Here is a 144179-nt window from a genome sequence, read left to right on the forward strand (position 1 = left end):
CCCAAGCGCAGGAAACGAGTACCTGAATAAATGAATGTATGAATTTTTTATTTCTACTTGTATACATCTATATATACAGATATTTGCGTATAAAGTGGCGGGGTCAAGGAAAAAGGCTGCACTAGACAGCTTGACTAGCCCTTGGCCCCGTCAGGTACAAAGCAAAGACAGGGTGGTCAGCACTTCAGACAACAAGCAAACGACAAAAAAATCAACAAATGATAAAAAGGGGCCGTATTACTGTATAACCAAAAAGATATTAATGAGACTGTAGTCAACTTTTCAGCAAACTAATAATATCTTTTAGATTGGATTACATGGTATCCACGTTAGATTTACACAACCGGTTTAGCAACATAAATACCCGAAAAAGTGGAAGGGAGTACAGCCCCGCCGGTAGCGTAGTGGTGGTGATGATGATGAGAGACTAAGCCACATCGACAAATAAATCGCATCAAACTCAAGTCAAATACCAATTACCTAACACATTTGAAACATGGTAGAAAATATATGCGGCAACCATCCACTCGGTGGCCCAGTGGGGTTGTGCTCTGAGCCCAAGGACGCTGGTTCATCCCGGCCACGGCAGGCGTTGTTGTGATGACCGCGAAAAACAAACATACTCGTGCGTCGATATTTTCGCCTCGTAAAAGATCCCAGCCGGTCAAAATTTCTCCATCACGGCGCGCCTCATAGTCATATAGTAGCTTGGGCTCGTTGAAACCCCCGAGATATATGTAGCTCCAAAAGAATTCCATCGCATCTGCAGCTATTCTACTCACTCGTTAGCGCGAGTTCCAAAAAAAGTGAGTAGGCGTTGTAAAGCGGAAGCTATGGTCTATTTAAAACAGAAAGCGAATGCGATATCAGCACATTTGGCGAGTATCATAATTACCAAGTTTGCAACACAGTTTATAAAAACGCTATGACTAGCCACCTCAGGAAAAAAACCCACGACCTCCAGAATACCGGTCTGGTGCGATAACCACTACGCTACCAGATCCCACCCGGCGGGCATTTTTTCACCACTTTCTTTCTGACTCAAAAAATTCTTCACCTATTTCTATGACCCACCATAACCACCCCTTTGCTTTCAGAGGTTTTCTTGACTACCAACCATTATTTTCTGTCTTATTTCACCGAGCCCCTAATTTCCCATTTTCTGATTTTCTGATTCGCTATATATATATATATATATATATATATATATATATATATATATATATATATATATATATATATATATATATATATATATATATATATAGGGTTTGGAAATGAGGGGCTCGTTAGGAAATACAGAAAGAAATGCCGGCAGTCTACAACGCCAAAGAAGGCATAGGGGAAGGTTAGACTTTTTTTTTACCGTTAGTGACGTTGCATTATTATCAATTTTTATTAATTACGTGAGAAAGAAAGAAAGAAAAACACGCACCCAGAGTGGGGACCGAACCCACGCCTTTCGATTAGATCTGAGTGGCGCTGGCTACCACCCTCAAGCGTCAGATACAGTTGTAGTAAATGTAAATACCCCAGAAAGTGAAGCAGAACACAGTCGCCCAGATAGCCGAATTGGTAAGGCATTCGAGATCTAATCGAAAGGCGTGGGTTCGGTCCCCACTCTGGGTGCGTGTTTTTCTTTCTTTCTTTCTCACGTAATTAATAAAAATTGATAATAATGCAACGTCACTAACGGTAAAAAAAAAGTCTAACCTTCCCCTATGCCTTCTTTGGCGTTGTAGACTGCCGGCATTTCTTTCTGTATATATATGTATATATATATATATATATATATATATATATATATAGTAAGGAAATGAGGGGCTCGTTGAGGAAATACAGAAAGATAGGTCAGCAGTCTACAACGCCAAAGGAAGCATAGGGGTGTGGTTGGGCTCTTTTCTTTTTCACTACGGTTAATGAAGTAAACATTTTTTTTAATATACAGAAGAAAGAAAGAAAAACACGCGCCCAGAGTGGGGACCGAACCCACGCCTTTCGATTACATGTCGAATGCCTTACCAATTCGGCTATCTGGGCGACTGTGTTCTCCTTCACTTTCTGGGCTATTTATATTTACTAGAATTGTATCTGACGCTTGAGGGTGGTAGCCAGCGCCACTCTGACTACACGGGGAGAAGGGGACCTTCTTTTTAACCCCCGGGGCGTGACTCGAACGTCTACAGCCTGTCATGAGCGGGTAACTGGCGGGAAGCCCTCTTATGCTACCTAGGCATCAAGGCTGCCAGAACCGAGACCCTCGCTAGGCTTTCGCAGAATAATATAGTAAGGAAATGAGGGGCTCGTTGAGGAAATACAGAAAGATAGGTCAGCAGTCTACAACGCCAAAGGAAGCATAGGGGTGTGGTTGGGCTCTTTTCTTATTCACTACGGTTAATGAAGTAAACATTTTTTTTTAATATACAGAAGAAAGAAAGAAAAACACGCGCCCAGAGTGGGGACCGAACCCACGCCTTTCGATTACATGTCGAATGCCTTACCAATTCGGCTATCTGGGCGACTGTGTTCTCCTTCACTTTCTGGGCTATTTATATTTACTAGAATTGTATCTGACGCTTGAGGATGGTAGCCAGCGCCACTCTGACTACACGGGGAGAAGGGGACCTTCTTTTTAACCCCCGGGGCGTGACTCGAACGTCTACAGCCTGTCATGAGCGGGTAACTGGCGGGAAGCCCTCTTATGCTACCTAGGCATCAAGGCTGCCAGAACCGAGACCCTCGCTAGGCTTTCGCAGAATAATATAGTAAGGAAATGAGGGGCTCGTTGAGGAAATACAGAAAGATAGGTCAGCAGTCTACAACGCCAAAGGAAGCATAGGGGTGTGGTTGGGCTCTTTTCTTTTTCACTACGGTTAATGAAGTAAACATTTTTTTTAATATACAGAAGAAAGAAAGAAAAACACGCGCCCAGAGTGGGGACCGAACCCACGCCTTTCGATTACATGTCGAATGCCTTACCAATTCGGCTATCTGGGCGACTGTGTTCTCCTTCACTTTCTGGGCTATTTATATTTACTAGAATTGTATCTGACGCTTGAGGGTGGTAGCCAGCGCCACTCTGACTACACGGGGAGAAGGGGACCTTCTTTTTAGTGAAAAAGAAGTGAAAAAGTGAAAAAGAAAAGAGCCCAACCACACCCCTATGCTTCCTTTGGCGTTGTAGACTGCTGACCTATCTTTCTGTATTTCCTCAACGATCCCCTCATTTCCTTACTATATTATTCTGCGAAAGCCTAGCGAGGGTCTCGGTTCTGGCAGCCTTGATGCCTAGGTAGCATAAGAGGGCTTCCCGCCAGTTACCCGCTCATGACAGGCTGTAGACGTTCGAGTCACGCCCCGGGGGTTAAAAAGAAGGTCCCCTTCTCCCCGTGTAGTCAGAGTGGCGCTGGCTACCACCCTCAAGCGTCAGATACAATTCTAGTAAATATAAATAGCCCAGAAAGTGAAGGAGAACACAGTCGCCCAGATAGCCGAATTGGTAAGGCATTCGACATGTAATCGAAAGGCGTGGATTCGGTCCCCACTCTGGGCGCGTGTTTTTCTTTCTTTCTTCTGTATATTAAAAAAAATGTTTACTTCATTAACCGTAGTGAAAAAGAAAAGAGCCCAACCACACCCCTATGCTTCCTTTGGCGTTGTAGACTGCTGACCTATCTTTCTGTATTTCCTCAACGAGCCCCTCATTTCCTTACTATATTATTCTGCGAAAGCCTAGCGAGGGTCTCGGTTCTGGCAGCCTTGATGCCTAGGTAGCATAAGAGGGCTTCCCGCCAGTTACCCGCTCATGACAGGCTGTAGACGTTCGAGTCACGCCCCGGGGGTTAAAAAGAAGGTCCCCTTCTCCCCGTGTAGTCAGAGTGGCGCTGGCTACCACCCTCAAGCGTCAGATACAATTCTAGTAAATATAAATAGCCCAGAAAGTGAAGGAGAACACAGTCGCCCAGATAGCCGAATTGGTAAGGCATTCGACATGTAATCGAAAGGCGTGGGTTCGGTCCCCACTCTGGGCGCGTGTTTTTCTTTCTTTCTTCTGTATATTAAAAAAAATGTTTACTTCATTAACCGTAGTGAAAAAGAAAAGAGCCCAACCACACCCCTATGCTTCCTTTGGCGTTGTAGACTGCTGACCTATCTTTCTGTATTTCCTCAACGAGCCCCTCATTTCCTTACTATATTATTCTGCGAAAGCCTAGCGAGGGTCTCGGTTCTGGCAGCCTTGATGCCTAGGTAGCATAAGAGGGCTTCCCGCCAGTTACCCGCTCATGACAGGTTGTAGACGTTCGAGTCACGCCCCGGGGGTTAAAAAGAAGGTCCCCTTCTCCCCGTGTAGTCAGAGTGGCTCTGGCTACCACCCTCAAGCGTCAGATACAATTCTAGTAAATATAAATAGCCCAGAAAGTGAAGGAGAACACAGTCGCCCAGATAGCCGAATTGGTAAGGCATTCGACATGTAATCGAAAGGCGTGGGTTCGGTCCCCACTCTGGGCGCGTGTTTTTCTTTCTTTCTTCTGTATATTAAAAAAAATGTTTACTTCATTAACCGTAGTGAAAAAGAAAAGAGCCCAACCACACCCCTATGCTTCCTTTGGCGTTGTAGACTGCTGACCTATCTTTCTGTATTTCCTCAACGAGCCCCTCATTTCCTTACTATATTATTCTGCGAAAGCCTAGCGAGGGTCTCGGTTCTGGCAGCCTTGATGCCTAGGTAGCATAAGAGGGCTTCCCGCCAGTTACCCGCTCATGACAGGCTGTAGACGTTCGAGTCACGCCCCGGGGGTTAAAAAGAAGGTCCCCTTCTCCCCGTGTAGTCAGAGTGGCGCTGGCTGCCACCCTCAAGCGTCAGATACAATTCTAGTAAATATAAATAGCCCAGAAAGTGAAGGAGAACACAGTCGCCCAGATAGCCGAATTGGTAAGGCATTCGACATGTAATCGAAAGGCGTGGGTTCGGTCCCCACTCTGGGCGCGTGTTTTTCTTTCTTTCTTCTGTATATTAAAAAAAATGTTTACTTCATTAACCGTAGTGAAAAAGAAAAGAGCCCAACCACACCCCTATGCTTCCTTTGGCGTTGTAGACTGCTGACCTATCTTTCTGTATATATATATATATATATATATATATATATATATATATATATATAGTAGTGAAGAAGACGATTGGCAACGTCTATCAGGAACAGCAGCATAGTTGCAAACCCCCTACGGTGCATGTTCACCAGTGGCTGCAGAATCATCATCACCACTCTGATTATTCTGATCATCGGATTCTGCTTGCTTGTCCTGGAGAACTTCTGGAGCTACGGGTTTTTCTCGGACTGATCGGTTTCAGATCCGGCTAGACTCGGAACCTCTCGCCCTAACCTTTCTCCTGCAGGGCAAGCTTCGCCAATAAACCCCATTTCAGTTTATTGTATTGTCAAGAACAAGCGGACGTTCTACTTGTGCACAGGGTAACAAAGCCGCCCGCGGTATAGGCTCTAGCTGGAACTAAGACATAAACCAACCATCAACAGAAATGCTTTGCGGAGATATATTATTGCTTTTGCATGGCAGATCACTCACTGACTCACTCTCTCACTCACCCCCTCACTCACTCACCCATTGATTCACCCACCCACTTATTCCCTCACTGACTCCCTCACCGATTCACTCACTCACCTACCCAGCCACCCCCCCACCCACCCACATCCTCCCTCCCTCCCTCCCTCCCTCCCTCCCTCCCTCCCTCCCTCCCTCCCTCCCTCAAAGTACCCAACCCGCCATCGAAAGCGCGCATTTCTTGCCCACACGAGCCCACGCCCTTGCCGGCCCCTCTTTCTCCTTTACTCCTGCGCCTCGGCTACATAATCCTTGCTCGACGGCTGGGTGCACTCTCGCAAATTAAACGGCGCGCTCTTCTAATTGTCGATCCTGGAAAAGAAATTTTAATTCCAGCCACGAGTCCACCGCCACGCTCCCAAGAGGCGTTTGAGTGAGCTGCCAAAAAGGGTTTTTGCCCGTCTTCGTCAACACGCATGCCGAGTGGATGAAAAGGGAAAACGCGAGCGCCCGCAGCACCAGGCAGCCGGGATACAAGGGGGGAGGAACCAGCGGCAGCAAGGCGCTTTCGCGAACACGTCGTCAAACTCCGTCCCAAGCACCGCGCTCACTTCAGCTCAGAGGGGCCCACGTTTACGCAGGACTGTATATACAGCCAGCCAACACTCGCGGCTCACAAAACGCTTGCCATCCATGCGTGAAAAAGAAAGGTGGAAGCCTGCGCTTCTCGCAACTGCTGAAACGCGGCTAGGGCAGGAAGGCAAACGCGGAGAGGGAAACGCATATTTTCGACATCTATGCGCGCCCAATCGATTCTTCGGGCGAGAAAATTCCCTTCGCGAAATCTCCCACTGCCGCAAGCGAAGGGCGAGTGAGACGCAAGGCGAATCTTCATTTCCGATTCCTATTAGAGAGCCGGGCTTCACGCTGGGCCACATAAGAGCGCGGTCGGCGCTCCTGCTCCTCCATTCGCAAGAGGGAAAAGGAGGGGCGAGTGCGTGAAAACCAGAGAGCAGCACGCGGCATTTCACGCGGATAGGAGCAAACGGGGAAAAGTTAGGAAGCACTTGAGAGACCAACATTTTCAGACATTTAGAACGGAGAATTATTACGTACTCCAGGCGCCTGGAAGCTCGCGTGTGTTATTTACTCCTTGAATACCTAGGCACACTCGGGTGTGCATCACACACCACAGCGGAAAGAGCGGCCTCATCGCAGGCAGCAGCTAACGATGACGTACCTGCACGACACATACAGTGACCGAACCATTATATGCACCGATGGCTCGGTAACATCGTCGAGTTCTGCCGGCGCTGTTATTATCCCACGAATGTCACTGTCCAGCAAATTCAAGATCGCCAATACCACCACCAACACGGCTACAGACCTTACGGCCATTCGTAGCGCTCTTCACACCATGGAGCAAAGTTCATGCCGGAGATGGGCGATCTTCTGTGATTCGAAGCCTGCACGTCAGTCACTCCAGTCAGCCCTGTGCCGGGGACCTCACGAACAGCTACTGACAGAAATAAGAATGGTGTACAATCGTGCTGCCCAGGAGGGTCATGATGTCACCCTGCAGTGGTTTCCCAGTCACAGCGGCATTGTCGGCAACGAAAGTGCGGGCGCTGCAGCCCGTTTGGCGCATCAAACAGCCACGGCTGTACACAGTCTATTGTCTGGGACGGACGCAGCTAGAGCCCTTCCCATACTTGCCCGGGGAACAACACTCCCTCAATGGTCTACAGAAGAATTCACCTGCGCAGGGATTGGTGCCCTCGACCCGCACCTGCAACGTCCCCTTCCATTAAGCCTCCCACAGTGTGACGCAACTCTTTTTTGCCGTCTCTGGCTCGGGGTAGCATTCACAAATGCTTACTCGTACTTAATAGGAATGGCAGCAAGGGTGGAGTGCGAAACGTGCGGCACATCGGAGACGATACGCCACGTTTTATGCGAGTGCCCACGCTACTCGGCTGAAAGAAAGAAGCTGTCGTCAGCACTGAGGAACCTGGACTCTCGGCGGACACCTTTGGAGGAGAAGATTCTGTATCACTGGCCTTCTCTGTCATCCGATAAGAAGACGACTAAGGAACTCTTACGCTTCCTACGGGCGACGAACCTAAACACCAGACTATTGACAGAAAGACTGCAGGGACAATCACTGAACCTAAACGCTTAGTGCTTCATCGCTGGGCATACCTGTCTGATCAAACTTTTAAATGCAGAGCATTTCAGTAACTCACGATGTCAGCCGCGTTGGCGTCCGTAGTCCGCGTCCGCATCGCTCCCCCTACACTATATAAAAAATTAATACTTGCCGGCGCCAGGTTTCGATCCTACGACTCTGCGGGCGGAACGCAAGGTGCACGGTACTCTACCAACTGAGTCACAAAGCCGACACAGAACGGAAGGTTACGAACGTGCCTTATATCCTTGACTCATTCAACCGTCGGCCAGAGGTGCGCCCTCTCCCCCGCGTCCTCCTCGCCTTCTCTCCACTCGCCACGCCCTCTCTCGCCGCGTTCGGTTCGGGCGCACAACAGGTGGGGACGTGCGCAACACCCTCTCTCGCCGCGTTAGGTTCGCGCGCAAGAACAGGTGGGGCGCTCGCATCGCGCTCTCTCGCCGCGGTCGGTTCGCGCTTAAACCACATATGTCGTTCGCGCGCGCTGCGTTCGCTAACATCTGTGGCGTGATCGTGACGTCAGCATCACGCGTTCGCGTGGTGGCGATTTCGGCGCTATAACACTCTCTCGCGAGGGGCACTGGATTGGATTCGATTGGATTGGCTTGGATTGGCTTGGATTGGCTTGGGTTTGGATTGGATTGGATTAAAGTGGATTGTGTTGGATTGTGTTGCGTCATAGCCGCACCACGTTGCGTCATAGCCGCTCCACGTTACGTCATAGCCGCGGCAGGGGGTTCACGGCACGTTTCACCATCGACTTCATCGACAATGTCTACGCTGGAAGACAACAATTACAACAACAACAACCAATACGTAATCCATACGACTTGCAGGCGCGCCCCCCCGCAGAAATGCTCTGCATTTGATCGTGCCCCTCGCGAGGGGGATGTTTTTTCTTCATTCCTTGCTTTCTCTTATACGGGCGAAGCCCCTGAGGGTCTCGCGGGCTGTCGGCGTCTTATGTCGTCGTCTGATGTCATCGTTGATGTAATCACGGCACCAAAGCACCGGGGCACTCGTTTACGCCTCGCGCTGGAACGTCGCCGTCGCCTCATGTCATCGTCGATGTAGTGACCGTACTAAAACACCGGGACAATCGATTACGTCTCGCGCTAGAACGCAACGCTTGCTAAAAGAACAGACCGGGACACTCCTTTTCCAACGCCTGGCGCTAGAACGCTTCGTCCTTCAAAGACACGAGATTTTATAGAAAAGCTGTGTACCTCAACACCCCCCCCCCCCCCCCGCCAAACGGTTTCATCTCCGTTGGCAGATACGCCAAGGCTACAAGAATACATTTATACACTGCATGCTTCACCCCTCCCCAGGTTTCGCGTTAGTGGAGATGGCCCTGTATTTTTTTTTCACCTTTTTTCCTTTTCCCATGTGCATGGTGGAAAAATAGGCTTTATCCAGGTCAACTTTCCTGCCTTTGTTCTATATCCTTCCTTCCTTCGGGCGCCTGTTCGGACTTTGCTTCTCCAACGTGTAGCGCCGAAGAGGTCAGGCGCCTTCAAGTCAAAATTATCGCTCAAAATCCTCCAACTTCCCCGGTAGAACTGCTATGGATCTCGGCGCATTTGGGCCTCGGGGGAACGAGGCGGCCCATGACGCTGCTCGAGGATTCACAATCCGAGCGGGAGTCAGCCTCGTTCCTTACCACGGGGCCCGATCAGCCAGAGACCACCTAATTACGTATCATGAAATACTCACGCCTTACCGCCTCGATCGCCGAAAATACCTTCCGGCGCATCCCCAGCTCAGCCATGAGCAAGCGCGTACCTGGCACTTTCTGCAGGTTCCTTCCTTTCCCTGCAGGGCGGTGCTCCATCACATCCACCCTTCTCTCTACCCCTAACCTCATTGCCCCGAATGTGGCGAGCGCGCCACACTTCGCCACTCTATGTGGGCCTGTCCATCCCATCCCTTCCCTTTAATCACCCGTGGCGAGCAATGGGAGGGTGCGCGGGGTAGCTCCGACCCGGTGTTCAGATCGCCTTGGTAGAAAGAGCTGCCATTGTCGCCGCCGACCTCCAACCGGCGGCCACCACGCTTCCCTGAACCCAGTGGCCCAATAAAATTTTTTCTCTCTCTCTCTCTCTCTCTCTAGTACCACCGCATACCCAAAGGGCGTCCGGTGTTAGTCCGCGTAATGCTCAATAGAGCACGTGAATTATACCCAAGATGAGGTGTCTGAAACGTTGCAGCGATAACCCAATCAGTTATATACTACACTACTTATGCATGCTTTTAGCACGCAGCTGTACAACTCAGAGGATCTTCAATCAGGAAATCAATTCTCTAGAACGAGAGGCCGTCGTTTTGAAATGACGCGGTAGAGCAATGCAAATGCATGTGTTCTCGGGTTGGGGCGCCGCCTTGAGGGGTGGGAAAAGGTTAGAAGTCCGGGAGGGAGCTATCCCACAAAGGCGCAAAGCGACACGTACTTCTCCCCGTCGTTTTGCGTGTGACAAAGGACACCTTGGCAAAGGACACCTTGTCGTAGTGCGCAGGGTGCATTTGCACTCGACTTCGATTACCCACTTGGTTTTAGAGAAAGCTGTCCGCTGTGAAAGTTACATTTTCCAAACAAAAATAATCCGACCTTGTGTGAACGGGAGGGCGGCAAAGGAACAATTGGTAGGTATAGGGCAAGCAGAAGAACAGATAAATGTACATTGCAGATGAAGGCCACCCACCCTCCCTCGGTGTGGAGGGGTCAGGAGAGTCCATGCCGCAGCGATGTGCCCTGTCGATAAGATCCACAGAGAGGGGGAGATAGAATAAACTTTGCTTTCCCCCATTCGTTGTGATTGCGGTGACCAGTGGAGAGGTGGGGAGGGCTCAGTCTGGGACTGACTGGTTGTAGACAGCCGTCCGCGCCCTTTTCACAAGCCAAGGCTGGAAGCAGGGGTCTGAGCTGGTCAGCGTTGCCTCCCACTCTGAAGGAGTACGGTTAGGTTCGGGCGGGGGGGCTGGCGTATTGAGGCACGCCCACACTACGCTGTATGGCGCTCCCCAAGTGGAGCAAAAGACACGTTTTGTTTTGTGCCAGAGTGTGTTGCGGTGGAGGGGGCTCCTTCGGAGCTGACGAAGTGTGATTCGCTCCTCTTCGACGAGTTCCTTATGTTGGGAGGCATCCAAAATTTACGTGCTATTTGTCTGTGACAATCAAGGATTGTGCCGTGCGAGAGGAGTACACATTTACGCTTGAATACTCTGCACTTGGCGCTTTACTGTTGGGTAGGCTTCAGAGTGCGCACGCAGGATCCAAGGTACGGGCACAGACTCATTATGGTCGACCCTCCTAGTCCCTGCGCTCGAAGTGATTGCTTAATTGATTAATTGCATGTCCAGCATGCCCCAAGCTTATAAATCGTTGGCCAATACACCAATACACGTATGTTTTACTGTGTGGGTATACAGTTAAACCTGGATGTAGCGGACCCCTACGTAATGAATTCCTGGATTTAGCGAAGTTGAAAATTTCAATTCCCCGTTGCCCGTACCATTGAAACTCATGTGTTAGTGACCTCTATGTTACGAAGGCGCTGCGACGGTTAACCTTGATGTAACGAATTCGCTACGCTGATGAGTCATTGTTTTTTGCACTGTTTCTAAAAAATCGTGTTGAGAAATGCACTATTTTAGCAAATTTCGTCTGCCCCGCAAACTACCGTGCGTTTCCACGTGTGAATGCGAGGTCGGTTAGGCCTGCCTATCGGCGTGCAGTCACGCGTCTCCGCTGCTATCTGCGGTGTCGGTTCGTCGGTGATAATTTGTGTTGCTAGAGAACGAAAAGTTTTCTTTGCAAGACAAGCTTCCAATTTTAAATGCCGTCTGTGCCGGCGCGAAATATGAAAGTCCCTGCCCGGTACAGTGTCCGAGCTAGCACCCTCTCACTGATTTTGAGTGCATCAAGTTCGCACCAAGACTATCAAGTTCGCAAAACAGCATCAAGTTCGCGGAAAGGCGTTTTTTCACCATACCTTTGGTCCTTGAAACGCTTAAGCACCGTAAAGTGTCAAAAGCAAAAGTGATACTTAAGTTACGTTTGTGAATACGGGGGAAGGTGACCTTGGTTTATTGGAGTGCCGTGTAGTGATTAAACTCTCGGGAAAGCAGCAGGCGGAAATAATGCAGGTGCCCTACCAGCAGCCCCTGTTGTTGAATAAAGATTTTATTCATTCATTTATTCATTCGATGTAAAATAAATCCCGAAAGGGTGAGTTTTTGTCACTCTTGTCTAGCATTTTGGTTTCGTATCTGCTTCATTCATGCACGCGAACCTTAATTCAAAACCTGCTTGTAACGAAAACCTGCATGTAACGAAAAATTGCGACTTTTTTCAACTTCGTTATATCCACGTTTAACTGTACATCTCTTGGCTATATAGCAGCAGCAACTGTTGGGTATGTGCCACCTTAGGCTTAACGGTTTGTTTTTAAGTCTTGCAACGTCAACTGGAACCCACAGCTTCCCGTAGAGTCAATACAGTGAACACTTTTTGTATGTGTACCCGTATATGCCGTCCAACATCGAAACATGATGCTATAGGCCTAACGTACGATGCTTAAACTTAGCATCAGGTAACTTTAAAAAGAACCTTACGACGTTCCAAGCAACGTCACAGTCATTTTACATCGAGGTGCGGGTATATTTTGACAATGTCACGCATCAAAGGGTGGCGTTAGGCCTAACTCGGGGCCATCACACGCCCGTCTCCCATCCCTCATTTGGACATGAGCCTTTGCGCAAGCAGGCTATAAACGGGAAACTACCCGAGGTTTCACGGGGGATCGAGTTTTCAAAACATAATTTCTTGAGTAAAACCGAGAAACAGGCTTCACGAGTTTCTTACGCACACAAATGCCCACACACACTTTAATACTGTTGAAGCGTACAGGGGAGAGGGCCTGCCCAAGTATAACGAGTATCTGCCGCCCACGCTCGACAGGGATACAAGTTCAGAAACTTGTTCAGCTGCCCCCGGAGCGTCGGAAGGCCCAGGTGGGTGTTCGGGCTGGAATTGGCCCCGACTATCCCCATAGGGTAGCATGGGGTCGGCAATACTAGGAGTGTCCTCTAAAAGCAGGCCCCCACCTAACTGCAGCAAGTGCGCTGACTTGGGCAGCGCAAAGTACGGATGGTACTGGGCAGACTCGCAACGTTGGTTGCGTGCAGCGTCCATTTTGTCTGGCTGGGACAGAGAGGGTAAAAAGAGCTGCCTTCGAGAGTGGAGGAGGCGATGACGCCAAGGAGACGTAAAACGAAATTATTTACTGACCTGCCCGACTCCCTAGCCCTCCTGCATGCTCCTGGCTTGGACAGTACCCACCGGCGCACTCCACAGCGCCAGCAAATCTAGGTGCCCATACTCACCGTTTTTCGCCGTTGATGCATACCCTGGAATGGAGTGTGCGGCTACTGCAGGGCCCAGTAGACGTCAAAAGAGTAAGCACCGTTTTCTACGGTGACATTATGCCCAAACTGCTGAACAACGGAGGAAGCGAGATGTTGACGCATTCCTAACGATTCCCCAACAGATCTACTTACTTTAAATTTATTCTTTGTGACCATCAGGAGCCCTACGATTGGCAGAGGCTCCTGCGCAGGGGTGCCCCAGGGTGCAGGGTGCAGGGGTGCCCCAGGGGTGCAGAGTGCCCCAGAGGCGACCCTGGGTGCCCCAGGGTCGCCTCTGAGGAGGAGCGCCAGCTTCCTTCCAGGTGGGCTCCCGTTGGGCCGCGTTCTGAGAGCCAACTGTGGACGCGCAAGCTTGGCATTCTGGCATGTGGCGGGACGGAAGGTCCGATTGCAGAGGCAGAGCTGGTGGCCGGCGGCAAAACGGGTGTACCTCGATTCAGCATGCTGGCCAAGCTGACACTTCGGCGCTGCAAGAACTGTGCCTGCTGCAGGCGCTGCTGCAGCTGCAGCTCCTGCAACTTGTGCTTGATGTCGGGGCACAACGCACAGGGCACTTCGCTCCTGGTAGGGCTTAGCGTGGTAACAGCATAGGGCAATGAGCTGCCTGCAGATGGGACAGCCTCCATTGGTTTTGCATTTGCAGCTCTTGGAGGGCTGCATGAGCAGCTTCACGCGCTGGCAGCTGGAAAGCCAGCAGTTGACGTCCTGGCACTTGCCGGCGTGCGCCACCCGGCGGATGCCGCGCTGAATGTACAGCCGCTTTAAATGCTGCGCCTTGCTTTGCCTGTGATCGAACACCGAGGGGCCGTCGTCCATTTTGAATCCTTGCTTCTCCATTTTGTGCGGGTAGTCCTTACGGTCGTAGTACGCCGCGCACACATCAAAGTCCTCGCACACCGTGCTGTGGTAGCAAGTACCCACGTGGCTCTTGCAGCTCTTGCACGCGTGCACGAAGCGGTCCAGTGGCTTCGGTCATGCAGCTCACATCTGCCCAACGCTATACAACACCGACCGTTGCATCATCTGCAAGACTGCCCCCGCTACGACAGTGCACATCCTCAACGATTGCACTCACCTACAAACACACTCTGAAGCACAAGAATTGCCACCAAAAGTGCGTGAAGCCATCACCTCCTCAGACTACAACACACAACTCCAGGCCGTCCGGCAGGTGGAGGAAGCCCTTACCCGACAGCGGGAAGGACCTGCTGTGGCGCAAACCATTACGGGCTCGACCCGCCCGGGATCGGGGCCGACCCCCACGGCCTAATTCACTCTGCCGGACACGCAATAAAGTTTCTCTCTCTCTCTCTCATATCGTATGGCTGTTGTGCAGACTTTGGTGCGCCGAAGTGAGAACTCGTAGCTCTTTTCTCGCGAGAAAGTGAGGAACATACATCGGCAGAACTGGACGCCACTCACTCGCACTCAGTAAAAATATATATTTTTCCTCAAGAACTCACTCGTGATCACGCTCACCCCTCGTCCCCACCACTCGCACTCATTTACGCTCACGCTCACCACACGCACTCAACTCGCGCTGACGCTCACCACTTGTCCTCATCACTCGCACTGACTCGCGCTTACGCAGACCACTAGCCCCACTCCCCTCCTCGCACTCGTTCGCACTCACCACTTGCCCCCACCACTCGCAATCACGCTCACCCCTCGCCATCACCACTCATCCTCACCACTCGCGCTAACTCGCGCTCACGCTCACCCCTCACCATCACCACTCGCCCTCACCACTCGCACTCACCTGCGCTCATGCTCACCACGCTCTCACCACTCGCACTCATTCGCACTCACGCTCACCACTCGCACTCACTCGCACCCATGCTCACCACTCACCCTCACCACTCGCACTCACTCGCGCTCACGCCCACCACTGGCCGGACAGAGGACGATGGAGAGACAGCAAAATTTTCGTGTTTAAGTAGAACAAGAAAGACTGTCTTAAAATCCCTCGTGCAGGAGCGCTCCCGTTCGTGAAGCGGTCCTGCTAGGAACGGAGAAGCCTCCAAACGAAGGCACGCAAAGCGACCGGTTGTCTGGACATCAATGAGGAAGCGTCTGTGCGCCGCTCACGAAGCACTTTAACTGGCTTAATGACGTCGCATTCAAAGTCCACCTTCACCATGTCCTGGCGTAACCGCGTAACCGGCTAGCAGTTCACCAGGTATGTATGTTCATACATCTATCTGTAAATGTAGAACTTTCGGTAAGAGTTCGTGAGGACCATTTTCCAGCGTAGGAACTGGTTTTGGAATCGCAAAAAATGCAGAGGTCTCTGCTGCCGTTACAAAAACTTACGAACGGGTGGCACAACTATTTTCTAATATATATTTGCCAAATGAACAAACGCAGTCACGGAACACAAATCGCAACAAGGTGTACAAGGTGCATCCAGAAAAACCTGGCTATTTCCCTCACACATTTGCCGCAGCTATTGTGCTATTATTAATTTCTCATGATCGGATATTGCAGTGTTTCCATTCAGCGGGACCCGACAGTTTAAATTGTAAGCTGACCAGCAATCTTGGCTCCATGCTGATAGATCCTTCGAGCCAGCCGTAGGCACACAACTTCCGCAGAGACCTTTTTATATCATCATCGTCATCATTAGTCAACGCACAAGTCTCAGAACATGTCCTTTGACTTGCTCCTCACCTGCAATCTTCTCCATCACCACTGGGACTGACACAAATCTGACCTTACGCCCACTGCAGCGCCCGACGCGGAAAATTTCTGTCGCGGCCAACTTTCCCACCAACACCTGGCTTGGAAATAGTAAACTCAACCATTTGTAACATTTTCAATACTACGTACAGCAGGAAAGTTCTTTTCACCGCAGTTCAAACGGCAGCGAATACCAACGGCAACTGCGCAGCACCACTGACGGATAACAGTCATTGTTTAGTTCACAGGGAACAGCTTGAACCACGTCCCTGTTACTGCTACATATACCTGCACAACTTTCTCAACCATCGAAGAAGGTATGTCCAACAATTTACACGTTTCCACGCAAGTAACAACGTAAAACGGCCCTAAATACAAGCACAGGAACGAGGGTACTCCGAGTGCCCCAGCTTTTATTGCATCAGAAGCTCCGTCCGCGAACGAAGGCGCGCAGGCAATATGTCTAGACAGACAGACAAAATAAAGGGCTATAAAGTAAAATAAAAGCCCAACCCGTGCCACATACGTATCACAGGTGACGCCAATTAAAAATAAACAAACTGGACCGAAATCAAAAAGGGTTTTTAAGAGACAGGAAAAGAAGAAAGAAAGAAGAAAGAAGAGAGATCTATCACGCGAAACCAAACCAAGGGATGGGAGGCAATCAGGGGTATTTTTTTTAATTAAACGAATATGTGAAAGCTCAGTTATGAGATGAAGTACGAAAACAAAACCGTGACGAGGCGTTTTTGCGTGGCGGGCGGTGCACTCGCACCGCCGTCGGGCGACGTAAACGCGTCGGGGGGAGGGAGCGGCTCTGCGTAGCCCGGACCTCCCCTCTGCTGGCATTGAATAAAGTCTTTCTCTCTCTCTCTCTCTCTCTCTCTCTCTCTCTCTCTCTCTCTCTCTCTCTCTCTCTCTCTCTCTCTCTCTCTCTCTCTCTCTCTCTCTCGGGCAGAAAACGCAAGTTCACCACGGCATGGTGTCGCCGGATTTGTTGCATGGAGATCGCGAGCGTTTGCATCTTAAAAGCATTGCAAGCATTCCAAGTCATTATAATTGCCGACCACGGCAACCACCTTCTTGTCGGACGAAGAAAAAATGGACGACCCTTGGCCCGCGTTAGGGGAAAACCCCTAATGCAGTGATGGAGGGTGAGCGGAAAAAACGGCATCGCTGCATGCCGATGAAAGCTGTCGTGCACGATGGTTACACATAAAGACGCAGCGCTAAACAGCTTCTGTGGGTGACGAATAATTGTAATTGAACAGTGTAAATTAGGTTTAGTGGTTAACCCACAGCAGTAGCTCAATGTATAAGGCGTTGTGCTACTGACATCTGATCCCGGCTGCTGCGACCGATTTCTGATGGCGGCAAAAAAGGAGAACGTCCATTTGTCCAGATTCCACGAAATGTCGCTTTGCCGCAAAGCGTATTCTGCTGAACAATCCTGCGGACGGACCCCGACAAGAAGAAATGCATACGAACGAGCGACAAGCAGCTTCCCTGTAAAAAAAAAATGACTTCACTGCCACCGATTTCTCAAATAAAAATGGTAATGCCAAATCATAAATACAGTAATACGATAAAACAACGCAAATCAAAACCAAAGGAACGCACGGAATAATATACGGTTTTAATGGGAGTATTTTTACCCGGACTTTCAATGGGCGGACATATCAGCAACCGGACAGTTAGGCACCCGGACGTTTCACTGCAGTGCGATTTCGGTACAAAGAGATTCTGACGTGTCAATGATTGACTGAAAAAGAAGCAACAACAAAGTGAACAGCTAAAATCAAATACAACTTAGGTTTTTCGAATCTCTCCTCACTTTGGGCAACACGATCGCGGAAAAAAGGGGGGTGCTTAGATCGAGTAATTACGGTAAATGTCAGCCGGTACCACTCACGAGCGCCACTCACCACTCATGAGTGGTAAGTAGCGCTGACAATGGTGAGTGGTGGACCAGGCTCACCGCGAGTGGCGCCCACACTCGCAAGTAGTGGGTGGGGCTTCCCCCAAGTGTCACTCACACTCACTCGCACTAGCAAGCACAAAACGATGGTGAGGCTCGCTCCCCACTCACTCGTGAGCGGTGAGTGGATGGTGCGTGAGTGCACTCGTTCGTGAGCCTGCCGACCTATTGTAAGGAAGGCGCACCAACCATCCATCAGGTCACGGGGGCATCAGCAGTCGGGGTCGCGGATCTGAGGTATACGCTGACCACAGTTTCGGCCAAGTGCAATCGAATGACGTAGAAGGCGTCCCCGGTATTTCTTCGTGATCTTGTATATCTTGGTATAGAGGACGTCCCATGAGTTGCGCATGGTAGACTTCCTTTTGTTCTTGCTCCGGTTTCTCTTGCTGAGCTTTTTGTAGCGGCACCTCGTCTTGCCCTTCTTCGCACCGTGAACCGGGTTCTCTTGCTCCTCCTTCTAGCAGCCCCCCGAGGAGATCATTGAAACAGCCTTCAGCTTTGCTTCCACCTGGTCCTGCTCTTTGATACACTCCTCAAAGAAGTTAGGTAGCTCACAGGCGCTCTTCAAGTTGTCTTCTGTGGCCTGCGTCCAGGTGTCTGTGTATTCCAGCACTACATTATCTCGAATGCCTTCGCCGACATCACCTTATACCATCCCTGTAGTTGTTTGGGCTTCAGCATTTTCTGGTCAGGCGGGTGGCAGTGGAAAATGTAGTCGTCCCCATTACTCGGTGGGCACGCCCAGATGTTTGCCACGGCAAACCCCGAAAGTTAGACGTAGTAAAGCTGGACCAAAATGATCTAGTGGAAACAACCGTCTGAAAGCTGGAAGAAATGCACGCTGTTCAGGTAGCCGATGTACACGAGGCGGGTGTTGGGCGGGTGGCACTCCGGCCGTACTCCTGCACGAGCATCCCGAAAAAGCAAGTTTCGGCACCATCAAACTTCTCAAACGCAAAAACAGCGCCTTGGCCCTGTAGGGGAACTGGGTGAGTCCATCAGCATAGCTGTTCTTCATGCCTGGCTTTACCTCCATCACCGTTTCCGTAGGTGCGACGACCCTGATTGCGACTTCACCTATCGCCGACTCTTTCTTTAAGAAATAATTCACCCTGTTCTTGATGGAGATTCCAAACTTGCAGGTGGGCAACCGTTTTGACGTACATTCGTTTCTCTTCCTCTTCTTCCCTTCGTGCTGCAACCAGTTATTACAGGTAAACCCTTCCCGCCAGATGGAGTTGAAATGCAGAACGCACAGTTGGTCCAGCTTGCGACCACCGTCAAGTAATTCAACAAATTGCTCATGCTCCAAGGGATAATTCTTCATTTCGACGAACTGGTTCTTGAAAATGGTCATATAAAATTACTTGAGATTGTCTCCAAGTGTAACGACGTCATCGACTATTTTTGCAAAGCACTTTAGGCAGTAGGCGTACCAGTCTTGGTAGCTCAAGTACTTCGCTTCTCGGGGGATTGTCCACAGCTCTTTGCCGAAGCAACAAAACATTCGAGACCGACTTGCGGCCGCAGTAGTAACCTAACGACTGATTCACAACTTCTCAAATTCTTCTGAGGGCTTTGTGCAAGAAGGTGCACCTCGTCACAGGCGGCAGCTTCGAGTAATCAAGTAGCCGTATTCAGCGGCGAGACAGTATGTCATCGACGGCTTGACACAACACCCCCCATCTGTCACACTCTTACACTCTCTCTCTCTCTCTCTCTCTCTCTCTCTCTCTCTCTCTCTCTCTCTCTCTCTCTCTCTCTCTCTCTCTCTCTCTCTCTCTCACACACACACACACACTCGCACGCACGCACGAACGCGCACGCGCGCACACACACACACGCACGCACGCACGCGCACGCACACACACACGCACGCATGCACGCGCACGCACTCGCACGCACGCGCACACACACACGCACGCGCACGCGCACACACGCGCACGCACACGCACACAGAGAAGACAACGCACACGCACGCACGCACGCACGCACGAACGCACGAAGACGCAAGCACGCACACACACGCACACACACGCGCACACACACACACACGCACATGCACACGCACACGCACGCACACACACACACACACACACACACACACGCACGCACGCACGCACGCGCGCCGGTAAACATAGCTTCGCCTCATTTACCAACTTCGGCAAAACCAGCATCGAGTCCTCCGCGCAGTCACGGTGTCGTATTGGGTACGGCTGTTCGCTTAAAGGAGCCATGAAGAGAAAACACAAGTTTGGTTCATTCAAAAGATTGTCTCGTTAGAATCATACTGACACCACTTTTAACGTAAACTTCGCTCAAATAAGCTACATAATTAGGAAAAACGGGAATGGTCATGCGACCCACCAGCTCATTTCCCGCAACAGAACCTATGTCGTCACATGGGCTAAGCTCTGCGATTGGCGGAGGCTGGCAGAAGCAGACGCAAATTAGGTAGAACTTACAAACTAGACGAACGAGCGATTTGCGCTTAAATTTAGGGCACATTCTTTACAAAGCAATAAGAATGGTGGGAATGGGACAAACCGTGGAAGTTACGAAAGCACATGTAAACATAGAAGTACTGATGCGTTCTGCTGCTCGTACTGCGCACAGCATGCCTGGTTTCGCTGCACAGCACTACGGGGCTTGGGGTTGTCTCAGACGACACTGGCCGATTGACGCAAGCAACGGTGTCTTACGTGACCCCATTTGTCGAGCGAGCACTGTTTCAGGGAACAAATATTTTCTCCCAGAACAAAAACAAGCCAGGTTTAAATGCGGGCAAAAACAAACCAAACGCTTGCCATGGTATGGTGGCGCCATCTAGGCTACGGAACGTAAAAAAACGCGGGAACAAACCAACACCGCTGTTCAGGGTGGAGACAACCTTCGAACGGTCCCGTGCCGCCGAAATTGGGCCAACGGGCTCAGCGCGTTATTCTTTTCGTTTCCCACGAGACCTAGCAACGCGAAACAGACAATATGATTCAAACTTCTTCAGTAAACCGCGTTGCGGCGATAATTTTAGCGCGGTTTTGACACAATGACTTGCTTCGGCGGCGAGCGAGCAACCAAAAATGGCGGCGCCAGCGTATACGTGTCTCTACCCTGTACGGCGGATGCGTGAATGAAGGTACTCTAGGCTGCAGAGCGGTCGGTTTCAGTGATGTCACTTGGGACCACGAAAACGCACGATTGAGCGGGAAAATGAAAATTTTAACCTAAATTGTTTAATTTCTCAGTGAATAAAGCACCGTTTGTATCCGGACAAGCGCTGGGGGCACTATAAAACACGAAATCTTTCGAATAAAACCAACTTGCATTTTCTTTTCATGGCTCCTTTAAAGGGGTCGTGAAGAGATTTTCAAAAAAACTGTGCTGTTTGTGCGCTTATAACCGTGGAACCTTGATAAACAAACAAAGCATACCCGTTTCGTCGCCCGATATCGGCAAATAGGTAAACAAATGCAGTTACGGTTTCACCGAGGCTTTCCTCCTCAACTCGTGAAGTGACGTTTCAGTAAGTCAGTAAGAAGCCAATCACAGTTCTCCCTCGTCTGCACAATATGTCGGCGTAGAGCGGGCTTGCAAAGGGTCAGATAAAGCTACAACATCGGCGCCATGATGAAACTCGCCCTGCAACTGAACGGGAGACGTCTGATCCCTGATGCGCCTGATCAAGATGGTCGAACAGTCAACAACACCGGCGAGATGCGCAGGCAGAGGTAACCACGTTTAATCTATGCTGGGCATTCGTAAACAGTTTACGCTGTTTCCACGAGTCTAAACTGTAGTTTTGCTAGCCGATATTCTTGCACAAGATTGCCGACGTCTGTCTCACGTAGCCTGTAATGTCGGTTGCGCGAACGTGAAACTTCTGACCTGACGAGATACATGACCGAACGCTTACATGACCAAACGCTTAAAAAGAGAGTTTATTACATAAACACGTTTATCGAAGGAACTTCGAGTATTCGGAACTTAAAACCCATCCATTATTCACTCATCAAGCGCAAAAATAACTAGCGAGAAGCAGCGATACAGCGCCGAGTCGCCGAGTCCCAACATCACGCAGTTCGACTATTGCTTTCCTGTTTCCTGCAATAAACAATGCTGTTAACGCTGTTTTGTTGATTGTATACGCTCCGCTTTGGCTTACTGCAGAAGCGCTCAACAGTAAGTTGGTGGTTAAAGCTCTGGGTAGATTAGAATTTATGAAAACACGACATGACTTCTGGGTTATAAATGGGGGGAGGCTTTTATACAGCAGTTTTTGGACGCGCGGGCTTCCCACGTCGACAGTGTAGTGGATAAAGTGTTAGACTAGGCTGGCCGTAACGTTGGGCTGGCCCGGAGGCCGCAAGTTCGAATCGCACACGGGGCACTTTCTTTTTTTTGCTTGAGCGATCTTGGGCCATTTCATACAAAAAAGATAAGATTCCGAAGAGGATTCGGGAAAAGAACGTGAAATTCAGCAGGGAAACTGGCTACAAACTGTACAAACACCCAGTAGGTCTGAGTTCTGCTGCAATGGTTGCCAGACAACTGAAGCGGTCACGACACCGCTCACGTGGATAGAAAACTGTTTTTTGGCAACGAATAAAGGACGCATTATTTTTAAAATATTGGGCTTGCAGCTTTGCAGAACATTATACACAAAGAACATTGAACCGCGTTGAACTCTCGAATGTACTTGCCGTGACGTCATTCTAGTTGCGCTGCCGACCGCCGCTGCGCGCATGGTCGCTTGCGATGCGCCTCAAAACGTGAATTTCAACGGCGCCTCCTAAATTCCAGAAGCAATGAATTGTGAAAATATTTGGGATTTATGTTCTTAAAAGGTTGTTCAAGCAGAGAAAATTAAGCAAAGACAACTTCCTTTTCTCTTCACGACCCCTTTAACGAGTACAAAAAAAAAATTACTCGGGGCACTTAAGTCTGCTTACGTGGCTTGAATGCCAAAGCATCGTCTATCGCTGGATTATTGGTTTGCTTGCCGAAGATTGTCTTTTGAGCATAGTTGTTGAATAAACTGATGACTTAATTGCCCTTAGTAACCGTCTAACCGCCCTATCTGACTTGTTCAGAAGTTGGGAATGAAGCTTAACCAAACCAAAGCCATGTTTATATGCAGACCTGAAAAAAAAAACATCTTTTTTTACACAATTACCCTACCAGTGAGGTTGAAATCTCGCACACTAACAAATTCAAACACCTCAGTGTTATTTTCAGTTTTCAGTTTCATGAGTAACTTGAACCGGTTAACAAGTTGACAGAATTTGTGCGTCAGTAACACGAAACCGGGGCCTACCCAAACACAAACTTCGCCAGCAACGCACTAATCAGACCTCGTGTAGAACACGAGTGTATCGTTTGGGATCTGCATACCAAAAACGAAGTTAACAAACTTGAACATATTCAGCGACTATCTGTTCAGTTTATATATAAATGTTATCGCCGCATTGATTCAACAACCTGCCTAACGAAACAAACAATATTATGGCATCGCATAGCCACATAAAAACAACAAAACTAAAATTTCTTTATCAACTTTGACTTTTGTTCGCCCGTTACATTATCTGCAGCCTTTGCCCTACAGACCGACACAAGGAATTTTCACCCCCTTAAATTTCCTCTGATTTTTGGCGCGCGAAAGCAACTTCAATCTTTCTTCCCTAGTACTATAAAGGACTGCAGGAATGCCTTGCCGGCAAGAACTTTTTTATCAATCTTCCCAAGTTCAACGGCCAGCTCACCGACTGGAATGTAATGCTGCTAACATGTTCAGGGCCTCGGTAGGGCGAGCTTCTATGTTCTTGTGTATATTTGTGTTTATATATCCGAGACTCGTGCATAACTGCCTGGTTTTTTTATCATTTCTTTCGAGTTTTTTTTATTTGAAGTATCTACCAATACGCATGTTCTCTTTTCTTTCCTCCGCTTGTTAGTTGCTATTAGTATTGTTACTTGTTCTCCCTTCTTAGCGAGTTCAGCACAGCGTGTGAACCTACACCACTCCTTCTTTGGGTGCCCAAGGCCTGAGGTATTGTAAAAAGAAATAGTTATAAATTGCACGTCTCCATCGCTTCGGCCTTGTTGGCGCATTTCCTGGCGGTCCGCGCTTAGACGACGCACAAACTAGCCGTACGTGCACCCTACGTCGAAGCCCTGACCCTGCCGAAACACAGTGCGATTCAATCCCGCACCTCTGGCGAACACCAGGTAGACTGACAAATTGCCCTGGCGCGTTCGTCAATCCGCGAGTGGCTCACGCTCGTTGCGTATTTTTGTGTGTTTTATTTAAGACGATCGTTTTTCTTGAGCTACTCGAACGCGAAAAGTTTGGTATTTATATCTGTCGGTCCCTCGATTCAGCTGCCCGGCCAAAAGTATTGTCTGACAAGGCGTCTATACAGGCAGGAAATTTCCAAACTACTAAATCTGCTAGCACACTTCATATGTGTCAACACTGTTTCGCAAAAGGAAGAAAGACACATTCGAACCAAAGAATAAGTACATTCAGGGGATAACATCAATAAATGACCGCCTTTAAAAACATATACTGAGCGAGCCGCTACTCTGTTCGAAGCCCTAGCTTTACACCAAGGTAACATTTTGGGGTTTATTTTGTTTAATATCAAGAAGAAGGACGGCACTTACATGCTTATTTAGAAAATATTTAAAATCGATTTTCCTCTATGGGAAAATGGCGGCCATCTTAGCCATTTTGGATCAACCTGGAACGGCGGCGCCACCTGGGGAATAGAAAATGAAACGCGCGATGCCGGATTCAAATGCTGTGACAGCTGGAAACCCGTCGCTAGCTTAGGATGACCACAAATAATGACACAAGTGTAGACAATATCGTAGCATTTTATTCTCGCGGGTCATTGTTACCCAACTATATATGCTGCTTTGCGCCGTCATGACCAGGTTTCCTTGTGTTAAGAATACGCCGCGTACCCGCCGTAAGTCCCAGCAAAAAACCTGTTAGCCTTCTATACAGCTTAAAGAGCAGGCAAACAGCCACCCTCCACACTCCCCGTCTCCACATCACTATACCTCCGGCGGACAACCCATCCGAATAGATGACTGCACCAAAATTATAGGTCTTCGCATACAATCAAACCTATACAATGTAGATACTTTCCATGACCTAGAAAAAGGGGTTTACCACACTACATGACTCATCTCTCCCATAGTTATCAAACACCGAGGAATTAAAAAAATACCCTAATACGTCTCGTGCAAGCTTTCGTTCTCGGCCGCATAGCATATGCCACCCCCTTCCTGAACCTAGCGAAACACTTACAATTGAAGCCATGGTACGAAAATCATACAAAAAAGGCCCCAGGTCACCCCTTTACCCTCTCGGTAAACAAACTATTTTCTCTCAGTCTTAACAATACACTAGACGAAATAATTATCGAAGCCCTACTGGTCTCGCAACTAGAGCGACTCACTAGGAGCGACACTGGACGCCACATTCCTCAGAGCCTTGGCCTCGGTCACCTCACCACCTCTGACACCTACGTCGACATTCCCCAAGACATCCGAGATGAACTGGTAATCCACCCACTCCCTAAACACATGAACGCAATTCATAACGGCGCCGAGCGAGAGCACAGGCTTCGCGCAAACAACGCTCCTCCTACCCATAAGCTGCCTAAGTGGACGCTGTAGAAAACCCAGGACGCGAAGCCGCGGCGGCGGTCGTAGTTGATTCATCCCACTGAACACTATCCAATCGTGGGCAAAGAAGTGGCTATCGCTCTTGCCATTATTTCCTTCTCTAAGATCCCTACGGTAATAAGCGACTTCAAATTGGCCATGCCAATCACTCCAATGGCACGTTGCCCCACGAGCATTACGGCGACTCCTGCAGGCTTGCCAATTCCAGAAATAAAAAAAATACATCATTTGGGCACCCGTACGCTCCGATTTCTCAGGGAATGAGTCGGCCCACGAGGCTGGTCGTGAACTAGTCATCAGAGAGCCCAGTGACGCTGCTGCAGAACCTCTCCAGCGGTCCTCCCATAGGAGCCGCCTCTCGACCTAGCGATCAGTACTCGATCACTATTGAGTATGCAGAGCTCGCTTCCCACCGCTCGACTCCTCCCTCTCCCGCCGACACGATGTAGTACGGCGCCAACTTCAAACATCCACCGTTTCCACCCCTGCTTTCTCCGATTATTCTACTACCCCGAGTTGTCCTCTACCCAGTGTCTCTACGTTATCAATACACAGATCTGTCACATGTGGATTGGTCCTGCGAAGAAAGGCCCTAAAAACTCCTAAAAATCACCCCATTTTATTCCAAATTAAGAACGAGGACCCGTGGGAGGCCGCGCTGCACAGGTGGCCGAAGAGGCAGCGCAGAACTATATGAATTCTGCCGTCGCCGAAGGACACTAAATTCGACCTGTAAAGGGTCCCACCAGTGGCAAGACAAAACCTTTTTTTTCCTGGTCGGATCTGATCTTGGTATTGTTCGGTTAATGTGCTTTGCTGAGCTGGTGCTGCTACCATTGTGCTACATCAGGAACGGGGCCTCGCCAGGCGGCTCGAATCTTCCCTCAGTGACTGAGTGACTCAGCAACTCAGTGACCTTGCTGCTAGAAAGAAAATTGCGAGCTTGTGCCTCTTTCCTAAGATTTACTTTACTAACCCCATTCTAAAACAGGCCCTCATTTCTGCTCCATCCTACAACTCGGCCCGAAAGGATCACAGGTTCAAGGTAGGGGTTCCTAAGTGTCACGCAAACCCCTACTTTCACTCGTTCATTCCCAAGACCTGCGACGACTGGAACCACCTCCCCGCCTCCATCGCCAGCATTCCGGATCCTACATCATTCAAAACGGCTGTAACTAATATTGTATGAAATGCTAACCACTCCTCTCTGTAACGCCTTCGGGCTTTGAGAGTATTTTAATAAATATTAAATAAACGCCTTTTGCCCCATTTACTTCGGCAGAGGATACAAAATTGAAATGTTTTGTGTGAAGCACTTACACCCCGCCTAAATAAAGCAAGCAAACAAAAATATACACTGCCGATAAACATTGGATTTTTTTTTTTCATCTGCGATCGGATCGATGTCCTGTGTCGGATTACCCAGCGTTCGAAAATTAAACTCGCCATTGTTCGTTAAACTTGCTGTTTTTTTTTTTTTTTTTCATGGTACGTTCGAGAAGCTTCCATTCATGGCGGAAGCGTTTGGACGGAGGTGCGCTAATTTTCACATTTTCGTCAGGAAATCTGCCACGTAAGTTCTAATCCTTACGCACTCCTCTTTCATAGAGTTCTAGAGCACCTTTGTACCAAATTTGAATTTCCTAGCGCCAATAGTTTTGCAATTATAAACGTTCTTATTTTTTCAGCTTGGGCGTGGCCGCGCGCTGAGTCATACGCAAGCAAGACAAACCTAGCTCACTTCCGGGACAAGCTGACCTTTTAAAGGCCGTGCTCGGGTTATCGCGTTGCTGTTCTGATAGTTTCACAAGTTAAATCAGCTCGCCAGGTGCATTTTTGGTAAAGTTACAGCCAAAAGCTGAAATGTAAACAGACACCCTACGTTCGAGAAGCTTCCATTCATGGCGTACACGCTTACACGGAGCTACGCGAGCTGAGCTTCAAACTAGCCACCTGAGCGTCAGCCGAGAAGCTCAGCGTCTCTTGGCCAGCTTCTCTTTGGCCAGTTGAGCTTAAAACTAGCCATTCCTTCGTAGCTATACACTTGAGCGTGGCAGTGGTTTACCTTTCCAACGGCCAGACGTCAGTGAATCTCATCAGTAAGCCAGTGTGTCAGCTTGCTCCTTCAGAACCCCGCGTATAAAAAGCAAAACCGACAAACGCAGGCTCAGCATCCCTACAGGCGTGCGCGACAACGTCGGAAACTTCTCTCGCACTCTCGCTATTTTCCATCTGGCTCTCTATGCCCAATCCATGCAGGTATGGATTTCTGCCTGCTGTGGAAGTAACCAGCATCCCGGATACCTAAGGAGATACACTAGAAAGGTTCAACCATGAAGGCTCTTCGGGACATAAACAGCACTCCCTCAACAAAGAAGGATCTGGCCACCCTGGTGTAGTAGATGGCCGCCACCTCCCATGACTAACCAACTAAACTGTCGGCCCTCAGTCCCCAGCAGCTGTAGAGCACCCGTACACGGCGGCGGTCAGAACAGCGATACAGGAGAGGGTGCTATGAATCGCTGGGTTCGGACAGACCCCATTGGAACTCTGTCCATTCCCCATTACAACGTTCAACGCACGCACTCTGTCTAGCGAGGGAAGCTTAGCTGTACTACTATCTATGACATTAACTGGGATATTATAGGGTTAAACGAAGTTAGAAGGACAGGAGAAGGGTTCATGGGACTCACAAGCAGGCATATTCTATGCTACAGTGGACCCCAAGAAAAGAAAGAACACGGGGTGGGATTTTTAGCCCACAGAGAAATAGCAGGACGCCGGGAGGGGTGCTCAGCATAAGCGAGAGAGTCGCGACTGTTGTGGTCAAGCTTAACAAGCGATACAGATTAAAGATAGTACAGGCGTATACGCCAACAACCAGGTATGATGATGAAGCCTTAGATAGCTTCTACGAGGACGTCGAATCAGCAATAAAGAAGGCAACAACGCACTTCACGATTGTGATGGGACACTTTAACGTAAAGGTCGGTAAGAAGATGATGAGATAAAGGTCAGTAGGAAACATCGGAATAGACAATCGCAACAGTCGAGGAGATACACTGGTGGGATTTGCCGGGAGAAACAACCTGAGGTTAATGAACATATTCTTCTACAAACGAAATAATAGGAAATGAGGGACGGAAAAGTCCCAATGGCACAAACAAAAACGAAATTGACTTCATTCTAAGCGACAACCCGGGTATCGTGCAAGACTTAGAGGTGCTAAGTAAGATTCGGAGCAGCGATCACAAGATGGTTAGGTGCAGGGTATGGCTGAATGTCAGAAAAGAAAGAACAAAACTCGTGAAAACTAAAACTCCGCGTGGAATCAGTCAAAGCCAGATCGCAGGAGTTCAAAGTAACTCTTCAAAATACATCTTCACTTTAGAACGAGCAGAACGAAATCAGTGTCGACAGGCTAAATAACAATCGGAATAACATCGGAACTCAGTGAATCAGCAGCAGCTGTGGGCGAAGCAACATGTAGGGAACAAACGGGAAACTAACTAAGAAAACGAAGGAACGAATTGCCAAGCGTAAGAACATGAAAGTGTCACCTACGGTAATTTGGAAGGAATTAGCGGAGCTGTCAAAATTGATTAACAGAAATAAAGCAAACGACATTCGTGTATATAAAATGGTTGTGATTGAACGAACGCTGCAAATAGGGGGAAACTTGAAGGCAATGAAAAGAAACCTAGCCATCCGCTCCATTCAGAGGAGATAGACATCCCACCAGTAACGACCGAAGAAGTAAGGAAGGCCTTGAAAGAAATGAAAAGGGGCAAAGCACCTGGTGAGGATCAGATAACAGCAGACCTCTTGAAGGATGGCGGAGAAATTGTACTTGAAAAACTGGCAAACCTGTATACGCAATGCCTAATGACCGCAATGGTACCGGAATCTTGGAAGAACGCGAACATCATCCTAATCCATAAGAAAGGCGACATGAAGGACTTGAAAAATTACACGCCGATCAGCTTACTGTCAGTCGTCTACAAGGTATTTACCAAGGTAATCGCTAACCGAATCTCTGCAACCTTAGATTTCAGTCAACCTAAAGAACAAGCAGGGTTCCGTAAAGGTTATTCAACAATGGACGATATTCACACGATCAATCAGGTGATAGAGAAGTGCGCTGAGTATACTGAACCCCTATATATAGCCTTCATAGATTATGAGAAAGCATTTGACTCGGTCGAAACCCTAGCAGTCATTCAGGCATTACGGAACCAGGGGGCAGAGGAGCATTATGTAAGAATACTAGAGGATATCTACAATGGGTCTACAGCTACCATCATCCTCCATAGGGAGAGCAGTAAAATAACTATAAGGAAGGGTGTCAGACAAGGAGACACAATCTCTCCAATGTTATTCACAGCATGCTTACAAGAAGTATTCAGAACATTGGATTGGGAACAGGTGGGAGTAAGGGTTAATGGAGAATACCTCAGTAACCTCAGATTTGCTGATGACGTTGCCTTGCTAAGTAACTCGGGGGACGAATTGCAAAGCATGCTTTCCGCACTGGGCGAACAGAGTAGAACCGTGGGCCTGAAAATCAATATGCAGAAAACTAAAGTAATGATCAATAACCTCGGGACAGCACAGCAGTTTGAAATAGGTGGCGAGGCAGTGGAAGTGGTAAGCGAATATATCTACTTAGGCAAAGTTGTGACCCCAGATCCCAACCATGAGGCAGAGATAATTAGAAGGATCAGAATGGGGTGGGGTGCATATGGCAGACATTCTCAGAAAATGAATAGCAGCCTACCATTGTCGCTGATGAAGAAAGTGTATGACAGCTGCATCCTACCGGTACTCACCTACGGGGCAGAAACTTGGAGGCTCACTAAGAGGGTTCAACTTAAATTGAGAACGACTCAGCGGGCAATGGAGCGGAAAATGATAGCTGTAACATTAAGGGACAAGAAGAGAGCGGAGTGGGTCAGGGAGCAAACTGGTGTTAAAGACATATTAGTAGAAATTAAGAAGAAGAAATGGACGTGGGCAGGGCATGTAATGCGAAGGCAAGATAGCCGCTGGTCATTAAGGGTAACAGAGTGGATCCCTAGAGAAGGCAAGCGTTGTAGGAGGCGGCAGAAAGTTAGATGGGCAGATGAGATCAAGAAGTTTGCGGGGATAAATTGGTCACAGTTGGCACAGGACCGAGGTAATTGGAGAATAATGGGAGAGGCCTTTGCCCTGCAGTGGGCGTAGATAGGCTGGTGATGATGATGATGATGATGATGAGCCATCCGCAAAGCTCGGAGGTACGCACTCAGAGACGAGTGGGGTAACCTTACGCACAACTTGGATGGTATAATAAAGGTAGCAGAACGATTCTAAATCAGGCTGTATGCCAGCGACGTTAGAGCAGGGGAAGCTACAGAGATTACAAGCTCAACTTGCGATGTCCCACTAGTAACTAAAGAGGAAGGTGGAAAGGCTCTCAAAGGCATGACAATAAGAAAAGCTGCAGGTAACGACGGCATAACCGCAGATGTTTTGAAAAAGGGAGAAGATATTCTACTAGAAAAGCTTGTTGTACTATTTTAGGAATGCTTGAAACTCAAAAAGTGCCCATAGCCTGGAAAAACGCCAACATTCTTCTGATTCATAAGAAGGGAGATCCCAAGGACCTCCATAGGTACAGACCCATCATTCACTCTGAGTTTTTTACAAGCTGTTTACCAAAGTTATAGTTAATCGCATAGGTGACAGCCTGGATTCACATCAACCTAGAGAGCAGGCTGTGTTTAGAAAAGGGTACTCAACCATGGATCACATCCATGTCGTAAACCAAGTGATAGAAAAATCCGCAGAGTACACTAAACACCTTTACATGACATTTATAGATTACGAGAAAGCGTCTGACTCCGTACTCACAGCAGCCGTTTTAGAAGCACTAAGAGACCAGGGAATAGAGGAAACCAACATAAGATTTCTAGCACATATGCAAGGGACATACGGGCAGAATAATCCTACACAAGCAAAGCGATAAATTTCCGATCCGAAAGGGAGTAAGACAGGGAGATACCATCTCTCCAAAATTATTCACAGCATGTCTAAAGGGGGTATTTAGCAAGCTTGACTGGGAAAACATAAGATTAAGGATAAACGGGTAATACTTGAGCCATTTGAAGTTTGTGGACGACATAATCTTGATGAGTGAAACTGCAGAACACATGCAAACATTGCTTGAGGAACTACATTCAGAAAGCATGGCAGTGGGGCTAAAAAATAAATATGAATAAATCTAAAGTAAAAAGGAATAAGCATGTCCAGAACGTCTTCTTCAGCTTAGTAAACGTAACACTAGAAGAAGTAACAGAATACAACTATACCTCGGACGGATGGTTAGTGCTGACTCCAACCACGAGAGAGAAATCCGGCGCAGAATAGGTATGGGCTCGGGAGCACTCGGCAAGCAGTCCCAAGTAATGAAAAGTAAGCTGCCTCTGTCACTCAAAAGAAAATTGGCCGCGTATCTGCTCCTTTCGTTGCAAATGTCGTCAAAAGACGATAGTCTTTATTGACTTTTGCCAAGTAAATGCCCCCCTTCGCTTTCCCGCTCACCTCTAATGTTGTTCCTCTTGCGTCGTGCTAGTCCGAAGGTAAAGACGCCAAAGGTTCGCTTAAATCGTTTTAAACTTCCCGCGTTCCTCTGCTCCAAACCGGGTGTCTCGATGCGAACGCTGCCGTACGGCGAAGACGCGCGTTAATCGAGGCGCCCTACTTCAACGTTTATAGAACCGCGTTTCCCTACTCCACGTGCGTTTCAAGCAGAACGTAGAACCTATCTAGTGGAACCTTTCGTAACTGTTGCCGGTTGATTCCTTCAAATGCCGCAAGAAGCTATAGTGGCGCGGGCGACAGCAGGCGACGGCAAAGTGAATTTTTTTTCTAGAGTTGATGAAGTATTTAATTTCGCCAAAGTCAAGCATGTATGATTTTTTACAAAGGAACACTGCAAACATCACTTCTGTATTAATTTGTTCTCTTATATTTGCGTAATGTCTTGTTCTTTTTCAACAGCGTTGACAGGTATGAACATTACACCGGACTTAGACGGGTAGATTTAGCTGTGACTATATAAGACTATTGCGCCGGCATTGTTTAAGTTTGGCCGGGTGGCTGAATCGAGTCACAGACAGACAGACAGATAGACGGACAGACAGACATACAGACAGACCAAAATTTCTGGGTTTAAGTAGCCCAAGAAAGACTATCGTCTTTGAAAATCTACAACCAGTGCATACTGCCGGTGATGACATACGGAGTTCGGAGAGGCACAGCGCATAGCACAGCTCGTCCGCCTAAACGCCACGAAGGCGGGCAGAATAATACTCCAGAAAGCAGGGATGACCGCACCAAACGAGTTTCCCACTGAAGAAGATCAACCGAACGTGGAGAAAAGGCACATTGGCCGCTTGACCCGGCACTTGACCATACCGCCGCTACCTCGCAGCATGCACCCGGAGCATGACAGGGGGCGACGGGAAGCAAGGGCCAAAGCACTGGCCCGAACGTATGAGGATGACGCCCAGGCATACTACGTTGACGAGGCCATGTACAAGAACAAGCCCCACATCTTCGCACTCTCTGTCATACGGGCCTGCGATGGCAAATGCGTCACAGCCGGTAGCGTATCCGCTCATACGGCAACGCAGGCAGAAGAGGCGGCTATCGCGCTGGCGCTAACTTGTGAGTTGGACAAGGCCATCACAGTATTGAGTGACTCACGCTCCGCCATTGTCGGCTACAGCAGAGGGATCATTGGGCGACCCGCCCATGGACTACTGCCCACAAATAGAATGGCGCGGGCCCACATTAGATGGTTCCCGGCGCACATGGAAACCACTCTGGGAAGGACGCCAAACCGCAACGAGGAAGCGGACAGAACTGCGCGCGAGCTCGCACACCGCGCAGTCACCTCGCCCCCTCTCTTGCGATCGGAAGGCAACGACGAGGAAAACGAACCGCACCCGGCATTCAGCTTCGGTGAAGTCCTTGCCTGGTATCGCGAACAGCGCCGACAAGCACCGAAGCCTCATTCGCTTCTGAGTAGAAGTGAGGGAGTGTTTCTTCGGCAGCTGCAGACTGGTACAGCGCTCACGCCAGCTCTGGCGCGACACATCTGTCCGGACCTCTACCAGAGTGACGTGTGCTGTGTTTGTAGTGTGGTGCGCGCGGACCTGCCTCACATAATGTGGGGGTGTGACGAACACAGAGTGAGGGGTTACCCACCGGAACTACCACAACATGTTGTGCAAAATATGAACTCCCCGACTAGGGAGCTCCAACTCATGGTGATCCAGCAGCTGGAGACAGCTCTGGCCAGGCAGAAGCGCGGGCGGCTTCCCGATCACGTCAATGGTCGGACCCCCCAGCGCCGACGCCTCCGGCCGGACGCGGCCCCGTCTCCGGATCGGCTTTAACACCAACAGCCGACGGTGAGGGCGGAACCCTGTGTGGTGATCCCCCTCACCGATAGTGCAGGATAACAAATAAAAGTCCTTTCTCTCTCTCTCATACGGAGTTGAAACTTGGCGCCTTACTGAACACCTAGAAAGCAAACTCGGGTCGGCTCAAAGAGCCATGGAACAAATAATGTTAGGAATAACAGTCAGGGACAAGAAACAAGCTACCGGTATCTGGGAACAAACTATAGTTGACGATATCATAGTTCCAATAAAGAAAAGTAACTGTACTTGGGTTGGTCATGTAGTGAGACGAACCGACAACCGCTGGACAATTAGGGTAACAGAATGGATACCAAGAGATGGGTCTAGAAGAACTTCGGATGAAAACTGTGGACTCGAGTAGCGCAGGACAGGAGTGGTTGGAGGTGAATGGGAGAGGCCTTCGTCCTGCAGTGGAGCTGAGCAGGGTGATGATGATGATGATGATGATGACTTGTTGGTTGGTTTTCGTTTTGCGTTTATTATTGCATGCGTGCGTGTCTGTGCTTGTGACGTGCCGTTATGAGACCATTCTCTGCAGATGGAAAGGCAGCCTGTTCGTGTTTTTTAAACCTGTGGCCACAGTTACATCGTTGTAGTTCCGGAAAGCGTGTGTTGTTTTTCATATTGACCTAAATTAATCCACACACGCATACAAATTTCAAGATAGTTAGCTTTCCACTGGTTAAGACATTTAATGCGCAAAATGTGTCTATGGTGAGACATTTAATGCTCAAAAATCCTCCATTATTATACATTTAGCGAAGACGTGGGTTCGCCTTGACGAAACTACAAGTCCCAAGGTAGAGCAATCTGGTGTACGTTTCCATGTCGGGTACTAGTTTTATTCGTCACTGGCTCTACGTACGCATCCAGTGCGTTTAATGTCCAAAAGCGAACATGTTTAAATGTTTGAAGTTTTTGCACCTTTCTATATAATAAGAGACACAATGACACGCTCCTGACCTAGTTATGTGCCCGGCTTTTAAATAAAAAAGAAATTTGAGCCCTGATAACCTCCGCACTTCAAAAATGTTCCACTGGAAGGTTTCACTGTCAGCCACATTTTCTTTCAGTCCCCTGAACAGCGGGTCAACAGTTTAAGGTCTCTGCCGTATGGGCTGCTCTACTGAATATGCGTTTACAGATGATCATGTTCTTGAATGCATCAGCATTTTATTATAGACGCCATGTATGCTTTTCTGTCTATTCCGTTTGTGTAAATCCGCGTTGTCTCAACTGCCCAAGCTTACTAGCGTAACTCGTAAACATATATTCAGCATGACATGTCCAGTTTATGCCCGATTTTTGTATCGCATTATAGTAACTGTAACTCAAGTCTACCTGTTCCACTTGCAGTAATGAAAGCTGGCGCATAAGCTACTTTAGATGCAGCGCCGTCACCGTTTAGGGGCAGGGTTCTGGTACTGCGTGTGAAGTTTGATGCATAACGATACCACAAGAATTGTCACGATTCCTTGCACTTCGTGAGAGAAGGTTGGGGAAGGATTCGCAACGGTGATGCTGGAAGCCTGCAATGGCTGACGCTCGGTGGTTCCTGTCTTATAGCACTTTTGCGACTTCCCGTTGTCCCTTGTTACCGCCCGGCTCTACCTCTGCCGGCGAGCATGCCAGGGCCGCACGCCATTGGAATTCAATAGCGATCGGCTCGGGAAAAAAACGTGACACGAGCACGTTCCCCGCACCCCTTCTCTCTTCTGGCACCTCTCTCGATTCTGCGGCGCTGTTTTCCGCCTTTGATCCACTCCTTCCGAAGAGTGCACGGTACACGCTGCTTTCGTTAGCTTCCATCTCTCGTCGACGCCTGTGGCGGCAGGGGGCGTGATGCACAGGCTCAACCGCGGTATATTCGCCATGCATAGAGCTTTGCTGGCTTAAAGAGGGTTTCGTCACGCATACCCGAGCCCGAAATGCAGTATAGGATCCTTTGCCCTTACACGGCATACTTTATGCAGCGTGACGTGAACAGCCGCTTCCTCCAGCTAGCGACTCACATGGTGAACAAGACACGCTCGACAGGAACGCCATCTACACGAACGACAGAATGAGTCAAGGATAGGGCGGCACATCGCGCGGATATATAATAGGGTACCTCTGGAAGCTGCAATTATTGCAGTCAATGTCTTCAAAAACGTGTCGTCCGTATACGTTGAGGTAGACACACGTACAACGTAGTCGCAGAAGATTAAGGAGTTTGTTCGGCCTATCTGCGTATGTAGGCTTGTTGCTGCATAACTTTTAGAGTAGGGGGCAGCGCAATGAACGGGACGAAGCGAAGACGAGACAAACACAAGCACTTCGCTTCGTCCCGTTCATTGCGCTGCCGGCTCCATACTCTCAAAGTTATGTACCAACCGGCTCAAGCTTCAACTCTTTTGTTGTTACTCCAGTTGTAGACGTGACGACTTCTAGTCAAAATACCTTCATGAACGTGTCCGAAAGTTAAAGCCATCCTCATTGAAATCCCGTCACTGGTTGCTACAAGAAAAAAAAAAAAAACATCATTTCGTCTTTCAGTACATTTCCCGTGCAGCCAGCGGAACAGAAGACGAGCTACACCTGCACCACCAACCACTGCCTTCTTTGACAACAGAGCGCCACTCCGCTGTGTAATTTGTTATAGATAAGTGACTTGCGCAGCAAGCTCTTGCGCGAATTCGGTGCATCATATTAGTCAGCAAATTCAATGGGATGATTTCCTATAATCCACATAACACAATTTTTGTCTAAGCGTAGTGTTCCGGCAGCCCTCTTGTTTCCCAAACGCTGCGCAGATCAAACCATGCTCCACATGCTACCCACCAAAAATATAAAGTATTACGTTATGCCCACAAGTCTTCTCCCTACCACTGCTTTACTTCACGGCCCAACTGTTCGATTGGAATGCAGGTAGAACAATGAAAACAAAATTACGCAGGATATAGTCAGTAGTCACAAGATATAGTCATGTAGGATCGGCTGGACTAGATCTACACTCGGGGAATAACAGCGCGCTACATCTATTAAAACAAGCTCCCCTCTCTCTCTCTCTCTCTCTCTCTCTCTCTCTCTCTCTCTCTCTCTCTCTCTCTCTCTCTCTCTCTCTCTCTCTCTCTCTCTCTCTCTCTCTCTGCACGATACAGCTGTGAAAGCCGGAACCGCAGACAATGTCCCAAGCGAGCAGGGGAAAGGGTACACGCCAAGTTTAAAGGGACCCAGAAAAGCCTTTTGTAAAAGTTACAAAAGGCCTTTATTGTCGCGTAGCACCAATATAGCGATGCAATGCCGTTGGAATTATTGGTCTACATTCAGTATTAGCTGCGCCAGAAGCAATTAAGTGCACCTCTCCCGCCTTGCCGATCGATTCCTCCTCTCTCTCCGCTTCTTTCAAAGCAGCTGGAAACACTGGGAATAGCCATGTGACATCGCGACGCTCGACTTCCGTTCTCCGCTAGCTACATTCCTGCGCCTAGGCACGCGTCAATCGCTGCAGACCCGCCTTTGCCTCGGGATCGCGCAGGAAGGAGGAAGAGCAGCCGGAAGCCAATGGCAGTGACGTTGCCGGCGACCGAAGATCGGCCGAATCAGGGGGGCGCCTCGCCGTTGCGTCAGCCGCGATCGCCGTTGCGTCAGCCGCGGTCGGCGTTGCGTCAGCCGCGGTCGGCTCGCTGCGGCGGCACGCTCATCGGCTGAGAAAGGCGATCTTCAAAAATTGTTTACAAATTATCCGTGCAACGTATGGGGCTAACACTTGGCTCAAAAATCCCCCGTTATATGTTCTACCACCTGAATGCATTTGATTGCCACCTTCACAAAGCTTTTCTCGGTCCCTTTAAAAGTCGCCTTCACTTTCACGCTATGCAGGCGGCGTGCCGAGAGTGTTGCTTGCCTAAGCCTCTAAACGACGCGCTTAAAGGTATTTAGGTGTGGCTTACCACAAGCTTTTATCATATCAAATGTTGTACACCTGGTACAAGCAAAGATATCACCACGATACATTCTCATTTTTTGCAATGTAATAGTGAATTGGGTTCGGGCACATCATGGTTTCAGGACATAGTTTGCGGTGCTTTTCTTAGCCAGCAGCTGCACGACACTGATAAACCTGTCGGGACTATAACGGGGAGTCATGGGTGATGACTCGAATTTCGAAAAGGCTTCCGGTACAGATACACACTGTATCTCTCGACTCGACCGACCTTCAGCTCAGGTACGCTCCTGTTCACGCAGCTGCACGCTGAATGCACCGGAATTCACTGAGTTTCAAAAATCCCTTTGTGGGCGCATCTTTTTTTTAACGTTGCCTGTAATTGACTGTTCTTTACTATCCACATGGTACTCGGTTCAAGACAGGTTGGTATAGATTGGACACGTTTTTGTACCACTGCCTCAAAATTCGAGTGATCGGGATTGCAGCTAGGTTTCCGGGAAAGGTCTTTGCGTGGGCATCTCTTTGGCTCTAACGGTGCTTTTGTAGTGCACCCGAAGGTATCGCGTCTAATAACCACATTGCGAACTATTTCTACGTGCGTGGGCGTTTGCGCGCTCGCCTCTCTGTGAGCGTGGGAGCGATTCTCTTTGTTCGGCGACAGTAACAGCATTGCTTCTTTGGTGCAGCAAAATGAAGTTCCTGACAAATGCGATGTTTTAATAAAGCCGCCTTCACTGCAGACTGTAACGCATGTTTGGGCGAGAAGTTTTCGTTCTAACCCTATACAAACGTCCCTTACCAAACCCGAGCACTCCACCTGCTTCACAGAACGCCAAGACTGTTTAATGTCCTCGCTCTATAACTTCCCCAGTCAATGGCAGCGGTCTTTTTATTCTTCCTCCCGCTGATCGAGCCCTCAAGCCAAAAACGGCCGGGCCATCTCACTCCGCCATAGCGGCAACGCTGCTCCGCTCAAACGGTCCCACCTTCCGTCAGACAATTGAAGCTACGCACTCCATCTGGATCGAACAGTCTGACACAACGAAATGGCTATAACTTCCAAGCAAACTTCCTCAACTTAGCCAGAGGGGAGGAGGAATTTTTCTCATCTCTCCAATCTTTCTCTACAGTCCGAACGAACGAGCCGTGCAATGAGCGGAGATGGTTCCCTCTCATTTAGGTCTCCCTTCTTCTTGCAACCGCACAAAATTTCCCCTTTTTTTATGATTTCCATATTTTCTCCCGAAAGGCAACATTCTTGCTCGGCAGAAGATCTCATCCTTTGCTCCGCTTAACCAGGCTCGAGGCAGTCGCTTTACTGCGTTCACTTAGTACCGATGAGCGGGCTGTAAGTACTCTCTGATCTCTAAGAAATCAGTTCGCATGCTCCGACAATACAGCGCTCGGCTTGCTTTAGGCGCGGGCGCGCACCGCTTTCCGCGTAATCTATTAAGGTTTTCATCAATCCGGAGCACCTGGGGCGAAGGAAGGGGTAAAGGAGGAGGTAAAAGAGAGGCAGTAATGTTAATCAGGCTGTAGCCTAGTCTGCTATCCTGCACGTCGAGAGAAAGAAAATGGACAAAAAAATAAATAAAACGCAGAAAAATGGAGAAGAAAGGTATGCAGAACAATTTCTGGATATGCCCAACGAGTCTTATTTCCTCTGCTTGCTTACTAATGGCGCTTTTAGAGGTATCTATATGGCGATTTACAAGCGAAGCTCTTAATGTTATAAAGTCTATCTGAAGCTGCGTTTACGATCCTGCTCTGCTGGTTGCAGCCTTTCTTCGGTGACAGATCTTCTAATTCTGCACCCACTTAACTGTACCGAGCTGACCAACGGCACGAGCGATGATGTCACTGGAAGTAAATTTACACCATAGCTTGAAGCGGTACCAATTTTTTTGTCACTACGACACTATTCCCGCCACTTGTGATTGCGACGCCACGTCGTTCGCTACACGTTTGCTTCAGGTATTCCGCCATAATGAACACTGTTCGTACCAGTAACCTGAAAGCGTCCTCGCAGTGGCTTTGCAGTGGCATTGAGGTGGCTTTGAGCTGACGATTTTATTTGGGTATGTTCTGACTTAAGCACATGGTGAGACTACATAAGGGTCACCTGATGAACGGGGCCGTGTAGGTCCCGGATGGTGGTGGTGGTGGTGGTGGTGATGTTTATTGACGGGTGGACCTAGCCTTGCGTGATATGCCGGCAATTGCTCACCCGATCAGCACCTTTTTACCGCTATGCGCGGGAATTCGCCATGACTCGCTGAGGCTTGTGACATGTAAAAATTGCAGGATCAAACGAAAGATGTCCCTCCTTGTGATCCAATGGCCTTCCGGGAAAATTAAATCGTTCAAAGAGGCATGCGGTGGAAGTCCGGCTTCGGTGAATTCCTCATCTCTTACGCAAGCTGTACCCTTACCAAACCTGACTCAAATACTCCCACAATGAGAAGGAGTGCTTGGCCAATATTTTGGGCGCTAGACAAATTTCTACCTTAATTGCAACGCTACAAATTCGACATCGCCATTTACCGCACCGCACTTGGTGGTTGTCCACATTGAAAGACCCGTCCGAGCGGTTAGCCCGGTGGGATCTCCGGCTCCAGGAGTATGATATGCGCGGCGTATGTTAAACTGGCCGCAAACATTCCGAAGACGACGCCCTATATATCGTACTCTCCGGCGCTGTTATGCCATCCCTCTCCTTCGCCGACATGCAACCTGCACAACGCAAGCCCCCATGGATTGCGTCTCTCGTCTCATTGCCTCCTGACGAGGGATTTCCCTAAAACACCCCTAAAGGGGGTGTACCCCCCCCCCCCCCTCATTTTTCTGAAGGCACCCTCTGAATTCATAACGAGTTTCCTTTTTTTTTCAAATGCGACGCGGAGTTTTGTTCAATAGCGCCGGAAGAAGGACATGTACGCGAAGCGACACAAGTCAAGTAAAGTTTATTTACCATGCACACACTAGTGCAACCCTGGATGGCCTCCTGGGCTAAAAGCTGCCCCTGACGCTTCACCTCCGGGAGGAGCTCGGGCTCTGCGCAAGCAATTTCGCGCGTCACGCTTCGTGTTGAAATACTTTACTAGCGCAACTACTTCAACGAAGTACGAAAATGGTTTCTCGTAGTTCCTCGTCATCTCCGCAGCGACGTTTGTTCGTTGGGATCCAATCCGACATGTGCTCACTCGAGCGTTAGAAACGTACCAACGTGCCAGTCTCCGGAACCACTGGCGCGGCGCGTACAATTTAATGTGCAAGTATAAGTATTCGTTCGTGGACCATCTGCCAGTGCCGTAAGTATTCGCCTTCCCGTTAGTGTGGCCGCTGTAGTCGCTTCCGTGCCCAGAAAAACCTTTCGACCAGACTGGCATTGACTTTTATATATATTTTCCCAGAAAAGCCGCCGGCAACCGGTGGGTTACCGTTGCCGTCGATCGTCTGACGCACATGCCCAAAGCTGCGTGCCGGCACGGCACGATACATCGCCTCCGCGCTTTCGCGTCACTTCATTCTACGCCATGAGGCGCCTCGAGTCCATGGGGATGGTGCCATCTTTTTCAGCACGGACAAACCCAGCATTGCAGTCATCATGCGCTTAAATAAAAAACGTCCCGAATTTCGACAACACCCAGTCAGCTCTGTGGAAATAAATGGAACTCGGGAGAATAAGAAATACCTCGGTGCCAGAAATCAGGATGGGAAAGCCCCATTGGAGGAACTCAACAGTCGCGTCCCTCCTCCTCACGACTTCCACATGGCATGGCTTGTAACAGGAAGAGGAAGAGGTCGACGAGGAGCCGGGCAGCAGCCAGAAGAGGAGGAAGAAGAGGAGGTGAAAGGACAGGGACCGGACTGTTGTTTGACTACTCAGTGAACTCGACCCAATAAAGGGAAACGTTACATTTGGCGCAGCCGACTATTCCGGACAATGTGGGTGTTGTTCAATCTGACCCAGCGTGAAGATGGTCGTCTGGTGGTCAACGGTTACCAAGAGGACGGGGATGATTCGACCGTGATCCTCCCAGAAAAGGTCAGCACACCTGACTTCATATCTTTCCTTGCCACGAAAGCTAAACTGACGCTAGACGAGTTAGCGTTGAAGAGTAACATCAAGGTGAACATGCGCGCCGCTGATTTTCAAGCTTGGGTGATTAAGCCAAGTGAATCAGTGAACGCAAGGTCAGACCAACCAGAGGGACTCACGCGTATCATGGAACACATTGTGCGTTTGCAAGAACAACAACTTCAGCAGCAACAGCAATTTATGTCTTTCATGGAATTGAGTCATGATCCGTCCCGGTACAGACAGGAAGTTAAGCCTGATTGTTTTGATGGTACCACCTCAAGTCCAGCGGCATGGATTCAGTTCTACGAATACGCGTGCTCCAACAATCACTGGATAACAGACTCTGATCGGATAAATAACCTACGAGTATACCTTTCGGGGTCGACCTCTTCCTCTTCCTGTTACATGGCTTAACCATTTTTGTCAAGGAAATATTTGCTATGCATTTTAAATTGTCAATTGCTCCCCATTCTTCAAGATTTGCTCGGTTGCCGAGTTAACATTCAAGCAATGGTTAAGGTGTCTACGTGCCTCACATGGCGATCTTCTTGCGAAGCTATGCAAAAGAATAACTTTTCTCAGTAGGAGAGGGCTGGCTTCGTGCACACGTTTGTTATACGATTTGAGTCACATTTTTTCTTCTCAGGGGATGTTCTCCAGCCATGTTTCCTCCCGCTGTTTCAACGAGGCCAAGCGTTTGCCCTCTCTCCATGTAACGGGGATAAGAGGGTGGAATTTCTTTAAAGAGAATGCCAGTGCTATAAATTTCTTAGGGGCCATTTGTCTCTTGAATATCTATTTACCGCTCGCCAAACAGTGCTTAACTCAGACTTTATTGATTTATGCTTTTCTCTGCAACTTTAAAGGCAGCCATATTTCAATTTTCCAGTCCAGGGCATTCTTCAGCGCGTTCGCAGCAAGTGTGTGGCCTCACATAGCAAAGCATTCTTGTTCAAACCAGATACTTCAACATCAGCGGTAAAAAACTGGTTTCAGGGAAAACGTTTTTATGTACCCTGGTATATGAACTGTACGTTGTTTAATCAGCGAGAAACAACTCAAGGTTGTGTCATCTTTTGCCGCTATGTTGTCTATTTCTGGAACTTGATGCAGGGGGCCATCAAAAAAGCTCTCCCAATCGAGGAAATTCGCTTCCTTCCTCTTTATAAGCATACGCAAGTTCCCCATGATTTATTCATGCTGGTGGAACTGCGTTCCCCCTGGAAATGGTGCATGGTCGACCGCCACGCAGAAACGCCGCGTCACACGAACTCGTTCTTCGGGGAGCAGGCTGCGAAAATTTGCTGTGTCGTGGGGCGGCATCTCCTCGCTGCATTTGTTCCCTAGGTCGGCGCATTACCATGCAGGAGTTTTAGTTCCAGGTTTATTAGTTTTCTGCTAATATGTTTTGTAATCTCTATTGAAATGTTTCCTTTTTATATGTGAGTGTAGTTGCTTGTCACAACTGAAATATTGCTCGGGACATTCAAGACGGCTCACGAGCTTTAAACGCGAAAGCCTGGCGTACTATTGTGACGGGTGCCTTTTGCATGCACGCCTACCCGTCGACACAGCATCCACGCTTTTTGCGATCCTTTATGCATCCAGAATTTTTCACTGTGACGCACCTTAATTTCATCCGAATTCACCTTACCCATCTTTGTCCATTTTATTAAAGCGAAGCTCTCTATGCCTCACTTGTGCCGTCGTATCGCCGAAATGCACTTCAGAAAAGCCAAATTTGCACAATGGTTTTCACAAAATGATGATGATTAGCGAAGGTAAATCAAGCGCATCGAGAAAAAGACGCATCCCGTGGTCGGAGTCATGCCTTGGTCCTTTTACGAAGCCGATGTCTATCGGATTACGCCATTCCGACCCGGTTGAAGCAATTTGGAGTTTGGACTTTGACTTTGATTCAAGTTGCATGAGAGAAAGCTTCGTGTTTTAACCACCCTTCTCTTAAGAAAGGCGGCTTCGATTTTATTCCACCTCATCCAGCTTCATCCACCTTAATCTACTTAAATACACATCAATTCAACCTAATTAATCCTCATTAATGTGAATTTACTGTTATTCTACGTTACTGATCGTTACTATCAATCACGGATCAATCATCAATCCATCTTAATTCAACTCAGTCCACCTTAATCTGCCTTAGTTCAACCTAATACACCTTAAACCATCATAGTCCACCCTCTTCCCAAGTTACTATTCATTACTACCAATCACTAATCAATCATTAATTAACTTGTCATTTCCTGTAACGCCATGTCATTAGTAACACGTAAGTTACTTGCACGAGGCTAACTCGTGTTCCCCCTCGGGCCGGGTGGCGAGCTACCGCAGTGGTAATTCATTCGGCCCCTGCTTAGAAACCCGCGTTCAAATCCCACACGAGCCCAAATGTGTTCTCTTTTAGCGTGGAAATTTTTCTACAATTCATCTTGGCGACAACGACGGTGGCTATTCGCACTTGAGGAGACATATAAGACTTCCGCCTATAAAAAGGGTGAAATAATCCGCGTCCGTCCCCTGCATGAAGAAGGATGACCAGCGAAGCTAGCCGTAGTACAAGCAGTGCCAGAAACAAAACACGTTTGTTAGTAATTTGCGATTGAGCGCGCTTCCTATTTAATTAGCTGAACGAAACTAGGAACTTCTATAAAACCTGTCGTTGGGCGAGTTGGATTATGATTATGAAAACAACGTTTAGCGTAGTTACAAGAACGGCAAACAGACTGGACGGGCGCTTGGAAGGACTAGAGTTTTATCCTGGCGGACAAACATCGGGTTGTGCCTTTCTCTTCTGGGTCGTAGCACCTTACCGTTTATGTAGCACACAAATCCAAACCCCTCGACCACGGACGACAGCAGACAGGTTGCATCGGGCCATGAGACGTCCACGTTGGAATCTCCCACCGGCACAACGGGCCTGTCATCGGTGAGTGCGCGAAGCCTGGCTGCGCGTGCACGCCCACTCCCCCCCTGTTCCTTTACCCTGCACGCACAAGGGGCTACCGGTGATGTGCGAGTGCTTAGACGGGAACCACACCGGTCAAAACGTCACTCCGGAAGCCTTTGGGTGCTCGTGTCTGGACGAGAAAAACGCCGGCCAAAACGTCACTGCAGGAGCCCTTCACGAAGGCTGCACAAAAAAAAAAAAAAAAAAAAAAAAAAGACAGCTCTGGAGACAAAAAATTTCGTTTTACGCGATTTTGCTGACGGACACGATAAGTGAAAACCGAGGCATTAACAGCTTCGTTGTAAAAATAGGGGCAAGCTCCGGCGTAGCAGAGCGGGTTAATACACGTTTCCGTGGTTGCAGCGACGACAGCGGCGACGGCGATTTCTAATTCGGGAGAAGGAACGTTTCTTTTTTTTTTTTAATATTTAGTAGGTGTTATTTAGTTGAACCGTGTTATAAGCCGAAATAGTTTTCCCACGCCACTTCGGCTGCGCGCAGTTACGTCTTATTAGTGTTCACCGCACTGCCCTAGCTAGCCGCACTGTACAGCTCTGAAGTGAAAGCGTGCACTGCCTTGCGGCTTTATCATGTCGCAGGGGGGTTCTTCCCTGCCGCGCTGAAATCCCGGTTATCCCTTCGATGGCGGTGTGACACCTTGGGGCGCTCCCCGGCAAGCCAGGGCTGAGCAGATGCCATTCAGCCTACTGAGCACGACGCCTTCGTCCAGGGCGATCCTTGCCGAGACAGGCGTCCGGGGCGGCGCTGGGCGCTCTTGTTTCCGCGTAAGAGTAAACTTTCTTCGCCCCACTCGTCCCCAAACTTTTCCATGCCGATAGCTATACACGCCGACAGCAGAGAAAAATAAAGGCTCGTTAAGATGCAGCGTGGTCACGTACACGATGAACGCGTCTTATTGAGTGTCTTGAAGGGCCACGTGTCCAAATTCTGTTGTTTTTCCCAACGCCTGAGGACAGGGCGAGAAACAAGGAGGCCAAGAAAGTACCCCCAGTCTTCTCCAACGTTGCGCCAAGAGGCCTCGGACACGGGCTTCTAATGAAACGTCGTCCCATCCAGTGGAAAACCAATAATAAAGTGTCTGCACCAATTACTGGACCGCGGCCCCGTTGAGCGCCGCGCAGCGCTTTCTCTCTCTCTTCACGCACGTAATTAGAGCAGAGGTCCCCGCGGACGCAGCAGCGCGCAGCAACAGCCGCGGCTGACGCGGCTCTGTGCGCTATGGCGAGTGGCCAATTTTGATCCTGTCCTGCGCCGCCGCTCTGCGCGCGAATTCTGTACAGCCGGAAAGCGGCGCGTAACAACCACCACTTCCGCCTCCACCTGGGCACACTGCGCGTGAAAGTAACCGAACCCAATATCTGAGTTCGAGTGAGGGGCCCCCGGGAATAGCGCCGCGGGGCGAGTCTCCCCGGAGCTTCTTCTAGCTCCCACGCACGTCTGGGGTCGCTGGGGTGTTGCCAGTTTCACTCGACATCTCTCATTTGCTTACATAACGGCCACCGGGGGCGGTCGAAACAACTTTGTACAGAGATCGTCTCGCGGAAGACGTCTGCCCTGTGGCTGGATAGGCTGCAGGCGGCGTGTTGATACAGCGTCTGAGGGCCTTCGGCTGTGTAATCACACAAGATAGGACTGCACATTCCAGCCCGCTGCACGAAACTCCCCAGCGGCTGTGCTCGATGGGACACTTGTTTCGCGAACACGCCCACTTGGAAACTATACGGGCGACGCCCCTGCCAACAAGAGGGTGGTAATGAGCGCCTGTTGTACATCTGGCGAATTCTCAGAGAGCGCTGCAGCGCAGTCAAGTTGCATTCGCGCAGCGTCGCTGAACGCGATGCCGCACGTCGGCGACGATGAGAGTTCCGGAAGGAACAATGGGCGCCGCGAGCCAAACAGTGCCAAACGTTTCTCGGCGGCTACACGTATTCTAACGCCCCGCGGCTGGAACGTTTCAATGGCCACGGGCCCGCTAGGCGTGGTCTGCTCTTAAAACCATTGAATAGAGCTTGAACTAAGACGACTTTAGATTCAGCATTAAGGCGCACGGGCATTCATCCGAACATTACAAACCGTTGATGAATATGCTCGTTCATCGGATTATTGTCACTCTCCCTATTCAGATTAAAATCATGATACCTAAAAGTACAGAAAACGCCTGCATACCCATTTCCTATCACTAATATGCTGCTACAGCTGTCATACAAGAGGTGGAGAGCCAAAACATGAATCAACATCGGCCAGATGAAAGCGTGAAAATTGTATACTTGTTTGTTTGTTTGTTTATTTGCTTGTTCCTTTAGTTAAGGCAGCGCTGCTCTGTATCTGGGGGCGGTGCATGCCAAGTCAGCCGACAATGTTTTTCCCCATAAGCTATAGGCATTTATTTAGGTACTGAATATATGCCTTGTCTAAGCCCCGATACTCACTTCGGACACTCTATAGGTTGCCATATCTGGCCGTCTGGACCGTTTGCTGTATATCAAGTGCTTGGCTGAGATGCCGACCCGCATGTTTTGTTTGTCGCCGTGCTGCTTCATTCAGCATTTAGGTGTGTTGTTTATGCATTTTTCAAGTGGGGAGGCTAGTTTGGCCGACCTCGTGAGTTCACAGCTCCCCTCCTTCCCCCGCTCCTGCTCCTCCTGCTCCCCTGGACAGCACCCTCAGGAGCTCGTTCCGTGCCCTAGAGTCTTCGCCATGTCCCGGTGCGCGGTGCGTCAACTTTTCCCAGCGACCTCCTCCGACACCCCTCCCGAACCACTGTTCCCCTTTCTTAGCATGTGATCCCCGGCTCGAGCAACTTCAACTTCTTTCGGGCCACCTGTTTAGTGATCCTCACAACGCGTGTGCTTGAAATACGGAGGTTTAGGGCTTTCGCCTTAAAAAACAAGAGTCACAGCAACTGGTCCGCGTCACAGGAACCTTCATTGCATTCATAATGGGGAGAGGCGAGAGGGGAGATGCAGTTACGTGGCGGGAACTATCGTCTTTCAACGATGTTTGCACCGAAGTGAGCAGATACGCGTTCAGTTTTTTAACTTCGTATTAGACAAATCAAAAGACCATTACGCCAAAGCAAATGGCTCCTAATGAACATTTAGACTCATTTGTAACGGCTCATCTTAACTGGGTTACGGCGCAATCTGGCGCAAGACGTGCAAGATGACTCGTTTGTGCGATTACATGAAGAGCTGGGAACGGCGGCATGATGTAAAAGCGCTCAGCAGGCCTTCTGCTTTCTAATTAGCGAGTGATTGTGACCTTTTCTGCCCCTCTTTTTCGCAGCCGCCTGCGCTAGCTGCCCGCTCAAATTGATCAAGTTTTGTCATTTGGAATACATTAGACCCCTAACGATCGCTACTGAATACATTTTTTGTTTCGCTTCGCTAAATCGGGCTTTCACAACCCTGTGGCCGCTGTTCGGACATCAGAGTCTTCCTCGTTTTTGTTTTTTTCGCTCTTTTTAGAATGACGAAACTTACACGATGTCATTATTCCACAGAAGTGAGCGCAACGAACGAGGCGCGGTCCCAGGGCAGCGCGGTTTCTTTTCCGCCGCCCATTTTAGTAGCTCTTCGCGAGGGTATATTTTCTTGATAGCTAAGTTCAACGCTTGCACGCGGCCAATTTCTATCCCGTGAAATAGAAACAACTGCCCAAATTGGAGACTACATACTTGAAACATCTTTTCAAATGCGCTCACACTGCCGGAGTACATTGTTGATTGATTGATTGTAGGGTTTAACGCGCCGACGCAACGTAGGCGATGAGGCGCGCCGTAGTGGAGGGCTCCGGATTAATTTTGACCACATGGGGATCTTTAACTTGCGCCGAAATCTCGTACACACGGGCGTTTTTGCTTTTCGCCTCCATCAGAAAAGCGGCCGCCGTGGCCGGGAATCGACCCCGCGACCTCGTGCTCAGCAGCGCAACGCCTTAGCCCGGAGTACATTGTAGGTGATGAGCTTCGTGAAAGTGCACGCCTGGATGATGTGCCTCCCCGCCGCACATTAAAGCTAGCAATCATCGCGCCCACATAGATATACAGTTACCATTCCTTCAGACGAAGTTCTTTGGTGCGCAGATAGGGAGAAATGTTCTCCCAATTTTCTCTTTGCTCAGTAACCTACGTGTACACAAATAGGACGGAAGACGGCCGACGGAATGCTGCGAGCGCACTTGGCAAAGTAGAAAATTTCAAAGAATTCTCGATCAAAGGTCAGTGGCAAACTTCTCAAGGCTGCCGGCTGGCCATGATGCGCGCAGTATGCGAATTTATGTAGCTTAGATGAAACCTTAAAAACGATGCGCAACAAATGCTGCTATAAGGCGTAATCATCCCGTTCCAACAGCTCTTCACCAATAAAAGTCAAATGGATATGACTTCGTTCGAGCCAAGTATCTTATGAATGGCATCGGGTGAGGGGCTTTCGTTGCATACCTAGGATAGTGAGTTGTTATATTAAATGCCCCGAGCGCGTAAAGGAAGAGAGGGGGTAGATTTACGTCTAGAAGCATGGCCATAACATTGAATGAACTGACAGGAGGAGATATACTTTCCGGAAAATGGCCGCAAAAGTATCCCACGCGCGAAACGAGGGCTAGCGCGGAAAGCTGGAAAGGATTGTTCTCACGGACCCTATCCTCGCAAGCGGAAGAAGGGGGCGCGCCGAGAGAGGGAGCGCACGGAGGCGAGGAGGTGTGGGGCCCACCTGAAAGCCCTCGGTGGACACACGACACCCAGCGGCGCTTCCATTCGAAAAGGCGATCTCCCCGAGCCTCGGCGCCTAGGCTGAAAAAACAAGCGCCGAACTTGCACAACCTCCGATACATCACCGCACTCCACCAACTCCAAGTGCAAACAGAGCTCCCCACTGATGCGCGCCGCGGGACGGCTTCCCAATGGAGAGGCTGATGTCTCCGCTCGCAATTCGGTACGCGCGCGCAGCGACAAAATGGGACTAAAAATAACGGTTACGAAGAATAGGCCACGCGCCGCATCTTTCTTCGCACGTGCCGGAATTCTACTCTTCACAGTCGAGCAAAACATCGTATACTTTTTTCTCTCGCACCGCAGAGCGTAGAAACTAGAGCAGCAGGGATGGTCATTCGTTTATGTCCGGACACGCGCGGTGTCCAACATGATCGGATGACGTACGGGCAGCCAAATCTGCAGAACGGGAAACCCGAAGAACAAACCGACATACGCAGTGACGTCTGCATACAACCGCTTTCCAAGGAGCCGCGGCCTGAAAAGGCCAAGGTTGGCATGACGTGCTAAACTCTGCGTCGTCTACATCCAATAACGTTATCACCAAGTGATGCCGTGAATAAATGCGTCCATTTCGCTCCCATATACCCCTGTACCAACCACAAAATAAACGCAAGTGTGCTTTACGTCATTCTTTTTATAAATTTTCCTTGAGAAATATATGGACCTCCCCCCCCCCCTTTCTTTGCAGGTGGTACTTCATTGAGAAATATCAACACACGAAAATGTTTCATGACGGTTCTTCATTGTGTAGAGGCGCAATTCGGTTCTTTTTAATATTGAGAGCAAATGGCTCATTTAATTAAGAAGTATATTGGGAAGCCACCCATCAAGACCACCAGGGAACGCATAAGAAAAGTGGTTGCTTATATTTTTGGGAAGCATGCATGCATACTAGAGAATTGTCAGAATTCCTAACCTAAGTGAGTGTGTAACAGCGCAATGATGGTTACCATGCTCTAGTTAGTTTAAGCGTACGTGCACAATTTACAGGCACTTAACAAAAAGGAACAAAGCAAAGAACAAGGCTGGGGTGATATTCCAGAAGGCACGAGAATGCTCGAAACTCGGAAACCACGAGTCCTGGCGACGCCCACGTAACATGATGGTAATATTTCGAGGCGGACGACGTTAATTAGCGCTTACTGCAGCACCCTTAACCCTATCCTATTCGTCTACATTGATCGTTTTTTACTCTATTACCACGCGCCTTCTCATTAAGGCACGTTGGCTATAGGCCGACATGACGACGACACGACGGCGACACGAACACGTCGGCCGATCGAAAGCCCGCGTGGTGTGACTGGATCACCGACCGAAGACACCGACAATGCCGATCGGCCGAATGGACATCGCTCAAAGCCGTTCGGTCCCTGCAACGCTCACAGGAGGAGGCCCAGCCTCGCTTTCATTCACGGCAAAAGTGGCGAAAGACGAGTCACGTAGCCCGAGACGACACAGCGGCGCATGCGTGGGATGCTGCAGAGATAGTGGGCTGCCGATCAGCTGATCGGTCGCAACCGCCGCGGCCGCCGCCGCTCATGGTTGAGCAGAACGACTGAAAACAGGGCCTTGCGCGCAGCGCCGAAAGAGAGCCCAACGAATCACGCGATGCGCTTCGAGGGGTGTGTCGCAGGAGTGTGTCTCCGGTCAAAAGGTGAACTTGCGCATCCGCGGCGATACAACTGGACGAAAGTAGTAAGGCTTTGCTCTAAAATTCGTGCTAGGCTAACTGAAAACATACGTTAGGCATCCTCGAATTACCAGTCATGGATGGTCTGGGGGCCTTCGGACCAGGGGTCTGTAGGAATACAGGGAAAATCAAGCGCTGCATCGTGTCCGGCACGGTGTGGGACTGATAACTCAGTAAAATTTAACTCAGTAAAAAGTGCCTCATTAAACGGATTTGCAAAGAACCTTTTGAATTTCCCGCGGCCGGTTGTAAATGCAGGCTTCATTTGGCCAAGCAGCCAAGAGGCAGCGAAAAAAATGTCCGCGTATCTGCTGACTGCGTTGCAAATGTCGACGAAAGACAATAGTCGTCTGGCGCTTCTGCCAAGTAAATGCATCCGTTCTCTTTCCGCTCACCTGCCATGCTGTTCCGCTCCCGTCTCGCTACTCCCAAAGTAAACACACGAGCGGTTTGCTCAATTTAATTTAAATTTAAAGGAGCCATGAAGAGAAAACACAAGTTTGGTTCATTCAAAAGATTGTCTCGTTAGAATCATACTGACACCACTTTTAACGTAAACTTCGCTCAAATAAGCTACATAATTAGGAAAAACGGGAATGGTCATGCGACCCACCAGCTCATTTCCCGCAACAGAACCTATGTCGTCACATGGGCTAAGCTCTGCGATTGGCGGAGGCTGGCAGAAGCAGACGCAAATTAGGTAGAACTTACAAACTAGACGAACGAGCGATTTGCGCTTAAATTTAGGGCACATTCTTTACAAAGCAATAAGAATGATGGGACAAACCGTGGAAGTTACGAAAGCACATGTAAACATAGAAGTACTGATGCGTTCTGCTGTTCGTACTGCGCACAGCATGTCTGGTTTCGCTGCACAGCACTACGGGGCTAGGGGTTGTCTCAGACGACACTGGCCGATTGACGCAAGCAACGGTGTCTTACGTGACCCCATTTGTCGAGCGAGCACTGTTTCAGGGAACGAATATTTTCTCCCAGAACAAAAACAAGCCAGGTTTAAATGCGGGCAAAAACAAACCAAACGCTTGCCACGGTATGGTGGCGCCATCTAGGCTACGGAACGTAAAAAAACGCGGGAACAAACCAACACCGCTGTTCAGGGTGGAGACAACCTTCAAACGGTCCCGTGCCGCCGCAATTGGGCCAACGGGCTCAGCGCGTTATTCTTTTCGTTTCTCACGAGACCTAGCAACGTGAAACAGACAATATGATTCAAACTTCTTCAGTAAACCGCGTTGCGACGATAATTTTAGCGCGGTTTTGACACAATGACTTGCTTCGGCGGCGAGCGAGCAACCAAAAATGGCGGCGCCAGCGTATACGTTGTCTCTACCCTGTACGGCGGATGCGTGACTGAAGGTACTCTAGGCTGCAGAGCGGTCGGTTTCAGTGATGTCACTTGGGACCACGAAAACGCACGATTGAGCGGGAAAATGAAAATTTTAACCTAAATTGTTTAATTTCTCAGTGAATAAAGCACCGTTTGTATCCGGACAAGCGCTGGGGGCACTATAAAACACGAAATCTTTCGAATAAAACCAACTTGCATTTTCTCTTCATGGCTCCTTTAAAGCGTTCACTGCTCCACGCCGAAAGCCTCGATGGCAGCGCCGCCGTACGGCGGAGACGCGCGTGAATCGAGGCATCGTACCCCACGTTCGTTCCAAGCGGAACGTGCAATCTATTTATAGGTCATTCCAGTTGCTGCAGGCAGCACTGTGGCGGCTACGTTGTTGTGAGTGGTCCACCTACTGAAGGGGGCCTTGAAAGGATATTTCCTTCTCCCCTTTCGGCAGGGAGAAACGCAATGCCCAGCCGTTTTTTGTCGCTTACCTTCGCGGTGAGTTATGCGCCCTGAGAGGGCGAACTGTTGACAGCAATGTAGCCTTGACAGTGCTGCATGCAGCTTGTGGAATGAACTACAGTAGACTCTCGATAAACGGAACTTCAAGGGACCGAAAAAATTAGTTCCGTTTAACAGGAGTTCCGCTTACCGAGATCGATGTATGAAAGCGCAAATTTATGTGCGTACACACTATCAATACCATTTCATGGAACTCGAAGCATCAGAAGGTGAATGCAGCTGATAGTTTTTCAGGAAGTATGAAAACTAGAAGAGGTTTAGGCACAGCACTCACAAACTTAATTTCGTCATCGTCATCCTCCAAAAAAGGATGACGAAAATAAAAAAGCGCTGACAGGAACTACGGAAACACGTACAAAAATATCGTGAGGACGACCAACCGTGTGAACCCCTGCCTTTGCAAAGAAGTGCATAATTCGCATAATAGGATGTTTCATATATTAAAAATAGCGTAAATGGAGCTAATTAATTGAATGGACCTTGAAAACAGAAACGACCAAAAAATTAAAAATACCACATTTTCAAAGGGATCTTACAAAGAAATAGCGGAGCCAGCACATTTAATTGCTGAATTTATATGGAACCACCAGTCTAGCTGAGCCATCTGCGCGCGCAGGTTTACAAGCAATTGTAAACACAGACAAATAATAAGACACACATCCGGCGATAATTATGCAGCTTTATATGCTACCATGTATCGTGTAGTGTTTACAGACCACGCTTAGCTTTTCTTAACTGCCGCGCGAATGCGCTATATTAGTTCACGAAACGCTTACTAAAACCTCCCAAATACGTACTGGCACTGAATTGCAATGGACGGTGGTGTCTGAATGTATCCCCGTTGCTTTGTGTCGGACTTGCACGCTTACGATTTTCTAAGGCTGCCTTAAAAAGCCGAGGCAACAAATCTACCGTGAAATGCATACCAATCATTAATATTACATTTATGCGACCGATGCTTATGCAAGTCACCACTCTTGTAAATACTGTTGGGTGAGGTAGTGAGGGGTTTTTCAAGGGCACCACGTGTAAATACAAATAGACAAATCTAAAAAGAATCAGAATAGGGACGAGAAACCGCAGCAGAGAGTGCCAGAACCGACTGCACTTCGCTCGTATGATTGCTGCTTAAACTTTGTAGTTGGCTCCTCATATTATTAAGTTAACCATAAAAAATTCGTTGGTTATTGTCTCGCACCTGTCATTTTAAAGCTGGCTGCTGGACTCAATTTGACTGCAAGCGGTGTAAACGCGCGTTTCCTTGCTTGCGCCCAGCTTCAGCGGAATAGATGCCATGATTTGAAGCGCAACAAAAACACACGGACGAAGAACAGTGTAGATGGGACAGGCGGGATAGCGCCTGTCCCGTCTACACTGTTCTTCGTCCGTGTGTTTTTGTTGCGCTTCAAATCATGGCATCTATTCACCAACTAGCCCAGCAAGAAGTTCTTCTGCAGCGGAATAGTTGATGCATAGGTGGCGAGCGCCGCGGTGCGGCGGAAGACGCGGCCACGCCCCCTTTTCAACTTACGCTCTCTCCGGCCGATTGGGACGGCCGGAGCAAATCGCGCGCGGGGTGATCGCGGAGGCCATGGGCGCACTCACACGGTTGCCTGCATGCACGCCTCGCCAGTGAATACAACCAATAGTCGCCAGCACGGAGCGACGCTGCGTGATTTGCTCGTCGCAGCAGATACGCCTTCCGTTTCTGCTTTGTTTTTGTGGCTTTCTTTTAAAGTGGTTATCGAATCCTCTGATTGCTGGAACTGAAGGAAAGCCGGCCACTAGCCGCTGCATTGTTGCAATGACGTAGTTCGAGCGGTCGAATAACGTCAAGACCGGCAGTGCTATTCCAAGAGGCCCGGGATTGAGCGGAACTCGGGAGACACGAGCTATAGTGACGCCCACGTAACATGGTAATATTTCAAGGCGGAGTTCAAGCGCTTTAGAAATGCGATTCATGCTATTTGCTGATTGCTGAGATGACGTAACTGGTCCAGGGCAGCGCACTCCAAGGAGGCGCGACTAAGGCGTGGCGCATTTTTCAGTGCGTTTTCTCGCTCCACTGTTGCACTAGAGGCTACTTGGGTAAAGCAAATCATACTAATTTACTTTATCGCACTTTTATTTTATTAATCTGCATTTCACTACACAGTTCATTTGTTTTTATTGAAGGCGTTCACATGAGCTTTTTGTTTGAAATTTGTCGTCCTAAAAAGCAGTTTCTGCCCATTTCTGCCATCGGTGGCAGACAATACAATCACGTGACTAAGGCCGACTGGCGGAAAAAGAAAGCGGGTGATGGAAACACGCCACATTAAAAGTAATTACTGCTCGGTGTTACGTTATCAAAATCCTTCCTCTACTCTTCGATAAAAAATTTTCTTGGGGCACTTAAGTCGGCTTAGGTGCTTTGAAGCCGAATTTTTGGTGACACTTATTACAACGTCTTTACCCACACATTGCACTTGCATCTTTTTCCCCACTTTCATTTCTTTGTCTTTTGGCACGAATTACTTCGACCGGCTGCTTTTCTCCTATACCCCGTTTGCATCAGTTTATTCTATTTCTTTTATTAATGAACTACGTCAGCAATCAGACTGGCACACGCCAAAGAATTCCTAGAATGAGGGTTCCGCGAGGATGGTGTACACCTGTAGTACTCCCGTGCCATCACGTTCAGGTGTCACGCGGAACGCACTATTCCGCAACTTTTGCTGTTCAAATTCAGTGTGATGAATTTTGCGAACCGGGTGCCTTTGCTCTTTAAAGCACCCAGTTTCGGGCCAATCCCCCAAATTGGCATGCCTACGAATGAAGGAATAGAAACAACAACAACTTTTCAGATTTGTTTGCTTTATTTCCCTTCGCTATTTACCGCTCCAGTGACGAAGCTCTCTATAGCGGATTTTTTTTCCGTTGAGTCCAATCCCTTTACCTTCCTACATTCTTTCGCCCCCTTCGCAATCCCGTTTACCCTCCCTCTGGCGTCACGCGGTTGCTTTAATCCTTAACTCAACCGTTTACTCGCTTTTCATGCTCTGCTTCCTGCCACACGACGTTGACGCTGAAGAAAACCCGTTGAAATGTGTAGAGATCGCCTCTGATAATAGATAGGCTCCGTCGATTGTATATGTATATACGTATAAGCTATCATATGCGCTACGTTTTCACAAAACATGTGCGGACACGCAACGCCTCTCCCGCGCTGACGATAAACGAAACGCACGGTCATGCAACGCCTCGTTCGTTTAATTGGTTTGTTCATGTGCATTAGCTGCACTGGGTCTAGCCTCGAGCGACGTAGCAAACATAATTCAGTGGAAGAACAGAACACCGAGAAAAACGGATCGCCCCGCGCTGGGCATGGCCACTGCCAGGCTGGGGATTTCAAAGTAATAGTGGGGTTAGTTAATGCTATGGAATGAGTATTGCAGATCGATTTCAGATGGCGCTGCATGCCGATGATATCACAAGCCACACTTTATCAACGTAAGCGGCCCCAATACGTCGCGCTGAATATGCCAGGCGTGCTGCGCGCGATTGCGCCGGTTTCGCTCGTGGTGTATCGGACGCTCCACTATGACTACTTTCATAACCCAAGCAGCCGGAAAATCTGGAGTAGGCAGTATTCGGGCCTTCTGGAATAGCGCCCTGGCGAAGAGAGAAAAATCTTTTCAGCAAGTTTCTAAGTTATCTGATGCGCATAAAGCAGTACTTTTTATCTGAGGTACTTTGAGGCTCCCTAACGTTAGTACCGGATATGTTGTTTGGCTACGTTCTGCAAGTACTTAAGATTTTGAAAAAAAAAAAATAAAATAAGTGTTGCGGGTTCGTTTAAAGTAATCTAAATCAACCTAACCTGACCGACCAACTTGCTGTGGCCCAAAATAACATATCCTGACCTAACCTAATCTAATACAACCTAGACTACTGTAACGTTATCTAACCAACAGAACCGGTTATTTACAACGCTTAAAATTTTAACGCTTAAATTTATAATGCTTAAACCAATAATCAGAAACACAATAGATCAAGAGAAAACCTCACAAGTGCCAGTCAAACCTCGGCACTTTGGATCACGGAACTAAGAAGTAGATGGAACGGCTACACCATTATGCTAGAATTTCCACACAGCGCCAGCCAATGGTAAACAAAGGAATGCCACCCGACGGCGCTCTATAGTTCATACCACAAGCTAGGTGCAGCACTGTGGAGGCTACATTGTTGTCAACAGTGCGCCCACTGAGGGCGCCTAACTCGCCGTGAAGTGGGGCCTGAGAGGACATTCCCTTCTCCCCTCTCGGCAAGTGGAACCGCAAGGCAACGGCGCCTTTTGTCGCTTTCTTCGCGGTGAGTTAGGCGCCCTTAGGGGGCGGGCTGTTGAAACAATGTAGCTTCCACAGTGCCACACCTAGCTTGTGGAATGAACTATAGACACTGCGTAAAAAAAAAAAAAAAGACACTTGCAAGGAGGTAAACAAGGGAACGTGATGGAGGGAAGGGCGCGGGTTGGCCTGAGCTCCCGCGCAGGAACGCGCGCTTAACGACTGAGTTGGCGGTGGGAAGCGACTCGGGGAGGCACTGGGTGCCCTGAAAGCAACCTATCTTCCGAGCATCGACCCGTCAAATTTGTGGCAGCGAACGACGACACAAAAGAGCCGAACAAAACGAGCGCAGTAGTGGCGGCGTCTCGAGACGGAGAAAATTGTGGAGGCAAGGAAGAGGAACGTTGACGGTCCCCCTTTAGACCGCAAGTGACTCAGCGAAAGATGAGCAGAATACAATTGAAGGCTTAGCGTAAGAAATGTTGCGTAATGAGATGCAGCCGCGGTTCAGCCCCTTCTTTTCATATACGGCGATTCTCAGTGCGCCCATCAGATATTTTCTATAGCGTTCAAATAATCTTGCCGTTGTCAGATGGAGGGGGGGGTCGCACAGAAGTGCTCGCCCCCAGAGCAGTCAATACACTCATCCAACCATCATCATCCAACTACGTTGCTCAGGCAAAGGTCCCCCTGGTGGAGCGGGGGTTTTTTGTTTAGAGCAACGGTCCTTTTTCCTGGACGTAGGATTGCCAGTGTCATTTTCTAGGTTCTGCTACCAGTCACCTTGCCGTCGTCCCTGCTCCGTGGAGCGCGGCGTGGCTCGAGAGCCTTCGGTTTTGACCACTGGTCCATATTTAGTCAGCTGGCAGGCTGATATATATGCTGCCTTGTGAGCTTGACTCGGGACTCACTGGGTTGTCATTTACAACCTCGCTTTCTGAGGAGTAGGAGTCAGCAGACATCTCCTCAGAGCTGCTGCTCCCCTCGTCCCCCGAGGACTCGTTGCTGCACACAGCGGCTCGTTTTTCCTTGGGGGTGTCTCGCGAGCTTCGAGATAGCTCGTCCTCTGAGCCGTCGTTCGCACTCGCGCCTGCGGGGAGGGTGTGCGACTTCCTCTTTTGGCGTGGCCTCTTCCTCCTGGCCGATTTCGGTGCCTCTTCGACGGGTTGCAAAGACAGAAAGAGGGCTCGTCGGGCGAAGAATAAGCGGCTGCTTCAAAGTTCACAACCGGCGCCGCGCACACGTGCGGCAGGTGCAAGGCGGTATAGGGGCCGACGACCGTTCGCGATCAACGCGTTCGATCCGGCGGCGAATCTGGGAGGACTCCTTGGTGCGCGGGCCAAGATGCCGCATGAGGGGGAAGTGCCGCCGGCGTCTCCTCCCAACCCTCGAGGAGCCGACGAGTGAGTGACTCGGAGGCCGCATATCTCCGGGAGGCGCTTTATTAAAAGAGCGCCGCCGCCTCCTCATTTTTATCGCGGCCGCCTTAACGGCCGATGCAGCGCAGTCGAGACGGGGATCCCCAGAGCGAAGAATATTGGGCCGCATCCCACACACGGCGGATGATCCCAAGCCCAAATGCCAGGCATATTCGCCCCGGGCGTAGCTATGCCATTCCTCGTCGTCCCCCGGCCTCCCTTTCCAGCCGGGGCGGCCATCTTGTGCTCGTAATTAAATTCCACTGCAGAAACGCGCGGCGCTCGGGCAACAAGAACCGGACGAAGGCAGCGACGCCATATTTTTCCGCCATTAGGACCCCGGCAGCGCCGCTGACGCCGACCCGCTGCTGCGCCTGGCATGTGGAGCGCCCCAATAACCCCTGGCGGGCCCCTCGCACTCACCCAAGAGAACAAGCGGGCTCCTTAGCCGCCCGAGAAATGCCATTGCTCGGACGTGGCTTCTTCTATTTAAATGACTCGAAAAAAAAATGCAAGTTCAGTGTCGGGGCCACGGTGACAGTCAAGGTGCGATTACAGCGTACAAATGCCCTGCGTAATCCGAAAAACTGCCGCCTCAAATTGAGCGGCGCGGTTCTTCCGCCCTCTGCCTTTAAATAAATATCCTGTCTCGTGCTGAGAAATTCAACTGTGGGGTAAAATACGCACAAGCCCCCTCAGTTGCTGACTTACCCGCGGACGGCTTGCTCGGCAGCGAGTACACGTCGGAATTATTGTGCTCAGCGGACCACGCATGCAATTTCTTCTAACAAGAGTACGCTCAGCGAGTCTTGAAAAGGAGACTGCATTTGGGCAACAGCCGAGTTTTGAAGTCAAAATAATCGTATGGCCGGTTAACATCTGAAAACGCTCCAACTCGCCTAAAACATGCCTCATTTTTTTTCCTTCTCCGCAGCAAGCCGTGTGGAACGTTCCTTCAAAAAAATTCTAAGTGTCATATTTGCAAATGTGGGGCCAAAGACCCCAATAAAATGCTCCTAAACGTTGTGTAAATGCAAGGCTCCTGCTGAATTCCAAAGCGATCAAACTAAGCATCGTGCTTTCCCGATCTTCCCTACCTGTTATCATATTGTTGTTTGTTACGGCGCTAGACGCAGTTTCGTAAAGAGGAAACGCTACTTAGTGTTATGTGGAAAAGCAACTGTCTTCCATGACAGCTGCACTGCTGCAGCTTGCTCGAATTTATTCGTCATCGCAATTAACACTTTAACACTTTGCGATTGCACGAGCTGCATCCGCTGAGTTCAAGTCACCTGAGCAACTTGAATCCAACGCGACTTGGTGAGTATTTCAAGCGACTTGAACTTGAAGCAATGCGCTGCTGAGACCGAATTGTCTTTTTTTCTGGTAAGCCTTACGAGCCGGAGATATCCTCTGACTTGGCTCGGAGAGCCATCGACACCTACGAACTGAGCATAAAAACATCAAATTCGGGATGGGTAATCCTGAGCCAACGGAAATGAGAATATTGTTGAACACTAGGCTTCCAAGAACATGCAAGTGCATCTGTGACGTTCGGGCATTGATACCGGCAGCCGATCGAAGGCGCGCACCGAAACCCGGAAGAGCCGACGCCCGTCCCACCCTGCATTCGAGCAATGACCGTCCTTGGGAGACATCACCATGCTGACCCCGGCGCCCGGTGGAGGCGTCTGGCATGCGCGCGGTACACGCAGTGACCGGCCAGCCGCCTGTTCCCCGAACCAGCACCCAGCTCTGCCTCATCTCCACGCACCGGCGGAGGTGATAAGAAGGCCCGCACTGCCCTCGATTGCTCTGTGGCCACCCGCCGTCGCCGGAGACGCCGTGGGAGACATCCGAAAGCGCTCCCGAATTCCGGCCGAGATTCAGACGACGATCATCCCTCGTACCCATCTACGCAGAACAGCGAGCCCGCAGCAGCACTTCGAGTTCGCCCCCACGGCCCTGCAGCGTGCATGGACATCACCGTGCACCGGAAGGAGAGTCCCGACCTTCCCGGACAAACAGAGCAAGCGCACCTCGTGCACACCGGCCACAGAGCGAGAGGCCCCGTCCCCGAGGTTTAGCGCCCGCCGCCTTCCTGACCCGCTCCTGCGAGTCGCATCATCTAGCCGGGTGAGCGCGTTGGCGCCAGCCCACCTTCATTGCTAATTAAATCGTTTCTATAGCCAAACCTGTGTTGCCCCTTTCCCCTCAACTCTGTGTGGATCCACCTAGTTGGTAGCGTGACCCTATCCCCTTATCGGGGACGTCACACATCAAACCCAATCCTGTCGGTGCGAATGTTTCTAAAGCGAAGTTATAAATTGAATGCTGAGCATTCGACTTACGTGTGACCAGGAGGATAGCGCCGCTCCGTGGACCCTGCAAAAAAAAAAAGAAAAATGTCCGGCTGAGACGCTGACATTTGCGCGTATCCGCAAAAACCCCAGAGTGTGGACCCTATGTGCTGGTGTTCACGCCGGGAAAGCCGTCAGACCTCGAAGGCGTAAGGGGGGGGGGGGGGGGGGGGGGAGGCATGCAGGTAACACCCCACGCTTCGTGGTGTAGCATGCCAGCTGTTGCGTCGTCAGGTGCTGAAATAAATAGCATAAATTGCGTACAGGCAACGAAGTTTCTATTTATCGCGGCCGCGCTTCCAAGGCCAGTGAGCGCGTGAATAACGTGAAGTAAAGAAGATATCGGCGCGATCACGCCTGTGTGCGTCACATGAGTTTAGATTACATAGGGTAAATCTTTGACAGAGTGCTGCAATATAATAGTAGTCGAACGTTCTGGTCGGCGGTAAATCAGCGACAGATTCCCAAACTACGTCAAATGGGCAAACTTTTCCCACCGGTAACAGCTGAGACCAAGACCGACCGTTAATTCTCTACGCGTTTCGGGAAATGTTCTGCACGAGGTTGGCCCATCACTACCGGGTTATTTTACCGATCGAGGCATCCCTCCTCCTTTCTCTCGCTGCAGTACCAGACTATGAGATCGGAACTGCCAGTTGGTGCTGATGGTGCGACATCCGGCTGAATAATAGATGTGGTGTTTAATATCCGTTTTCTTAACCAGCGCCAAACGTCAGTTATAGATCTGGCTTTGCCTTGCCTCCATGCGAAAAGCTACCCCTGCCGCCGGAAAAAGGAAAAACACGCGCAGATGAGTGAGTTTGCGGAGCATCCTCGCAGATCCTCTGCAAGATAAAAGACATTAGGAGAGGCCCCTCCAAGGGTGATCAAAGGATGCGATGTACAGGCCTCATTAATCAATCTTAGAACACTCCTTACCTCAGTTAGGATTCTTCAAGAGCAGCACGGCGAATTCATTAGGTAAATTTTTAGGGCTGAATTTCCATCCCCAAATCAGGAGCCCTTGATTGCTTCTTTACAATTTTTATTAGAAATACTTCCCTAAGCATTTACCAAAGGAAGCCGGACTGCTCTTGAGGAATGCTCACTGAGGTAAGGATCGCTTTAAAACTCTGGAAGAAGTCTCTGGAAGAAGTCTCTAATGATACGACATGTAAGAGTTTATTTTCACGAACTCCCACTCACACCGAGGCATTTTTGAACCAAGCGAATGAGGACTGAGCGAAACAGCCCTCGCCGTAGTTAGAGCACCGCTTGAGCTGACCGCCCGAGATCGCGCCTTCTTGTTTATATTTGTGGTGATGCATTTATCTCGGTCGCCTAATTTGGACGCCGTTTTTTTTACCTCCGTTTACAGCGAAAAAGTATAAACTACCTACCGTCCAGCGGAGGTCGATGTACTCCAGTTTACGCGTCGTGTCGACATGAAAAAAAATTTCGTCTTCAGTTTCCCTTGAATGCGCTGTAGCTCTCAATCTAATGTGGGTGTGGGTGTTAGCGACCAAAACCGATTTTGGTCGCTAAGACGACTCTAACGTTATGCCGAGTTTCATCCACTTTTCATTATTACGTAGTTAATAGTGAACTTGTAAATATTTTGGAATTTCCGTTTGCTGTCAATACATGGTTTCTATGGGAGAGAAACGGATAGACCCACGTTAGTCCCCTTGAATAAAACTCTACTGCTTCCAAGTTTTAATTAAAAGTATGCTAATGCAAATTACAAACAAAGATGTTTTGTTTCGGGCATAGGTGCTTCGATTGATGTAAAACACATCACAGCTTGGTTGCTCGTCCTTCTCAGAGTCGGACGGGCTGATGATTTTGTAACAGCGGAGCTGTTGCACAAGCCGTAACTTCAGTGTTGCAGCAAAAATACCAAGAAAGTGCAGAGGGCTCGTGAGCGAGTGCCTCGCGGCGACCGCTAAGCGTTCCCGGCACGCGCAGTGGCTTTGCAAAAAAAAAAAAAACTGGAAAAATTCACGAGGAGCGATAAAATGCCGAGCGCTCGTGAGCGCGTCCCTCGCGGCGACCGCCGAGTCCCCGGCTCGCGCAGTGGCTTTAGCAACAAAACAAACAACGAAAGAACTCCAGAGCTGTCGTCAAGCGCTACCGCGTATATAATGCTCGGCATGAGTAACACGACAATATCGATGCATATGACTATGACTACTACTAGCACAGTGCAATGCAACGACGGAGCGTGTAAATAAACAATTTCGAACTGGCACAAATTCGTGGTAATGTGTCCTTCAGTGCTCACTCATAAAGATATCCTGCAGCTTCGCTATGGTTCAAGCCTTGCGCGACATAGTGCAAGCTTCGTCAGTTGAGCTGGCGTAAGTCTACAACGCTGACGATGACTTTGCATCCACCAGTCCACGCAAAGAAGACTACAACCTCTTCGATGCACATGACTACGATTACTAGTACCGCAACTATGCAAATAAACAGTGATACTGAAACTTAATCATGTGTCCGGCAATGCTCACCCACAACAGCTTCGCCATTCAAGCCATGCGCGTAAGTGCAAGCTTCCCTGAAATTTTTTTTGTTTTTGACGTAAAAACTAGTTCAACGTGTATTTTCATTAAAAGAGCTCGGATGTTCCTGGTTACGTACTTATGTTGTTCAAATATGCCGAAGCTTTCCTTTGCGCCAACGGTGTGTCCATTCATGAGCCGTGTCACATTAAGAGTAGGTTGAGAGGTTCTGCCTGTATATCTTGGCGTTCATGGCCTTTGTTAAGGCAGAAATGCTTTTTTTAACGGTAGACGGTCCTTCCGTCAGCTGAAAACGTCTTTAGAAAACTACGGCAGAAAATCAACGCAAAAAAAGATAATCCTGCCTTGGTTGACCTATATATAGTTCGCAAATAAAGAGTTCCTCCGAGCCCAGCGCATTTCCGAAAACCAAAATGGCACTCACATTGCACGGGTGCTGATGCGTTTCATTACTCTGTGCGTATATTGGATAAGAAAGTGAAGCCTTCCCGTCTCCGTTAACGGAAATCAGCAGAAACCTCGCTGTTGTTAGTTTTCTCTCCCGAAGAAGAAATTATAATGAAAGAAAGAATGAGGGAAAGGAAGGGTGCAAGGTGATGCAAGACGCTACAGGCCTTTATGGGACCGCCAGCGAAACGTGCTCTTCGCAAGCGTCGCCACTTTCTGTAAGCCTGCCCGAAGAACTTCCAGAGATGGTAGGATCACTGCATTGACGAGCCCTGGTGAGTGGTCGGTCCAGCGCAATAGCGCAGACCCTTTGGCCTGGCGGCAGAGCTAACAACTTCATCTCTTGCGAGCACTGTGCGAGCTATAAAGCCCAAGGACGCCGTATGCCTGCAGCTTGTCTGATATTGGCACACAGGCGCTATCCTGCCATGCTGGGTAGGGCTGGCGTTTTTCTCGTCCTCAGAGATCCGTTGGCCTAGGCCCCTGCTTCCCAGAAGCCTGCACACATCACATCACAGCCGTGACCGGGGATGCGTGCAGGCACCGAGAATAAAGCGCCGCTTTTCGCACGCCTGTTATCAAGGCGAGTTGCGTGTCACGACCGGCGGCACACACTCGAAACCCTGTTTTCCTCATAAACACGTAGTAACGACGTCATTCATCAATGTTGCCCCACGAGCGGGGATTCTGCAGCAAAAGCTGTGCATGGCATATTTCTAGCATTATTTTCAGATCCGAATTTGTCCGTGACAGAAAATACCGATTTCAAGTGAGTAACAGAAGCGGGGAGGGTAAACTGGAGGCATTCGTTGGCGAAGCTTGAGGCGTACTTTAGGATGCCCCGTAGTAGTCTTCACTACCCTCCTATCCCGCAAGGCGCACGTCGCGCGTCCCTACGAGGTAGGGCTTCGAGGTCCCATAAGGTTAGGTCGGGTACCTAAGAGAGCGGAGCAGCCCTTGTGTGACAGTGTTTGGACACCACAACGGTCGCTTACGCCTTCAACTCTGTCAGGAATTCGGAAAAGGTTAGCTCGAAATATAGTCGCACGACGATGCAAACAGAGCGCCCACGCAATGTCAGTGGATGCTACGGTATCGTCATCCTCGCAGCTTTGACCATCACACCTTAACTAGGAAGAACCGACTCAAGCAGACTGTAAGCGAAGATTGGGGCGATGACTATGGTGGGGATAACGATGGTGGTTAGTAACGTTGTTGTTGTGGTGGCAGTCAAAGAGTCCCATCGGAGAGTTCAAGGAATGAGCAATGGTTATGAAATTTCAAGTGTTTACGTAGTCGACTGACCCAGAAGCTCCACTCTAAGGCATCCTCATGGTTAAGCTTAATCACAATGCACCTAACTTATCGATTCATGCCACTAACAAAGCAGATTCGGTGAGTCATGGCAACGCGCATACTATTTGGCTCAAAAATGTGATCTGCGGTGATGGGACTGCGCGATGCAGAACGTTGTCATTGCATTGCGTGATGCCACAACGCTGGGCAGAACTCATGCTCTCCATCGTATGCTCCGCATCGCCGTTCTCTAAACTTTTATTGTTGGCCAGATGAATTGGCCAATCCAGCGCGTGAGGTCAGGGTGTACCACGGGATTTTCTGAGAGTGTAGATACTTTATACCAAAAGGGATCTTCAACCACAGCATAAGGGCTGTTTGGCTGAACCACATCACAACCTCGGTGTTTACTATGAGGAGGCACGTTTCCCAGGAAGGAATTGGCTTAAAGCTCGCCGTAATATATTCATGTGAATGAACGCAAGCAAATAAAGCACAAAGAAATTCAGCTATCTTTAGCTCAACACGTTCTGGGCACCCCAGTCAACCTGGGCTCAAAGGCCCTGCGCTCGGGCCTCGGCATTGTCTCGTCAAACCTTTCCATGGAGATTTGCAGAAGAAAATGTTTCATGCTGAACAGCCGGGTCTTGATGATGATGGCAAATAATAATAGCTTTGGTTGCTTATATCACAACGCCCGTGGACTTCGTTCTAAGTCAGCAGAATTTTTCTCGAATGTCGTTTATTCTTGCTGGCCTGTTATTATTCTGACCGAAACTTGGTTGTGCGCGGACGCAAGTTCCAATACGTTGTTCCCTCCGCATTAACAAGTTTTCCGGCATGACCGTCACCCTCCGCGCGGTATACAACGGGGTGGTGGTGTGCTTGTTGCCCTACATGACTCCAGTAAGTGTAAACGCCCCCTCGACCTTGAAATAGAGAATGAGCGTATTTCGTTAGAGGGGCTTTGTGCTCGGGGTAAACGCCTCCTAGTGTGTACTTACCCCATTTCACCCGAGGCACATGCCATTAAGTTTTAAAATATACTAAACGCAATCAAAACTACTGTAACATCTGACAGTGATCACAATTGCTTGGTCACTGGGGACTTTAACGCAACGGGAGTTTCATGAGAAACTCAGCTGGTCAGTCAGGCGTCTCATACAACATCTCAAAAGTTGGTCTTTTACTAGATTTCATTTTGTTTACTTCTTTGGAGTAGTGCAACCTAATTAGGAATCCATGTGGGAACACCTTAGACTTGTGTCTGACAAGCTTGGAAGCTGTCGAGGTCTCGCGCAGTAACACTGACCTTGTAAAACCTGACATTTCATTACATATTGCACGCCACCTAGCAGTAGTTGCGACTTTACTCCTGGGGACAACATTGGTTTATTTCAATTTCTCAATAGCACTGACTGTTCGCCAATGGCTAACCTCAACGACATTGCCGAGCAGACCCATTTTTTACTGAAGTTCTTCACAACGGCTTGAGTAGCTTTGTTCCTAAAAAAATCGAAAAGAAAGGCAATTTTCCGCGTTGGTTTCCCGCTGAACTGAAACAAGGTTCGGGGAGGAAAAATCGAGCTCACAAGCAAGCTAAGAAAACGGGACAAAAAAAGTGGCAGAATGAGTTTCGTCAGCTCAGATCTCTTTGTAAACATCTGGTTAAGCGCGATAGTTTGTACATTTTTGAAGTTGAGGCTGATGCAACACGCAATGCAAGAGCTTTCTGGGGCCACGTCCGTTCACAAACCTCTAAAAATTTCACACGTCCGTTCACACGTCCATCCCCAACCGTTCACAAACCTCCTCGATAAACGAGGAGAGAGCATATCGGACGTTGCCAATGCCTTTGCGCAGCAGTTCCGTTTCGGGTACGGCAAAAAAGTGCAGTTTGCCGCCCTCAAATGTCTCCAGGTTAGGATAAATGCTCAGAAGTGTTGGTTTTCGAAAGTCTCGTTTCGAAAGCTCTAAAACTATTAAAATCATCATTTTCGTGCGGCCCTGGCGGAATTCCTTCTTGAGCACTGAAAGCGTTTGGAGATATCCTTGTTCCAGTCTTGACGTGTATATTTCAAACTTCTCTTATGACTGGCGAGTTCCCCGCTCGTTGGAAGACTGCAAGGGTTCCTGTATTTAAGTCAGGGTCAAATGTGACCCCATGAACTACCGACCGATATATATTCTATGCACTGCTTCTAAACTGAGTCCACGCTGCATAAACTAGAAACGTTCAGTATAAAAATCATATTAATATCTGAACAGTATGGCTTTTTCGCGTGGCGATCCACTCCTAGCGATCTCGTCAACTTTATGCTGCATGCTTCGGAAGCTAGGCAGGGAAAAAGCCAACTTGATGTCGTCAACTTTGATTTGAGCAAGGCTTTGATGTCGTTTGTCACGAGCTCCTATTAAAAAAAACTGTCTCAACTTTATATACACCCATCCCTCATATCCCATAAATGCAGTTATTTATATGACAGGTCATCTTTTGTGCGTGTAAATGGGCAGTCATCTTTCCTATGAGGCCACCAGCAGTGTCCCTCAGGGCTCAGTTCGCGGGCCACTTCTTTTCTGAATCTTTATAAATGATGTCTCACCAGTATTAAAAGATTGTAATTTCCTTTTATATGCCACTGATGTCAAAATATTTAAATCTGTTTTGAAAATTGCCAGCTGTTCCGCTCTCCAGAGAGTAATCTCGTCGCTTTCGCATTGGCGCTCACGCAACAAAACCCTCAGAAACACATCTAAAACTAAGGTGAAGTGAAAAACTGCGCGAAATTTGAGACGGCCACAAAAAGAGAGAACACAGGACAGGCGCAAACTTTCAACCGGGTTGCAAGTCTGTTACAAGTCCGCGCCTGTCCTGCGTTCTCTGTTTTTTTTTTGTTGCCTTCTCAAATTTCGCGCAGTTTTTCCCTTCACGTTAAAGATGCACCAACTGGCCCACTAACAAGACCTTCAAAACTAAGGTAATGACGTACGAAAGAAAAACTGACATCTTGTTCTCCTACAATATCAACGGTGAATTACTACCACGTGTGCTGGACGTTAATGACCTAGGCGTAAATTTCGACAGTAAGCTGAGCTTCTCCCGCATATGCAGGTAATTTGCTCGTAGAGCTCTTCGATCGCTTGGCGTTGCGTGTCGTATATCTAAGGAGTTCCAGGAGCCGCATTCTCTTCTCAATCTCTACTGAACTATATGTCGTCCTCAGAGTGAGTATGCATCTGTAGTCTGGAATAGCCCATGCAAAACAAAACGCATGCTTATCGAAAGGATCCAAAATAAGTTTATATCTACCTTTATCCATTGCTTCGCCGATAGTAGTCAATTTCACCGTGCATCATCATCTCCGTTGACGCTATCATGCTTAACCTCCAGGCGGAATAGAGCTGATCTTCTCTTCCACTTTAAAATTATTCACGGCGCAGTGTCTTGTGGTGAGCTGCTAGATGTTGCTCTCCACGTGCCGCAAAGGTTGACCAGAAAACTTGGCACCTTTTACAATTCCAAATGTATGCGTGACTGGTGCCCTATGTTCCGATGGTAATGCACGTGCAATCGGTACTCTAATTACGTGGATATATTTAATGATTGCCCTGCTCTGTTTCACAAACATGTCTGTGAGTTTGTATTGGCGTAACTGTCCACTTCCCTTATTCTTTGTTTGTTGTTTACCCCTGTCTTCGTAATATTCATTGACTTCCATTATGTGGCTTCAGCATGAAAATAGACCAAAACCATTTTTTTTTTTGTTTCCTTATTTGTTTTTTTTTTTGGCTCGTCTTGCTTGAGTCACATATGCCTCAATATCATTTAGTTTGTGTGTGTGAGTGGGTGCTTGTAAGTGTGTTGTTTGCGCGTGTTTATGTCAAAATGTGTAGTTTTCTAAGTGTAACCCCTAGTATTCCCCTTACATTTTTTATTTGCGAGATATGAACATCATGCCGCGTGTGTTTTTGTTTTTGTTTCCGTGCGCCAAAATCAAGGCCCCCCCTCCCCCTCCACCCCTGCCTGCTCCTGGGCACGCAAGGAAATGACTGATTATTATTATTATTATTATTATTATTATTATTATTATTATTATTATTATTATTATTATTATTATTATTATTATTATTATTATTATATTATTATTCTTACTGCGACTTTGTGAGTGTTTTCACAAAGAATAGAAAAGTTCTACATTTTTATGTATAGTACGTTAGAAACAGCTCTTTTCTAAATAGTTTAGTCTTTATTCTTATCTAAAACAATATATTATTATGATGGGTGGGATCAACCAATGTATAATAGCACCAAGAGCCACGGCTAAGAGTCTAGGTTTGTTGAGCGCTTTAGCACGCTATGTACTGAAATGCCAGATTAAAGCCCCTTCCTTCCTCCGAGGCAGGCCGAGCCCACATTTTAAAACTGACCAGCTGGCCAACAACTCTTCCGGGTGCAATCTCGCGGCGGCACTACAGAGACGACGCCAGGTAAACGCGGGATGAGGACCCTGACGAAACTGGTCTCCACGAAGGCCGGCGCAGCGCAAATTCCGTCGCGTGGATCAGCACAGCTAAACCGGTGATACTATACTACTCTGAACACCACGGGGATCGAATTTATGCGACGTGCGGGGCTAAAACAGCCGGCAAAGCTTCCCTGCGATGTTTCGACTAAAGGATTTGAGTCAATATTCTGAAGGAAGCGTTGGTAATATCAGGGAGACGCTGTCTTTATGATGTTTAAAACTCACTTGCGAATCCCAGCCCCTGTTTTCATAACTATAACCGCTCTGACGTCGGCGAGAGCAACTGCGCACTTGCTCTGGGCGTGGATAATATGACCATGAGGGGAGGTTCCGCACTCAGCGAAACAGGAAAAGTAGGAGTGCAAGCAATGCTAAAGCTTCGAGAAGCCATTTAGAGTACACATTACTCATGGGGCGCGGCCGTAAAACGGTAGGTAGCCGCAGCGAGCTGATGCTCTTGTTGAGAAGCAGAATGTACAAATATGGCTTCAGATGCGATGGAGAGGGAGAATAAAATAGAGATGCTGTAACGGCCGCATAGAAATAAAATTAGGCCCAAATTCGAATACGCGCTTGAAAAGGCTTTGTCAAGCTGCACATGCAGCCTTTACACAGGAAACCACGCAGTGTCATCTACAAATTAAGAAAAATGACTTGATTTTACTTGAAAAAGTTCAAGCAAAGATTATTAATATTAAGGATACTCTCAAAAAATTACCCACTACCTCTTCCAATTACTTTCATTTTTTTCTACTGGAGGATTTTATTTTTCGAACAGAATATGAAGACACAATGTAGCCTCTTTAAATAAAAAAAGTCTCGTCCTAATCAACTGAATCGATTGACGTTTGCTCTGATTTCACCCTCATCCGCCTGATCCACCAACCCATGCGCATTATTTTTACCTACTCAAATACCATAAATTTGATTTTCACTACCTCTCCTGACCTCGTTTCTTGACTAAGCTGCCTTTCAGGGATAAGTGATCCTCCAATATTACATTTTAGTCTCCAATATTTTGTTTCCTTAAAAGGTGTTATCCCACAGCCAGCCGGTGCGCGGACTAGTGAAGCAGAAATTGAACGGTTTGTCGATGAATTTATAATTGAGTTTGAGCCGTGGTAGGTCAACAAAAACGGGAAAATCTTCTAATAGACCGCGGCGCCTAATTGGTCGCTATGCACCTAAAAGAAGCGTGCAGTTTAACCAGCGTTCACCCCGGTCCAATACGTCATTACACCGCCTACAGAACAAAGCAAAAAAGCGCAGGTTCCGATACGGGAAACGTTCGAGCGTTGCCACCCTCTGATCAGATTATCAAGCCGCTAAAGCTCATTAAGTTTCCGCAGACGTTGAAGGATAACAAGCACATTTTGTGTTGCGCTGACTCCGCTTTCGCGCAGTAATTGCAGTGTTACTGGGAACACTGTTAATTTCAAAACAGACAAGCAGGCAAATACATTCAGAACGCTCTGACATCACTGCTCCCTCTGGTGAATGCGGCAATGGGCTGAATAACGTATTAAACTAGATGCTTCGTAAAATGCCCGCTATTTGTAACCCTGTGATACAGTCGTAATTTTCCACCAATGGACCCCGCTATAATTTATTTGGACGGGGTAACAGACTTAATTAGTAGTACAAAAAAATGAAGCAATTCAAATATACAGAAATGTACTGAATCTATATTTCTCTGGAAACTTTTTCACCACTTATTATTTCGCTCCCTTCTCTCCTACCACTCAGAAGAACGGAAAATGCTTCCCGTTCGCATATCAAATACTGCACATCCTGCTTCCCGTTCGCATACTGCACATTCACTCCAAAACTACCGCCTGATATTGTTTGAAGCAAAATTCTGGAACTTGTCATATTTTCGCATTTTGGTTAATTCCTTGGAAAGGGATTAATTTTTTAATCCTCCTCAGCGTAACATGAGAAAGTTATCTTCATGTGAAAATCACTTGCTACCTCTTATAATGATATGTTTTATAATGATATCTTTTAACTTTTAAGTGTTGATACTGACAGCAGTTTTTTCAGATTTTGTCTCGGAGTTTGATACTGTATCCCATATATTCCTAATGCAAAAGCCCAGTCAGACAACGTTGCTCCTAACGTAACGGAGCGCAGTATATCAAAGCAAACAATTACTCTTTTTCTGCTGTAACGCCACGAGTGCTACGCTAGCTGCTGCTAAGAAAATTGTTTCACCCGTACAAACGCACGATTCCCTGACTGCGTTATTTTTTACTATTGAGCTCTAAGTGGGAGACTGTACTTTATTGTAAACTTACTAACCCCTCTGACGAATGTAGACTCCAAAAGTATTTTAACAGGGTGCCTTTTTCGGGCTACAAATGGCTAATACACTCAACATAAACAAATTTAAAACTGCGGATTTGTAGCCGTGCTGAGTGTATTAACATGTGGTGGTGGCTGTGGTTTGCGGGGGAGGAAAAGATATTTTGAGCTCGGCAGGGAGCTCACCTGCATACAACCCAGTGCAGGGGAAGGGAAGTAGGGGGGAGGTACAGGATAAAGTGGAGATATATATATATATATATATCTATATATATATATATATATATATATATATATATATATATATATATATATATATATATATATATATATATATATATATATATATATATATATATATATATATATATATATATATATACAAAGAAAAACACGCGCCCAGAGTGGGGACCGAACTTTCTTTCTTCTTTTTCTTTCTTTCTTCTGTATATTAAAAAAAATGTTCACTTCATTAACCGTAGTAAAAAAGAAAAGAGCCTAACCACACCCCTATGCCTCCTTTGGCGTCGTAGCCTGCTGACCTATCTGTATTTCCCCAACGAGCCCCTCATTTCCTTACTATATTATTCCGCGAAAGCCTAGCGAGGGTCTCGGTTCTGGCAGCCTTGATGCCTAGGTAGCATAAGAGGGCTTCCCGCCAGTTACCCGCTCATGACAGGCTGTAGACGTTGGAGTCACGCCACGGGGGTTGAAAAGAAGGTCCCCTTCTCCACGTGTAGTCAGAGTGGCGCTGGCTACCACCCTCAAGTGTCAGATACACTTCTAGTAAATATAAATAGCCCAGAAAGTGAAGGAGAACACAGTCGCCCAGATGGCCGAATTGGTAAGGCATTCGACATGTAATCGAAAGGCGTGGGTTCGGTCCCCACTCTGGGCGCGTGTTTTTCTTTCTTTCTTCTGTATATTTAAAAAAAATGTTCCCTTCATTAACCGTAGTAAAAAAGAAAAGAGCCTAACCACACCCCTATGCCTCCTTTGGCGTCGTAGACTGCTCACCTATCTGTGTATATATATATATATATATATATATATATATATATATATATATATATATATATATATATATATATATATATATATATATATTGTAAGGCCCTTGAGCAACGGGTGAACCGGGACGTTTATTCGGCGATCCAGTGGGTTCCGAACACCGTAACGAAAGCGATGATGATGATGCACGAGAGAAGAGGATTGGGTAATGTTAATGAGAATGAGAATGTTACGGCGAGGAGGGAATGCGGGAGATTGCCCAGAGTATATGAACAGTCCCTGGGAGTGTCCAGGCCGTGGTGACGCGACATACGCGCTCACAATATATATATATATATATATATATATATATATATATATATATATATATATATATATATATATATATATATATATATATATATATATATATATATATATATATATATATATATATATATATATATATATATATATATATATATATATATATATATATATATATATTTATATATATATAAATATATATATATATAATATATAATATATATACATATATATATTAAATATATAATATATATATATATATATATTTATATATATATATATATATATATATATATATATATATATATATAGAGAGAGAGAGAGAGAGAGAGAGGGGAGGGGAGGAAGGGAGGTTAGAGAGGGATAGGCATAAATAGAGGATAAATAATAAGAGACAGGGCTGTCAGTCCGGGCACGTCAGTCAGTCACTGCAGTCCGGGCTACAGCCACAGCGTCAGATTTGCGTACATTTCCTTCACGACATTTCGGCTCACCTAAGTATCCCTGCCTCAACAAATAACTTGCCAATGCATGTGCATATTCAGCGCGTCCGTAACAATGCTAGCCACATGCTAGGATTCCTGAGCAGTAATTTTAACGCGAATGCGTTACTTGGCTAGGTCCTCAAAAACGCGCACGCAGCTGGGCGTCCGAAAAAGGTGTCCACAAACGCCCTTTCCGTAAAGAACGTGACCTTTCCCATCGAACTGGCTCCAGCGCCAGCCCCGTCCGTATACAAATAACTTCATCTAAGTAAAAAAAAGTTGCGGAAACTCCCAACTAGGAAAGCCGCTCTTTGTGTACAGCGAGCCCTGATATGGTCGGCTTCACTACTACACTCAAATGCATTGCTGTGACGACATTCTTTAAGGCGACATAGAAGCAGTTTAGGAAGTCCCAGGGCCCTTTATTTTGATTGTGGGTATTAACGCGCCGAAGCTACATCTGGGCTATGCGCCGCGCCGTAGGGGAGTGCTCTGGATTAATTCTGACCTCCTGGGTATATTCAACGTGCTCCGAAATCTCGACACACGGACGCCTTTGCTTTTTTGCCTCCATCTGAAAAGCAGCCGCCGCGGTCGGGAATCGAACCCGCGTCCTTGGACTCAGCCGCATTGCACCTTAGTAACTGAGGTTTCCGTATTCCTTCGAACCCCACGTATCCCTTCGAGCACCATATAAAGAGTAAAGTCATGTTCGCTACTATACATAATAGCTTTGCTAGAAGAGACATTCTTTTCGGGAGGTTGATGTAAAAGTGTGATGGCCCGGAGCCTCTTGTTAAATGGGCCATGAAGACAATATACAAGTTTGTTCTATTTAAGATACCTAGTTTTTTGGCAACTCACTCAGCTTCACTGCAGCCACTAAAGATGGTTTTTAACCGAAAACATGCAAGATATACTGAAAAACGCTCGAATGTCGAGCTACAGTGACGTAATAAGAGCAGGAGTGACGTGACATGGTCCAGCACTAAACACAGCGTTATCAGTGTGTTAACCTCCCGTCAGCGTCCAAGTGATACGATCAAGCAGAACGTGAGGTCCCACTACCATCGCCCAGTCGTGCTCCTCGGCGGTGGCTCAAGTCGGCGGCCGCCAATCGCACAGACAAGATTTTGTGACGTCATAGAGACGTCACCGGAAAGTGGCTGCGCTGTCGGCACCGCTTCATCTGTTTCCCTCAATGTCTCGCATATTTGTTTGAAGTGTGCGATAAAATCGGCCCCATTTTTATTGGCAATAAAGCAAACATTATTTTGGTCTTCACCCCTACGAAAAGCTAGCTACACGCCAATCCCGTTCATAGTCGCCTTCATTAATGGCATCATCATCATCATCATCATAATCATCATATTCATACTATTTACGGCAACTGCAGGGCAAAAGCTTCTCCCATAGATATCCAATAATCCCGGTCCTCTGCTAACTGCGACCAATTTATCCCCGCAAACTTCTTTATCTCATCTGCCCATCTTACTTTCTGCCGCCCCCTGCCACGCTTGCCATCTCTAGGGATCCACTCTGTTACCCTCAATGACCAACAGTTATCTTGCCTTCGAATTACATGCCCTGCCCACACCCATTTCTTCTTTTTAATTTCTACTAATATCTCCTTAAAGGGGTCCTGAAATACCTTCCGCCGATGCATGGATGTACATGTAACAAAATAAAGCAATCTATTAGCAATCTCCTCCCGCAAGAATTTTGTTAAAGCGATGAGTATTAGCTGAGAAATCGTAAATCAAAAACCGCGCATTATCGTCGCACCGCGTTTCCTCCTCCTTTCAACTTACTCTCCGCTGTTGACGGCGCGCCAGCCATCCCTCCCGTGATGCTGCGCTCCGCGGCGGTGACGTACTTCCGCCATTGCGCTGCTCACACTGCCGTCTGCTACGGGCAAGCTTTCTTCACACCTTGAATCGTGCACTCCGCTCAAGGCTGGAAAAGCGAACGAAAAACCTGGCCGCATGTGTGCGGCGGCCTGGCCTTGCTCTTTCGCGGTGTACGTTGCTGTCTTATTTTGCGGTGGTGGTAATTCCTGCCGGCGGCATGTGAAAGAGACATTTTAAACCGATACAGAACCCGTGCACAAAACGTTTCAATCATGTGACCAGTTCAGGTTGGGGCGACGCGTGGTGGAGAGCGGCAACGTTGGCAAAACATGCTCCGGCGCGGCTCTGAGCTTTCTAGCGCTGGAGCGAGCGCCATTTCTTTGACAATCTCAAACATCGGTTGCCTTGGCAACAAGGCACAAACCGCCCCAGAAGTCAGTTACGGTTGGGTGATCCCGGTTCAGCTCGGGGCCCCATCTCGCGACATGTGGGCACTGCAGGCGTACCACTCACTCCCATTAGGAAGTGTGAGATGCGTTTGGCATTACAGGAGGCGATGGTGTGTGTGTTGTGGACGCCTTTGTTTTGCGATGAAATGCGACGTTGTGCTTCTGCGGGTGGATAGTGCTTCCCATGTTCTGGATTATCTTTCTCGAGTGACGTACGACTCAACCTCGCATGTGGTATGTGCAGTGTGCGTGGCTAAAAGCCATCTCGGCTTGCGCGCCAGGGTTAAGTGACTTGCTGTTCGTCCCCGCAAACCGCGCGCGAGGTGAGTGCCGAATTTACGACGGGCAGGAGCAGGCAACCCATCGTCTGTCAATCGCGGTTCAGACTTTCAACGCATGTTGTGACGTTGTGTTCGTTCGAAACGCGTCTCTGGTTTGTTTTGAAGTTGAATAAAATGTATCCGTCAAACCCGGGCATTCGGCTCAGGGCGTTCTCTGCGATTGCACGAAAGAAGTGCCACGGGGCTTCAACGCTTTCTTTATGAAACGTACTCAGGTAAGAGAATATCCATGTCGTGTTATGGCCGCGTTGCATTCAATACGAACGGTTAAGCGTTTGTTTACACTTGTTTCGTTTGTCGTAAAATGTCCAAGCACTCCGGCACTCCACTCCGCTGGCAGATCAGCCGGCGAGCCGACGCTGAGCAGACGACCCATCTCTTAGCCGGAAGTGCGTGAAAAAGCCGTCTAATAGCAGGATGTCTAGCTCCTGACGAACATATGGGAATCGATGACGTAGACATGTGAAGATGGCGGCGTCCAAAAACACGAAGGGAAGGGTGAGTTAAGGCATAAAGTTGGGTTAGTTGGTTATCTGACTGCATTTTACTAGCGAAAAATAGACGCGGATGAAGAAGAAGTACACAGGACACTCGCTAGACTACAACTGAAATTTTACATAGCGTCCGTGAAACAAAGAAAGATAGCATATCACCACGACCTGCCTCTACACATCCCCACACACGCCAACCTATGTGTCACACATGCGCCCTCGTAGGTAGCATATCTCCTTATCTGTAAGAGTGATTGAAGGGGTGCTGACGCAATTAACTCCTTCCCTGTAGATCTGAAATGCCTCGTTAATCTCGCGACTAGTTTGGTCACGTCCAGATCCTACAACACGTGTTTTATCGAACGCCGGCGTACAATCAGGGCACCGCCTGCAATGATCGGCCAGATGGCCTCCCGCCGCAAGCGACGAAACTGCTGCACGGTGCTCTCTCAGCCTGTCGTTTAAACACCGCCCCGTCTGTCCCACGTAGCATTTGCCACAGGACAGCGGAATGCGGTAGATGACACCTTCTTTGCAGGTTACAAACCTGGTGCCATGTTTTTTGGTGCAGGCTTGGCGTGGCTTCTCGTTTACGGCGGGGCACATCCTCATCAGCTTGCCAGGCGCGGTGGCCAGCACTTCCACGCCGCATTTTTTCCCCACTTTTTTCAAGCGGTGCGTGAGCTGATGTACGTATGGCACGGCTACGCGTCGCAACCTCTCCCGGTTGGCGTCTTACCGGCTTTAACCTCTTTGATGAGGCTTTCGACCGAAGCCACCAACTCCAAAGGGAAGCCCGCTTGCGTCAGACGAGCCACTTGAGCTTGCACACTACCAGATACCTTGTGAGCGCACGACTTCTGGAGGGCACCGTGGAGGGCACCGGCACCGTGGCGGTGCCCTGATTGTACGCCGGCGTTCGATAAAACACGTGTTGTAGGATCTGGACGTGACCAAACTAGTCGCGAGATTAACGAGGCATTTCAGATCTACAGGGAAGGAGTTAATTGCGTCAGCACCCCTTCAATCACTCTTACAGATAAGGAGATATGCTACCTACGAGGGCGCATGTGTGACACATAGGTTGGCGTGTGTGGGGATGTGTAAAGGCAGGTCGTGGTGATATGTTATCTTTCTTTGTTTCACGGACGCTATGTAAAATTTCAGTTGTAGTCTAGCGAGTGTCCTGTGTACTTCTTCTTCGTCCGCGTCTATTTTTCGCTAGTAAAATGCAGGAAGGGTGAGAAAAAAGCGACAAACTTTGCAACAAAATTGTGAGCTTTCCGCTGCGCGTAAAAGAGTACTACTTGGCACAGATGACGTTGACGACCCAATCTAACGATTGCGCTACTTCATTTAGTGTGCTCAAAACGCCTTTCAGGGCCCCTTTAACACGCGTTTGTTCCCTGACCACTCCGCTCTCTTCTTGTCCCTTAATGGTACACGGTAATATTGCCGCGAACCATGCATTTGGTTTGTTTATTTATGTTTTGCTTTTACCGCCCGGCTGCGCCACCGGTCTGTGATATCTTTGTGCCAAGGGAAGCGCGTGTTCCATTCTTTCTTTCTGTGCCGCATGTGTTATCTCTTCTGATAGGGAGAGCATTCCGATCTAACGTGAACAGCCTAGAATAATCTTCTTGGACCTACAATGTTCTAGATGTGAATCGACGGTTCGAGAACCACGCGCGCCGAAAGATAAAAAAGCCTGCAGAGCAGACGCCGGGGTATTCGACTCTCGACGCTCGACTACGCACGTCGCTTTCTTGTCTGCTGTTTCGCCGCCTGTGTATTCTTTGAGTTGTTAGGGGAGCACAAGTTCGCTCCAATAAACTTATTTGCTTTGAAGACAACTGCGTCGTCTTTGGCTTCGTGACAATATGCGGCTGTCATACACTTTCCTCTTCAGGGACAATGGTAGTCTGGCATTCATTATCCGAGAATGTCTACCGAATGCCACCCCATTCTTATCCTCCTTCCTTGCAATGTAATGTAATGTAATTAAATGCAATGTAATGTAATTTACATGTAATGTGTATTCTTCAATCACTTGATGTGAATGTAATGTATATTCTTCATTAATGTACGTAAATGCAATGTTGGGAAGACATTTTTTCAGGGGAAATATAATACACCTGCTGTCAAAATATGTAGGCGGAGGGTTCCTTATTTAATAGCTTTAAAAGACCCCGCTGTATCTCTATGAGGCGCTTCTAAAGTGGACTTTACTATTACACACAAAGGCATTGCCAGGAGAACATTTTTTCGTGTGCGGTATGAGCGGTCTTGTAGGAAAATATGAGGGCCCTGGGGTCTTTTACAATTAGCGCTTTTCGCTATGCGGCGAAAGTGGGACACATCAAGCGCTGAAGACGGACAGCGTTGAGCCCACACCGAAATCATTCAGCATTTATAAAGCCCCGCGGAACGTAGCTCGTGGGAAGGACACGTCGCTGTACGCGAGGAAAACAGGTGCGCCTCAGACCCGGAGAACGTTGATTCCGGGGAAGTGGTCGTGTCGTGTGACGGTGGCGGGATTTCTTGAAAATTAAATAAATCAAAATAATAAGAGAACACCTGCACGTAATGGCACGTGAGCAGAACCGGTGCACTCCAGTCCCGGAGAATGCTGATTGTAGAGAAATGATGGCGTAAAGGGGAGGCCAATATACTTGTTTCAAATAAAATAAAATAGACAATGAAATAAAACATGTCTGGAACTTAAGCCAGCTAATCCATTCCCAGGAGAACCCACAATACTTTCGCATTCAAAGCACGCAAGCAGACTTAGGTGGTTTAAAAGCGAAAATATCGGGGGTTCCCTTGGCAATATTTAAGCAGACTTAAAATGGCTTAGAAAGTTCTGCTATTTATTTCATTCTTATTTTATTATAACTAAACGAATTCCCCTTCCCTTCACGCAGTCATTTCTCCAGAATCAGCGTTCTCTGCGGCTGGAGTGTACGTGCTCTCACGTGCCGTCACTCCGTATCCGTTCGACTTCAACGTTTGCCTATTAACCGTGTGTGCATTAAATATTTACGCACTGCTCGCATTAATTGTAAAACCGACATTTCAACGCCCCGGTAGAGGACTCGGCCCTGAGGTAGACTTCAACCCAACAGGAGGCGTGATTACGCCTTGTACGCGCTCGATTAGAATAAACGTTTGTTTTGTGGACTCGGGAAGCACAGGACACGAGCGGGTAGAGGTCAATGAGAAAGGCCTTCGCCCTGCAGTGGACCTAAGTAGGCTGATGATGATGATGGTTTTTGTTCCACTCCACTTAAACCGATGTCCATTTTAATTAAATGGCGTTAGCATCACACAGATGACGGTGTTTTCGCTCAAGCGCGTTCAAGGTTTACTTTGCGCTAAACAGTGTTGACATGTGTGAAGCGTGCCCACGGCAGTGCTAATAACTGGAAAACGTGTCGATGGAGGCGAAAAGCAAAAACGCCCGTGTGTACAAGATTTCGGCGCACGTTAAAGATCCCCAGGTGGTCAAAATTAATCCGGAGCCCTCCACTACGGCGCGCCTCATCGCCTGCGTTGCGTCGGCGCGTTAAACCCTACAATCAATCAATCAATGGAAAACGTGTCAGCCTATATGCGTTTAGGCCAGAAAGCTCAGTGGCTGTGGGGCACAAAGAGGAAGCTTTTTTTTATTCGAGCATGGCAGGCAAGCTGACGACATCTACTTTGGCGCGAGTTCATCCTACTGCGCGCTTCGCTTTTCATTTCTGCTTAGTCCTCAGTCAACACAGCGCTCCGTATCTGTTTCTCGCGCTGTAATGAGCACCCCCCCCCTCCCCCCCGTCTTGAAAAACAAGCTCACCCGACATTTTATCGACTAGCTCAGCCTTCTTCTGCCGTCGTAAGGCACCTTAGGCAACTACCTAAGCACCTCTGAGTGCCCTAGGTGGGGACGTTGTTTCCTCAAATGAGAAAAAGCTTCTTTCCTTCCAAATGGCGTCAAATGCAGCGCTACACACCCCGGGGCACGGGGCATCCGCTGCTGATGAGATTACCCGGGCGCATTCCAAGCGCACTCCGAGGGTAACGACGGCGGCTGGTTGCGCAACGCACCGCCCACCGCTGGCGCCGCTGCTACACGTGCAGTTGGCACGCCGCTTGGCTGCGTCGCGACGTTGTTATCCGGCTGTTCACGCGCTTATTAACGACGTGTCGTTAGAGTAGGAGTGACGAGCGAAAGTGCGCTCCGTGCAGCGCCCAGCGAGGCGCGCACAGCCGGCCGAGCGGACCCCTGCATATATTCGCGTCTTTCGCACGCACTGGTTCGCGCACCCGGCGAGCGGCATCGGCGTACTTTTCGTCTCGGCGGCCGTGACGACTACTTGTTCATTACTCTGTTCCGGGGGAAGACCAGGGAATGCGTTAAACAGCGCCGCAGAAAAGTCAAAGGGGCAGGGAAAAGAAGAGCTGCGAAGGCTGTAATCGCGCGGCGCTTCTCTTGCGGCAGGCTTTTTCACCGAGGCAAACTTCGAGGAACGAGCTTGGCGAGCTTGTTGGGAGCAGTTCATGGCGGAGAATCCGTGACCCGGTGCCTACGAGACAAAGGACGAGGGTGAAAAAGGAGTCAAAAGGAGCGGCAGTTTCGAGGGCCACACAAACGAGAAGGCCCTGCAAAGAGCTTGTCAGCTCTCTTTTTGAGCGCTCGGGTCGATATTCTCGAGCATCCGCGGCGCCACTCGTCTCAGCAGGGCTGCTGCGATGGCGGGGGCTCGCATCTGCCGCGCCCCCTTGACACCGTGTACGACGCAGTTCAGCGAAGAACGTTGTACCAAGAGGTATATCACCACCCCTCCACAGCATGGGAGATGTCCGAGATCTCACTGCAGGCTCTGCCGCGCGCTGCAGCTCGTCTTCGATCGGGGTGCTGCCGCAGTCTAATCCGGTGACAAATCTCTCGGCGCGCGAGCTTAGATTATTAGTCGCGTCTGAGTGGCGGGAAGATTAACGCACGGCCTAACGAGCCGGCCTCCTCGCTCGCACCGACGAGCCTCCGAGGCGGCACGAGGAGCCGCACGGGCTGGGAGGCGCGGCCAATAATGCGTCCACAGCGGAACGGCGCCTTGTCGCACTTGGCTCGCGTCCAAACCGGCAATGGGACACGAAGGAGTTGTACACAAGCCGAGTCTCTAGCAGTTCGATCGCTCGACCCACTGAGGCGGAGAGAAAACAAGTGCGGAGTATAAACTCAAGTGGTTCAGGGTCCGAGAAGATTCGGAAGACGACGCTGTGTCAGCCGATCCCATTGCAGCACAGAGAGAAGATAGTTCCGGAAGCGCTGCAAAACTTGGGCCCCGCATTCGAGGGGGGTCTCGGGAGAGTGAAGACCCGAAACCCGATCGGTTTTAGGCGCCTCAATCAGGATGGCCGTCCGCCTGACGGGCTCTGAAGAGGCTGGGGCTTCCGTGAGAGCGAGGCTCATCTTAAAACCGTCTCCAGTCGGAGTCAAACGCGCGGCACCAGGCAAATTGGTTCTATCTTTCTCGCATTGAAAGACATCCGAGGCGGACAAAAAAAGCAAGTCAAAGTGCGTAGTTGCGGCTTATCTTTCCCTCTCAGTCTTCTATGAGCAGCCCCTTCTGATGCTCTGCGCTCGATACTGCATCTTCGGGACGTCCATCCTCATGGGTGTTTTTTTCGCTCCCAAGCTCTTTCATCATGGCCCATTCGAACGGCAACCGCGAGAAGTGTGGCCTTCGCTCCGTCTGAGCAGCGGTCCTCGCTTTATTTCTTTTTGCACGATCACCACTGCTGATTTGTGCGGCAACACTCCGAGAGATTGCAGTTACGAAGAGGGGGAATAGAGTATTTGATGCGTAGTGGATAACGTCGACAATATCAAATGATATTACGCGAACTAATACTCAGATAAGCAGCCGCCATCACTGCCCCGTGATGTGCTGTTACGCGGGTGCCAGGAAACTAACACCGAACCTGTGTCACCCGTTGGATAATGCGAACAAATAATGGCAATCTGACGCAACCACCGATCCTCGAATGTGAAGGCCCCTGTGGACTGCCCCAAAACGGCGCCACAGAGTCATCAAGTTCGTTACAAAGCTTCGATTGAGAGGCTGAGCAGCCATACTTAGCCCCTTCCAATTTTCCCTGTGTGGACCTTATGTCACCCTCTTGAATTATGCTGCTATTGCTACCACTGTTTACCATCTGTATTAATCTGGATCTCTACTGGTCACGTTGATGTATCAATAAACTTCATCGTCCCTTCCCCATCAATTATGCCTGGAAATGATTCTAACGATCTGAAGTGAAATGCTAGTTCATTTACTTTACCCTCGAGGCCAGAGGCTTTACGGATGGAAGTGGGGTCAAGTTACACAAAAAAATTCAGCAACAGCAGCACGTCTGATGTCACATGATTAGATGATGCCGGCGAAAACAGTGTCAACTAAGTACTTGGGAACTATGCAATTAATCGATTTTTTTTTTCAAGAGCGAAGTTCTTCAGCAAATCGTAATTTTCCGCGTCCGCAGTTAACAATACCGAGAAATTGCCGAGCGCGCGCACGTGAGTGCGGGCCTCGCGGCGACCGCCCCGCAGTTAACGAAACGTGTCTCGCGGCGACTGTCCAAAAGTTAAAACCCCGGCGCACGTTTTTCAGGCCAGACATACCCACTTACAGAGATTGGCCAAGATTGGACAAAAAAGACACTCCAGCGTAATCGTGGCCACACTTTCGCTATCCCAATCACACTGCTCTTATGGCTCCACCCACGATAAAGGGCTGCGCGTCCGTCATTCGCATGCGCTATAGGAGTTTAGTATGATAGTCTGTCTTAAAATTTCGCCGGCTCAGTCGCAGGAACGGGTCGCCCACGGGTCGTCCGCACGCCCGGGCCAAGGTGCGTGAGCGGTCCTGGTAACGTACGGCTCATACCGCTCGCTAGTAGAGGGAACGTCCGTCGGTAACGGGAGCCGACGCTCGGTTCAACCGGAAGTTTCTCTCAGTCCGATTTGGATACTTGTGTCGGGTGTGCGATAGGTTGGGGTTCGACTCTAATCCAACGGTGATCAAATTCATTCGCAACCACCAGAAACACGCGGAGGGTCTTCGAGTGCTGCGTGGGATCTTTCCGGATGCACCGAAGGACCACGAGGAGATGCAAGTGTGTCGGACGTGCCGCGATTCGCCAGTTCGAGCAAAGGTGCCTCCGTTCAGCTTGACCAACGGGTTCGTGTACCCGCCCAAGCCCGCCTAATTGTCGCTGTGGAACGAGGTATGAAGAGCGGATGGTCTCGCCTCCAATTCCGTTCATGAACATTCGTCGTCTGACCAGAGGTTGCGGTCATTACGGAATACGAGTGCCTATCGACGTTCACGAAGCGGTGCAGCTCCTCCCGCGTGCATTGCCGGAAGACATGGCGGTGGACGTGCACCTCAATCGTCGCCTGCTCTTAAAGCCGGTATACAAGTCGGGTCTGGTGACCAAGCGGAACTGTACTTGTGGTTGGAGTACCTGGCGGAAACTCCCCTGTACAAGGTCTACAACGTCACGATAGACTGAGCCAAGTTCGATCGGGTCTCCGACATGCCGCCCCGCCAGATCCCATCGAGGGAGAGGCAGGCAGGCAAGAAGAAGAAGACGAGGACGACATCGACCATGGAGTGCCGCTAGAAGACATATGAACCATTCTCTTACTATCAACCAACCAACCAACATAAACGGTCCATTACAAGTGGCCCGCGCCATGAACGCCTCGAGCAAGACAATGGTCTTCGACGGCGCAGCGCTCGTAGTCCGGCAGTTGCTCGACGGTCGGCATTGCACCCGGTGAGAACACGGTTCCGATCTCCCTGCTACGAGACGACCATGCGGAGGAGTTGTCGTCTCCTTATACCAACAAAGATGAAGCAAAGGTCGTTGCAGCAACGGACACGCAAATCGGCTTCAATCGTGGACTAAACCATCGTGATGGTCATGAAGGTTGCGTACAACTTCACTACCTTCAAGTCTTACGCGTTACTGTGAGCTTCCTTCATTTTTTTATGGCTCGTACTCCATCCTATATTTTCGAAAATAATTGTACCGCAAGTCATTCGCCTGGTAGCTGTAAGCTATTTACGGTGCCCGCCACTATCTTGCATTTTTGAGGTCGGGTCAACGGGTCATTTTGAGTTTACTGTCAACGCGAACTAATTTTCTTCTCTATAAGGCGCTTTTTTCATAACTATTGTCAACTCATCATAACTATTGTCAACTAGTATGGGGAACTTCAGCACCCTCTAGCTTGCAGTGCATTTGTATCCTAAAAAAAAATTATTTGTCATGTCTACAACGCATCACACCGATCCCACGCTGCTCAATGTTTCCACAATGCCAGAATAATCAGTATTCACAACTGATATAAATACCGACTGAGCGTGAAGTTCAAAGCAGAGATAAGACACAACAGGACTGCTTTATAAGGCCTTGTAAATTTGCAAAAAAGACTTCCGACTACCCAACTAGATGTTCAGAAAACTGGTTAGTACATACTCCTCGTCTAAATACCGATCAACAACCGATACCGATCAGCAAGACTAAAAGTTCTGAGCAGGATGGCGCAAAGAGGGAAAACGCATTTACGTTCCCAGTCGATGGCGCTCGACCACAAAAAAGTTTACAGGACACGTGAGCGCCCACTTGTTTTCTTACGCCATCGAGAGCAGCTAGGAGAGAAGAGGCCTGCCAGCTCCGCGGTCCTCGCGCAGTTTCAAATCGGCCCAGTGCGTTTTTTTTCTCTAAATCATAAAGAGGTCCTGTGATAGCTCCCCCATAGAAATGTCTGCAGCATTGCACAGCGAAATTGTCAGTATAAAGAGCGACCTTTCCTTCTTTTTTTTTTTGTTTCAATGCTGGAATCTTAACTTGAGTGTCGTTGTCTGGTTCGGAATGCCACGTCTAAATTACAGGAACTGGAGCCAGGCTCTGCTGCTTGAAGCAAGGTTTTCTTTTATTGAAATGATGAAACACCGGCACAATACGAGATATCTGCGCCAAATTTCAGACAAGATACAAGGGCCTTCCGTCCTATCATGTTCGAGCCAGTTTTACTAGTTATGTTGGACGAGCAGGAAGGGTGAAATCACGTGCGTTCTTAGAAGCTAAAAAAGTAGGTTAGGTTTAACGATGACTCACTTCACCTCCATAATTTGTACTGAGGCCTAAACCCGCAATAGTATCTTTAACGAGGTCCTGCCGCGGAGTTCCTTTAACGAGACACGATTCAGGAATGTATTGCTGCCAGAGAGACATATTAAAGGGGCACTGACACAAAAAATTTGCATCTAGCTTTTATTGTTACGATAAGTAGCTAGTGACCTACTTATCACCTGTAAAAACCTCATTTGCTTCAGCGTGCGACGGTTGTTTAATTACAGGCATTTTCAATGCGTCCAGTCGCAGTTCCGGTTTCAGCGGGTGCCGTGAAACGATGGATTTTGTGTGAACAAAGCTGCCCACGTGACCGTCGAAGGGATATCACAGAGCAGAGCTGCCGTAGCACTGTCGAATCAGCGTCACCGACAGTTTCTGCGAATGCCCCCACGTACTGATCTCGTCAGCCGCTTAATTAAAAAGCGACCGTGGACGTTACACAGGTGCTGCGAGTGCAAATGCTGCCGCGGCTAGAGAACGACGCGCGCTGGGAGCAGCCGGCCGGCCTGCCTACAGGTCCGCCTACAGATGTGTTCGGCTTATCACTGCGGCTGATACTCGATTGCCGCCCTCGTAAGCAGTGCAGGTGACAATTTTTAATGCAACCCGCCATCGCATCATTAACTCCTTTCTCATATAAGCTGCCATGGTAGGGACGTGGGTCCAATTTTGTGCAGCGGGAACAAGCTATCACTCGAGCTACCTGCGCCGGCCTGCGCCACTTCGCGGCCGTGGCCGCCATCGGCACAGCGACCGTGCGGCTCGCTCAGTGGGCTTTCCGTGTCTCCGGCGCGTTTTTGCGTCCAATGTAAATAAAAACTAATGAAAATAGAGTGCCTGGAATCGCCGTAGAACTTTGGTCGCGGCCAGCTGCCCGATGAGCCGACGAAATCACGGCACCTCCGCCGCCAACGATCGGGTCGTTCGTTCTCGATAGCAGAAGCTCCGCCCTACGATTGGAGCGGCGAGCTGGCGGAAAACGCCGGCAGTGCGGAAGCGGCAAACACAAACTCGTGACGTGTTTGGATGTTGTTTATTTACAAAATATCCAGGGGATGTCGATTGCGCGAGGTCCTCTGCTGGCTGCTCGGTTGCGTTTCGCACACTTTAAAATTGATTTTAAATATGTTCTAGGCTGTATTTGCCGCTGATATTTTGCAGGTGATGTATGTGTGTTCACACCAATCTATCTTCGAAGTTATCTCACCTTCAAAATTTTGTGTCAGTACCCCTTTATAGTCTAGGTTGCTGACTCCGTGTGAAGTGCAAGACTTCCTCCCTTCGGTTTAGTTCCGTGCACATTCATCGGCGTTATCCTCCTTGGCGCTGTTTGTTCTCTCTCCGTGACTTGCGGATGCGTGAAGGGAACCGTGCCTCCGTGTCAAATGGAAGGGCCAGGCAGCTGAAAAAGAGCCGATATGCATCCTATCCTATAGTGGCAAGGCCTTGACACTGAGAAGCTATTTTGGGAATTTTAAGGACTGGCAGCCCCGTGGCTTGGCGTAGCCAGAATTTCATGTAAAAAAGGCGCGAGAAGGTCACAGGTTCACGGCGCTGAATGAATGCAGAGCCGGATAAGTCAACGTCTACGGAGAAAGTGTGCGTGGGTAAGGATCCGAAACGGCTATGGAGGTGAAAGGTTCTTCGACTCAAAATAGAGATCCTAGCAATATGATGCTCTAGAAAAAGGCTAATTTAGAGCATCTGCACACACGAGGCAATGTGAACAAAAATTTCAAACAGAAAAAGAGTTCGTATAACGAAGCCTGTGGGGCTGATCGCCTGCTGTAGCGAAACGTCCTAGCAAGACGAAGAGGCCGACAGCGCTCTAAACACTATGCAAACTTCCGCGCAGTCTCACGCTTTTATTTTCACCCTAGTCATTCAAACTCGCTGCACCCAAGTTTCAATCCGCCGCGGCTTTGCTGAGGAAGGACGTGGGTGGCAGCAATGGCTCTGGCGCTGCTCCCAGAGCAGGAAACAGCTGAAGCTTCAAGCCAAGGTAGAATTGTTTCTTGAAGTGTTGTTGTGAGAGTATCAGCGCAAGCACAACAGAGGTGTGGTCCTCCGATGCATATTTACGGACCACCTTTGCGGTGAGTCCGAAGCTGCCATTAAAACGCCGTGACTATATATCTTGACCTCTCACACGCCGGAAGTATCGCCAATTGTTCTATCCCGCTGAATGCCCATTGTGTAAGGCTAAGTAGGACTGCCTTCGTTGTCCACCTGTTTAGGGCACAGTACATCTTCCCCTGACCTTGGCCCACTCTAGCCCCCGTCACTCGTCCTTCGACAAACTCTTCCCGAAGGAAAGGGTAAGACATGGTAAAGCGGAACAAAGGTTTCCACCAAGCGAACAAAAATGGATAGGGCAGATGCAGGACGCCGATATGAATAAACAGGCGGCCTGATATACGACCTCGCAAGGTCACTTCTCTTTTTTGTGGTCTGTATAGCTTCAGCGCGTCTCTCCGTAAAGCTTTTCTTCAAGGGTATACCGCTGGCATCTAGTGGTAGGAGGTTTGAGAGAGTGGTGCTGTAAGTATAAAGTCATTGCCTGGAACAAATTTCATTTTTTGAGACCAATCACTGGTGTGCACTTTATAAGACGCGGCAAGGCCTCAGGCGCCCTTTTTTCCTTCTTTCGGATCCTCGTGCATACGATGAGGCAAGGAACTTGGCGCCGCGGAAGAGGCGCAGATGCGTCCCACCATCCGGGTGGTGATGAGCGATCTCCCCGGCCGCAGCTCGGGAATGCAGGAAGCGGGGCTGTCAGCGCTTGGCCGCCTCAGCGACATCCATCCGGCTCGGGCCTGACTGATCGGGCCTGCTTTCAAGCACGATGACCGCGGAAGCGGTGCCCGGATAGAGTGCTTCCTGAGGCCCGTTTACTCCCCTTCCGAGCCACTTCCGGAAGCGCTGACCCGGCGGGCTAAGGGCCGCCCCCTCCAGCGACCTCTGGACGCGCTATACACCTGGACGAGGCCTTGTTAGCCGGCAAAGCCCGCAGACGACAGAAGAGTAGCTGCGCCAGAGTGGGGCACTTGTAATAGGGGCGTGACGCACTTCGGTGACTCTCGCCACGACCACGATTCGAGAGACGTGGCTGCTGGGCGGAAAATTTCACGTCCACATTTACTTGTATTTCGTGTCCCGGGATGCCTCCACTTTTCGGAGCCTGAAATGAAATTAACTTCGTGTGTCTGGAAAGCACAGTTCATCCAAACAACAGCCAGCAAAGGATATCAGTCACTGCCATGGAAGCGCTGATCATACAAGCGCTGAACTCGAGCACACAAAATTGACGATCACGCATGGCAGAAATGAAATACCGCAATGTTTATTGTAATTAAATGAAGACTAACGAAGGAACTAGATATTATAAACAATTCTTGCAATCTTTGAAGTTTTCAAAAACAAACTGCGATTCATTTGCCTTATAGTTTGTATTTGTCGGTTCGCGTTTCGTTTCTTATTTGCTCTGCAGCCATAGACAAAGAAAGCGAAATCATAAAAATAGGAACAAGAAAGCACAAATAGCAGGATTTCTTTCCAAGTAAATGAAGCTATCATGTCCAAGTCTCACCAAAATTTCTAATTTCTGAACGACCCGCGCATTTTTTTTTTATTTTCCCGCTCATGTTGCACTTGTGTGTGTGTGAGAGAAAGAGAGACAACGATCTTTAATGACGCTGACGATGTCAGCCGAGCAAAGCTGGCTGGCTTGCTACGCCAGCTAAATGCGGTGACGATGATGATTATAATGATGATGAGGTTCCATATGCTTTTAACTACTTGAAAAGTCTGATCAAGACTAGTGTCTTTTAGGTACGCCAATAAGGCTTTTGTAGCGCGAGAGGCACGTTTGGAAGAATTCCAAGGACCTAATACATCTCTCAGTTCTGGTCCTAAAGAGAGCTGCCGGCCCAGAGATACTGCGAGAGACGCTCTTTGAGTACAAAATCGCGCACAATCACAGATGGGGTGTTGCAGATCTTCACGCACATCCCACTGTTGGCACAGGGGCGAAGTGGGTTGCTTGATATTGAAGCGAAAGTAACATCATCATCATCATCATCATCAACAACAACAACAGCCTATTTGGGTCCACTGCAGGACGAAGGCCTCCCCCATTGTCCTCCACCAGTTTCTGTCCTGTGCTGCCCGTGTCCATTCCTTGCCTCCGAATTTTCTTATTTCATCTCTCAATCGATGTTAATGTCCTTCCTCTTCTTCTATTCCCGTCTCGCGGTGTCCATTCTGTTATGCTTGTGGTCCACCTGTTGTCCGTACGTCGTACCAAATGGCCAGCCCAAGTCCATTTCTTTTTCTTAACCTGGGCTATGATATCATCTATCCTAGTTTGCTCCCTAATCCAGGTAGCTCGTTTTCTGTGCCTAAGCGTTACTCCTAACATTATTCTCTCCATGGCACGTTGAGCGGACCTAAGCTTGCTTTCTAATTGTTTAGTAAGTCGCCAAGTTTCCGCTCCGTATGTCATCTCCGGCAATACCTTTTTAGAGATAGAGGTATCTTACTTTTCATTATTTGCGAGTGCTTGCCGAATGCCTGATTTCTTTCTCGTGGTATGGGTCAGCACTGACCATCCGGCCAAGGTAGTTATATTCTTGTACTTGTTGCAGTGTTTCGTCCCCTATGCTAAAAAAAGCGTGTTCAGCGTGTTTATTTATTCTTACTTTAGTTTTATTTATCTTTAGCCCCACAGCGCATGTAAGCGATATTCAGCCGCATACTGCGGAGTACAGCATCGTCGTGCTTGGATATTCCGGGTGGCATCTTAAAATTGCTATACAGGTCGACAGAGTAGAGGGGCGCGTAATCATGGCCTGCGCCTACCAAAGTCGATCGCTGCCATGCTCTATGCCACACTGGATGCAAGTGCTGAAGCGTCTTTCCGAGGGAATAGTACCGGTATCTTTGGACCACGTTGTTCATGCGCGATGGATGCTGCAACATCCGCCTTCACATTACCAGTTATTCTGCAAAGAGCAGGGAGCCACTGGAGTGCTATCTGATGGTACGATTGCAGAGCTTGGAGATGCAGGTCATGTACATCAAGCACCAGCTGGTCTTTCGGGAAAGACGCTAAGCATTGCAGTGCAGCCCGAGAGTCCGCGAAGATGACCCACACGCGACCTGGATGCTCGATGATGTGGACCAAGGCCAGCCTCAGAGCTGCAAGTTCGGTAGCCGATGTTTTGCGGTTGAGCATGGCACTGAGAATGGTGCGTGATGAAGGTATCCACAACGGCATAGTGGATGATGTAAATGACACCGACCCATCAGTGTACAGGTGTGTGTAAGCTCCGTATGTGTGGGAGATATATTCAAGGGCAAAGAATTGTATAGTGGAAACCGGCATAGGCTCATTGCATTTACTGCCTGGTACTGGGGGCTCTATTTTTATGATCGGGAACATCCAAAGTGGATGCAAAGGAGGAGCTGGCTGCTGGTAATGCTACGGCAGGAATTCACGCACTACAGTGGCCGAGCTTGGCGCTAAATGATTACCGCATTGTCTTGCCACAATACCCAGTCGCACGTGAAGAAACTCCTGCGTTCCGAGAGCCAGGGTTGACAAGCCTCTGCCTTCCGCATTCCGTCAGTGTTTCCACAGCAGAGGTAGTTTTTGGAACACCAATGCAGGTCTTCAAGATCTGTGCTTGCATGGCCTCTATAGCCTTGACCACTCCTTTAGCGAGAGAGAACAAGACAGCTGTGCTGTAGCGTATGAGGCCAAAGCATAGCGCTTCTTAGAGCTGGAGGACAGAGTTAACACACCAACCGCCGGAGTCACCGGAGAGCATGCGGAAAATGAAGGCGATTGCTGTAAGTTTCTCCTTGAGTTGGCGAACATGGGGTTACCAGGTGAGAGACCTGTCGAATTTTACCCCCCGAAACTTATAGTTGGAAACGTATGGAATGGCATTGCCTCCAACAGTGAACCTGTAACGCGTGAGGTACCGCTCCGTAAAATCCGACCCAGCGCATTTTCTTACCAAGCATTACAAGCCTCGTGCTGCTAGAAATGCTGCAATGAAGTCGATTTCTCGCTGCAGTCTAGACCGCAGCTCACGCCTGTTACGGTGAGAGCTCCATATGCAGATGCCGTACGAGTGTGGGGAGATTTCGACCAACTGCGGCCAGCATTTCTCCAGGCCTATAATGGAGATGTTGAACAGCGTGGGGCTTGGCACCCCACCCTGATGAACACCTCGGGTCACTCTGTATAGTGATGAGACGTTACTATCTGTTTACATGTACACATACCTATCGGAAAGGCAGTCTGATAGCCATGCATACATGCGGCCTCCGATACCTGAAGACTTCATAGCCGAGCGAACGGCGTCTTGCGCTACGCTGTCATGGGCTGATTTTATGTCCAGGTGCACGGCAATGAGGATGTTCCGCTGACACTTAGCTTGTTTGAAGTTGCTTGCAAGGGCGATGCCATTGTCAGTGCTGCTAAAACTCTTGCGGAAACCAGACATATGTGCCGGGTATACATTTCTGACTGTCAGCTCCCAGTTTAGGTTAAAAAGAACCATCTTCTTGATCAGCTTACCGACACAGCTCAGGAAGGCTATGGGACGGTATGATTCAATGGCAGTTGGAACGTTTACCGACTTGAGGACTGGCGCAATGCCAGCGTGTTTCCACTCTGACTATAGATGGCCGGTCTCCCACAAGCGATTCAAAACGTTTAGGAAGCACCTTTTCTTCTTTTCTCACTCACTCATGCGAAAGGGTTGTATAACTGACAACCACTTGTGCATGACTGTAGACGCGTGTGCCATTGACGTCGTCGTTATAATTCCCTCTTCGAAGTGCGCCTTGCATTTTTATTTTTTTGGCATAAAATGTATTCTGTGGCAAAATTTTTTTGCGTGCTTCCTCGCATAAGTCGGCACCCTTGGCGCATATTTGAAGAGTAAAACCCACTAGTCATAACAATGGATAGAAACTCAGCCATCACGGGAGCCATAACCACGTGGCCGCAACTTCTTCCTTCATAAAAAATAAAATTTCGGGGTATTATCCGCAAGTTTTAAGTCATTATGAAGTACAGGAGGCGGAAGATGATGATGATGATAGTTGGGTTTTATTGGCGCAAGGCCGACTATGGGCAAAGAGCGCCAAAGAAGAAGTTACTGAACTGTGATGAGACCGTACATACTAAGACATGCAACTAAAAGTAAAGGTGATGCAAAACAAAAGACAATGGAGATGGCTGGTGTATAGGGCCAGGGTGATTACACATGATATGACAAGAGCTGCAGAAAGTTTACCTCAGCTAAAAACTTAAAAACACGTTGACTAGAAAACATTGGTTCGTCGGCTAAAAAGTACGATGGGTGCAAAGGAATGTGTCGTCTGTATAATTCAGGGAAATGTTTGTGTCGTGTTGTGTCAAGTGCCTTGCATGTGATTAGTATGTGGACTACGGATAGGCCCATTCCACACCTGCTACACGTGGGTCCCGAAGTTCCAGTGAGCAGGTGGGAGTGCGTAACATGTGTGTGGCCTATCCGCAGCCTAGCCAGGGCGACTTCAGTGTATCTGTTGTGTGAGTCAGTTATGTAGCGTCCCAGTTGTGGTTTTATTACGTGTAGTTTGTTGTCTGTTTGTTGACTCCAGTGTAATTGCCATGTGTTACGAAGCTGTCGTCTGATGTGTGTATTTAGGTCGGTGTAAGGTACTGTTGTAATGTCAACTGTAGTCATGAGAGCAGCATCACCAGCCATATGGTCGGCGGCCTCATTGCCAGGGATTCCACAATGCCCTGGTACCCAGCATATAGTTATTTCAAGATTTGAGGCATATGCAGACATTAGTACCTTGAAGAGAGCATTTATCACATAGTTTTTAGATGACCTTCCTAATGACAGTGCCTGCACGACGCTTTGAGAGTCTGTGTAGACGATGGACTTTGGAATCTTATGTTCGAGGATGTGATTTGACACGAGTAAAATGCCATACGCTTCTGCCGTGTAAATACTGCTGTGCAAATTCATTGTTTTGATAACTCTAAAATTTGGTCCAAGCGCTGCACAAGAGACAGTAGAATTAGTTTTGGACGCGTCGCTATAGAATTCTGCGCACCTGTACTTGTCCTGTAGGAACAGGAAGTGCTGCAGAATTGCATTCCTGGGTACCCTATTTTTTTCTACACGAATGAATGACAGGTCGCATGTTACAGGACGAAGATGCCATGGTGCGATGAAATTATGAATGGGTGTCTTGTGCATGTCTGAAAGGGGGACATGGAGTGCAGAAGCCTCTTCCCTAACTCTGAGAGAGAACGGTAAGGGAATAGATGGCCTGTTTAAAAAGAGTTGTAAATTTGATGTATCGTTCATGATGGGATTAAAAGGATGGTTGGTCAGAGACACGATCTTGGATGCATACAACAGGTCAACATACTCCCGCGATGCCCTAGGCACCATTTGTCGCCCTCGACATAAAGACTTTCAACAGGGCTAGTGCGGAATGCGCCACATGAGAGGCGAAGGCCAAGATGCAGCACTGGGTCGAGCATTTTCAGTGCTGTTTTTGTAGCCGACCCATACACGACACTGCCGTAGTCGAGCCGAGACCCCACCAACGCTGTGTACAGGCGCAGCAGGAGTTGTTTGTCGGCCCCATAAGATTGATGTGAGAGGACCTTAAGAATATTCATTGTTTTTAAGCATTTGCATTTGAGCTGTCTGATATGTGGGATGAATGTAAGTTTTTCGTCGAATAAAATACCTAAAAACTTGTGTTCCTTGTTCACAGGAATTGGCACATTCGCAAGAGTGATGTCTGGGTCCGGGTGGACGCCACGCCTCCTGGAGAATAGAACACAAGAGCTCTTCGCGGGATTAAGATTAAAGCCATTCTTGTCAGCCCAGCCGGCAAGTTTCTTGACGCCGAGCTGGACTTGACGTTCGCAGGTGGACAGGTTGCACGATTTAAAGGATATCTGCACGTCATCTACATACATGGAATAAGAGATTGTAGGTGGCAGTGCCTTTCCAAGAGAGTTCATTTTTGCTATGAAGAGAGTGCAGCTCAACACTCCACCTTGCGGCACGCCATTTTCTTGCACATGTACATTTGACAGTGCAGAACCAACTCTGACGCGAAAGGTTCTCTCCGACATATAACTACAAAGGATGTTCAACATGTTGCCCGCAACACCGATTGACTTTAGGTCACTGAGGATACCGTACCGCCAAGCGGTGTCATAGGCTTTCTCTATGTCGAAAAACACCGTCAGACAAAATTGTTTATGCACAAAGGCATCCTTTATATATGTTTCAAGAGCTACGAGTTGATCGTTTGTTGATCGCCCCGCCCTGAAGCCTGCCTGGCAGCTCTCGAGAAGACCGTTGTACTCAAGGAAGTACACGAGCCTGCGATTTATCATCTTCTCGAGAAGCTTGCACAGGCAGCTGGTCAGGGCAATGGGTCGATAGCTAGCAGGAGAGGAAGGGTCCTTCCCTTCTTTCAAGAATGCTACAACTATGGCCTCCCTCCAAGACTTTGGAATGGGCCCCGAAAGAAATATCTTGTTGTAAAGGTGGAGGAGTGTTACAAGAGTGTCTGCGTGTAAGTGCTGTATCATTGTATATGTAATGTTGTCTGGGCCTGGAGCTGAGGGTTTACACGTGCTTAGAGCAGCCCTCAGCTCATGTAGTGAAAACAGGGAGTTGTAAGAGGTCTGTGATTTGTTGTTGTCCCGTAGGGACTTCTTTTCACAACAGGCTTTATGTTTCAGGAAAGTGTTTGTGTAGTGTGCTGAACTGGACACGTGTTGGAAGTGTTGTGCGAGTGTGTCAGCCTGGTCTTCGAGTGTGTCCCCTGCAGTGCTGACCAGAGGCAGGCTGTGTGTTTGTTGTCCCTTGAGTTTGCGTATTCGTGTCCATACTTTCCTTGTGTCTGTGTAGGAGTTTATTGATGTTATGAATGTACGCCAACTCTCTCGTTTTGCCTCACGGCGCACACGTTTTCCTAACGCCTTGGCCCGTTTGAACGAGAGGAGGTTTCCCGACGTGGGGTACCGACGAAGGATACCCCACGCCTTGTTCTGGGCCTCTCGCGCCCGCCTACAGTCCTCATTCCACCACGGCCTCCGCTGGTTGCGCGGGGCACCAGAGGCGTGGGGAATGGACCTTTCGGCGGCGTCGAGGATGTGCGCCGTGAGGAGTTGGGTAGGTTCTTCAACGTGTAGGTGTCCTATGGATGTGTGCTGTAGTTTGGATGTCTCTGTAAATGTATTCCAGTTAGCTCGTGTTTCATTGAACCGATTATGGGAAGATGGACTGCATGGGCCTTTACCTATGTATGTAAGTGAGGTGGGGAAGTGGTCACTACCGTATGGGTCAGTTCCCACACCCCACTCGAGAAGAGGAAAGAGAACTGCGGAGCCAATAGCCAAGTCAAGACATGAGTATGTGTTGTGTCCTATGTTATGATATGTAGGCTGTTTATTGTTGAAAAGGCATGCTCCTGAAGATGTCAGGAATTTCTCTATAAGGCGACCTCGGGCATCCGTGCGAGAAGAGCCCCAAAGAGTGTTGTGAGCATTAAGGTCGCCTGTCAGGATGTATGGTTCGGGCAGCTGGTCAACCAGCGCCTCGAAGTCAGAGCTTAAAAGTGAAACATCAGGAGGAATGTATATGGAGCATACCGTTATCAACCTATTAAATATTATCAAGCGTATTGCTACAGCCTCAAGGATAGTGTTCAGAGTGACAGGGTGGCATGCAAAGGATTTCCGGACGATTATGGCCACACCGCCAGAAGAGTGTGTGCAGCCATCCCTGTCTTTCCTGTATACCAGGTAACTATTCAAGAAATTTGTGTGTTTAGAATTCAAATGTGTTTCCTGAACACACATTACACTTGGCTGATTGGTATGCAGAATCTCATACACGTCGTCAAGATTATTCATAGGGCCTCTGCAGTTCCATTGAACAATATTTTCTTTTCCCATTATTTAGTGTGAGAGCTACTGGAGTGTGTATGTTTATGTGTCGTCTTTCGGGGCTGTGACTCTTGGATTGGGCTTTTTGGGCGGCTTATCTGTAGGCTTGGACGACGGAGGCCGCTCCTTGCGCTGCGTTGCAGGCAAGAACGGCACGACGTCCATCTCGTCGTCCGATGTCCTGGGTGTGCCCGTCGAACCGGGCCCCCCGGACTTGGCCCTCCTTCGGGGGCCCTTCGTTTGACCCGCCACCGCCGCTGGTGTCGGGGGCACCAGAAGTGGCACGGGCGGTGCGGTGGTGATGGGAGCCGGTCCGGGGCCCGTGGTGTCCATGGCACCCTCCAACGCACTGGACGATGGGGAGGCATCGACGGGAGCGGCACCGGTCCCGACGGAAGAGGTTGCCACCACAACCGCTGCTGGCTCAGCGAGCGGCGTGGAGGCGGTTTGGGCTGCCAGAGGCAACCCAGGGGGGGGCGGGGGCGGGACCAAGTCCGACTCGCGGTACTGGGTACCCGCCGAAACCAGACGCCGCTCCGCCCCCCGGCGAGCTGCGTCGGCGTACCTCCCCAGGGGAAAAGAGGCGAACCTCTTTCGCGCCTCGGGGAAGGTGATGTTTTCTGTCACTTTTAGATGGATTATTTTCTTTTCCACTTGGAATTTCTCACACTTCCTGGAGTAGGCCGCATGAGGGCCCCTGCAGTTTGCACATGTGAGGTTGTCAGAATTGCAATTGTCAGTGGGGTGGTCCTGCGCTGCACATTTCGCACAGGTTGTTTTGCCGCGGCAAGAGGTTGCGCTGTGCCCGAACCGCTGGCACTTAAAGCAGCGGCGCGGGTTCGGTATGTACGGGCGAATAGAGCATCGGATGTAGCCTGCATTTATATATTGCGGAAGTGTCGAACAGTCGAAGGTCAGGATGATGTGTTTGGTGGGGATTATCTTATCGTCCCTGCGCATCGTGATGCGGCGCACAGCGGTGACGCCCTGGTTCTTTAACCCTTCAAGAAGGTCGGAATCTGTTTCTGTAAGGAGATCCGACTCTGAAATCACACCCTGGGAGCTGTTCAGGCTCCGGTGGGGCGTGATCTTGATCTCGAGATCATGGATGCGAGTTTGGGCAAGAAGTGTGCGGGATTGTTTTTCATTGTTGAGTTCGACAAGGATTTCTCCTGTCCTGAGCTTTTTGGCTTCATACTTTTCACCTAATGTGCTTTGCAGAAATTTCGAGACTAGGAATACCGACAGTTAAGCGACGGGTCTCGTTGGGTCAGCTGACTCGATCACAAGAAAACGAGAATAGTTATTCATGTTTGTTGAAAGGACAGTTGTTGACAGAGGTGGGAATGAAACTTCGGTGCGGCCCCTTTTCGGGGGCCGATCACGTCTGGGGGGGGGGGGGGGGGGGGTTTGGAAAATGCCATATGATACATTGAAAAGCAGGGAGACGGGGGTACTTTCTCCTTTGACCTTACCCTGGTAGCCAAAGAGGTCCCGGAGCTCCCTGCCTGGTGAACAGACAGGGAGCCCATCCGCCGGAGCTTGACCTGGGCTCCGACGGCCACCGTTCACGGCTTCTAACCCTCCACCTATAAACACATTGCCACGGTTGGATCCAGCGTATGTTTGGGGGCTCGGGGTCCGCGGTATCGCCAGTACCGTCACCAAGATTGCTCAAGGTGCCCCGTGCGGGGCAGGAGGCGGAAGAACAATCCATTATGGCATGCCCAATCTGACTCAACTAGCACCAGGAACTCCAAAAACATAGGGTAGACACAAATGGGGATCTATTTATTCAGAACAACACACCCTCATATTGGCTTGTCACTCACTCACTCACTCACTCACTCACTCACTCACTCACTCACTAACTCACTCACTCACTCACTCACTCAATCAATCAATCAATTAATCAACCAATCAAACAATCAATCAATCAAGCAATCAATCAATCAATTATTCACTCAGATGGTTCATTTTTGCATGTCGTGCACGTCACGGCTTCCTCAGGAAAAGGTCAACACTCCTTTCTTTGTAACAGCCAAACATTCTGTCAATTATTCGTCCTTGATATCGCGCAAATGAATTTTTAATAGGACAAACAGCCTCTCGCTTAATGATGCAATCATTTTCTGACCTTTACAAAAAGGTATATACCGAGCTTCGTATTCTCGATGACAAGGTGAACATGAGTGCTTGAATGTACGACTGTCGTTCAGTGGGCCTGCAATAAGCAAAAGTGAACATTCTGAGTTCAGTCAGCGCAGGTTTATCGAAGGCGGTAAGTCAGGGCTGCGTAGAAACTTGCAATCGATTCGCAAATGTTATAGACTTCGAAAGCAGTGCCAGTTGTTAGCTCCCGTTAAACACCATCAAATGTCTGAAATTTGGCATGCACGTTCAGTGCTTGTTAAAAAAATTCTGGCAGATACAATTACAATGACATCGAGCCTCCGACAGCAGCACGGTATTCATTTGAGCGTAACACGCCTGAAGATCTTCGGCAGGGGTACACTCCCCAAGGTGGCCCATAATGCCGCTATTCAGCTGCCACACCCGGCTCAAGCGCCGTATCCGGCGGTGCGGCCGGGAAGCAGCGGCATCTAATCACTTTTCCTCATCATCAACTTATACCCCTTATCTATGCCCTGTGGCAAAGCAAACGCTTTTTTTAAAAAAAATAGCAGCCCGCACACCCGCGGCGCAGCTGTTCGAGAACGGGCATGAACTTGTCACGCAGCGCGAGGATCAAAACCGGCAGGTTTCTGCTGAGACGTCGGCAGCGCAGCGTGCTTCTTCGATGCGCGTGACCCCGTTCGCAACCCATAAGGGTCTCTGAAGTGACTCTGCATCACGCGCCCTTTTCTCCATTTGTTGCCATTTCCAGTCAAGCCTACTGAAGGCTTGGGCTTGTCCACGACTATATTGCTGTACATTTATGAGTTAAATAAATGTTATTCGTCTCTTGCCAAGATAGAGAGAGCGCTATTCGCTCTCCTGGGATGCGCCAGCGACACAGCCAGCGTCACTCTCTGAACTGGCCAATTGCAGCGCTCTTTGCTATAACAAAGACGCTTGGGGCGATGCTACCGTCCGGCAGGATAGGATCCTCACAACATTGAGCTTTTACAAAGGCGTGTCACTGTAAAAAGATGGTGCAAGCAAACCTTGTCCAAAATGTGCAGCATGACAAGGCTTCAGCACTAAAACCTGTCGCGTATTTAAAGTGTAAAAATGTACCAAGACTGAGAAAAAAATGGAAATGCCACTGAGATGTCACTATGTTGATCAGGGTAAAACTAAAACAAATTAAATACCTAAATGACCGTATCTGAACGTCTGTCGAGAAATCCGCTCCGGCGCCTGGCGGGCCAGCTTTGCCACGAGACTGGGTCGCGCTCCGCACAACTCCACAAGTGCAAACTGCGCCGCGAACAATGACAGCGCTGGGCCTTCAAATCGAACGTTCCCCACACGAAACCAATTTCTTTGCTAATGGCCCCACGGCTGTGTGCCCGCTGTCGGGGATGACGCCCCGGTGTAAGCCGCTGCCAGAGTGAATAACAATGGCACTCGGGCAGCGCGGCTCCGCAGAGCAGCCGCTCTAGCGACCAGGAAAACAACGAGGGCGTGGGTGACCACGACAACTGGGCCACCATTGCAGGAGGGAGCCGTCCAAACCAGCGTCAGACTCGGAAGGGGTTAACAAGCGCTCGGGTAATGAGTCCCCAGGTCCGCCAGCAAGTCCGGCGTCGTCGCCAGCCGCGCTGTAATCAGCTCCTTGGCCAACTCGGCCCGGCTCGCGCCACTGAATGCCCCCCGCAACTTTGCCCGACCGCCGTCTAAGCCTTTGAAGGAGTGACGAGGCGGTGTCAAAGGCAGCGGCGATCCGAGAGGGAAACCTGCACGCCGCCCGGGGCACAAAGTTGTGCGCGGTGCACGAACGTAGAGCACGAACGAAGTCCGTATAAGCTGGCCTCGTCACCGGTGCATGCTACGCGTGGTTACACGCTTTGTGCACCCTCAATTATTAGCCGGTCCAGGGCGCGCTTTTCAGTGAACACCAGCCAAAAACAAAATTAATTTTCTCCGAGTTTTCTCGAGGAAGTTTCGAAAAGAAAAAGCATGTTATGTCTTGAGCGAAAGGCGGCTGCCGGGGCGCGGTGGGGTATACTTGGGGCGCGCCGCTTGGTGCGCTCCCCAGGTATACCCCACCGATTTTTTTAAAGCAGGAATATGCAACACATTTAAAGGAGCCAACCGCTTAGAACACGGAAGATACACAATGAAGATTGGTATAAAAGGCATAACAAGGAACATGTATTTAAATGTACATGTTGCAAAATCTCCAGGGTTATGGTTACTTCTGTAGGAACTATAATTGTTCTCGCGCTTTGCAAAGCATAGCTCACTCGCACTTTTTCACCCATTAGCAGACCCTCTCGTTCACTATTAAAAGAAAAATGAAGTGTATTTTTGTAATTTGATTTGTGACTGCATTGCGCTGTTTAATTCACTTAGTATTTTATTTTACTGGTTAAAAAAAGTCTCGAGCATGAATGTTTTTAAATACTGGAAGAAAAAAAGACAGTATACGGCCGTTCATACCTCGAACAACTGCATAGGCGTCGTACTGATTTGGCGGCCGCTTTTCTGATGGAGGCGAAAAGCAAAAACGCCCGTGTGTACGAGATTTCGGTGCACGTTAAATATCCCCAGGTGGTCAAAATTAATCCGGAGCCCTCCACTACGCCGCCCCTCATCGCCTGCGTTGCGTCGGCGCGTTTAACCCTACAATCAATCAATCAACCAGCGTCGTACTGATTTTAAAGTTGGTTGGGTGCTACCCCAGTTTAGTAGATATTGCTGTGAACTGTCATAGCTATTGTCGGCATTATTTTTGCACGTACGCAAATTCTGTACAATTTAAGTTGTCCACAATCTATGAAACGGGCTCCGCGGACTTTCCACTGCGTTGCCATAGCTGACGTCATCAAATCGTACGCAGAGAAGGGTGAAACGTAAATGACCCTTTCAGACAATTTTTTCACTTGAAAAAAAGTGCGTAAAATTTTGTGCTAACTTTCATTGAGGCTTCTGTCCTAAACTTACATAGGCCTCTGTCCTAAATCTGGTGAAGTAATCAGCCGAGGTTTATAGCTACATTCAGTGCTGCTTTAAGTTCCGCAACATTAACCTGACATGTAGCTTTACTGCTAAAGAGTGCAACTGGAATAACAAATTTACGAGCTCATTTGTCCAACCTAGTGCTTATTCCCACCCACACGGACACAAAGCACAATAGGTAAGTGCTAATCGATCATGCTTAACGTGCAATAGGAACGGGTGTGAACACCCAACGCCTCCTAATGCCAATAGCAACAGACCCCAACCTCTCCGGGTGACCTTATTAAAAAGTGCAAACTGCCCTAAAGAACGTGCCACAGAGAGAGAGGTGCACAAGGACAGGCGCAGACTTGCAACTCAGGCTTGGAGTTGCAAGTCTGCGCCTGTCCTTGTGTACCTCTCTCTGTGTGGCACGTTCTTTAGCGCAGTTTGCACCTTTTGATAATATGTACCAACTCGCCCAACAACTTCTTCTAAACTATATCCCAGGGCGAGTTGGCTCTTGACACTGAAACATGCTTTCGTGTTGAGATACTCACAACAGGCAGCCCAGGAAGCTGGTTTAACATGCTCGCCATCAAAATCCGAACTCCTCATGCTGTCACCCCTCGCTACCACCTTAAAACAGCACCCAGCGGGCATGTATATCTGGATAATTCTCCTATACCAACTGTAAATAGCTTAAAAATACTCGGCCTAGTCATCCAATCCAATCGTCGATACACATCGGTCCTACACACCCTTTCCTCACATGTAACGCAAATCATAGGCCTCCTGTGGCGCGTAACTGATAGGGGCCTTGGCCCGACGGAAAAGGACCGCTGCCGATTTCTCCAGGCGTTTCTACTGAGCCGCATTGCATACTCCCTCCCATATCTGTCCCTTTCTACCACAGACGTCCCCAAAGTAGATTGACTCATCCGTAAGGCCTACAGGGCTGCTCTCGGCTTGCCTCATCACGCATCCACTGCCAAACTATGGGCCACCGGAACCTACAACTCCCTGGACGAATTAATTGTAGCGCACCGTACGGGCCAGATACATCGCCTGGCTAAACACACACCTGGCCATTTCTTACTAAAGGAGGCACAAATACATACTCCTCTTGCATCAACCCCCCCCCCCCCCCCCGGCTCGCATTCCACCTGGTTACAGAGATTGAATAACAAACCGTCCACTCCCCCGTAATATGAACCCTACTCATCATACTGCCCGACGAGCTGCTCGAGCGTGTGCCCTCGTTTTCACTCCCCCCCCCCCCCCCCCTCGCCAAACACCTTCTACGTAGATGCTGCAGCCCACAGGCACAAGCCGGCCTTCACTGTAGCTGTCGTCTCCTCGCCGACTACTACTCCTCTCACTTCTCTCACTATTCCCACCACAACCCCACATGTTGCGGAAGAGGTGGCCATAGCCCTGGATCTCGCACACAATCCTTCCCCTGATCTAATATTATCTGATTCAAAAACGGCCATCAAAAATTTTGCTAGCGGTTGTATCTCCACGCTAGCCTGCAAAATTCTGCTCCAAAATTCGGCCCGCAGCATCCTACGGAGCTACTCTAGTTACTGGCACACACGGGACAGACGGCGCGGAGTGGGCTCATAAGGCGGCACGAGCACTCGTCACCCGGGCGCCTGACGAGACCACTTCCCGTCAAGGAGTTTACTCCCCCAGGGACTCCCTCACCACTTACAGGGAGGTTACAGATTACTACCGCCTCTCCCACAACACGCTGCCCCCGGCTCACCCATCCCTAACCTCCTCGGAGGAAGGGCTTTGGCGCCTCCTCCAAACGGAATCACTCCCCAACCGAGCCCTCGTTCATCACATTTACCCACCCGCCTACCCCTCTCCGCTCTGCCCGCATTGTGGCGCTAAATCCACAGTGCAACACCACATGTGGGCCTGCCCCTCTGACCCCCGCCCCACCATAACTTCTCCTGACCACTGGACGGAGGCCCTGGCCCGCTCGGACGAAGACTCCCAGCGCCCACTGGTCACCCGAGCACAAGCCGTGGCAGCGGCCCTTCGGGCTGCCATGGCGGCCTCTTAGGCCAGTGGTGTCAATAAAAGTTTTTATCCCTCTCTCTCATAGGGCTTGACCTCGGGTTACGCTCAGCTTATTGTTCAACTGCCTGGGAAAGAACGGTCCATTGGAGAGTTGTTTACAACTAACGACACCCATGGGTTATAGTGTTAAAGTTACTGTTACAGAATTTCTCAGCCCCGTCAGCCCGGTGATGTCGTCGTTACTGAAGTTGGCTTTTCCTTACTAACAATTCATATGCAGCGAAACATGCTTTACAGTGACATTTTGATTCGAAATTGTGGTAGCCTTTCTCTTCAGCTCTCTCTGGCGGTCATAACTCTTAAGAGAAGAACAAATTTTAAGTGCAGAGCACTTTAGGCGCTCGTATTGTCGTCCTAGCTCGTTCGCTCGACCTAAGTATACAGAGCACCAAGGCGGCGTCCCGGGGTAACGCTGTTGTTCGCGACGTACCCCAGAGGTTCGAAAGCCAAGCGGTTTATATAGTCATAAGCGTTCGAAAACTCGTGAAACGCTGGCGCTTGTCATACATCTTCCCGTTGTTTAGCGCAAAGAAAACTATAGGTACATTTGAGGAAAAATATACGTAATTAACCGGCAGCGGCCCGCGTTCTTTTAGTTAAGGACGCTCGTTGGGTTGGTTTTTACAATAGTAAACGTAAAATGTGGCAGTGCAACACCGGCACGTGCGGGGAGAAAAGCGCAAACAGAACAGAACTCCCGCTGGCGCAGTTTCAGGCAGGGGGCGCGCAAGCACTGTGATGGCGGGAAATTTGAATTGCATGGGGTGGTAGCAGTAAGCGGATAACGGTGGTACAGCCCATTATGGCGAATCACTGCTCTGCACTTCCGACAGCGTTTACATTCAGTGGAACGGCTTTAATTTTTTTTTCTCACATTTTTCAGAAAGAAACAAAGCACTGTTTTCTTACTTCGACGTGCGGTGGGCAGGCCGGGTAGATTACACCTCCTTTTAGCGCCCTTTGTCGAACTCGGGAAACGTAACAAAACGAAAACTGCTAACGAAGGTACAAAGAACAGGTCGTCATTAGTCGAACAAGCTTTTTTTCACCAAGGTAACACAAGACCGAAGGGTGAGAGGCTGCCCACATGCTACACCGTCAGCGAACTTTACTCCGTTTCGGAGGGGTCGAACGCCTGCTGAGACAGTGGGCCTTCGATACGAAGCTTCAACTCTCCGACGCTCACACCAATTCTGAGGCTTCCATGACGATCGAGCAGGCATAAAGAGCCTCTCTTGTGCGTCCTCGCCTTGGCTTATCTTTATATTTTTGTATCGTTGTCTTACTCGAAACTCTCGAAGCATAAACTGCAGTCTCACTGTACATTCACTTGGGCGGGACCATGGAGATATAAGGTACTTTTGCGCACTGACTGGCTCCTCCGTTTTGTCTCTCGCGAGGTGAATCTTTATTTTTGAGCCGCAAGTTCTCCCCGGCGAGAACGGTGGTCGTCGCCAGTGCGATTCTCTGCCCGGCGCTGGGTGGAGGCCAGAACACGCACAGATCCCGGCTTGTTATTGATGGAGGCCGCCTTTGTTCGGCTTCCTACGGTGGCGCGAAAAAGTCCGATATGGCACCCAGCTCCAATCTATATCGGGCGCTGAAAAATTGAAAAGAGACAAAGTGAAGCACGCACGGGCGACACACGTAGCGAGGGAAAGCTAGTAACTGGCGGTTTTGCTTCTTTGTGCGCGCAAACGTTGTCAGTTGAGGCGCGCCCTGCGCTGACGCACGAAAGGAAGCTTGCAGCGCGGCTGGCCGTACTTGGAGGCCTTGGCAACGGCGGCAGTGTTCGTCGCCGCTTTCATCTTCTCCCTTCACTATCCGTGCCCCATTTTTCTCCTTGCGCGTGCGTCCCGGCGCTTTCTCTCAACGACTTTGCTCCGGCACCGTTTCTCCCTCCGGAGCGCGCGGCTTCTGTTTGCTCGTCGACCTTCCGCGAAAAGTGTGGCGCTCCTAAATGATGGGATTTCATTTTTTATTTCTCTAAAAAGCGCCCCTTCGCACCGTGTTCACGGTTGCGCATTGCCTTCTCGTCTGTAGCCTCCCGCCTCCTGTCGACGTGAACTGAGCTGCAGGCGCAAGGTGGCTGGCCTCTTTGCTTTTAACTTGTTTCTTGCACCGACGCTTCTTTGTTCTCACTCGCCCTTGACTTTCGGGCGAGATTAAATTCCTCGTGTAATGGTTCGACGTCTTCTCCGCACCGGGCCCAGTCTACTCACCGATGTTTCTCCCCGCAGGCGCTGGCTCACAGAGGCGGCAGCGTAGCGTTCCCCGCAGGTGCAATTTCTACCGAAAGCCGCTTTCGGTGAGAGCTCACGCCTTTCTTCTTGACCTTGTGCCCCCTCCAACTCTCCCTTTCTTCTAAGATTTTTGGCCGCCATATCTGAGGGTTTAGGGACCGTTCTTCTCATTTGCTCCAGCTCGCTTCCCGCTCTGGTTTGACGGTTTTCTGCCGTGTTCGATGGTCTTCGCAGCAGCTGCTGAAAAGAACCGCCGTACGCCCCCGTTATGTCCATTCAAACTGCCCTTCCCTTTCGGATCATTTCAACGCCCCATTTTCTGGCACCGGCCAGTTTGCACCGATGCTCCATACTGCAGCAAGACTACGTGCCGGTTGAAGGTGATGCTCCCTTCGTGCGGCTGCGGAAACATTAATCGGGATCTCCTAACTTTGATTAACCGAGAGCGTGAAGCCCAGACGCAAGTTTTATTGAGCCAGATACCGTAGTTCATTAAGTATTTTGCAAGCGGTTCTTCGGTAATAGTGGCGATAAACTTCCTGTTTCTATATAAAAAGCATACCTTTGTGAATCCGGTAGGTTTCCTGCATGAATTTCATTTCAACGCTCATTTCAACGCCCCATTTTCGGGCGCCGGCCAGTTTGCACCGATGCCCCATACTGCAGCAGTGCGCCAGCGTATAGTCGCCGTCCGTTGTTCCCAGCCGAGAAACGTTGAAAGGCTGCGTCAGCGTTACGCACTTTCCCCACATCCGACGTCATTCTCTCGTGATGCGCGAGCATTATAGACTGGCAATAGACAGATTAGACAGATTTAGTTGGGCGTACCCTCCAGGGGAGCGTATGCGCGGGAGAGGCGGGTCGCAACTACGCCTTCTCTGTACGCTACGCATCCGCCCCGACGATGCGTTGCTACGCACGCAACGGCTTGGAGCGTACGTATTGGGGTTGCTTGCGGTACGCTACGGCAGCTCTCGGCCAGGCGAGAAGGCAGGTTCTAAAATAGCAGCTGCTCCGACGATGACAGCGGCAGGAGGCGAGAAAGCCGGTTCTTAAACTGAAAACGCGGATCGCCGCGTGTGTTTCTCCTTTGGCGACAATGTTTAAGTTATAACAAGCACACCGGACAGAAATGAACGACCAAGGTCAACCCGGATGGCTCCCGAAGCGGACGGCAGTGTTCCTGTGCGTGTCGCGGTGGTGGAATGCGGGCAGTGTTTGTGCGACTCGGCGACCTCCATTTCGGGCATTAAAGAATTTTCGCCTGCGCCGTCGTCGTACCTTCGAGTGCGAGCCGAGAACGTTCGACTACCCGTGTGAAAACGTGAAGGGTTTGTAGTTGGACTACAAATATAAGAGTAAGTCAGTAACAGGGATGTTTCGTATATTCTGTTGCGTTGCTACACCTGAGTGAGGTGTATCACTAAACCGCCGAGCCAGTCTACCCGCTGTTTAATTCTGTGTGTAGCATTGGAGTCACATGCCATGCTCAGTGGCAATTGTCGCATGGTCCTGGCGTATTTAGGAGCTGAATAAAATGAGTATACTGAGCCCTGCGTGTTGCTTTAAAACTTTGGCTGTGCGGTTGAGGAAAACAATCGCGACGGGTATATCGCATCTTCCCCTAATACTGAACAAAGGTAAGAGGGTCTTTTTGTCATACTTTCAAGATTTCAACAATCGAAACCAGCGCTAACGCATTAAAAAAAATCTCTCCGTCCGGCTACAGCTTGCCCTGGGTAATCACGTAGGAAAGTGAAAATCATGACCTCTGCGATAAGCTTCCGGCGCTGCGCTGGCAGCCGATCGCGGAGGCCATATACAAATTTGGGGACTTCGCATTGGGTTCAACAGGTGGCGCCAAATGCGTTAGTGTACACTAAACACTAAAAACAAAACGCCCTACTAAAACTATCCGAGGGCGCGTCGCGACGAGCGTATACGGCCAGCAATACCCTAACGCTCGGAACGCCTAACTAAATCTAAAGACGCGTCGCCGCCTCCGAAACCCTGGTCCTGTTTTTCCGAGAGTTTCTTCGCGTAGTAGTAGTTAGTTGTTGTAAGTGCCTTTTTGTACGCAAGAAGAGTGATTTTACAGTGACTTCTGTCTCTCAGTCGAGGGCATGGATCTCACCCAGGTGGTGGTAGAAGGAATAAAGAGCAGTGGTGTGTGCATCGCCATCTCTCCAAAACACCGAGGGCCAAAGAGCGCCAAAAAAAGATTTTTTTGCGATTCTTCAGAGAGCGTCAACATACAAAGAAAAGAAGAAACACAAAAGAGAGGGGATGAAGGGCTGCTTGGAAACAGCTACGAGGTCATTATCGGGGACGCGTAGTAGACCCCTCTCCCATAGCTTAGTGTAAATTTGTTAATTTGTTGCTTTGCGAAACTTGCATAGGGAAGGAGCGCACGGTGTATTCCAGGGTGCCGTCAAGTCTGCAGTTGTGGCAAGTCACAGAAGAAGGGGGAAGATGCGGCCTCTCATTTTCAGTCTAACAATCAGTGATTAATTTCATCTGGCAAGACTACGTACCGGTTGAAGGTGATGCTCCCTTCCTGCGGCTGCGGAAAAATTAATCGGGATCTTCTAACTTTGATTAACCGAGAGCGTGAAGCCCAGGTGCAAGTTTCATTGAGCCAGATACCGTAGTTCATTAAGTATTTTGCAAGCGGTTCTTCGGTAATAGTGGCGATAAACGGCCTGTTTTCATATAAAAAGCATACCTTTGTGAAGCCGGTAGGTTTTGCTGCATGAATTTCTTAGTGCCGCCCTTTTTCTTTAGAGCCGTTTTCAGCTCCTTGTGGATAAAGAATTTCTTCCATATGAACAACGTGGGCACGAAGTATGTGTAGACAACACCTTTCCACACTACAGGCCGCGCGGCTCGTGCTTGCCAACATTTCTTAGTTGAAGGCCACTCTTGGGCAGATTTGAGGAGGAATATCAAACGGTAAACGAACATTGCAGTATTCTTCTATATAACCCATTCTCTTCGATTAGTTTTTACGCAATAAATGGAAAAATTCTGATTAAAAACGGTGTCGATGATAAGCGGAATTGTTATCATCGTTCTTTTTTTATAGCAATTAAGACTCAAGATATTGTCAATGGTTAAGAGCAGAACATACACAAAATGAAACAACTGACCACGTATCTGCTGACTTCGCAGCAAATGTCGTTGAAAAACGATAGTCTTCTGCCGCCCCTTCCACGTAACTGCCTCTCCTGTCTCATCAACAAACTTATACAAGTCTACGAAGAAAAACAGCGCGAAAAAATGGACAAAGTAAGAAACCACAAAACACAGCACCTGTGTTTTTTTTTTTTTTTTTGCTTTTTCCACTTTTTTGCGCTGTTTTTCTTCGTAGAACAATGTACCAACTGGCCCTTCAGCAAACCCTCCATACAAGTCATTTCACAGAGTCTTCTTTTGCCGAACGAAGATGATTCCCGACAAGTTAATAAGCAAATTCCATCTCACCTGCGTAATTAATTAAGCTGAATATCATCACCAACCAGCCCTCATATGAGTAAGCGGGAGAAGCCCCCCGTGTGCAGTGTCCTAATTGATGGCGTTATAATGAGGCCTTAAACAATCATTGACGAATGCACTGACATGTCTTATGGCGCAGGCGGACTTTTCTGATTACGCACGACCTAGAAGAGTGAAGAAGATGCTCCCAATGGCGGGGTTCGAACCATGTACCGCATGATCGCTAAGCCAGCACGCTATCCCCTATGCCAGGGAAGCGGGATGTTTTCTATACGTGATGGCTGCGCGTCGCGCGGTGCCATGGACGCCGCGGCCGCTGCGCCGCACTGTACGATGGGCGTGGGGAGGATGAGCGCGTGATTTAAAATCCCCCCGATTCAATGGGCGTAACGCTGCTTTAGACATTGTGGCCGCTAGGAGAAATGTCATCCTGGTATTCTGAATCCTTCCTCCATTTGAGCCTCCAGTGAATGAGATCCTTGAAATATATTTTCCTATGCATAAACATTGCGCAATCCTCTCCTCAGCCGAGTGCAGGGAGCAAATGGAGTGGAGGAGGGACTGAGAACAAGGCCCTTAGAGTTGCTGTGGATGCCATGGTTGCTACGATGTAGCGCGTGGAGGGGGATAAGCTCTCGTTTTACATGGGTGAAATTGGATTGGATTGCAGTAGCTAATGTACACCCGGCAGCAAAATAAGTCGGGTCACCCGAGCGCGTGGCAAAATGCATCGCTGCGACATCTGACGTTGCACTCCTGGTGTCGAGACATCCATGTGCGCGTGCGCGTCCAACCACGCTCGCTGCCCTGTCTTTTCTTTCACTTCAAGCAGCCAAGCCGACCACATTCAGCATTTGGCCATAGGGGCAATCTCGTTGCCAACATGCCTCGCTCGCACACGCTTCGGCGGCGAACAGCGGAGGTGGAGCATGCGTTGCTCGCTCTGCCCCGATCCAACAAATAGCATGTCCTGCCCGTCTCGGTGGCGATCTTGTGCCACATATATCCCATCGCGTCTTTGTATTTTTGCCTAAAATAAGGAGTTGGTTGTTAACTAAGGATTAGCACACCAAAACGGATACGAATTGAGGCGAGAAATTGATTATTTGAATAAAGTGTGATGAGAAGTCACCTTGCACAGGTACTACAGCAGTATTGACGGGAAACAACGCGAGTAGAGATCGGCGTGGTCGTACGTTTGACAAAAAAGAAATACAATAGTCATAAGTTGCAATACGCGTTGAATTAATTGACGCAGACACAGACCAAAGTTTCGCGTTTAGACAGCGAAACAAGCGCTATCGTCCTTAAAACTAACATATCCCTAATCGCGTTGCAATGCGTCCTTTATCAGAGCCAGGCATACAGAGCAAAGCAGGTTCATCCTCGCAGTTCGCAGCAGAACCGTGTGCCAGCGGGACATGTTGAACATAAAGTCACCCCTAGCACAAAGCGCTCAAGGCTATCAGATTTGCCGCTTGAAGCGGAAGAAAAGACAGGGCAGTACACAGGGGTTGTACGCGCATGCGGACATCGGGGTCTCGACACCAGAAGGGCAACGTCAGATGGAGCGGCAATTCATTTTGCCACGCGCTCGCGCACCCCGGTTTATTTTGCCGCCAGGTGTACCTCTTATAAGCACTGCTCATGAAGTTACTTTTTGGCGCGAAAAAATGGCGGGTTTAAAGGGGACATCAAGACAAAATACAACCACGTTCAATTTGAAAGAACTATCCATTGATAGCTTACTCAGCTGTATTCCACCCACGAAAGACGTTTTTCTTTTATCGAGAAAAACAAGAAATACAGTAAAAGCTCGTTAATTCGAACTGGAAGGGGGCCATCAAATTATTCGAATTAAGCCGAGTTCGAATTAGCGGGCGGACCCGCCGCGGTGGCTCAGTGGCTAAGGCGTTGCGCTGCTGAGCACGAGGTCGCGGGTTCGATTCCCGGCCGCGGCGGCCGCTTTTCTGATGGAGGCGAAAAACAAAAACGCCCGTGTGTACGAGATTTCGGCGCACGTTAAAGATCCCCAGGTGGTCGAAATTAATCCGGAGCCCTCCACTGCGGCGCGCCTCATCACTTGCGTTGCGTCGGCGCGTTAAACCCTACCATCAATCAATTAGCGGGCGGGGGTTAGAATAAATGGAAATCGCGCCGCACTGCGGAGGCAGACCACAAAGAAGCAACCTCTGGACTCGTTATCGCGAATTAGGCGCTACTACATGTTTGTGGCAGGTGATTTCGTAAATAATGTTGCGTAAATATTAATGGCATGCGCCGGAGAACTGGCGCCGGTGGCGCGGCGCTTTCTGTAGAAGCGAAATAAGCTGTTGCAGGAGCGTAGCGCACGCGCCACGCTGTTGTTTTTCTGTCTCGTCATTTTGCATCTCTGGCCAATTTGGTTTGGTTTGGATTAGCAACACATTGTAATCACTCCGGGCCGGCTTCTTCTGCGAGGAGCGATGGAAACCAGGTGATCGTAGTTTGAATTAACCATTCTGGATACCAACGCGTTTGAATTATCGGGAGTTTTCCCCACTGAAATATAGAGGGCTGCGTCACACCAGGTCGTGAGTTTGAATTAACCGATAGTCGGAATTAACCAAGTTCGAATTAACGAGCTTTCACTGTATTAATGAACGGTCAAAGTTCGCGGTGTAGTCACGTAATATGGGCAGAAGTGACACAATAAATCCAGTGAAACGTAGCTGTCAGTGTGTTCCCTGCACGCAATCATTGAAGCGATACGATGATAGGGAACTAGAGTAGCCCATACTATCCCCGGTGACGTTTCTTGATGGTGGCTACGGTCAGTGACCGCCAATCGCAGGAACACGACGTCCGCCAGAGAGAAACCAGCAGAAAGTGGCTAGGGAGTCACCGCTGCTTCACGTGTTTTCTTCCATTTCCCGATTATTTCTTTCGAGTTTTCGATAAAATTAGTACCGTTGTTACAGAGACAAATCAGTCTTTCTAATGAACCAAACTTGTATTAAGTGCAATGCACTTCTTAAGCGACCCTGAACCTGCGTCCCCCGGCGATGTCCGCGCACGTGGAGATGGGCGCGCGCAGCCTGGCCGCTGACATGGCACATACCCACGTGGGGGATTGACCAAGAATCTCCTCGTCTTCCTTGGCAACGGGGGGAGATGGGCGCGCGCTGCCTGGCCGCTGACATGGCACATACCCACGTGGGGGATTGACCAAGAATCGGGCGTGAGGAGGGCTAATGCACCCGCTTAAAGGAGTACTGACACGAAATTTCAAAGCTGAGATCCGCTCTAGCAATCAAGTACACCGACAACACAAATAGGTGTCTGTGAATAAATGCATCTTTCTTTCTTTGTAGTTGTGTGTGTGTGTGTGATCTCTCTTTCGCGAACATTACCGAACCGCGCAAATTCAACTCCTGCATTCGCACTTTCACATTCTTCCCCTCGGGGAAATGCGGGGAATTTTTTTTGTCTTCGTGGCGCCTTTAAGCGAATAGCTTTGTGAAGGGTTTGATTGCAGGGTTTAACGCACCGACGCAACGCAAGTGATGAGGCGCGCCGCAGTGGAGGGCTCCGGATTAATTTTGACCATGTGGGGACCTTTAACGTGCGCCGAAATCTCGTACACACCGGCGTTTTTGCTTTTCGCCTCCATCAGAAAAGCGGCCACCGCGGCCGGGAGTCGAACCCGCGACGTCGTGCTCAGCAGCGCAACGCCTTAGCCACTGAGCCACCGCGGCGGGTAGCTTTGTGAATTACGAACTTTTCGTGCATGCAGCACAGTTTCTTGGAATTTTGCGAATATATCTCTATGCTGGAAGTATTACTGGGCAAATTGTACACGCATTGGCGTCTGCATCTGCGTGGCCTTTCCGACGAGTTTAATGGAACAGCCTTGCTAGCAGTTTTGGAGCTGCAAATTTGCAAGTAAGCGCCCCTGCATATGAAACTATGGGGTTGTGTTGCGTGTACGTGCATGCGTGCGTGTGTGTGTGTGTGCATGCATATCTGTTCCACGTGATAGGTAGAGTCCTGATGCGAATCTTTACAACGGAAAAGTCAGAAAAAACAAAACGCGTGATCATATTATGAAGAAAAATTGCCTGCTTTTTTGCTCAGAGGGATGCGAACACCTGCCTTTTTTACTTGGGCAGCTGAACTATTGACGCGAAAATCGATTGGCTTGCGTAAAGTGTATATTTTCTGAATTTTACCTTGTTCCGCAAAATTAAAAAAAAGCATAAAAGAGAAAGAAAGTCGGTTTTGAGTCCTGTTTCGCGTCCCAAGTCGAACGAGGGTTATTTTTTCTGCCCTTTAGCGAAACTTCTCGCTCTCGTTTACTTAGTGCGCTGCGGCCACCAAAGTGTTGTAATTTTTGCTTCCGCTGCCTTCGGCTTCTCGACTCGGGACGGCAGTCAATCACGCTGCACCTTCCTCCCAGGCACGCCCGTCGCCTATATTTTCTCCGCATTCGTCGCCCGGGCTCCTGCGAGCCCCGAAGGCGGCCGCCTCGATCGTTGGGAGCGCGCATACCCGCGCGTTCGCGCTGCATCGTTTTCCTATCTTCGCTGCGAGACCCACAAAAACGAAGTTTTCGCCCCCCCCCCCCCCCACCCTCCATTTCCTGCAGGGCCTCCACAAAAGAAAAATGTCCCGGCCGCCTGCGCGGACAGCGAGCCCGCAAGCAAACCAAATCTCCGGTATGGCAGCTCGAAGCGCAAACTGGCCCAGGGAAGCAAGCCACCGCCGCCGTCCGCGCCTGCTGGTCACCCTACTTTTTTCCCCTTCTTCTTCAACGGGAGGCGGGGGAGGCTTGCGATTTCTCGTCACGTCGTCACACTCGCCAGATCGATTTCCGTGTTTTCTCGCCATCTTCACCCGAGTGGAGAAACATGGGCGAGCTGCGCGCGTTTCGCCGCCACTTTCTCTCCCTGCTCCTGGCTCTCTTTGCCTGCCCTCATTCATCTCGCTTCAGCCATGCGCGTTCGCAACGCCCCACTCCGTGTGTGTGGCCGTCGTCGGGCCCCCAAATTGAGATAGCCACCGTCCAATTTAGCGCCGCGTGTAATGACGGCCTCCTCGCGATCAGGTGCGCGTCACACGGCTGCAGCAGCAGCGCTCGTCCCGGTTAACACCTTGCGCGACTCTTTCTCTTTTTTTTTTTCTTTCGCGCACACTGACGAGCGAAGAGAACGCTTGCCCCTCCCGCCGCCCTTGCTGATGCGCTCCTGGCAGGCCCGTGTGAGCCCTTCTCTCACCAACACCCACAACAAGCCCTCGGGGACGAGGTAATTCCGGGCTCGTCCCTGTGCGCCTTTCGCTTCCGCGTCACGGTGGTAGCTAAAGCGGTTTCTCGGATGCATAAACATAGCAGTAAGCAAGAAGCAATAAAACGTCGAAAAATCTTGTTCCCCAGACGTCAAACAAAGCCATCGTTTGCGCAATGTAAATAGCGAACTGCGGTCGCCTCACCTGGTAAATATTCCCGGAACGCGTTACTTTTCCTGCGTGAATCTTGCATGCTCGGCTTCATATTTTCTAGTTCGCCTTTCATTTGCTGCTTGCTGTACACAGTTATACACTGCGTTGTGTTTCTGTTCGAATTTTCCCCGCTAATAAGCCTGCACATTTTTTACTTTCAGGTTATACGTATGTACCAAAACGAAACAACTGGTTCTGGAGCGGGCTTACTTAACCCATGTCATGAACAGGGTCACAAAACCTTGCGAACCAAATGCACAACTTCGTTTTGCGAAAGTATATGTATTCAAGTATTTCCGTTTTTTGCATGCCACATCAAAATGTATTTACATAATTTATCACGTCCTTTACGTGCTCGGTAACAAAGTGATATTTTTTTCACTTTATTAGGTCAGCTTAAGCTTATCCTGCTCTAACCAAATTATGGTTAACAGTGTGTGATAAAAATAAAACAAATATTCCATTCAAGAACCCCTTTTTACGCCTAGTTCAGCTGGTTCCGCACAATTGTGTTTCCGGAAGTCCAACAGGCAGTTATTTGAGTAGCTAGACGTAATCGGAGTCGTTCTTTCTGCTTGCGTATTACAGAGGCAATTGGTTCTGAGGCCCCTTGGGTGTTTCCTTGTAGAAGAAACAGTTCGGCTATCCATCACGGTAATGGAATAACGTTCAAACACGTACTTGCACGGCAGCCTAAAATGGCATTTCAATAAAATGACCTTGCAAAAAACAAAAGTTCGAAGCGAAACGCAAGTCATGTGTCGTTTTGGGGTTGATGGGGTGGGGGCGGTGGGAATAGCTTTGTTTTTCTTTACAGCGAAACGTTAAACTCTCGTTGGTCGAGATTTCACGTGTCCATCCGCGAAGAGATACAAAATCGACGAGCCATTCTGTCCTACATCAGTGCGTGGCCAGAGGAGCTGTGGGTTGCCGAGCTTGCCTTTTTTGTGCTCAGCCTGCTACATCTTGCCAGCTGGCGGTGGTTGTGCACGTGTTCTGTCTGCGACGTAGCCTTGGAGTTTTCGTGTTACAGAAGTTCACGTGGTGTTGCCCCTTCCACTTGCATGCCGCCTCCAACTAGTCTTTTCCCCACTCTCTCTGTCCTCCTCTGCACCTGTGTTCCCATCCCTACCTCTATCCCATTTTTCCTCCACCTTAAGTCACGCACGCCTGATCGTCGCTTTCCCCCTTATCCCTTCTTCACCTGTAAGCATCCCCCTTCCTCTGCATGCCTCCCATCCTTCTCCTCTCCTGTACTCTACCTCTTTCCTCTCTATGCCTCCCATCCCTCCCCTCTCCTGTACTCTACCTCCTCCAATTTCCGTCACCATCGCCCATTCCACTTCCTCTCCTCCTCTTCTTCATTCCACTTTCCATTTGCCTGTTCCTACTCCTCCACCTCCATGCTACTATCATCCCTCCAACCTATCCTTTCGCCAAAACCTTCCACTACACTTTTTTCATTCTCTTCTCCTTATCCTCTTCCCTTCTACCTAAACCTCTATTTCCTTCCTTCCTGTCTCCCTCCCGCTGCGTTAATATTCCACCTCCTTCAATTCCCTACTTCGTAGCCCATTATTCTCGTCCTCCTTCGTTCCTCCTCTCTTTTTGCCCCCTCCAAGCCTACCCCTCCCACTTCATTTCCCTTTGCTTCCCAATTCCTGCCCTCCCCCTAGTCATTTTCCCAACCTCTCCTTTTTTTCTGTCTCCCCTTTGGCTCTCGCTTTTTCGATACCACTTTGCTTCCTTCCCTTCACCGGCAACGCTCCTCTACCTCTAAGCAAATGATGCAGCCACCAATTTCTAGTGAGCAGCACACCAGAAAACTGTTCTGGCTGATTCCAGTGACAGGCAGACCGACAAAAGTTTTTGCCCAAGAAAGGCTATTTAAAATCTGGCGCGGTTTGTCACCGATTAACGTATAGTGTACCACTGTAACCGCAAGGCCATTGTTTTTACGGTTCCTACCAAATAACCAAACTCTTGGAACACGTATTTCTGTACGTCAACTAATTTTGCTTTGGCTACCCCAACAGCTTCGATGACCATGTAGTAAAAGAGAGCTCCTCCAATTTTATTCATTCAATTATCCATAGCTTGTGTCTCTAAGAAGAGTTCGATTTAGTTACAAACTTTGCGCGTTTAGCGCGCCGAAGCTACACCTGGGATCTGAGGTACTAAAGAAAAACAGCACTAAACATCACGACCGAAAACGAGGACCGACGAGACAGATGCGCTCCCATCGTTGCGGTCTCGAACGACGATAGATGGTCTTGAACGACGATATCGCATCTGTCTCGTGTTCGTTTTTCTGTCGTGGTTTTTAGCGCTCTTTTTCTTGAATCGATATGCGCCAACTAGCTTAACAGCCATTTTGCTATAAGGCACGCGGTAGTGGTGGTCTGCGGATTGATTTAGACCGTTGGGATGAAAATCCCGATGGACGGGCGTTTTCGTTTCTCGCCTCCATCAGAAAAACGGCTGCCCCGGCTGGGACCGTACCCGCGTCCTTCGGCTTAGCAGCACAACGCCTTAGCCACTTTGCCACCACGACAGGTTTAGGAGAATTCGAATCAGCCACTTTTATGCGAAATGCAAGTGAACTAGTGTGGCACTAAACTGACATTAACCTATTTCCGGAAGAGGAATGACGGTAAAAGTGTCAACAAAATGCCCTTTTTTGCCGCCGGCAACACGAGAGTGGCAGGCTGGCTTTGGCAACTGGTAGCGAGGGCCAGTATTGCCTGCCACTGGTTTAAAAAACGCAGTTCATGGCCCAGGATGAGCAGTTGTTGACGTAACCATGTGCGCGGCATAGCGCATGCAATAAAATCAGTATCTACTGGCACTACGGCTTTCATATTTAATCGGTGTCAGCCTCTCGACGTCCAATTTTGAGGACGCGCTTTGCAACAGAAGCTGGCGCTACCTTAATTTTTCGAAAGTTTGCTATTCAGCATAACAAAAACTTTATATGCATATATACTATATTTATTGATTGATTGATTGATTGATTGATTGATTGATTGATTGATTGATTGATTGATTGATTGATTGATTGATTGATTGATTGATTGATTGATTGATTGATTGATTGATTGATTGATTGTAGGGTTTAACGCGCCCACGCAAGGCAGGTGATAAGGCGCGCCGTAGGGGAGGGCTCCGGATTAATTTTGACTACCTGGGGATCTGTAGCGTGCGCCGAAATTTCGTACACACGGGCGTTTTTGCTCTTCGCCTCCATCAGAAAAGCGGCCGCCGCGGCCGGGAATCGAACCAGCGTCCTCGTGCACAGCAGCGCAACGCCTCAGCCACTCAGCCACCGAGGCGGGTATGCTTATAGACTCCGGATTCCCGAAGATTCCTGAAATCGGAGCAGGGAGCCGTGATGTGGACCCTGTGTCGACGAGGCGAATTCCGGTGCACGGCCAGGGCGCGGGCCGCAGGAGGCGAGGTGCCCGAGGAGTAGACTTCGCAGGGCGGGTCAGCTCCACACAAAGTGCTCTGCTGTAGCCTGCGCAGCAGGAGCGGGGCAGGAGGGGCACGTCGACTCAAATGGGGCATAGTACTGAGTTGGCCAGGTCCTCGGAACAGCCGGCGTGAACGCCACCCCCAGGCAAAGTCGTCGTGGTAGGACCTCATTTATCAGCGGGACAACCCGCCTGGGAGATGCGTACCGCGCCGGGGTATGAGTGCGCGCGCGGTGTGCCGAAGTCGTTCTTTTCCACTGGCGAGGCGAAGAGCCGCTGAGGAGGGTGCCAGAGGAGCGGGATATTGCACACGCGCGGGGTATGTGCTGCCTACATTCCAGGGTGGCTGTGGCGTTGACGCCGGCTCCTTGTTCAATCAATCTTGGCGAGGTCGCACTGTCTGCGGGTAAAAACAAGCGTAATTTTCTTCGTTGTCGTCGTCGATGGGACCGAGGAGTTAAATGCGCCCTATATTGGTGTAAATTAGCGTGTTCGTTCCCCGACAGCCTACTTTTTTACCTTGTGTCAAAGCATCAAATGAGAGGCAGAAACAAGGGAGGGGGGGGGGGGGGCTGCGAAGATGGCCCAACGAGCTATGGCCCCATGTCCCGTAAAATCCAGCTTCAGTGTGCAGGAATAGGTGATCTAACGCCTTGTCGCACACGTCACGTCAAGCGGTTTAACGGTCTAGCGAACAGTACCAAAAAGTTTCCGAATGCGTAAGCTGTTGACCAGGTGGCGAACGTACGCTATTTGCTGCTGCAAGAATTTACACGAGCGGTGACGTTGTCAATGCGTAGTAGCACCAATGGCTCCAAATCCATTTGGAGGCACCCGCTGCGGTGGGTCATTGGCTAAGGCGTTGCGCTGCTGAGCACGAGGTCGCGGGTTCGATTCCCGGCCGCGGCGGCCGCTTTTCTGATGGAGGAGAAAAGCAAAAACGTCTGTGTGTACGAGATTTCGGCGCACGATAAAGATCCCGAGGTGGTCAAAATTAATCCGGAGCCCTCCACTACGGCGCGCCTCATCCCCTGCGTTGCGTCGGCGCGTTAAACCCTACAATCAATCAATCAATCAATCAATCAATCAATCAATCAATCAATCAATCAATCAATCAATCCATTTGGAGGGAGTCAAGACCGGCACTCACAGATGGCGCCATATGTGTGGCGCCATGAGTGGTCAGATGACTGACCACTTTGTCAGCACGCGCGTCGAGGCCTCCTGGAACGCAGCAATCACGTGCTGCGGCGACTTCATGTGCCCGTAGCGTGAGCTACACTGGCCGAGGTTGAGCAGTTTCGCGTGGCTCCTGGAGAGCCATGCTGCGCATGCGCGAGGAGCAGTGACGTCACATGGCGCACAGAACTTTGCTCACTGCCCGGCGTCTCTCACACACCCCGCGCGCCCAGCGTCTTCGCCGACCTCAGTTCCGCACGTGGAGGCCCGGTCCACTTGATGATCACGCGATAGGTGGCCGGGTGTGGAACCGATGGCTCGTGCGTCGCAGCAACACCGGCGTGCGCTTGTGGAACTAGCTTAGCTCTGGGGCGATTGGTCCCGCTGCGCCGGAGCCGCTTGATAAATATACATGTGTCACACAATGCGTATACCGTGTGTGTGCCATTCAAGCAGCAGTAAGCATGATAATCAAGCTAATCCTAGACAACCAGGAAAGCCAAGAATAACCAGCTGAACCTCAGCTCACGCTACGCATATCCTGGCATAGCCGAGCTAAGTCACTGCTAATTTTCTTTCAAGAAGCCACAATGTCACCGCATTGTAGATTGGAAGTTCCTATTGAAAGAGATGCGTTCCAATGGAGGCAATGACGCTATGCAGCAGTGATGACTTTGCTCTGCCATTACTGCATCGAAATCAGAGCGTAAGACGCGGCAGCTAGCGTCACAAAATGCTTTCGAAATTGGTATACGCTTTTACAAAATTTCCCAAACATTCCCTCGCATTATTTTTTTTTGCCAATACATGATGACCGTACCATCCTCGGCCCTAATATTTTGTACACGTATACCGTTATCGAACAGCGCCCACTCGTCCGACCGGTCAGCACGACCGCAGTGCTCGCGGTTGCTACGTCGGATGGCTCTCTGGGGAGGAACGCGCGCGTCGGGCCAGGTGCAGCGGCCGATCTATCGAAAGTCGGCAGCGCGATCGAAGACACGCCAGCCGACCACCGGCCTGACACTAACGGTTTCTGGGCTGATCGAGCTTCGCACGATCGATCGACGCCGACAAACGCGGAGTCTTGTGTCATTTGAAAACAGCACGGCGCCAGCGATGAAAGTGCACTTACTATCTCCGCTGTTTCTTGTCCCTCCATTCTTTATTAGCCCTTGCCTTCGCATCGAGCCACGCTGGGCAAACGGAACTGATCTACTGAACAAAGTCCGCTTCTCTCGCATTTTTCGCTTGTGATCATTGAATCTATGCAATGGCCACACTTTCGATTTGCCATATGAAGCCACCAAACCCGTTTATAGATTAAACACAAACTTTACTTACGTAGCCGTAAAAATATTTTCTTTTTGTCCAGGTTAAGACCCCTGGTCTCATGTACAAGGCCCCTTTACCGCAGCAATCTGGACTAGGGCGCGAAAAATGCACTACTATCATTAAAACGACGGGTTAAGGACATTCGATAAAATTGGGACCAATTTGGAATTCCCTCAAACGACATCACTAGGTGCTAATTTTGACTGACTGATTGTAGGGTTTAACGCGGCGACGCAACGCAGGCGATGAAGCGTGCCGTAGCGGAGGGCTTCGGATTAATTTTGATCACCTGAGGATCTTTAACGTGCGCCGAAATCTCGTACACACGGGCGTTTTTGCTTTTTGCCTCCACCAGAAAAGTGGCCGCCGCGGCCGGGAATCGAACCCGTCACCTAGTGCTAGGTGCTATTTACAAGGCACTCAAAGCACAAAAATCGTATTACTATGACAGTGGCCACCGTGACCAGCATGGGGATGCAACGGCGCGCCGCCGAGCTAATCGCGGAGAGGGATGCCACAAAGTTTTGTTTTACCAAGGTTGCCACTTAGTACGCGGCATGGAAATTGGAAAACGCCGTTAATGTGTATGGAACTTTTATTGACGAGTCTAGAACGGCCATCCGTAAGTATAGAATTGGCCATCCACCGACACCTGAAGAGAAGTATTCCCTTGGCCCTACGTCACCATCAAATGACTCCTCAGGCTTAAGTGGCTCGAGTGTGAAAACTTGACCGTGCGGTCCCAAAAATGGCAAATCAGCTAGCACAGATCATAAGACCAGAAGGCGCCGGAGTTAACATTGTCGCCTTCTTGTTCGTGTGCCTATAGCAAAACAGCCCACGTGCGAGCAAGCCAACCTCAACAAGAAAGGTAAGAGCAGGAGGAGGAGGAGGAGGAGGAGGAGGAGGAGGAGGAGTAGAAAAGCGAAAGGAAAGGCCGAGAGATTATCCAGGCTTAGAGCCCGGGTTGCTACTCGGCACTGGGGAAGGGATGTTCAGGGGATAAAAGAGAGGGCCGGCGAAAAAAAAAAAAGGGATAGGAACGGGGTCGCGCACACACTTTAGTCCCTTCGTGGGCACTATAGAAAGGTAAGAGGGTTTCTGACGGTACGTACAGTATGAGCAGTATGCACATGTAACGGCGCACAGAAGCAGCAGACTACCGACACGAAAGCATCAACATTAAGCAAGCATTAAGTAGACATGTGAACATTAAGTAAGCATTAAGACATGTGAACATTAAGAATTCATGTTAACGCGAGAGGCTGAGTCTCACATCGAAGGAAATAAATATCATAGTGCCTTGCACTGCTGCGACCACCGGGTTTTCGTTGTCGGCCGAAGTAAGAGCAATGCCGTTCTTTATAACCTCGAAACGAGTGATCGTTATCTTGATGCCTGAGTGCCAACACTGCCACGAATTTACCATGTATTTTGCGTGGAACGCTATGCTTGTTCTTTTAATTGTCCTAATCCTTTTACTGTCCTTCTAATTAGTGCTGCACTGGTATTCTATTTCATTGAATTCTCAATTCATTCCTCCTCACTTTCTCTATTTCCCTCTCGTCCCCTTCGTCAAGCGCAAAGTAGGTATTATGGTGTATCTTGATTAACCTCTGCTTTTGATACTCTTCTCCAGCTTTCTGCCAAGTGGGGGATACAATTGGATTTAATTGTAGCCTCCACGTAATTGTAGCCCTTGTTGTGTATATGCCCGAGATTTGCCGCTGCGTGAGCAACAGCGGCTAGCTGCCTGTCTCGAGTACGACGTGCAGCAAGGCTTCAGTTGTGCCACTTTCTTGGACCCTGGGCCAACAATAATCACTCATCTTTAGGGACGAAAATTTTGCTGCGTTTCTTGCGGGACCATGAACTAGAAAAAAAATTTGCAATTCTTGAACTGTGCGCGTGACTACATCTGTACGCATTTGTGTCTTTCTTGCGTGTTTCTATTTGTTTAATTTTGTTTTCTCTCTTATTGTTGTTTTCCCAATAACCCATATCCACCTCACTGCATTGTAATCATCCCTATCTGGCGTAGCGAGCACTTCCGCTAGCAAAGCTGACCTCTCCAGTCAACATCTCTCTCTCTCTCTCTCTCTCTCTCTCTCTCTCTCTCTCTCTCTCTCTCTCTCTCTCTCTCTCTCTCTCTCTCTCTCTCTCTCTCTCTCTCTCTCTCTCTCTCTCTCTCTCTCTCTCTCTCTCTCTCTCTCTCTCATACTCCCCACTGAGAAAGCTTCATTACACAAACCGAATTCATCCCATACATTTATTATGCCTTTATGATTACCGTTAAGCAGCCCAAATAATGTTGCTCTCTTTCTCTCCACTGAGAAAGCTTCGTTACACAAATCAAATTCATCCCATACATTTATTACGTCGTTATACCGGCCGCGGTGGCTCAGTAGCTATGGCGTTGTGCTGCTGAGCACGAGGTCGCGGGTTCGATTCCCGGCCCCAGCGGCCGCTTTTCTGATGGAGGCGAAAAGCGAAAACGCCCATGTGTTCGAGATTTCCGCGCACGTTAAAGATCCCCAGGTGGTCAAAATTAATCCGGAGCCCTCCACTACGGCGCGCCTCATCGCCTGCGTTGCGCCGGCGCGTTAAACCCCCACAGGCAATCAATCAATCAACCAATCAATCAATCAATCAATCAATCAATCAATCAATCAATCAATCAATCAATCATTACGTCGTTATGATTACCGTTAAGCAGCACAAATACCACGACGGTTATTGCAGGAAAATACAATAGAACTTACTAGCACTTCACATACGTATCTGTAAGCTGTGGAAGTTTTACCACAGTAATTAAGGGTATGTTTGTACTGAGGCGCCCTTTACAGGCAAACAAAAAATTTATGACCTACCACTTCGCCCAATGGTACCCCCTGCTAAGTGAAAAATACCGCTTTAAGGAAGAATTATTGAATGAGAAACTCTACAATTGAAACGACAAATAATGAGCACATATACGCAAGCTGCAGAAGAGAGACATGGAAAGGAGCGTACTTAAAGGGCTGGTGAAGAGCTTTTCAAAAAAATTTTGTTGGGGGCATTACTTTATGGTTTTCTTGACGCTGAATTCGAAAAACATGTTTATTTTATGTGTAAATACACCCAAACCATCTTTTTTCGTCAAAATAAACGACGCCTGCCCGGCGGCGCGGCCAGAGCGCTGGCTGCCTTTCAGGATTGGCCGACTGCAGATGACGTCATATTCGGAACTGCCGGCGCTGCCGTGACCGCTCGGCCTGAAGATCTCATCGATCTCATTCTGTTCCCGTTCAGATACGGGCCAGAAGGACCTCTGGTGAATGGAGGGTTCACACAATCTTTCCTTAGAATATGAGAGCCTGAGGGAAGTATAAGCGCAACAAGTTCGCTCGCGGCGAGCTTGAGAAAGAGGTTCTCCCCCGACGACTCATGGCCGACGTATGCTTCTCGGGTGCAGAGAAGCTGTGCAGATATTGGTTCGCCGCTTTTACCACCAGCGCTATAGTTACAACTCCTGGCACATTTTTTCGACACACCATCATCCCCTTCTTCGCATGTGCGACTTTGTTTTTGCATTCGGGCAGGCGGTACAAACACGTGCAGCGGCCTGCGATGCGTACAAGCAGCAGCTAGCGAGCGGCCGGTCGCTGCGTCGCGCGGAGGTGCTGGTGCCGGGTCGCTGCGCGGCCGGTCTGCGGAACGTGTCAGTGCTGCACAAACGCAGTTTCAGAATAGGAAAACCGAACTGTTGTGGTCACCCGAAAGGTAGCGGAACCAAACCGCAGCACACTTGTCGCCGACGAACTTTGGAAAAACACCTTCCCGAACAGCTCCAGCCAGCTTCGGTTGCACGGATCGCCTCGGAGGTTGGGAACTTTATGCTTAGCACCGAGACCGATATTTGGTCACTGCTACCTCTACAATCGCGAATGACTATCCTTAAAACAGTTTTTCACCGCACTATCATCCCATTTTTTGCGTGCGAACTTTATTTTCACGTTGATAGTCATTCTAGCCATCGGTGCTATGTTCATTCTTGCGCGCAGGTAACGCCATCCGTCGGCCTCTCGCCGCATCTCGTGCTCGGGCAGGTTGCTGCCGACGACGCGCTGCGCGACCGGTTGGCGCTCCGCATCGCGATACAAATTCGATCACCTCTTTCAAAATCACCTTGGATGACAATCCCTAGCACAATTTTTCACCACACTATTCATCCACTCTCTCGCACGTTCACTTGCTTTTGGCGACGGCCTTGATTCTGGCCGGCAGCGAAGAGCGGTCGCTGCCGCGGCATGCGTGGTGCGTGCGAGCCGTTTCGTGCGCCGTACGGGAATGCACGACCGGCGAGTGTGCGGAGCGCTTCCGCGCGCAGAAAACGCTTCATGCTTTCAGCTTGCTTGATTTCTTCTTAAAATCTAGCTACTCAGCTCAGTTTCCGTCACAGCCAACAACGTCGATCGGCAAAACGAGCAAGAAGTTCGCGAAGCCCTGAGCGCTGCGGTCCCACGAATTTTTTAATCCCCTTATAATAATGGGTCAGGAACTAGGGGTACCTGCATATTTGTTCGAGCCAGTCTCTTCGCGTATGAAGCACAGAGCACCCGACGACACGGCCGGCCCTGCGACTACTCGTGAAGGCAATGTATTAGCCACGGGTGCTCGGGTAGGAAATCTCTGGTATCTAGGAGTCGCTGTAGGGAAGCACACAGTAGCATTACGGTTGAAAATCGACGCGGTAGCAACTCTACACAATTGAGATTAATAAAGGGCACATTGCACGTCTGCTTAATTCGGAACTTCGCTGAGAAAACTGGGACACAGCGAAGCGGCGGCGCACGCCGCTGGCCGTCTTCCGAATATGACGCTACTTCCGGTCGCTGCCTCTCGCTTTCTCGCTCTTCCGGCGGCACAGCCGCGAGCGGTGGGCGGGGCGTCGGGTCAACTTTATCGACGAATATCTCAGTCTCCAAGCGAGATATGACGAAAACTTTTTTACAGTCATGAACTATCCAACATACTATTGTAAAAAACAAACATTTACCCACTTTCAAAACCACTTCACCAGCCCTTTAAGTGACCCTACCAACTGCCATTACTGATATGTCGAAGTCAAAACACTTCGGCCAAGGATTGCCTAAACATTCTGGTGTGTTTCTCATCTCTTATTTTCTTTCCTCTCGTTGATTCCTCGATATGAGTGAGTGAGGGAACAAAGAGTGATGAATTCCCTAGTTACCAACCACTTTCCAAACTTCCCGCATTACTTCTGGTGACGTCTTCAGAGCAAATCGAGGGTAGTTAGTTCCAAGAGATGGGATGGGGCTAGCGCATATAATCAATCATAGCCGCAGGTCTTTTATACTCTTCGTAGCTTTCAGGTCCGGACGAAGAGAGAAGGACTACCGCCTTCCACGTTAGCGCAGCTTTCGCCATTGTGCAACACCATTCACTTGACTACCGTCCGGACGATCCCGTGCGGAGTTGAGACGCGCCTACATGTATATTCGCAAGATTTAGGCTACTGCCTCCTCAACATGCTCGGCACAATGTAGCTACCATTAGTGACGATTAACTGTTGCCTAACGCCAAACCGAATGAATCGACGGTAACTACCATTTACTTAAACACGACGAGTGATTTGTCGAGAGAAACATCAGTATAGCTTGTATAAAATTATACCTTGGCCACTCACACACCACAACATTACGCCAGTGCTACGCCAGCACATTGAATTCGTCAGGCGGCAAATAAGGCGTGTTTTTGAAGTGCGTGCGGTTTCCCGCGATCTGTCGAGGAGCACCATTTGTAGATTACAAAATTATGCGGGTTCTAGATATTCTGCATCAGCGTTACGTGCGCAACGAGGAAAGCGGCCAGCCTACAAGTGCGCCGATAGTCATAGAGGTGCAGCAACAATCGTTACAGCGGAGCCCAACATATCTAAACGATTCCATTAAGGAGCCATTTCTGTAACCTATACGACGCCATGTAAATATAAGTGAATGACCGCTCTTTTGTGGAAACCACACCCACACATCATGAAATAGCCTGATCTGTTAACTTGACAGATGGATAGTTTGACGTTGTATTTCGGTCAGAAAATGACGCAAGGAAAGGCACGGCGGTAAAGAAATTACAGCAGCATTTCGTTTCTCGTTCGTAGCCTCGCAATACTACCATACGATACATTTGTAACTACGCAGTCACTACTTGCTAACGCTACTAAATACGTGCAACGCTGCTTCCGACAGCTTATGTGAAAAACCCGGGAGGCATGGTTCGTCCGGACTGAACACCTCGAGGCTCCAGTTTCTTAGGGCACCTCCGTGTGCCACGCCTCGCGCGCGCAGACGATGGCGAAAATAACGATTCAAAAAACGAAATCTGCCGGTCACACTTAAAGGCGACTTGAAGCCCAAGTACAACCCTGTTTATTTTGGAATTACTGGCCTTTGGCAACTCACTCAACTTCATTCAAGCCCTGAGGGACGCTTTTAAGCCTTCCGAGAAAGGTAAGCAATAATGAAAAGTTTTCAAATTTCCCTCTGAAAACATCATCGATTATGCAATACGGAACATACTAACAGAGTTATCGTTGTGCTAACTGCACGTTAGCACCAAAGTGATACAATCGAACGGTACCAGAGCCACCACCACAATAGTCATATTTCCTGGCAGCGCCTTTGGTCGGCGGCCACCAGTCGTGAAGACCCGGCGAGAGATTGCCTTTTGAGTCGCCACTGCTTCACCTGCTGCCCTTAAAGCCTAGCTTAGTAGTTGCAAGTATGCGCTAAGTTGTACCAATCACATTGGGGCAAAGCGCTCTTTTTAATGAACGAAACTTGTATGTTGTCTTCGTGGCTTCTTCAAGGCTATTAGATGTTTATAGGGGCAGATGTGTTATTGGTGTTGGATGTAAAAGGATCCTACAATTGCAACAGTGGTCCAGATTTCAGTCATTTCCGCGCGACGGTTGTTAACTATTTTCTTTGAAAATATTCGGAGACAAATCACAAATAGGGCGACGCGAGGTGACCCTACGGCTGCAAGGAAAGCCTCGGTTCTTGCCGGAGCCACCGCTGACCAAAAAAACCGTGATGAAGCGAACTGCTTTTGAAGCACGTTCGGTGGCAACCTCCACCGCCTGAGAAGGGCGCCCGTCTATCGAGTCCAAGGTAAAATCATCCATGATTCCAGCGCACCAACGGGGCTGAAGGTATACGTAGTGCTCTATTGCACGCGGGCAAGAAGCTCCGGGCGCATCGACCACTCGTCGATATTACCCCCCCCCCCCCCTTTTTTTGCCCCCCGCCGTTCTACTCCCCCCTCCCCCCCAAGCACCTCATGAAAGAGAAAGCAGTTGCATAACAACAGACTCCGTACTCATTATTTCATTTTTGAAGCCATAAATCCCAAAACGAAGAATAAATTAACAAAGACAGGGCAGCTTTTATTGCTGGCATTTGATATCAGAGCATCTCTCCCGCGCGGTGTCAGGAAATTGCGATATTTGGATAAAGCAGATGTTACTGCAGCGTCAAAAATGCGTAGAAAATGCGCAGTTCATGCGAAGAAGCTGGGGAAAAGTGCACAGTGCTAAAGGTCCCTCACACAAGTGTCGCAGCTTCGTGAAAAATGGAAACTCCGATTCACGTTGATGAAAACGCGATATTTTTTAACTGCACTACCCACATTAGTGCTCAGCATATCAAAGTAAGTTTACGAAAGAGCAATACGAAGGAAAATACCACAGAAAACAAAAATCATTAATTTGAGGCTAAACTGCAAGGCCGCACGACACCTTGACTGCATCTCCGATTGGCTTCAAAATAAAAAAAGCTTTCTTTCTTTACCCAAAGGACTGAAAAGCTGCCGTCTCAGAAAGGCTCTTGCACAAGCCGTGCCTCCCTGGCTCCCTCCTTAATGACTTCTTCCCCGCAGTGTCAGCGGCGTTGATGCGCCGCCGTTACAGGCATAAAGTAAAACGAGCACCGCTTGTCACTGCCCGCATTTTCCGCGTCCGTTCGTGGCTGCCACAATAGCGGCCTGAAATAACCTGTCACCGTTCATCGCTCGCGACTGAAAGAATTCCCATCAGCTTTTATAAAGTGCTGTGAAACCCGAGACTTCTGTTTTTGTCGTTTTGTTATAAGCGCTGCAAAGCGCCTTTTTATGGTTCGCCGTATTTGTTCCCAGTGCCGCGCAGCTCGATACAAGCCCTCCCCTGCTGTCTAATGACGCGCATGAAAACGCGAAGCAAAAATAACAATGCAATAATACGTAGTCAGCATGCGAAGCACAAAAAAATGGTGGCAAGTAGCGTAGAATATATTTGAATAAAACAGCCCTACGGGGACAAAATAACATATTGCGATGTAGCTCCACCTGGCGCGGTAGCCAAGAGCTGTATGCGAGCGGCCTTTATAACAACACCCGGCAGAAAGCCAATAAATTTGGCGGAAGCCTTTTGAGTTAAAACACTTTAAACAACTGCTTACGTCGGGGTTTTATGAATTATGAAGTCCGAAACTTTTGGGGCGTCACTTCTTTCGCGTTAAACCATGTAACAAAAAGCAATTAAAATGATTATATTGGGTTTCCACTCGTGCGTATCGCCATATAACAGCCATCTTTATCTTCATAATTTACCGCAGGAAGCGGTAGTTTTTTTTTTTTTTTTTTGAACTTGTCAGCAGTTAGGGATACTTCGTAATGGCAGGTAAACCAACTTTTGCGTGTGGCGGCTAACCACCCCTTCTCCGTGGATTTTACTTCCCACTGAAGCTAAGCCCGGCAGCTAAATCCTACAAATTGGCAGTTAGAATTCCACCTCCTTCCCCACGCTTTGGTATGAACCGGGGAAATGGTCGAGTGAATGAGTGAGTGGGTGAGTGTTTCTGCGAACTAGCGAACTGCGAACTGCGCACTAGCCTCGCGTGAAGTGCCGGCCACTGCTCTGCCTGAGGAGCATCTAATATTTGTCAAACTACTCGCGGCAAATCCCAGACAGTCACGAAGGTTTACTTCCTTCAAAGAGTTGACGAGTGGGCGCAAGATGTCTCGCCTAGAAATCTGGTGTCCGTTCGGATGTACGACGCCCTTAAAAGAGGCATGCGGGGTGGCCCTCCCTCTAGATCCTTCAAACGAGGCTGGCCTCTCCATCGCATGATCTGGGCAGTCCACAATAAAATGTCTGGCGTCCCGTCTGACCGACTCCACCTATCGACAAACAACGGCTACCAAATATTCTTCGGTTTCGCAAGCTATGCAGCAAACAGCTTCGATGTCCGCACCCACCGCTACAATGACACATTCTGCAATATCTCTGAATAAAACAAAAGAGCACAAAACAATCGAACTGTTGTGTGGAGTACGCCCACTTCATCCTGAAGCTATTTTTAAAATTTTTTTAATGAATTTTGAGTTACAGTATTTTTATTCTTTTCCCATTTCCAATTGACCCTCTCCTTTAGACAAATCAAATCCTGCGTACGCCACTGCCACGGTCAACAACATCAAAAAACGAAATACGGGGCTCAGTTAACAACACAACAGCACAACGTTGGTAAAGAGGGATAATGTAGATGAAGTGTTCGAGCGCTTCAAATCAATACTAGAATCTTAAACTGTCGCACATGGCTTGTAATGGAGTTTTCGACAAGGTTAAGCGTTTAACACGAAAGTGTTTTATTCCCGGAAACAAGAAGATTTCACATACGTCATATCCGTCACGGAAGTGACGCCAGTACAACGAAGCAAGCGGCCTGTAAATGGTGCACCCCTGCAAACAGGGTCTTCTTGCGGGGAAGCAACCTTCAATACTAAAGAGTACGTTATACTTAGGGTTGTTCGTTTTCGGGTTTTAAATATTAACACGAAAGTGTTTTATGACGGGATACAGCAAGATTTCACTGACGTCATGTCCGTCACGGAAATGACGCCAGTACACCTTTGCCGAAGCGACCCGCCAGCAGCATGTCGCTCGCCAAGCACACCCACAAGGCAGGCGGTGACCAGAAAATCATGCATGCTCAGCTGCAGATTTCGCTCCACATTTCCCTTTCGTGTTTTACCGATTCCTATGACAGAGGAAACAACAGTTTTTGCAGAATGCATGCACGTTGGACCTAAAATACTCCAAAAGTGCCAGGTCTTGTGGTCTAAAAGTGCCAAGCAGTGAATGCAGACTGCAAGACATGTACTTACATAGCGTAACCGTGTAAACCACCATTACAGCAACAAATGAGGAAATATCAAATGCGGATATGAACACTGTTGTGAAAGGCGTAATTTTTCCGCAGCCAGAGTTTCTTCCTAAGAACCTTTCAGAGTCATGCCACCCTCCATGTTTTTGTATTTTCAGGCACTCCCTATTGTCGGAGAACAAGCCGAGATTATGGACGATATCAAATATTCCTACTGAACTCTCTTAAGGGATGATGAAGACGAAATCCAACCTTGTTTTAATCTTTTAATCGACCAGATTTAGGGGAAATCCCCAAGGTGGAGTAAGTTTCTGCGAAGGAAAGTTTGGTCCCGGGTTCGAATCCTGGACCACCACGAATTTTCCTTCAACTGCGAAGCTTCTGAGGAAGCTGTATAGCTTTCCTTTGTAGCCGTATGGCTGGATGGTGGATGTCAAACTTTCAGGTTTGGATGTCAAACTTTCAGGTTTGGATGTCAGGTGGATGTCAAACTTTCCTTCGCCCCAACCTTGTTTTATTTGAAAGAACTAGCTTTGACTAACTCACTTAACTTCATTTCAGCCCCGAATAACGTTTTTTTGTTATTTGGAAAGGGGGAAAATGACTAGGTCACGCACACAGAGTAACCCCCCCCCCCACACACGCACGCACGCACGCACGCACGCGCACGCGCACGCGCGCACGCGCACACACACACACACACACACACACACACACACACACACACACACACACACACACACACACACACACACACACACACACACACACACACACACACACACACACACACACACACACACACACACACACACACACACACACACACACACACACACACACACACACACACACACACACACACACACACACACACACACACACACACACACACACACACACACACACACACACACACACACACACACACACACACACACACACACACACACACACACACACACACACACACACACACACACACACACACACACACACACACACACACACACACACACACACACACACACACACACACACACACACACACACACACACACACACACACACACACACACACACACACACACACACACACACACACACACACACACACACACACACACACACACACACACACACACACACACACACACACACACACACACACACACACACACACACACACACACACACACACACACACACACACACACACACACACACACACACACACACACACACACACACACACACACACACACACACACACACACACACACACACACACACACACACACACACACACACACACACACACACACACACACACACACACACACACACACACACACACACACACACACACACACACACACACACACACACACACACACGCACACGCACACGCACACGCACACGCACACACACACACACACACACACACACACACACACACGCACACGCACACGCACACGCACACGCACACGCACACACACACGCACACACACACACAGTTTGATGCGTGTTCAGCTTAATGTACAAAAAGAGCATGCAGAAGACGATTATGGGCACGTTACGTATGAAGAGTAGAACTGTCTTGATGTCCCACCTAATTTTGCACACATTTATGCGCGTTCCACTCCCCTTCCCGCCAGGGCACCTCCTCCATTTCATTATACAGTGCAATAAGAACTGATTTGTGATTCTAAAGAGGTGCACATGTTTGTCTTTGTTTTTCTTGAGAAAATTTAGTCAGAGCAAGAAGCGCAAGACCCCGAAAGGCGTCTGCACATGGGTGTATATTTTTTGTGTATGGTTTGCATCTGTATTCCTCTTATTAAATGGAGAGGGGTGCGAGTAATGAAAAATGTTTAAGTTTTTCATGTCATATATGTAACAATAAATTCGTTTATAAATGTAAAAATAAAATCCGTTTTCATCTAGCGAGCAGTTCTCATTTAAAGGTGGTTAATTTAGGATTTCAGGTTGCGCTGGTACGTTAACGCTCTGCCATACAGAAACGTGGGATCCCCCAACTACCAGCGCGGAAACTGTCATCAAATTGCACACAAGTGCAAGAGTACTGTGCGGAAAATATTGGGAACGTCTGGTCAGTGTCCTTATGCTTTAGCGGAATAATTGGTCCCTGGGGCACATCAGATTTATTGTAGAATAAAAAAAAATGACATTCTTGTTGAGGTCCAATATAAATTGGGGAGTTCGGGGCGAGTGCATTAGATTGAGCATATTCCCTTTGTTAGCTCCTATTTTTTTAACTGAATCCATCGCTACATCTTTTAATTTTCCCTTCTCGGCCAAGAACAAGCTATTGTTAATGCGGCCAGGAAATTCAGCCGTATTTCACAGAACTTGGTTCACTCCATCGTTACATTAAATTTTTTTTGTTGCGTGTTCGGGAGCCCACGGACCTCCAAGTGTGCCTCCAAGTGTGCCTCCAAGGCTATGCACTCCGTGACCACTTCTCTGAGAAGGGAGAAAAAGGAGCACCGCCGCCGGCGATCATTATCTTCGAGTCGCTATCTTCGGTAATAACCACCCAGTAACACGATCGAGAAAAATCGTCCTCACGGGAGGCTCACAATTACATACACTGTCTACTCATATAGAGAAAGGTAGGCGAGAGGAGAGACATGAGCGGGAAGGGGAGGCGCCCGTATATCATGGCCCAGCTTTCTGCTATCGCTTTAATGCCCGTGAAAAATCAGAAGAGCCCCGCTTTAATGCCCGTGAAAAATCATAAGAACCCCGCCTCTCATTTACTAGGCATTCGCCCCAAAGGGACGCGGACAGAGAGAGCGAGACGGCGGTTCGCCGTTCAGAATTACCGCGCCGCTGCCTTCTTGATCCGAAAATTTTCCGCAGCGATTCTCCATTCAAGTGGAACAAAGGCGGCCGGGGACAAAAAGAACTTCGCTTTTGTCCACGCCGAGGTCTCACGCGGTCGCTATCGGCTTGAGGCTTCCAAACCTATTCTTTCCCTTTTCTGCAATTCGGCGCCAAGCGAATGCCACGCGCAAAAACTGCTACCTCGGGCATGAACGAGCTCGCAGGCAGTGCAAGATATACACCGAGATCGATGTCGCGACGGAAGACAGGAGGACGAAGGACACAAGTTGCACGCACGGCCGGCTGAATGGGCCCCGTTCTCTGCCCGCTGAAATAGCGACTCGACTGGCGGCTTCTTTCTTTATTGCGTGACCTGCACTGGCGCCAGCTAGGTCGTCCCGTTGGCGCCCCACAAACTTATCTGCGATGCTTTCTAAAGCGAAGCTTTCTGTACCTCATTGACGGCGTCTGGTGCGCGGCAAACGCACTACAGAAAAGCCAAGTTTACACAAGCGCCTCAAGAAAAAAAAAAAACGCTTCTCGTGATCGGTATCGAACCTGTATCCTTGCGTTATGAAATCGACGTCTATACGATTGCACCATTCCAGTTCCTTCAAGGCAGATCGGATTTTAAAGCGACGCTTTGTTTACCTCACTGATGGCGACCGTCCACACTAAAGCGCACTGCAGGAAAGCCAAATTTCTCGGCATGAGTATCCACAAAGGCGGATCGAGCGATACGAGTTTCCACAAAGGTACATCAAGCGCAGGTGCACAGTCAACAGTTTATCCCTGTCCAATAATACCCCCGAGTGAGAACATGCCAAACACTTCAAGGCCATCATCATCGTCACCGTCGTCGTCATTCTCATTAGAGCACGTGGAAAAGTTTGCTTTTACTTAAGACCTTTCGGCGTTAAACGCAGGCGCACAAGATGTTTCATTGCGACCACCAGTCTGTGCACCGCCGGCTGCTGTCATGGGCCCACGACAAAGAACGAATCCCTCCCGAGGTTTGACTTTGATCTGTCTCGGTTTGCGGCATAAAAAAGTTTCGCGTTTACCCAGAGAGAGAGAGAGAGAGAGAGAGAGAGAGAGAGAGAGAGAGAGAGAGAGAGAGAGAGAGAGAGAGAGAGAGAGAGAGAGAGAGAGAGAGAGAGAGAGAGAGAGAGAGAGAGAGAGAGAGAGAGAGAGAGAAAATCTTAAAGAAAACGGAAGAGGTCAGCCCCACTAACTGTGAGGCTTGCTTCTGCAGATGAAGGTCAATACAGTGAGATGACAGAACAAAAAATAGAGAAAGGGAGGGGAAGGGGAGCAAGAGTAAAGCATCGCAAAATATATTGGGACACAGATGGCGATATACACGATGATACGTCAATTTTAAATATCGCTGCACGTAACTTGATGTAATTGTCCATGATGGGGAGATGTACACACATTTACATTGTATATTCCTTGTCGTTAGACGCAGAAGTTTCGATTTCTATCGCAAAGAAGATGGGCAGGAGTGCTCTGGATCGGCATTGGTTAAATCATGCGAACGCCTCCAAATTTCATTTGGTGTATTGTTTTTATTTTTTACCTCATAATTTATGCTAGACTGGTGTTTCTTAAAGTCGCGACCGCTAGAAAAGTGATCAAAGCTTTGAACCAACTTTCGCAGTGTCATAGTGGCTGAGGCTATTCCGCAAAATATAGTGCACGAGTCCGATTCGCGGCCAAGGCGGACCGAATTTCTAGTAAAAGAGAAATAAAAAAAAACGTTTCATAATGTCCACTCTTGAAGGTGGGACAGCAGCAGGGCTGTATATAACTAGACAGAGAAGACTTCTGGGGAGAACTACAACATAAATACGCCTTATTCTGAGATTTATACGGCCCGTCTTCCGCAACAGAGATCCGGCAGTTCGTCACGTTACAATCATCTCCTTGCGAGCCCGCATACTGGAAACAAAGGCCCCCATCGATCATCTCAAAAACGGCATATTTTCCGCCCAGTGCCACCTCGGGCATCCAGGTGTTAGCACAGGCCTTGGTGGTTCACTTGGCCTCCTTATTAGTGGCTGGGGGAGTTTTTAGCCACGGACATCAAAAATGCCTCCAGCACTTAGGTCTACTTACGTGCTTTTGAAGGCGAAAGCCTAGCGATACTTATCAAAGGCTTTTTTTACTGCTACATCGTGTTAGCGACTCTGAGTTCGCTTTCGCTTTTTGATTGATTGTATGGTTTAACGCGCCGACGCAACGCAGGCGATGAGGCACGCCGTAGTGGAGGGCTCCGGATTAATTTTGACCACCTGGGGATCTTTAACGTGCACCGAAATCTCGTACATACGGGCGTTTTTGCTTTTCGCCTCCATCAGAAAAGCGGCCACTGCGGCCGGAAATCGAACCCACGTCCTCGTGCTCAGCAGCACAACGCCTTAGCCGCTGAACCACCGCGGCGGGTGATACTCGGAGAGTCATCTCGTATGAAAAAAAATAACAAACCAACCACATACTCAGGTGAGGGATTGGCCAAGAATGTGAATGAAGGCTCGGGTGCATAACGCTACAGCAATGCGGGCTTTCAGAAATGCGGTACACTGTACGGACCAAGGTGTCGCCATAAGTGACGGGGGCCGAAGGCAACCTGTGCTCACGCACACCTGTGCTCACGCTGTGCTCACGCTGGCATACAGAACCCCGAACCGCCAAACGCTTTTTACTATTCAATCATTATTCTTTGTTGCCAGAGCGCGTTCAGTTTCGAGGAGTGCACGAGGAGGAGAGGCTGTACTGGCAGCAGAAGACTCGACTCAGCGCCCACAGATGTTCTACGAGTCGTGCGGCAACAAGCTTAGTAGCGGGCAAATAAGGTGGAAACCGGAATTCATCATCTACGCTCGCCGTCGTTTAGCCGAAGCCAACATTTGCCGTTTGCTGTGAGGCTCGGGCACGTACCGCAGATTAGGCTGCGTCCGCAGGCGAGGCCACCGGCGCTCCTTTCCTCTTCGTTTTCTCGCCGCCGGGTTGGAGCGTCAGCAAACTCAGCTACGCCGCCCCAAGCGTCTGGCCTCCTATTGGAAGGCGCGCCCGCACGGCGCCGGCTGATCTAAGGCTACGCGGCAAACACGCGACACGACAATCCGGCCTGAGCGTGGCCAAAAACAACAACAAAGGCTAAGGAAAAAATAAACACTGGACCGATCCGCAACCCTCTTTGCGCACAGCCGCTGCAGCTAGCTGGCACCGCAGCGAAAAACGAGAAAGCGGCGTAACAGCAAACGTCGAGGAAGAGCTAACGGTAACGGAAAAGTAATAAAAATTAAGGGAAATAGAAACGTGCCGCGACGAATCTCCGGGGGCCACCTTGAGCTCTAAACAACACGCAAAGCCACCGTCGCCACCCCCGCCCGAACAAACTGAGCTGGGAAAGCCGTCGGCTGAAAAATCTCGAAGGTAAACAGGAACGGCGCCACTGGGGGAAAATGCCGGCTCAGGGCAGCAGCCGAGTAAACCGCGACCGTGCCAGAAAAGAAATGACGAACACGTTGCCAGCATGGTGCAGCCAGCGCCAAAAAAGAGTATCCAGCCAGGCAAGGGAGAAGGACTCCCACGCGAGAGAAAAAAAAATATTAGACGGCCGCACCCAGCAAAGCTTAAACCAAAACGCAACTTCCGTCAAGCTCGTCGCCGACAGCAATGGAGGCGCGAGCTAGAATATTGCCACGTCTCGCTCAGGAAGGCATCCGCTTTTCTGGCCAAGAACACTCTGAGACGGAGCGCCGCTGCCGACTGCCGTCCAAGGCTATTGACTGCGCCCGCCTTACCTGGCCCGAGCAGCCATAAATCAGAGCCCAGAAGCCATATATCATCGGTCGCTCCCCAGAATAAACTCTTCTTTTTTTAGAATTACGCTCGTTCGTAACTCCTGGAACGCTACGTAATGCTCTCAACAGCTTCCCACGTTGGCACTAATGAACACTGCGTACAGGCACTCGCTGACCCGAAGTCACTGGAGAAGCCGCGATGTCTACCACGATTTGTTTGCGCCGAGCGTATACACAACGCTGCAGGGGAAAACAAGCCTATGATTCAGCATGGTGTAACGCCTTCAAAACTTTAGACTACCAGTGGTATGGTACTTCACCAAATTGTGATATACAGTCAAACCCGGCTATAACGAACCCGGATAGAGCGAATTATGCTATATATCGAACAAAAATATTTCAGTTACGGAAATACATGGGAAACATATTCCTTATAACGAAGTTCACATCCGATATATCGAACTCTGCGCGCAGAAAATGGCCGCCGAAATGCACGGTCTCGAAGCGGCGATTGAGATGGGGAGTGGCCGCGACCACGGAGCAAGAGCCGTGACTGAGACATTACGCCTCGCACGGAGCAACGTGACGCCCAATACTTTCCGTAACTGTTTCCGACGCGCGGGACTCACGACGGAACCCGCCCAGTCAGCGAGTCCGGACCAAGACAGCTTGTGAACTGTGGGAAGAGCTTGCCAATGTTCCCGATGATGTCGCGAGTGAAAGCAGTCCGATGCTTGTAATGAAGCGCTTTCGGCAGTCGATGTGCTCCGCCAATGCTTCTTAGATTTTGGAGGATGCGGACTCGAACTGGTGCAAACAATGTTTCGTGTAGAGAATGCTATGCTAGTTGAAGCCGCCAAAACGAAAGTGAAAACAGAAATCACCGCTTTTTTTTTTTTTTTTTTTTTTGCAAAGTAGGCAATTGGGGCAGAAAGTAGCTTTATTACTCGCAATAGATGGATTATTTTGGATGTGGTAATTGCTACTTTACTGTGTTCGTTTCTGCATGCGGGGATGGTGGAGTTTGGTAGGGGGCAGGGCTTCCGCGGATTGCGAACTCGTAACAATCAGCTCGTTATAGGCGGGTTCGGCTATATCGAACTATTGCTATATCGAACTAATCGAAGTGCATATTGCAGTTCGCTATAAACGAGTTTGACTGTATGCGTTTTTCTTTTGTTTGTTTCTCTTTAGAACACCAAATTCGCGGTGTCGGACACACGCTTTAGCAGTCGTGCACCGTCCTAGCAGTCACGTTTGCCACGAGTATTTTATTGCAATGTTCGGGGCAGGTCGGCAAAATTCGGGCCGTCGATTGAAGAACAGAGAAAGACAGCGCGCGCGGAGAGAGGTGACGACAAGCCGAGCCCCGAGCGGGCTGTGGCATTGGCAGCGGTGGCGCTGCGTATACACGGCCCGGCAACGCTTGCACGAATTGTAAACTGGATTTCGAAGTGCGTGCAGCACCGAGTGGGCGCAAAAGAGGATGGAATGGGCATAACGGCGACGAAATGCCGATACTGGTGAATGATGAAAGCAGCGACAGGCAGGTAATGCTAAAGCGAGCAAACGTGATCCCTGAGGCGGTCAGAACGCAAAGCGCGGTCGGCACGGTGTGCGGGGGGCGTGCGAGAAACGCCGTGCTGCGGGCTTGGGCTGTGGCGGTCCAGCACGGTACACGTAGCCACCACAGTACCTTCAAGAGCGTGACGATGCGGAGCTGAGGACCAGAATGAGGATGAACGCATCCCCAAACAAGAATGTTACGCGGCGCTAGACAAAAGGCATGAACAATGTATGGAGCAAAGCTTGCGCATCGAGCCAAGCAGGCCTCAAGTTTGCGAGGGAGAGGGATGAGATGCTCACTCATTCTAAAGATCCACAAATGAAGCTTTCATTATTTTCTGTTGGCTGTGGCAGTTCGCCCTTCTCTTAACAATTATCATGAGCACACCATGATCTCTGTTAAGCCAGACGCAACACTTGATGGAAACGGGCCCTGATGCTCTTCCAGACATTTGTCGTTTTCAATCGGCGCACAAAGCGATATGGACATGCTTCAGCGAGGACTTCCGGACTTCCTTAGCTCAAGAATGACGGCGCTGCCGCAGTGAATACAGGCGGGACTAATTATAATGTGCTACGGAATGGCACAGTTTTAACGAGAAATGATACATCTGCCATACAGAAATGATCAGTTCATAGTTTTATAAGATCTTGAACAGAAAAAACAACAAAAACAGACAAAACTAGGCGGATCAGGTAAAGTTAGCAATTACAAACAAAAAATAACATTTTCGCTACCGATGTCGCGGTTGAGGTTTGAAAATTATTTTTGCCTCCGAGAAACTTGGCGTTTCGAAAGGCGCTGCGCAACACGCAGTGCACACACCTGCCTCGCATCACTGGAAGGAATGCCGCACGGCGCCTTTCGCTTCCAGTTTCGACGCCTCGACTGCTCCTATATACTCGGAGCTGCGTCAACATGGGAGGAAAGCTGTGGTCGTATTTTCGGGTAGATTCAATTTGCCTTTGCCGGGACTTGAACGAGGTCGTAATAACACGTTTTTTACCACGCTTCCTTTCTTTTTCCCAGTCTCCCCAAAGTTTCGATTGGCCAGCACATCGATCCGCAGCGGCAGCCCGGAGGTTAAAATAGCGAAAGGCGGCAGCGAAGTTTCCGTTGTCTCCTCCGCGGCCCACATTTTCCGGCCCTTCCCCTCGCACTCTCCGGAAGGGGGTCGGCGTGCCGCACGTAGTGGAACACGCCCCGCTTTTCGGAACCCGCCCCTCGCTCTCCGGGGCGGCTTTCTCGTCGGGGCCTCTTGTTCGCGGGTCACGTGACGCCGACGTGACACGGCTCATTCCGGGCCCACGCCCCGCTGGCACGTACGGGAGCGATTTCGTGGCGTCGTCCTCGTAATACGACGCTGGTCATAGCGTCACCAGCAGCGGCGGTAGGAACCGACAGCGCAGGCGGGCACCACACAACGACGCCGCGGGCGCCGGCAAATGCGGCCATTCCGGTCGCTTCCCCGGGGATTACAGGAGTGGACAATCTGCACATCTATCCGAGCATCCCGCCAGCGCGACACCTCGAGCGATCGATGTCAGCGCTCCCCTCCGGCGTCCCGGCCCCGTCTGGCTGCAGCTATCAGTTTAGCGCCACTTGCTCGCTGCCACGGCGCTTTTTGCACACAGCAGATAAGAGGCCGCTGTCCGAGCCCAATTTTTGAGCCCTGCAGGCACGAGCCGGGCTCGACCCGGGCATGTTTTGGGCCGCTGGTAATGGCACAACAACACGCTTCTCGCGGGGACAAGGCGGTGCAGGCCAACGTCGATTCGAACTTCGCAGTCTGACGCGCTGACAAAGGCTCTTCAAAGAGGAAAGAACCTTCGCTTGGCCTTGCCGACGGATGCTCTCTTCCTTTTTTATCAGCACCGCCCTCCCTACAAAAATAGCAGGTGCAAAAGAAATAAGAGCCCACATTTCTCCCTCTACATTCCTTTCTACTTCACTGACTGGTTGCTTATTCGTTGTTAACAGCCTATACCGTGAGAACAACCAAGGCTTACGGCGACCGGATTGTGTACGTTGAGACAGCCTGCGGTGACGTCGCGTTCGCTGCCCGACACGTCCTGTCAGCGCGTTGTAAAATGGCGTGCGGACTAAGTAAACACTATACAACTGCGTTTTTAAAGCCAAGCTTTCTACCTCTACCAGCCAACGGTTCTTTCGTGGCATGCGGGACAAGTAAGTCCCAACGCGGCTGGGGAGGCGGAGGGCGCTTTTCCCTCACGGAGCGCAGTGTAGATGGCGCGGCGATAGGGCGCTCTTCCCCAGCGTTCCCCGTGCTCACCCCGGCGGGCGCGTCGTCGGGACCCTTCCGTCGGCTTTGTCGTCTGCTTTAGCAACGGTGTTGCGCCTGTTTTGGCGCAGCTTCACATCCCCTGCGCGCTTACTTCGCACGGCTTGATTAACTTGTTCGACAGCACCTCCTGGGTAACCCGGGTCCGACGGAATTAAGTGGTCGTACGGCAAAGGTACGTTAAAGATTGGTTTGCAGAGTGGGAAAACAAAATGTACAGACCACTTGTAGACATCTGGCCGGTAGAGAAACGCCACCTTTTGCGCACTGCTTGTCATGAATGGATCTGCGTTTTCTGAATAGCTGAATACCAATTCGGTTGTGTTTTAGCAGGCATTACAAAAGACGAATCGAGCAAGTGCTTCTGGTAAATAGCAATTATAAAAGTTCCGTCAGCTTCCTCGCAATTCTCAAACTTACGAAACTATTTAGTTTAAATCTGTATAAACGGAAATCACTAAGCTCACAGGCCGGATTGTTTCGGTGTCTGCGCTTGTGTCGCGCGGTGGTGTAGCCCCGAGCTAGCACATCAGGATGGCTACGTTCCGCTGTCTCACCCTTCGAAAGACGCTCCTCTCAGTTTTCTTTTTTCCGACGCACGGCCAGGCTACGGCATTCAAGTGACGCCGAATGTGGAATTGTTGAAAGGGGGGGGGGGGGGGGGGTCGTTTACAGCTTTGCTTTCCAACCAACTTCACAGCATGAATTGGAGCCAATTTTTTTTAATTAGCAAACCTGCGACAAAGCATGCAAACATACAGAGCAAGGTCTATTGAACACTTTCCTGTCAAAACGTACAGGACAGCATATCGACTACAAACACTACAGAACAAACATCCAAAGCTCTTGCATGAATTAAACCACCAGAATATTCAACTCTAAAATAAACTACCAAGAACTACGTCAATATTTTGTAGGGCGTAATTTTAGCAGGACACTGGTGCGAGTTAGTTGGTTCACTGTCATTAAAAATCGTAACAGCGCGAACGAAGCGGGACAGAAGATTAGACGACCCTTAGTACACAAACGAGCGCTGACTACCAACTGTTCCTTTTTCGAGCGTACTATCAAGTTTATGTCAAGAACAACACAACGGAATTTTGAAGAAATGAAGATACGGACGGCAAACAAAATCTCTCTGTTCAACTAGTTTCGCGATACTTGGAAGCGTAAAATATATGAAATATTTGCCGCATATCAGCTTCCTTCACTGCAAATGTCGTAAAGGCGATAGACTTATCCCGCACCGGCCGCCCGACTCGTACTGAACTCCCACCCCTCATGCTCTTCCCTCCCCTTCTCACTCCTGTCGGGATGCATTCTATGTAGCGTTGCTCAATGTAATTCAATTTTCCCGCCTTCGCGCCGCTCGCG

General features: G+C 49.1%; 1 non-coding gene across 1 annotated transcript; it reads left to right on the top strand.

Moving 5' to 3' along the window:
* Positions 1-73374: 73374 nt before the first annotated feature.
* Trnat-ugu (transfer RNA threonine (anticodon UGU)) lies at positions 73375-73446 on the top strand. The gene has a single exon. It is a non-coding gene; the product is annotated as a tRNA-Thr (tRNA).
* The last annotated feature ends 70733 nt before the right edge of the window (positions 73447-144179 follow it).

Source organism: Haemaphysalis longicornis, unplaced genomic scaffold (genome assembly GCF_048455015.1).
Source record: "Haemaphysalis longicornis isolate Haplotype H1 unplaced genomic scaffold, Haemaphysalis longicornis Haplotype H1 scaffold_1, whole genome shotgun sequence".
NCBI classification, from domain to species: Eukaryota; Metazoa; Arthropoda; class Arachnida; order Ixodida; family Ixodidae; genus Haemaphysalis; species Haemaphysalis longicornis.